The 144179-nt window shown below is 39.9% G+C and overlaps 4 protein-coding genes across 4 annotated transcripts; all 4 read right to left on the bottom strand.

Moving 5' to 3' along the window:
- Nucleotides 1–3477: 3477 nt before the first annotated feature.
- Nucleotides 3478–42352, bottom strand: HKDC1 (hexokinase domain containing 1; the record flags this gene model as incomplete). Its single annotated transcript, XM_084246196.1, has 18 exons — nucleotides 3478–3625; nucleotides 6502–6735; nucleotides 10503–10658; nucleotides 12537–12720; nucleotides 14290–14389; nucleotides 14559–14654; nucleotides 17220–17339; nucleotides 17425–17570; nucleotides 19585–19889; nucleotides 20662–20895; nucleotides 21978–22133; nucleotides 25891–26074; nucleotides 27023–27122; nucleotides 28455–28550; nucleotides 30853–30972; nucleotides 31073–31221; nucleotides 37555–37717; nucleotides 42290–42352. 18 exons carry the CDS (start codon nucleotides 42350–42352, stop codon nucleotides 3478–3480), a joined length of 2754 nt encoding a protein of 917 aa, XP_084102322.1.
- Nucleotides 42353–49284: 6932 nt separating this feature from the next.
- Nucleotides 49285–68539, bottom strand: SUPV3L1 (Suv3 like RNA helicase; the record flags this gene model as incomplete). The annotated part of the gene is made up of 15 exons (XM_084244828.1): nucleotides 49285–49720; nucleotides 50361–50509; nucleotides 51887–52063; nucleotides 52422–52502; nucleotides 53710–53929; nucleotides 54660–54753; nucleotides 55589–55769; nucleotides 56336–56427; nucleotides 59081–59158; nucleotides 61536–61647; nucleotides 63217–63385; nucleotides 64411–64525; nucleotides 65583–65690; nucleotides 66033–66110; nucleotides 68236–68539. The coding sequence occupies 15 exons, from the start codon at nucleotides 68537–68539 to the stop codon at nucleotides 49285–49287; spliced, it is 2394 nt and encodes a 797-aa protein (XP_084100954.1).
- Nucleotides 68540–74072: 5533 nt separating this feature from the next.
- On the bottom strand, nucleotides 74073–84515 carry VPS26A (VPS26 retromer complex component A; the record flags this gene model as incomplete). The annotated part of the gene is made up of 6 exons (XM_084246132.1): nucleotides 74073–74393; nucleotides 75034–75176; nucleotides 77236–77304; nucleotides 81843–81949; nucleotides 83688–83852; nucleotides 84463–84515. 6 exons carry the CDS (start codon nucleotides 84513–84515, stop codon nucleotides 74280–74282), a joined length of 651 nt encoding a protein of 216 aa, XP_084102258.1. The 3' UTR covers nucleotides 74073–74279.
- A 35645-nt stretch (nucleotides 84516–120160) lies between these two features.
- Nucleotides 120161–132680, bottom strand: SRGN (serglycin; the record flags this gene model as incomplete). The annotated part of the gene is made up of 3 exons (XM_084245452.1): nucleotides 120161–120341; nucleotides 123766–123910; nucleotides 132605–132680. The coding sequence occupies 3 exons, from the start codon at nucleotides 132678–132680 to the stop codon at nucleotides 120161–120163; spliced, it is 402 nt and encodes a 133-aa protein (XP_084101578.1).
- Between the last annotated feature and the right edge of the window lie 11499 nt (nucleotides 132681–144179).

The raw sequence follows: 144179 nt of genomic DNA on the forward strand, positions 1-144179 counted from the left end.
TTTCCTGCCAGTCTATGAATTCTTACAAGCAGAAATGGTATCTTATATTTCTTTGGGTCTTAGAAGTGTCTGCCAGTGGGTTTGACATGCATTGAACCATCATTTATAGAGTACTATGTATAAGGCTTAAGTCCCATTGGGTGGGGCAAAGGAATGGAGAGATTCAAAGGAAAGCAATAAGTCATTCACATAGCTGTTTGAGCATTCATTCATTTATTAATTTTGAGAATTGTCCAATGTTTACTCAATGCCGATCGCTCGTACATGTTCTGGGGCCAATAGGAAAAATAGACCCAAGTCCTTACGTTCATGGAGCACCATTCGGCTAATGTGAAGAACAGAAAACAAGATTTCGAAAGATAGGAGAGTCAAAGTCGTGGAACTGAAACGGGTGGAGAGGGCCACGAGAGAGGCCACAGGGCAGGAGGCCGGATGGAAGGCACAGGCACCCACCTGCCCAGGCTCTGAGACCGGAGAGCCACCAAAAAGCCTCAAAAGGCCAAAAATCAAAACCAAAAGCTATAGACTAACAAAGAACAGTGCCTGATAAGAGGACAGGTCGCTGTCTGTGGGTTCTCACCCACGCACAATTGCAAGAGACCACAGACTCCAGGAACCACCAAAGGGCTTATTGTACAAACAGGGGAAATAAAGAGCTCACTGTATCTACAAGTGGCAGCTGTCTCACCCAGGTAACATCAGTGATGGTCACCACTGGTCACCAGGGGCTGGACAAGAGTGCAGGACCACGACTGGTCCCGCAGAGGCAGTGTCAGAGATCCCCAGTGTTAACAGCTCTTTGTGAGTTGCTGGGTTATCCCAAAAACAAACAGCTCTTAGAGGCACCAGGCCCAGGGCCTTTGGTGCTCCTTTCAGGCAACTTCAGAGATAGGCCCAAGGCCAGTCCGTGACAGAGTCCTTCGGCTTCTCTTCCCTCCTCGGAGGGCGGCTGCTGGTAGCTTCTTGTCTTCTTTCTTCGGAGGCTGGAACTATCTTCTTTTCCTCAGGGGCTGGCATAGTCTCTCCTTGTTTGAGGGTCCCCTGTCCTCTTCTTTCAGGGCGTGGGGGTCATCTCCTTTTCTTTGGGGGCTCCCTCCAATCCTGCCTTGTATCCTCTTTCACCCACAAGTCTGATTGGACCATTTAGCATCTATCAGCTCACAGCTCACAACTAATTGGTCCATTACAAACAGTAGTTACTGACCTGAGGAGCAATCGCCACACTGCCTTGTGGTGAGCAGCAGGGTGCGAAGACACCACGGCTCCTGACCGTTCCCCCCACTGAGGCGGCTGGGTTCTAGGAACAGAACCTATTTTGAGTCAAACAAACTCCATCTTGTCACTAAGTTGCCATGGTAAGACGTCTGAGTGAAAAGGAAGCAGCCTGACTCCATCACTTGACACAATGCCCATAGTCACCTATTGGTGACTATGTAGGAAGGTCCACCCACTGATTTCTCATAACTGATGACTACAAATAACAACACACTATTGCCTCCTTATCAATGATTAGGAAAGAAACAGGAAGACCATTGGCTAATTGTTACAAAGACCCCACAGTACAACATTCTGTCTGAAGACTTGTCAACCGAGCCCAAATTTCAAACAAATCACCTAAGCCTAGCAGGGCCACTCCCCTGCTTGAGCCTTTACAACTCCCCTATTCTAGTCTCTGGTGCAACACACCTTGGTACTGACCCTGGGTTGTGGACCCAAATTGTGATTCCTATTCTCAAATAAATATTTTCCTGATTACAGTATACGCTGATTATTTAAATTTACTGAGTCATGGGGGAAATCTACTTTTTAATCCATATTCATCAATTCTTTCTAGTGGAAAGCTCACTGGGTAAAAGTAACCACAGGGGTAGGACATGCTTTTCCTAAGAGGAAAAGTCTGCAGTCGTTGCAGGAGGACTTTACCTTGTGGCTGGTCTTGCCCAGTAAACATCAAGAAGTTAGCCCTCCATTGTCCTAGGTGTTTCAGAGGCTTGCTTGTCCAAAGACAAGATGGCTGTCTGCCCTCTCTACAGTTCCATTCTGGTTCAAGGATTCTATGATGCTATCAGTTAGTCACAATGAGCAATGTTGCCTAGATACCTTGGGGCTTCTTTCTTTTTTAAGAAACCAGAGTCGTAAGACATGTAGGCTGGGTAACCTCCTTAAACTTGCCAAACATGCTGGGAGAACAAGTCTGGGAGAAATCGGTGGCATAGCTACCTGAATCTCTGAGCCAGATCCTCTCTCAAGGCAGGGTGACAAAGGAAGAGACCCCCAGTGGCAGTGTATGAGAGAAGTGTACCCTAGGATTCCCAAACTCGTCTGTTCTGAAGGGATTGGGCCATCTGTGTACACGAAAGATTCATATTGTAAAAGAACTTTAGTAGAATTAATGTGCATAAAGAGAGAAGAAAGGATAATAGTTTCCCAATAAAATACCCAAGATTATCCATCTCTTCATGGGCAAATTTGCCCAGCCAAACAGGGTCAGTGGCCTGAAGCAGGGTCGTTAGGTCTGAAGGCTTGCCACGAGTCTAAGACATCTTCCAGCAGGGAACCATAGGACAGGGGTTCTGAAGCAGGTCCCAGAAAGCTGGGACAAAAAAGAGATACCACATCAAGATAAAGGCAGCCAATGTCAGCCTCCCCACAAGTCCCTCACCCATGTCTCTTTCAAGTGTCTCTACAGGTCTCTCTTCCACGTGTCTCCTTCATAGACATGTGGAGAAGATATGAGGGTGTTATGTACTGAGGGAAACACTATTCATTTATCACTAAATAATTGCAAACTGTTAAGAAGTTTTTAAAACAAAGAGTGGTGGGCTGCACTTGTTTCATGTGAAACACCCTGAATCAGTACAGACGCCTTCCCAGTGGTACCAGGGTGCAAGTCTGGCCACAGAAGCAAGTCTCCATCTTCTTCCCCAGAGCCCACCTGCCTTCCATGTTATGTAACTTCACCTGGCCACTTGGCTCCACCCAAGTGGGGCAGGGAACATGATCCCTCACCCTGTAAGGGAGATGTGTCTGTAACACCAGCAGAACCAGTAAGAGAGGATTGTGAGCTGGGGGAAAATATCAAGGAATGGAAGTGGCTGAAGCATATTAGTGGGGAGCTCAGCCAGTCAAGCCACAGGAGCAAATTACATGTATGTTTCAAGTCCAGCCGCCACGGAACCCAAAGTCATACAGAATGGACAGTTCAGGTCTCATCTGAAACATGTGATTTCTCAGGCCACATGCTTTGCTTTTACAAGTTGGCCCATTTTTGACCCAAATATGCCAAATAGAGACATAATTTAATGCCCTTGGGAAAAAAATAACAAAATGCTGAGAGTATCCACAGAACCTGGGTTTCTCTTTCAACCTTCCAGAAGAAGTCAGCCAGAAGCCTGCCTGTTTGTCCCTGACCAACTCAGCCACCAGAGGAAAGGCTGGTCAGTATCCAAGGCCCAGCCGGCCCAACCCCGAGGGTTCCTAGTTCTCCTTCTGTGCCTGCTGCAACCTCTTGGCCACAGCAGTGATCAGAGCTGCTCCCTTCCCGCTCCCATCTTCTGACAGCATGAACGTCACGTCACATTGAGGGGCTAATTCTTTCACAGTTTCCTGCAATATCCGAGAGAAGCTAAGAAAAAGAGAAACATCATCAGCATTAACATACGGGATCAGCATATTTATAAATGATTCCAATCTAGCTTGTTCCTTCCAATTTGCTTCTCACGGTTCTGGAACAGTTTCTTAAACAACTATTTAAACAGTTTTTAATTGTACCTTTTATTGGGTAACTACTAATGTTAGAGACTATTCTAGGGGTTTTATCCTGGATTATCATCAAAGTATAACAAATAATAGTTGAAAATTTTATTATCTTCACTACAAAAATAAATTAATGCTCAAAAGTTAAGAAATTTGTCCAAGTTTACATAACTAGTAAGCTTATTAGTATTCAAACAAAGTCTGTTTTTCCCCCAAAGTCTTCCCTTTTTGTTCAAATTTCCCCAAAATTTTTATTTATTTATTTGTTTATTTTCAAAGATTTATTTATTTATTTATGTATACAAGCACTGGGTACAGTCAGAAGCACGGGAGGGTGAGAGATTTCACCAGAGCCAGAGCAGGGAACAGAACAAGGAAGTACACTGCTGAGGGGAGCAGCGGGCGGCAGAAGAGGTCTGCGCACCATGTGGGCCCCTCGCCTTGTGGCCGGGCATCGAACCAGTGCTGCAGAGGCTGCAGGCAGATTAGCAACCCAGCATTCAACCACTTCACCACTGGGGAGGCCCCCAAAATTTTTATTTTGGAAATTTTCAAACTTGCAAAAAGTTGAAAGATTAGTGTAGTGAATATATGTATACATTTTACAAAGTTGAAATTTTGTACTGTTGACATTATCTGTCCACTCATTCATCCATCCCTCTCTCTCTGCGTTAATCTCCCTTGCAAAAAGCACAGTCTTACTATGACACTGGGTCTCTCTCAATTATCTTTTAAGATATTAAAAATATTTGAATGGGCATCTTGGGAGTAGTTACCAGGCTTAGTCTATGAGGTCTAAATGTATTTACCAGAGGCCTGGGCATCTAGTCCTCAGGTCTTGGGATCTTGAGTCACCATGAATGGTACAGACAGTGGTCATCTCTGAGGTGAACACACCAGAACATGTTCTGAACCTGACTCCAGCACACAGCCATGGACAGCACTGGAGCTCCTTGGGGCTCTACCAGTAACATGGGAGGGAAAGGTCTGAGGTCTTATTGGAGGCAGAGTAGGGTGATTATCCCCAAACTACCTGGGAGAAAGAAGGAAATGGCTTGGCAATCACTGCTCAATCAAGTCTTTTCTCTTTTTAAGGTTTTAAAAATTTTTACATTCAGTGGTTTTTTAGTATATTCAAAAAGGTGTGCAACCATCACTACTATCTAACCCCAGCACATTTTTATCACCCTAAAAAAAGGGGGAAGGAAGGTAATAGACTATGGTAGTAGACTACGGGTGATTTGATGGTGGGTGCACTACAGTGGTGACACCCAATGGGGGTATCCTAATATTACCTCAATTAAAAATAATAAATTTTTATAAAGACAGAAGGAAAGAAACTGCATTCATCATCACTCCCCATATGCGCCAGCCCTTAGGAACCCCCAATAACTGATGTACTTTCTATCGCTATAGCTCTGCCTAATCTGGATTTTTCACATAGCAGAATCATCTATGTGACCTGTGTGTCTAGCTTCTTTCACTCAACATGATGCTTTTCACGGTACATCAAAGTTCACTACTTCATTCCTTTTTATGAGGACTATTCCCTTATATGGATGTACCACATTTTGTTTTTCTATTCATCAGGTCGTGGAAATTTGGATTGTTTTCCCTTTTGGCTATCATGCTGTTATGAACATCACCAGCAAATTTTTGTGTGAACATGTTTCCAGTTTGCTTGGGTACACCTAAGAAAGGAATTCTGGATCATACGGTAACTCATGTTTATCTTTTTTTAGGACTCACCAAACTGTTTCCCACCAGCATTGTATGAGGACTCCAATTTCATCACAACCTCATAAATACTAGCTTTTGTCAGTCTTTGAGCATCTCTTCCTGTGCTATTGGCTATTTGTAGGCATTCTTTGGAGAGATATTTATTGAAATCATTTCCCCGTCTGTGAATTGGGTTACTTGCCTTTTTATTGTTAAGTTGTAAGTATTCTTTATATATTCTAGATATAAGTCTCTCATCAAATACATGGTTTGCAAATATTTTCTCCCATTCTGTCTTTTCACTTTCTTATCAGTAATTTTGGATAATTATTCACAAGAGGACAAAGGATCAAAGATTACAGTAATACTATTCAGGTATACCTTTCAGCATGACTAGAAGTTTTTATAAACTTGTTAATACTTTTCACCAAAATGAAATATACACCATTAAATAAAAATAACAGTTTGCTTCATTGCTGCTTTGTGATGTTCCATGTTCTGCAGGCACTATTTAACTTAATCACAACAATAACCTATAAAGTGGCTACAATTTTTATGTTCATTTTACAGATAAAGTACTGCCCCTCAGCCTCCCAGCTTTTAAGGTGGAGCCAGGATTCAAACTCATGTTGCCTAAAAGGACTCTTAATTCTTCTGTCCACTAATTCTGAGCTAAGAAAATTATAACTATACTCGATAAATGCCCTCTCCTGTACAAAAAGTCCAGTTCTCATTACTTCACTGTGAGGTTGGGTGGGAATATACTAATAGTCACTTATATTTTTTGAGCAATGTGTAAAGCACTTTATATCATAAACTCATTAAATCCTTATGCAGCCCTCTGAGGTAGAGATTATTACTGTAGCCTTTTACAAATGAGGAAGCTGGGGTTCCATGCAGAAGCCTGATGAGCCTATACCATGCCACTAGGAAGCCACCAGAGCTCAACACACCTTTACTGTCAGATTCAACTGAGCACCCACTCAGCCTCAGTACCCGCCCACCCTGCCCCTCTCAGGCACTCACTGTGGGTGCAGCTTGTATAGGGTGCCATCCACGCCTACAGTGATCTTCAGGTGCTCAAGCCCCTGGTTTTCCCTCCTTTTTTCCACAATGGCAGCCAGGCCAGCGCCACAGAGCTGGGCCGCCCGCCGGGACACAGCTCCACACACCTCCTTCACCACAATGCTGTCCTCACATGTGCTGTCCAGGCCAAGCTGCTGCAAGATCCCCCTGACCTGGAGGAGGGCCAGCCGATCACTGCAGGCAAGAGAGAGAGATGTCAGGACCGGCTTCTTGGGGCCTTGGCACCTGCTCCACATAGCATACAGGCCTCCAATCCTAGATGTCTTAGCAGGAAGAAGGAGAAAATGATCCAGGTGATGGCTAGGTAGGAAGAGGATGCCTCAGAAGCTGAGACTCCAGAAGGTTCTGCCACTCTAGGAAGTCTCATCACCTTGAAAACAAAATGTGATCACCTCTGTGTTAAGCGTATTCAAGTGTATTATCTTATTAGGCACAATTATTAGATTCAGTAACCAACATACCAGGGACCCATTTTTCAGAAGATAAATCTGAGGTTCAGAGTATTAAAGACTTGCCCATAGTCAGTAGGAGTTGGAAATCAAACACACATTTTCTCACACCAGGTCTGGTCTCTCCCATTGATCATGGCAGGGTCTGATGCTCTGGTCTCCTTCAATTGGAGGCCAACTTTCTTTCCCTTTAACTTTTTCTCATTCTTTACTTTCTCCTTCCAACTAGATGGAGGCTCAGAGTATATTCTTAATAATGGCCAGCAAAAGGCTGGGCTATGTGTATTTCATGGGCAAGAAAAGAAATGAATGTACAATCAGCATTTTAGCTAATGCAAGCTCATTAAATTCATAAGCACATGCAGATAAGTATTCATTGCAGGGCACAGACTAACTTGTGTCTAGACCCTGATTATCCCAGTGAATTTAAACAGAGCTCTGACTTGCAAGCTGAACAATGAGAGGTTATATTCTTGCTTGTCTAAAGTAATACTTAGAGAAGAGTGTTATCAAGGGAGAACAATTAAGAAACAAGCTGTGTGGCCACATAGGGGATACGGGATAAATGATGGTGTATCCACACATAGAATTCTTTGTAGAATCTAAAGATGAGTTTGCATGAGAAAACAGTACTATGGGAAATGTTCATGACATATCAAATGAAAGAAGAGATTATAAAATACTATGTGCCATATGATTTTAGTTGTTTTTGGCTTTGTTTTTAATGCTTCTTCTTGCACAAAAGAAAAAAAGAAAAGAAAGAAATCTATTCAGATGCTGGTGGGATTATAAGAAATTATTTCCCCCCACCCTCTGTTTATAAAGGAGTGATATTTGTAAAGGAAGGAAAGAAAAGTGGGTTGGTTTTTTTTTTTTTGATCTGTATATAAAGAAAAGCTGACGTTCCATTCACAATATAGTCTTTCCCATTTATCTAGTTTATATATATACATATATAGATATACATATATAAAGTGATATATATATATATCTTTTATATATCCCCTTATTTGATCCTCAGAGTAATCCTTGGGGTTAAACAGCAGAGCAATGATTTAATCTTATGAAGAAGGAAACTGGTGCCTAGAGAGGTGAAGCAACCTGCCTCAGGTCACCCAGCATAAACAGGTTAAGCAGTAAAGATGAATTTTAAACTCAGGCTCTGACTACAAACTAAGGGTTCTTCTCCCTGAGAATCACTGTCCTACGCATTCAACAAATGCTTTGAATGAGCCACCGTCAGCAAGGCATCTTCCATCTTCCAAATGGCACAATATGGCTACGATCTTTTTATTCCATGAAGGTTTAAAAAGAAAAAAACACCAGTAGAAGGCAAAGTATCCAAGTAAATACCTCTTGTATGACAAAAGCAAATATTTCTGGAGGCAACTACGTGCTGACAACTTGCACTTGTCCAGGTATGACTTGGTATTCAGGCCAAAATAAAAGCAGGCAAAGATTAGCCAATCTGTCTTATCTATTGCATGCAAGAGAGAAACTATTTCCCCCTACAGCAAAAGAGAACCCCTTGGTTAGCAAAGGTGATGACTTTTAACTTGTATTTTTGGATCTGATGGGTTGAAGACCAGACCAACAAAAGGATGCCCAACATCCACTAATCAACACTTTAAAACCACAAAATTGCTGCTGCTGCTGCTCTTGCTGCTGCTGATTCTACCCCCTGATAAGCAAGAACTCCTTGGCAGTACTTCAGCTAAATTTCCTCATTAAGGAAACTTTCATTTTCTTTTTTCCCCAACATGATTTTTGGCTTGCTGGAATCAGCCCATAAAGAACAGGAGTATTAAATTGAACGAATGAATGAATGAAAATTGAGAGAAATTCCAAACATGAAACCTCTGATAACATCTAATGTTAATATGAAAAGCGATATAATGCACACATTTGGACATAACTGGGGGTGGTGGAAAATGGACCTTTTTAAATAAATAGGGTGTCCCTGGGGAAATGTTTCTTTGAACAAAATGCTTATACTCCTAAGGAAACAATACATGAGATACAAATGACTATGTGTACAAAAAGAATAATTATGAGTTTTATATATAATATAGTAATATTCTATTATTCAAAATTGTAGAAATTCATAAATTATAAGTTAGACATTCTATATTAAGGGGAAAGTTTAGTAAATTATAGTATAGCAGCAATTAACATTATGCAGTCATATAAAATGACAGTTACACCAGAGTTGATATGGGGGAGTTTCTCCTTCTTAGAAATAGTCCATCTAGTAAATGCAGAGGTGATAGCATTAAATTACCATCATTTTACAAGAGCTAGTGAAATCATGGATCTAGGCAATGAGCATCGACGGCCACTAACATAAAAGTCAGACAGACAGCTCAATGCTGTGGATGACATAATGTTTAAATTTCAACAGTGATCTTAACCATCTATCTGAGTCTAACTCTGAATTTGCGGGAAGCAGAAGGGTCAGCAGAAAAATTTCAATGCTGTAATTAGCAAAATCTGGAATACAGAAAATTTATAGCATGATCTGTTCATCAAATACACGATGAGGGAAAATACGAGGGGGAGCCTATAGATTAAAGGAGATTTAAAAAACATAACAACCTAATGCAACGTGTGGGCCTTGTTTGGATACTAATACAAACAAATACACGTGAAAACCATTATTTTTCAACAATTTGGGAAATAAGAACACTGACAGGATCTTTCACATGACTGAGGTTTATCATCAGCTATTTCAGGTGTGATGATGGTACTATGGTGATGTTTTCTCTTTTTTTTTAAGAACTTATATTTGAGAAATACATTTGGGAATATGTATAGACTAATTGATATAAAGCATGGTATTTGTTTCAGCTTGGGGATGGGGAAAGCAGGGAACATGTAGAGGGACCCAATTTAGTCATGAGTTGATCAGGGTGGTGATGAAAACCGTAGGTTCATTTTACTATTCCCTCTACTACTTCTGTATATATTTAAAACTTTCAGTAATAAAAATCAAACAACAACCAGAATTACAATTGGAAATTTCCACAAACATTGAATAAACAATATACAGAATATGTGCAATATGATTGACTTGCTAGCAAAAATATGTTTACACACATTCAAAAACTTGAAATGAAATATGCAAAAACCAAAACAGCTGTATTTAGTAATGAGCATGTGAATAATTTTTTTTAAGACTTTTCCTTCATATTATGTACACATCACCTTTTCAGGAACCAAAGAAGATCCCTTTTCAGCCTAATCTAACTCCTGTGCAATAGCTTAGGAACCTCGAGGCCCAGTTAGGCCTGCCGGCCTTTCAGCCCTGTGTACATCTTCAGTTTGTCATCCTGATGTAGCTGGACAGAGGCAACATTCCAGGAAGCAACCTCTGCTTGACCTGGACCTTACTGCTTTCGTTTTTAAACCTCAAATTTGCACAACCTGGTGTGACAGCAGTACATCCCAATCAGGGCCTTTCACACTGAGCAGGCAAACTTGATCGCACATCACCTCTCAATCTGGGACAGGAACTTGGTTTCAAAGATTCCCCTGGTCCGGAGACGCTCTGAAATCTGCCCACGGAAGAGAAGACCCTGTTTAGTCAGGTCAATCAGGATCTGCCGCACAATCTCGCCAAGGTACATCCCACTGGTCATCTTCTCGTATCTGGTGGGGGAAGAGTGATGATGGTGGTGAGAGCAGGAAGATTGGTGCTGGTGTGTGGTTCCTGAAAGGAACAGGTACTTACCAGCTGCCTGGTTCAGAAAGGTTCATAGTGGGCAGCAGACCCACACAATGCAGAAGAAAACACAATGCAGAAGACAACGTGGTATGGGAAAGCTAGGGGTTGGATCCATGCTGACCAGAGCCAGGTGTCAGCTCTGCCAAGACCTGAGCTGCGAGACCTGGGCAAGCGCTGTAAGCCATCGCCTATGCTACAGAGGGCAGAGTACTGGTCCTACCCGAGAGTTGGGAGGTAGGCATCTGGTGCACAGTAGGTACTGAGCCAAACTGAGTCCTTCTCTTAGCCCCAAACCATTTCTCCTTATTCTGTATTATAACCCTGTTCTACTGAAGATTCTTACTGGCTTGTGGTAGTTGAAGAAATTTGTTCCACTTAAGATTTTGCTCCACGAAATAATACACTAAACTGTCTTCACACACCAGGCTGTGAGTTCCATAAGAAAGGAGCAAGAGGACAAGGGTCACTGACCAGGACAGGCACTGACCAGGACCTGCACAGGTGACCGTTATAACAATGAGGGACACTGTACTGCCACTGCCTGCAGTTAAGTGGAAATCTGAGTGTGGCTGAGCCTAGGGACTGGATCTGTGTTTTCTCAAGTGTTCAGGACCCCACTGGTCTAAGGAACTAACACTGAAACAGACATATTATTGAGACTACAAGGCAAATTAAAAAGTGCTGCGCTCTTAAACTCTCTCTCCAAAAATGTCAGCCTCCAGTGGATTCAGACACAAAACTAAGTCAGGAGGAACTTATCCATTGAGAAGAGCCCTGATATTTGGATGTCCTAGCTTGGAATTCATAGATAAGTTCCCTTTTTTGGAGCAACCCCCGGCTCAGCTAGGCTTACCACACCTGTCTACCAACTGAAAAGAAAAGTACCAAAGGAAGACAAGGAACCACCAGGGCTGCGCATGGCCTTGTCCAAGCTTCTTCCAATACAGTGTCCTCAATTCAACAGTGACCAAGCTATCTCTGGCTCAGGCATCCCATTATATTTCCTATCTGCTCCGCTTCTCCACTTGGATGTCACCCATCACAATAAATCTATATTCTCACCTCATTTTATATACTAAGACACTGAGCTTAATTGTGACAAAGATGATATGGCCTGACAATAAAACATTTACTATCTGGTGATTTACAGAAAAAGTTTGCAACCCCCTGCTATAGTGGATGATCCCAGGTTAGTGATCAATTCACAGCATGGTATCTCTATCCCTATCTAAGCCCCATACTCTCCTATTTAAGAAAGTATTTGAGGCTGCAAATGAAAATACTTCAGTGTGGTTAGTAATTGGAATGCACCTTACAAATGATTGTGACCCATGTGGAACATGACATCTTAGTTGAAAACCATGATTGTCATCTATCACCAGTGGCCACTTCCCTACCCCCCAGAAAAACAGAGGTCAGCAACCTGGCAGCCAACTCTTGACCTCTAAAATGGATCTACTAAAAGCCCATTCCTAGAGAACTCACTAAGTCACCACACACCTACTCTGTGACAGCTGGTGCACAGTGAGTGGACATGCCCATGGCCTTTGTCTTGCTTCCACAGTCACCCTTATGGTACCTTGTGGTAATCAGAAAAGGGACCCTATCCTTCTACTTATTGGAAACTTGTCATAATATTTTGCTTCTGTTCAAATAATACACTTCACTGACATGAATGGAGAGTTATAATAAATACATTACGCTGTAGTGTCTATGATATGAAAATGGTATCACCCCCCTAGATATGGTAAAGGCATAAACTATTAAACAAATGCATAAATGTACACACCCACACTCCTCACCTCTGTTTGCCAGAATTCAAGGACCCCTCATCCACCTCCTTGTCATATTGTGTTCGGATATCATCTATGCAGCCATTGTCTCCAAACCCTCCCCACTCAGTGTTAATACACATCTTCCCTTCATCCCCTTCCACCAGCTCAATGTTCTTCATCTCTTCCATATAGCACAAGTTGCTGCCAGTTCCTAGGAGGAATTATAAAGGGATTTAAGACTGCAGATGACATCACCAGGCAGTGGAGTGCCGTGGATAGGAACTTAGACTTGGAGTCAGATACAAAAGCATGTGTTTTCCAGCTTTACATTCATAGCTGTGTGACCTTAGACAAGTATCTCATCTTTTAAAGGTTCAGTTCCTTCATCTTTAAGAAAGAAATAAAGATTCACTATAAAGATTTATTATAAGTTAGCTATAAAGAAAAAAAAGGAAAGACATTCCTGAGCTTCCCCTATGTGGTAAATACTCAATGAACAGTGCAGGTGATATCCTCCTCCTCCCCACCATCATCATCAGTTTTGTTAAACTCTAGGTACACAAGGTGAACTTTCAAGTCATCGCACAGCTAACAGTCAGAGCTGGAAGGAACCCCAGGGAATCACTTAGTCTTGGATAAGGAAATCCTGACAACTGGAAGTCACCCTCTTTGCCCATGACCTGGCCTCAGAACTATTCTCAGCATAATAGTCCAGGCAACTATTATATTTAATCAAATAAGTCTGACCTCTTTCCCTTTCTAGATATAGCCCACCCTCTTCCCATAGATGAGAAAACTCAAGATGAGAATAAGTAGCCTCTCAAGGTCACAAAGTAGTTTAATGTTGAATAAGATGAAATCTCATACCTGGCACTGAGGACCTTTCAGTATATGCCCATATCCTTGCTCCACTTCCAGGAAGTCCAACCAACTGGTTCAGCTTCCCCAGATTCGGTCAATACTACCTCAGCTTGTCACTTTGAATGCCCTTCATCCCAAATTCACTAGTTCAAATTCTACCTGTTGGGGCCTTCCTGATGGCACAAGGGGTTAAGCATAGCACTGTGAAGCTATCTGCAGAGTCTGCAGCATGAGTTCGATCCCCAGCCAGCCAGGGAGAAACCCACATGGCACAACAGACCTCTCCTGTCTTACCCACTGCTCCCCTCAGCTGTATATTTCAGTCAATCTGCCTGTTCTTTTCCCCACTCTGTTGCTGGTGAATCCTCTTACCCCCTGCACCTTTGACCTGTACTCCAGCTCTTGTATGCATACATAAATAAATCTTAATAAAAAAAAAACAAATTCTACCTGTCCTCTCACCTCTGAGAAAAGTCATCTTCCAGCCACCCACCCTTGCCCACAATCACTGGCAGACTTCTCCCAAAGACCCCTAAAGTGTTTGTGATACTTCAGGCCAGTCTCTTCTCTCCTCGTTTCTCTGCAGTTTTTCTCCATACTATGCACCCCAACAGCCAGAGAGGCTGAGAACAGAGAAGTTATATATTGGAGAAGAGCGAAACTCTTAACTCCCTTAAGCCCCAGCCCTAATTTGAAAATCCCTACTAAGCCATTCACCTTCCTCAACAGAAAGGACAACCTTGGATTAGGACCCTTAGTGGAGAAATATCATTAGCAAAGTTTCAGTAATCAGGGACCTGAATCCAAATCCAACTTCATCTCTGCCTTAGAGAAAGCTGGCTTCAGAGCATCTATGTTAAAAGAGAACCTCCAAAAGACCAGAAGGGAGTAGGCCAGTGGGACATGCTTGACCACTTACCTGCAATCAGGCCAATCTCACAATTAGGATCTTCATAGCCACAGGTCATCATGGTCCCCACTGTGTCATTCACCACAGCAACTATGTCCAGATCAAACTCCTGCCAAGGGAACAGCTCTACTGTAAGTAGAATGTGTGAGCCAAAAAGGTTCAGGAGGAATTTTCCCAAAGGGGAAAAGCCAGAGTCATAGGGAGTGGGCATGTGAAGGCAGAGCTGAGGGGTCCAGGAGAAAGGACCCCCCAGGACATGAGTCTCAACATCAACATACATTTCTCCTCTTGATGGCTTCCCTGAGCAGGTCCACCACGTCTTCCCCTTCACAGTCAGTGGCCTTAAAGCCTTTGGTCCACCCAACGAGTATTCCCTGAAAGAAAGGAGAAGAAACTATTTGAACAATAGCTTTTTGGGACCACTGGAGGATAATAACCTTAACATCAAATAGATACAGGACACTGTAGTTGGCTGCTAGTCAAATGCATGTGATCTTGACAATGCTTGCCTCTCTGCCCTAACACTGGCCTAGAGGCATCACAGAACATGATGTTCAGACAAGGTCTCCTGCCAAGTGGAATAACTGCAGCCACTCTCATTCACCCAGGGTCAATTTGCCATGATTGGAGACAGGAAAGGCCTGGATCATAGTGATCCTACTACTAATTTAGCCAAGACAGATTAAGATGTGCTTAAAGATAAAGATATAAGATATACATCAAAGCATTGTTCCATAGTAAAAACACAGAGGCATGCCTTCAATGCAACCATAAGCATCTATCACCTTGTGCATTAATACAGGAAATGTAAATCTAGTCATAAAAAAATCACTGCCGTAAGAGAACACTGAATGTTAGAGAAAGATAGTCGCCATACACTATTAATTGAGCACACATTAAACAAATACAGATGATGAATTTTCCTTTCATTTTTTAAAAAGGGAAACTCCTCTCTCCATCTCTGTCTCTGTCTCTCTCCCCCCACCCCCAACATCTGGAAAAAAAGCTTGGAACAATGTATATACAAGGGGATAAAGGCTTAGAGTGATTCTTTCTGGGTAAAAGAATGTGGCTGCCTTTTGTTCTCTCCTTGTTGTGTCTTTGTATTTTCTAGTTTTCTTAAAATTAGCATGTAAAATTTTTATAATATTGGGGAGAAAATTTTAATTTTTAAAAGGTAGGCACCGTTACAATATTAGCAATATTAGCCAGAGGCAGGAATGAGTCTAGCCTGGCTCTGCAACCTAGTACTGGGGATGGGGTGAGTGCAGGCAGAGGAAAGGCATCTAGGTCAGGCACCTGGAATCAGAGAGGCTGCCAGCAACTCTGATGACATTGCCTTCAAGCATGAGGCTGGATGGCCACCTCCCCTGAAGGCCTACAGTCCTTGTCTCCCTCCTTTTCTCCACATCCCTTGGAAGCTGGGTTTTCTTGATCCTTTCCTGGTGGGTATATGGAAAACATGAGAGAGATCTCCCAATTGAAAAATCTCTGTTATTAGTTGCAAGTACATGATAATATGCTTTAAAGGTCTCTTTTTTCCTCCCCAGCCATTGGTGTCTTTTTTCTCAGCTGTCCAATGGTCTCCAAACACCTCCCCCCCACCTTAACTGTGTCTTTATAACTACTGGAGAGAAGTTATGTGTCCTGGATGGAGAGTAGCCCATGGCCTGGCTCAAGTGGAGCTGCTGTGTCCTGGTAGCCATAGATCATTCAGTACCATAGACAGCTGCATGTAGCTTCCCTTCCTTGTGCACTAATTTTAATGGCAACAGTAACACAGGAATGTATCACATTTTTTTTTTATTAAAGCGTTACTGATAACAATAAAGTGCCATTTAACTCCCTATCCTTCCAATCTGAGGAACAATCCTTATAGACCTTTTCTGTTTACATTTACATATATTTTTAAATAAATAAATTCTTACTGTGTGTGACTGGGTGCTATTCTTGCTGTCATGAGTTTTCTGGTTAGCTGCTGTGCTGAGCAGAGCCCTCCCTGTCACTCATGAGTGGTGCTCTGTGTTAATGCCAATCCTGGGCGGCTGGTTGATGTGAGTCTATCAGAGAAAAAGAGTTCTGCTCTCCATGAGGTGCTGAATGGTGCTTTTATCTAAGAATTCTAAGAAAGACCTTGTGATGTAAGTTTCTGCATCATTATGAATAATTTATTAAAATTTTATCCTTCATGTTCCTCAGTTTCAACTCAATTAGTGTTCATATGATAAATTCCTCCTGAGAGTCTAATATCAAGAAAGAAATAGGGCCTCTCTTGTGGCGCAGGTGGTTGAGCGCTGTACCGTGAAGCTGTCCACAGCCTCTGCAGCGTGGGTTCAATCCTGACTGGCCGGGGAGAATCCCACATGGCTCAGTGGACCTCTCCTGTCTCATCCACTGCTCCCCTCAGCAGTGTGTTTCCTCAGTCTGCCTGTTCTGTTCCCCACTCTGTCTTTGGTGAATCCTCTCACCCTCCCATGCATCTGGCCTGTACCCCAGTCCTTGTATAAATAAATAAATCCTTAAAAAAAGAAATACATTTCTTCTGCTGCACTGGTAAGCTTTCATTTATCAGACAATAAAAACCCTGCCACTTCTTGTGTGTCCTTGTTTACACTGACTGTGCGAAAGGACAGATAATATTTCTGCCAAAGTATTGCTTGTAACCACTGTCTCTCTCTCTGTAATGTGCTTTGATCTCTCTTTTAAAGTACTCTTATGCAAGTGTTCCTTTATTGCATACTACCCTAAATTCTTTTGTGAACTTCAATCAAAAAAATAATAATGAAAATGGAATATAATACGTAAATTAAGTAAGTAGTTCCAACTGCCCTGAACCCAAGAAAATAAGTCAATGAGCAGTGACTCACAGGTACCTTGAGATTTTCTGGTGGAAAAGGAAAGCCTGCCAGCCTAATGGTGAGCCTGGCTGGGTGCCTTACCTTGTCAATGCTCGTCTGTCTGCAGGGGAATGAGAATGTGAAGCCCAAAGGCAGCTGTGCTCCCTTGAGGCCCATGTAGTCCAGAAAGTCAGCAATGCACTGCACAATGTGGTCAAATAGCTGCAGGAAAGGGTAGCAGTCAGGCCCAGCTTGCAGTGATATGGGGTGGGGGGCTGGCCATCAGAAAACCCAGCCTAGCATTTACCTCCTCGCCGGTGCCCTGCATGATCTCTAGGGGGATGGCGAAGATCTTGTTGTACATTCGCACTGACCTCCGTCCGCTTCTGATTTTCACCAAGAGGACCCGGAAGTTAGTTCCCCCCAGGTCCAGGGCAAGGAACTTTCCATTTTCTGTGGTGGAGAAAGTGGGGGCTACACTCAACCAATATATAGAGAGCAGCACTGCCTGGAGGCTTTGAGAGGAAGAGGAGATGCTGAAACAGAGCAGACCCACACCCTGCCTCCTGGGACTCAGAGCCAAAGGGACATGGCAGTAGCACCACCTGAACTACCAACAATAAGGCACCAGACAGAGACCCCTTAACTGGAGTCAAGGACCCTGGCACTTCTGAGAATGACTTTTTATCTTGAGCATTATGATACACCCTATAAAGAGGCTGGCCATGATGGCTCTTCTGGCTCTAATTCCATTGACTGATGGCATTCAAGGGAGCCTCAACTGTCTCTGCCTAGATATGGGGTATCTGGTGAAGGCCATAGGTGGAACTTGTATGCACAGAACCTCTGAGGGTGAATCCAGGCCTTGCTACCCTGACTACAACAAACTTTGGAGGGTATGTCCATTCTTTATATGACTTACAGAAACTGTCATGAACATGGGATGATTCTTTCTGTCCCCGCTTTCCCCTTTTCTGGATTCCCATACTTTACCTGACTGGTAAGAAAATGTAGTAAGTACAACCCCCAATGCCATCCAGGGCCACCCCAGTGCAATATCTCTCACTTTGCCAATGTCACAGAACATCCTTGTTTGTTCATTGTAATTTTTCCCTTTGCCCTCTGACTCACTCATTCTGTTCAAGCCATACAGCTCATTTTGCTCTTGTTTGAATTTGCCAAAGATATTACTCCAGCTAGCTCTCCTACCTTCATCATATTCTGTTTTTCTTCATAGCACCTGCCATTACGTAGCTACCTACAAATGTCTGATTGTTTATTGTCTGCCTGTCCAAGAGGCCATGTGCTCCACTATGTTTTCCTCCAAGCTGTATTACGAAGGCAGAAGCACAAGAGAGTGAAAGAATGTATAAGTGAACAGTGTCTTTACTATGCTCAGTTTTTTCCCATGCAGATTCAAAGGATATTGTTTCTATGGTTAAGAGATCCAAAGTACAGCTGTGTTACCTTGTGTGTGTCATCTAATCTCTCTGAGTCTCATTTGTGGCATCCATAAAATGGAAATCATTTATGTAACATACAAAGTGGTTGTGAGGATGAAATGAAATTAAAGGTTTAAAAGCAAATTACAAGATGTAAAACATTTCACAAAGGTCATTATTTCTGGGTAAGGCTCACAAGGTTCAAAGAAGTGAACTAACTTGTCTAAAGAACTCACTATACTGTTTATGGGTTCCTCTCAGCTGAGCACAGAAGGATCGAGGATTGGAAAGGTCAGGGGTAGAAAGCAATGAGAGGGCCTCCCCGGTGGCGCAGCTGTTGAGCGCTGGGTTGTGAAGCTGCCCGCAGCCTCTGCAGTGCCGGTTCAATCCCCGGCTGCTCCCCGGGCACCAGAGGAGGGTCCCACATGGCGCGCAGACCTCTCCTGCCGCCCGCTGCTCCCCTCAGCAGTGTACTTCGGTCCTTCTGCCTGCTCTGCTCCCCGCTCTGGCTCTGGTGAATTCTCTCACCCTCCCGCACTTCTGACTGTATGTACCCAGTGCTTGTATAAATAAATAAATAAATAAATAAATAAATAAATAAATAAATAAATAAGTCTTTAAAAAAGTCTCTAAAAAAATGAGAGGGGAGAGGTAGGCAGTAAAGAGCCAGAAGAGAAGAGTTTTAGAAAAGAAAGGGCAGATTCCTGCTGCCCTTCAAGTCAGACTACTCCAAGAGTCCAGATGGAAGCTCCTTAGGATAGTATCTGGGTTTTCTGTTTTGCCAGCAGCATGAGGTGAGCTCTGTGTTCTCTGCTAATTAGGTACAGACATGAAGCCTAACTTAGGTACTTTCACGGCAAATGCCTTGGATCAACCAAGGCAAAAAATTTCATAGCACTGTCCTACCAACTCCCCATCCCGCCATCACAGACATGAATGAAGTTCTGAAACCAAAACACCTGGACTTAAGGAGTTTAGATGGGAGCTCTAGTGGCCTTCAGGAAAGGGAGCTGTGACAGACCTACCGGTGCCATCCGGCACTCCATAGACAAAGGTGGGCAACATCTTGACTGTGGCCAGTGGGTGGGTTTCCTTCTTCAGTCCATACTCAAGCTCAGCCCGCATCTTGTCCCGCACTCCCACCAGTTGCTCACGGGTCAGCTGGAACAAAGCCAGCACCTTGTCAATCTGTTTCCGCTGGGCCTGCAGGCGACAGGCCACCGCTGTCACCATGGCGGCCCCCTTGGTGCTGCCACTCTCTGATAGGAGGAAGCGGACGTCGCAGTTCGGGACCAGTCTCCTCACCACCTTATGCAGGCGTTTTGGGTATCTGAAAGAGGGGTGATGCCAAAAAATGTAACGGTCACAAAAGCCCAGGCCCCAAAATGGGAACAAACACGCATTGTTATGAAAGGGAGGTCTTTAGGAGCTTCAGGTACTAGATATGGGTGGAGGGGAGAGGAGTGGCTTGCAGGAGGGACTTGGGCAGCTGGGGCAGTTGTAGGGGCCACTCAGGAGTCTCAAAGAAGTAGCTATTATATCACCTATACTTCAACCAGTAGGGCATGTCCACAAATAATGTTTTGACTAAACATCATCTTTATCCAGAAGGGGAGGGTTTCCTTCCCACAGTTCTTTCTAGGGTGTACCCACTGACTTCCAATACCAACTCTGTTAGCCAGAAGGGCTTTTGCTTTTCCTCCTTCTCGGAAATTCTCATTCTCATGTTTTCTAACAGGATCCTTCATGTGAACTTGGCAACCTCTGCCATCCCTATTTTCCCCGTTTATCACTAGTTGTATCTTACTTACCAATCTTATCATGTAGTAAGTATTCAATAATAATGGATAAATAGATGCATAGATATCTAGAGAACGACTTTCTAAGTCAGGAAATAGACTTCAGCAGAATATTTCTTTAAGAATGAGCCTCAACAGCAACCTAGCTAGCTCTGAATTTACCCTTTCCCTATAATCTCAAAACCAATAGGAGATGGTTGGTTCCAGCAGCTCAGAGAAGTAACATACTCCAGAAACAACCTTGGAACTCTGTCCCAGGGGACACTAGTTTGTGGGGAGCATGGGTCAGCTGCAAGCACTCACTGAGGGTGTATCTTATAGACTGTGCCATCCACGCCCACAGTGGTCCGGAGCCGAACTAGCTTCTTGTTCTCCCGGAGGCGTGTCAGGATGGCTGCCAGAGCTGCTGCACAGAGATTGGCCGAGCGGAAGGAAACGATGGTGCAGACATGCTGGACCGCAATGCAATCATCCTCAGAAGGTTCCAGGCCCAGATCAATCAGGATTTCTTTTGTATTGGCAAGGCCTTCTTTATACCTGACCATGAGACAGAAATGAGATGACCACACTTCTCCATCCCATGGAATACCACTTTGGAGAAGTGGTATTTGGTATTCTCCCATGGAGAACCAACTTTCCTTACTCTCAAGGTTGTGAAAATGAATAGGCTGGCACATAGCAAAATATAATAACAATGTTAGCAATGTTTATAGCAATCACCATTTATTCAGCACTCACTATGTGCCAGGAGCTTGACTAAGAATTTGACATGTATTAACTCAATTCTTCCAACAGTGCTGTACAGAGCACCATCTCTATTATACAGAAGAGAGACATGAGGCACAGAGAAGGTGAGTAACTTGTCCACAGTCACACAACTAGTAAAAGCGAGGGTAAGCATTTGAACTCTGGCAGTTAGATGATCAACGTAGCCTGTCCCATATTACCTTTCACAGAGATTCAGTTACTGCAGGTGCCACACAAACACAGATTCTCAGAGGCAGAAGTCAGTCTGCTGAGCTCAGAATCTAAACTGATTATGAAGCTCAGGGCAATGCCAGGATTTATAAGCCTTAGACGCATGACCCTGATTTGACTGGGGCCAGCTCCCTTTATCTCCCAGCTCCCCATTGCAGGGACCTGTCTGAGTGGCCTTAAATCATCAAAGTTAAAGACAGTCCCAACAGCACCAGAGAGAGAAAGCTCTTACAGGACATCTTAACTTGGAGTCCAGGCACTGCCTTAATAGGTCCAAGGATGCTCTGGTACAGTAAGCCAAATGGTGTGAAAACATGCATTTTGGGGGTAAAGGGTCCAGAATAACTTGAAAATGATTCTCAAAAGAGTCTGTCACCCTGAAAAGTGACAGGGAATAAGAATGCAGCAAAGTATGAGGAGGTGATGTGTCTTTGATAGCAGCAACCCTGGCTGATAAAAACAATAAGAACACCACGTCTGAGTCAAAGCAGACATGGCTAACCCACCTGCAGCCATGTCCAGGTCTGAAATTGTCATGGCAAAGATGGAAGAACTGGTCCTATCTGCTATTTCACTACCACGAGCATACCTTGCCATGACCACCCACCCACACCCTCTGCAGAGTCGAGGCAACAGCTTACTTCTCCATAGCAGCTACATGTTGCGTTTCAATCTTGCCCTTGGTGTGGAGAGCGGGGGATATCTTGCCACCAAACAGGAGGCCAGTCTTGGCCATTTTCAGCAAGATGAGCCTGACGAGTTCACCCATGTATAGGCCGCTGATCATCTTCTCAAACCTACAATTTGGTGAACAGATGATTAGAAGCAATGCCTTTGATTATGCAGCATGCTTTCCCAAAGCCCATGGGCAGTGGAAGGTGTTTCACAGGTCAGGAGGCCTCAGTACTGTCACAGCATGGTGTGCCTTTGGCAGCCCCCCATCCTCTCTGCACAGCACTAACAACATGATCAAAGGAGAGGGTTAAACAAAGGAGATTTAAGATTCCTTCCTGCTCACAAAGAACTTGATTCCAAGGAGCTTTATCTCGAATCTCTCCTGCCATTCTCATCTTGGGCATAAGGAACTTCAACTTCAGAGACATCAGATACAGTCTCAAGATCACCTAACCATGGCATGACAAATCCAAATTTCAGACTCTGATGGTTTCAACTCCTACATCATACTTCAAAAGAGAAAAATACTTTGTTTATGAGATGGGCTTGGATGGTCCCAGCAAGTTTCTACAATGATATAAATGGAATATTGCACAAGGTTACCTGACCTTAACTTTGAGTCTGCAAACAACAGGCAATTACTAATTGTTTCCCAGGTAAAATATTAAATATAATTTTTATTCTCCAAATACAATATGACACAAAATCAAGAACAACCTATTTCATAATCAGCTTTATCTATTTTATTATTAAAAGTCTTAGAACATTATAGAAACAGAATACCAATAATTTTAAAAAGTCCAGCTCGACTTTTGGAGAAATGGGATTTATTTCTAGTGAAACAGAGAGAGTGAAAATAATAAAGTCCAAAAAATGGGTATCACTTCCTTGACCCATAACTACTACTCAAAAGAGCAGGTATAACCAGAGCAGAGCTTTACTTTCTGGGTATGCAGTGCTAGTATTTGGATGGATGTAAAATCTTTGTTCACCAGAGCTTTCTGGACAAATGGTTGTTTCCAGGGCTGTGTCTGGAAGTGTATAATGAACCTGTAGCATCTTACAATGCCAGAAAATAGGAAGTATTTTAGAGAGGGACAGCTTGAAGAGGATTCCAATGGTCAAATCTGAAAAAGTGTGAGTGCTAAAATAAATAATGATAGGAAGAAATAATAACTCATTAAATAAAAAATAATCCATGAGTCTATAATAATATAAACAGATAAATGGAGGATATAAAAAGCTCTTCCAGAGGTGCTCTACTGGGTGGGAGAAAAATGTGCATATCATACATTCAACAAGGGGCTGATATCAAAGATCTACAAAGAATTCATACAACTCAACAAAAAAACAAACAACCCAATCAAAAAGTGGGCAGAAGAGCACTTCTCCAAAGAAGAAATACAGATGGCCAAGACGCACATGAAAAACTGTTCCTCCTCACTTATCATTAGGGAAATGCAAATCAAAACCACAAGATACCACATCACTTCTATAAGAATAACCTACATCAAAAAGACCAGAAACAACAATGGCCAGTGAGGATATGGAGAAAAAAATAACCCAATACATTGTTGGTGGAACGCAGACCAGTTCAGTACCTTTGGAAGACACTATGGGGGTATCCCAAAGAACACAAAAAAACACTAATTCAAAGGGAAACCTCACACCCAAGTTCATAGCAGCACTATTTACAATAGCTAAGATATGGAAAAAAATCTAAAAAAATGCCCAAAATGGAGAAGTGGCTCAAAAAGATGTGTTATTTACACACAATGGAGTACTACTTTGCAGCAACATGGATGGAGCTAGAGGGATTATGCTAAGCAGGATAAGTCAGAAGGAGAAAGACAAATACTGGGTGGGGTCACTTATAAGTGGAACATAGAGAAAACAAACAACCGGCCAGATAAAACCTAACTTGAAAACTAACCCTTGAAAGCTTATTGTAGACCTGAGGAATCCAGAGAAGAAGGGGAGGGGCAAGAACAAAGTGGGAAGGCAGCAAACGAAATACGGTGGTGGACTATGGGTGCTTTGGTGGAGGAGGAACTATAATAACAACACATGAAGGTGGATATCCTCTATTCCCAAATTATAAATGATAATGAAAACCAACATTACCTCAATTTTAAAAAATATTTTAAAAAAAGAAAGTGCTTCCTTACAGTAGAATAACAAGTAATATGCATAGAAGGAATAAGGGATTTAGAAATTCACCAATAGATGCTAAAACTGGAGTGAACATTGAATGAGAAGTAGGATATTTACATAGTCTTAAAGTATCTTTTCACCATATATTTATTCATTATAGGGATGATAAAAACATTATGTGGAGACACCGGGATATTCCCTTAACCGAGTGATTCAAGTTGGTATCACCAGTAATGGAACAAACATCATGTGCCTCTGACATGATGCCCTGGAAAAATGCATTATCTGCCTCTACTCATTAGAAAACATCAGATGAATCCCTATTGAGGGACATTCTGTAAGATATTTGGCCTCTATGCTGCAAGGTCATGAAAAACAGGTATACTAAGTATTCAAGTTCCATATTAAAGAAGGCTAAAAGACAGCAAAACGCAATGTATGATCTTGGATTGAAGCCTAGATCGGGACATTTGTTTTTTTCTTTTATGAAGGACATTCGTGGCACAGCTGGTGAATTTTGAATAAGCTCTGTAAATTAGATATTAGAACTGATTGTTAATTTCCTAATTTTGATAATTATGCTGTAGTTATATAAGAAAATGTATTTGTTTTCAGATAATATATTCTGAAGTATTTATGAGTAAAGAAATATTCTGTTTGTAACAGTCTCGAATGGTGCAGAAAAAAAAAACTTTATATATACATATGTGTATTTTATGTGTATGTGGTTTTTTTTTAAGATTTATTTATTTATGCATACAGGAAATGGGGTTCAGGCCAGAGGTGCGGGGTGTGAAAGGACTCACCAGAGACAGAGTGGGGAACAGAACTGGCAGATTGATTGAAATGCACTGCTGAGAGAAGCGGATGAGATAGGAGAGGTCTGCTGCACCATGTGGGTAGCTCCCTGGCTGGCTGGGGATTGAACTTATGCTGCAGAGGCTAGGGGTAGCTGCACAGTGCTGTGCTTAACCCCTTGCACCACCAGGGAGGCCCCCGTGTATGTATGTTGTAAATGCAAGTGTACACAGACACACCTTGGAAATATTGTAAGTGGTTTCCAGATCACCACAATAAAGCTAATAATGCAATAAAGTGAATCACATGAATTTTTTAGTTGCCATTTAAAAGTTATGGCTATACTATTGCCATCTATTAAGTATACAATAGCATTTTGCCTTAAAAATAAACATACATGCTTTAATTAAAAAATACTTTCTTGCTAAAAAGAATGCTAACCTTCATCTACTAATCATTTTGGTGGAGGGTCTTGCCTCCATGTCAATGGCTGCTGACTGACTGGGCAGCAGCTGCTGAAGGCCGCTGGGGTGGCTGTGGTGGTTCCTTTAGACAATGAAGTTTGCTGCATGGGTTGACTCTTCCTTTCAAGCAAGATTGCTCGGTAGCAAGTGATGCTGTGTGATACATTGTACCCAGAGTAGAAGTTCTTTTAAAATTGGTGTCAATCTTCTCAAACTCTGCCCCTGCACAGATGTGCTCCAGAAGTGTTGATAAGAATTAGGATGATGGCCTAGGGAAAATAACTCAATTTCCTTGGCTTCACTTTCCTCATCATCCAGTGAAACTGAAAATGCACACCTTGCCTCATAAACTTCAGATGGTAGATAACTAGTCACAACTAAAAGGCCTCCCAGGTATAAAGTGTACCTGAGTGATTGGGTACTTTCTGATGTTGATGCCCAATTACAGCTCAAGAGGACTCACAGTTGCTTCCCAGGGTTGAGAGAGCCAAGATCGATCTCCCGGTCAAACTCAGTGCGGATGTCTTCCAGGGCCCCATCGTCCCCAAAGGCCCCCCACTCAGTGTTGATGCACATTCTCCCCTCGTCACCTTCCACCAGGTCGATGTTGCTCATATCTTCCATGTAACAAGCGTTGGTGCCAGTGCCTGAATGAGGGATCAGAGAGAATATGCAAAGACAGAGGCTCCAGCTGGGCAAAGTCAGGGAACTCTTAGCTGCCTGAGAGTCCTCTGAATGTACCACAAAGTGCTTTTGATCCACTCCCGAGGCTAGTTCTCATTGAAGAAAACAGCTCTGGCAAGCCTGGGAGTTAGTAAGGAATAAGGCTGACATGTCAAATCTACACTTCCCAGGGTGTTAATGGTTTGCTTTCTGAATGGAGTCAATTGTGATGAAGTTCCTGATGAATATGTATGAAAGTTGACAAAGCACATTTACAAAGAGGAGGATGAGTTAGCCTCATCTTGTAAATGTATATATGTGTATATATATAAATCATATTTATATTTTTATATATAATTATATTCATAAATTCTATAAATTTATATTCATATATTATATATATTTAAAATTATATGACATATATTTTATGTGTTATATATAAATTAGTAATTATATGAATATATAATATATAAATTAACTAACCCATTAGTCATTCTTAAAATCCTTTCATTAAGCTACTTATATTTCTCTTTATTTAATACTAAAAATAGCCTTTATTCATGGCCAGCCACAAATGATTCCTAGCATAAGCTACATCCTATGTGATTAGCTATCACAACGTAAAGCAGTATTCCACTATTCAAATACAAAATCACTCCAAGGAAATGCCTCAGACCCTGGAGTACTGGAGAATGGCCCATACACAGGCAAAATCTGTTTGGGGTCTAATAGGATGGTGGGCCTGGCACACAATAAGCACTCAGTAAATATTTGTTGAATACATGGATACCTGTGTTATTTTTCTACCTCCCTATGTGGCTTCTCCTAAATGGAAAAGCCAATATCCATCAACAGAATTTACTCAGAATTTGCTGAAAAGAAGCCCCAACTTGCCATATCCCCATCCCCAAAAAATAAGTCAGATGAGTTACCAATGATGACACCAACTTCACAGTAGGGATCGTCATAGGCGCATGTCATCATGGTCCCCACAGTGTCATTGACCAAGGCCAGGATGTCCACATCTATGTCTTGCTGGAATACAAGTCCCAGAGGGTGAGTGGGTGGGAAGGAGGAATTATCCTTTTACCTTTCCCCACAAGTAGATACAAATGCAATGAAGGTGACCAGTTGAGACAATCATTCTATCCTGCCTGCTAGGTCTGCCTAGAAGAAAAAAGAATTTTGTTGAGGTTCTGAGCTCTGGGGGAGACAAAAAGCAGTCAGGAAGTGAAGAGAGAAGTACATGTGCCTGCTTTACAGGTGAAGGCCTCTGTGCAATAGAAATATGAAGAGCAGACCACCAGGACTACAGCTCTTGTCTGAGGAAAGCATATTTATTCTGCAGCAATAACATTTCCAGGAGAAAACACCAAATTCCTTGTCGATTAGGACATCTTCACCACCTCAGCCAAATCCTCTCCATGGGCAGCAGGAAGGGTTTCCCATGCTGTCAAGTTGACTTAAGTTATTGTACCATGATTTCTTAAGGTTTGGGAGTACTTTATTTTTTTTTAAGATTTATTTATTTATGCATACAAGAGCTGGGGTGCAGGCCAGAGATGCAGGGGGTGAGAGGATTCAGCAGAGACTGAGTGGGGAGCAGAACAGGTGGATATACTGAAATACACTGCTGAAAGGAGCAGCAGGTGAGACAGGAGAGGTCTGCTGCGCCATGTGGGTTAGCTCCCTGGCCAGGGATCGAACTCATGCTGCAGAGGCTGTGGATATCTTCATAGTGCTGCATCTTAATCCCTTGTACCACCAGGAAGGCCCCTGGGGAGCACTTTAAAGTAAGTGAAACAATAAGAGAAAAACATAGGCCACATTCAAAATACTGTCACAATTTAAATGAGAAAAGATACTGGGAGAATATATATCAAAATATTCCTCTTGCTATCAGGGTAACAAGTAATTTGGATTTATTTGTGTACTTTTCAACTCAGCAAGTAGCATGTCTTATTTTTGCAGTTATTTAGATTGTTATATAATTTATTCAACAAAGAGATATTCAATGAATAGAAAATGGAGAGTGAAATTGAGAACCTGAATGGAAAGAAAGAAATCTTTTAAGCTTCAGGGAGGAAAAGTGGGGGTGGCAGTCGAACACACAGCATGAGATCTAACCATGACCCCTTGAGTCAATTGGGGAAGATCCCAGGGCCACCTTTCAACAGTGTGTGGAGAGCCCCATACCACGCCTCTCCTGTTGGTCTATCTAAATTGGCCACATCAGGACTATAGCGAGACCTTCCCTCAAGTCAACTCCTTCTGATTCTCCTTCCAACACACATACAGGAAAAGACAGTCCACACACAAGAGGGAAGGGTTGGGACTAGGTGAGCCCCCATGAGAATTCCTCACCTTGTGTTTTTTCATGGCTTTTTGCAGATGACTCACTACATCTGTGTCCTGAACGCCCCGAGCCTTAAACTTCTTCGTCCAGGAAAGCAGGACACCCTGGGGGGAAAGTTCAGATCCAGTCAAATGAAGAAGACACTCAGCACTGAGAATGAGCTGCAGAAATGGCATGCTTAGAACGTATTGCTATTGGCCTTCTCTTTTCTAAGCAGAATCACTCCAGTCTTTTCGATATTTCTTCAGAGGCCATTTCTAATCATGTGAACATCTTTACTATTCTCATCTGAGCAGTTTAAAGCAGAAAAACTAATTGCTAAAGAGTTAGAACACTTGGATTCACAAGATGTTGGACAAATCATCTAACCTCTCATTTCAGCCTCACCTCATTCATCTGTTAAATGGAGATATCACTCCGCTGTCTTTGTTACAGGATTGCCTTGATGAGAATAAAGGCATGAAGTAGATACAAGTTATGTGTGCAGAATACAGTTTGTCCATAAAACAGAACTAACATGCTGTTACCTTGTAGGACACCCCCAGGAATTTAATTTCAACTTTAAAAAAAGTGGTTTTCGACTTAAATTATCAATTATTTATTTTAAAATAGTATTTCCCAATAATTCCATGTCTGAAGTAACAAGCAATCAGAATTTTCTGGAGTGGAAGAGAACTGGGAGGTTGAAAGACTTGCCAAGGCCACACAGCCAAGATCATTTGAACCCAAATGCACGAATTCCCTGGCCACACCTCCCAAAACCCTTCAGTTCACAGAAAAAGATACAGATTTTAAAAGGAAGGAAATTCCCATGGTGTCACTGTGAGAAGATTGCCCCACGAGATGGCTGACCTCGGACTCCCCACAGGCCACCTGGTTCTCCCCCTGGACCACACTGCCACCTAGTGGCATATCCCTGTAACTTCGACCTTCACTGGCTATGGTTACATCCCTGCTTCACCTGATTGAGAGATTGCAGGGTGATAACCCACTCCTAAAAACGGTACATGAGGTCTGTCGGGGAAAGGGTCTTTATATAATGCTAACTAAAAACATATCAATATATAAAACTATTTTTTAAAACTGCACATATATAGCTTAACATCAATCTTCAATATAGATATGACTAGAAGGGAAACCCAACAATTCTAGTTTGGGTATCTGTGAAGATTGAAGTTAAAATGATTTCTATTTTATTCTTTAAAACTTTCAAATCCTAACCTCTTTTCTCTCTTTTTTTTCCTGTTTTGAAATATTACCACTTTATTGTCGAAATACACACAGACACAAAGAAATTTCTCTTTAGCTAAAACTTTTCTGTTCCCTCATTTAAATACAACAAAGTGACTTCCTGCTTTTATCCCCATGTCATAGCTTCGTCAATCATTTTTAATTTTACAAAGAAATCCCCGAGCCACATTTACTCTTCATGAAGGCTCTTCTTCCCACCTTCTTCTGCGCTTACATGACTGATTAGACCCATTCTTGTCTTAGTGTCACAAAGTCTATATCTATAGCAGAACCACGGATAAATAGCTATGCTGTACAAATCCACACTCAGAGATGATTTCTAAGGCATTTTCTTGTGGCTTAACTTTAGACTTCATTGAAAGGCTACTTGGAAGGAAATTTTATAAAATACGAGTAATTCAATTAGACTTTAATGAGAAAGGCTTTTTTCCCTTCCTTCCTTTATATTAACTCTTGATCATAATCCCCTGACTCCAGAAATCTCATTGTCCTCTTATGTGGCAACTTATTTATTTTCAAAGATTCACCAGAGATTGGGTTTGACTTCTCCCAGTTTACAAATGGAAAAACTGAAGCACACAAAGATGCATTGACTGACCCTCAGCTGGCCAGTGACACAGCTGAGACTGTGAGTCCTGGGTGCTATGTCTGCTCAACAACACTGTCATTCCAATGATCACACCTCAACCCTCCTCCTAAGGCCTCACTGTAATTTAGTAGATGAGATTCCTGAGTCTTCCCACCCTTATTCTACCTGCTAGTCAGTGGTTACAAGACCAGCAGCAGCATTACCTGGCAACCTGTTAGAAATGCAAATCTAGGGCCCTACTGATGAAGAAACTCCAGGTGGGGTCCAGAAAAGTACAGCTAACAAGCTCTCCTGGAGTTCCCTGGAGACACTGAGCTGAAGGTAAAAGCCATTCTGTTTCCCTTTGCCATGCCCATATTAATGTAAAATGAGGCAGTTGCATTAACAAGTTTTCTGTCTCATATTTCCACCTCATTGTTTAAAAAAAAAAGAAAAAGACAAAAACAAGCAAGAAAACTCCTACTGATTCCCTCCTGTGCCCAGTCTGACTCCTACACATGCCCACTTTCTCCAGCCCCAAGCCCCAAATCCTGCACTGCTTCTCCCCTCCCCGACACTGACCTTACCTCTTCCAACTTAGTCTGTCTGCAAGGAAAAGAAAAAGTTAGGCCAAGGGGCAGCTTCTTATTTTCTAACCCTTTGTTCTTCATGAAATCTGCCAGACAGTCAGCCACGTAGTCAAACAGCTGCAGGAAAAAAGCAAGCACAGGACATTGGGCTAAGGCACGGTCACTCAAGCGTGATGCCAACGCCTCCCCCAACCCACACAGGCCCCTGCCCAGGTACCTCCAAGCCATTCCCTCGGATAATTTCAGTGGGTGTCGGGTAGAACTGACTCTCCATCTGGACATTTGGTTTCCCCTCTTCAGAGACTTTTACCTTCAAGACTCGAAATTTGGATCCTCCAAGATCCAGGGAAAGAAATTCCCCATTTTCTATTAAAATAAACCAAATGTTGTGATTTACTGAGAGTCTACTGTATAGTGAGCTCTGCATTAGAAGTTGGACATAAACATAAATGAATACACAAAAATGTATTAATTCTCACAGCCACCCCACAGCTAGGTATCATTAGGCCGACTTGCTGAGGTTCAGAAAGTGAAGCCATAGATCTGAGCCCTCATATTAAGGGGAACAGCTGGGATGTGACCAAGTCTGTCTGACTCTGCAACATGAGCCCTTCCCACAAGGCTATGCTGTGGGGGAAAAAATGTGTTCATCTGGAGAAATGTGATTTGACTTCAAGAAGGTGGATTAAATGGGCTTTTAGGGTGAAGCCAATTCTAACATGCCACACCTGGGAAGAGAAAGCGGATACTACAATGAGGAGTAACTGTATGAGGTGGGGGAGAGATGGAGGGAGGGAATGCAGATACAGCATGAAGGAAAAGGGACAAGGCTAGGCAGGGAAGGGAAACCAGGCCCACACAAGTCTCAGTCTCCTGGCAGAGAGGAAATACTCTAGGAGGGAAGGGAGACAGGGACCAAATGATGGCCCTTAGGAGACAAGGATGCTCAATATTTTGGGCAAGAGTCACTCCAAAAGGAAGAAATGGAATACGACCCCACCCAGTTCAAGACTGATGCTATTGATAAAAAGGTAGAAATGACACATGTGTTGGGCTGAGGCAGCCCACCACTGAGGATCCTGGAGTCTACTCAAGGTCCAGCCAGAATTCCTGCCCAGGAGCCCTGTCAGTGTCTTCAGAGTCAGTCACAGATTGGGGTGGGGAACTCAGATTGAAACAATAATTCTTTGTATAGAATTATGTGTCTGGAAAATGACTGCATGACCAGGATTGCTTCATAATATATGCCCAAAACATATGTAAGTGAAATGCCATGCCCACAAATCCAGCACTCAAGTGGCCTTGTTTTGTACATGTGACCCTAGACACAGGTGCGTGGATATAGGGTGCCAGGTTGACCATCCAGATTCCTTCCTGGTGAAATGTGAAATAAAACACAGTGGGAAGTTGCTAGTAGGTGGTAAAAATTGAAATGAAAGTGTCCCCCAAACCAGAGATCAGCTGGGTAGCCAAGGTGGCCACATGCATATAGTCCAAAGCCATACGGAAGAGAATTCTTGACTCCCAGGTCCCCAGCAGCCTGAGTGTGCCACAGTTCCTGCTCTCAGATTCCCATGAGCACCTGGAGGGCTCTTTTGGTCTATAAGTCCTCATACAACAAATCTCCTTTCCTGACCTGGCTATACTAAATTTGTCTGTTCCTGGCAACCAAAGCGCTACAGTAAGGCCCCCATGACAGCATTGGTGTAGAGCAGTTCCCTCAAAATGTTTTCAATTATATTATTTTATTATTGAGGTAATGTCTGTTTACAACATTCTATATGATTTAAGGTTTATGGTTTATGGGCTCACACCTCTTCACATGTATGTTATGATACCTTCCTCCTACTCTAGCACCCATAATCCTCCTCCTGGTACACTGGGTCCTCAGTGCCCACCCTCCGCTTCTGATAATCCTGATTTCTAGAGTTTGTTTTAGTTTAGTTTTTTCTGTCTTTTGTTTTATTTCTTTATGTTCCTCATATGAGTGAAATCATCTAATATTTGTCTTTCTCCTTCCGACTTATCTCATTGAGCATAATCCCCTCCAGTTCCATCCATTTATTACAAATGGAAAGAGTTTATCTTTTTCTATAACTGAGTGGTATTCCATTGTGCATATACCACATCTTTATTCATTGGGGCACTTGGGTTGTGTTTATGTGAAGCTCTGAGAATTCTCTTAATGTGCAAATTGTGATTCAGTGGAGGTGGGGCTGAGAGTTTGCATTTCTTTTTTTTTTTTTTAAAGATTTAGTTATTTATTTATACAAGCACTGGGTACAGTCACAGGAGAGTGAGAGAATTCACCAGAGCCAGAGCGGGGAACAGAACAGTGACAAAGTACACTGTTGAGGGGAGCAGCGGGCGCAGCAGGAGAGGTCTGTCACGCCATGTGGGACCCTCGCCTGGCAGTCAGGGATCAAACCAGCGCTGCAGAGGCTGCGGGCAGCTTCGCAGCCCAGCATTTAACCACTGCTCCACAGGGGAGGCCCTGAGATTTTGCATTTCTAAATAAGCTCCAAGGAACTGCTCTTGCTGTGGGTCTGTGGACCACAGTTAGAGTTGCAAAGGTTTATAGAGCACTCATTTGCAGACCCAATTAGCTGCATCTTTTGTTTTTTGTGGCAATAACTAGAAAGGGAGATTCTTATCTCCCCAGATCAACTCTGAAAAGAGCCTGATGAAGCTGTTTGTCATTGGGGGAGGGGGCCAGGGACCTAATTCTATGCAGTTTAGACTAGCACTCATCATGTATCAGGGTGCTTCCACATATGCTATCTTGTCACATAGGAAGTAAGGATAGACCACATGATTCATGTAGGAACATTGGCTGAGTACCAGTTCTGTGCCAAGTAATTTGCCAGGCACAAGGAATACAAAAAAAAAAAAGTGAGGCATCCCTGGAGAGTTCATCAGAACTAGACAAATAAATAAGGCATTTCCATCCAGTTGGACAAGCCCTCCAATCGTGGGGAGCACACCCATTGGGGCACCAAAATCAGAGCAGGAGTCAACACCCCAGAGGAGAAGATACAGACTTGAATACTGAAGGATGGGAAGGAGCCAGTGATCAGACAGCCAGGGTCCCAGGGAGAGGAAACCATGGGGGGAAAAAAAAATGTGGTGTGCGTGGGAGTCTGCCCTTTTGAGGAAGGGGGGAGGTGTGACACAAGTGAGGCTGGCAGGTAGTCTCCCATTAATCAGGAAGAAGTCAGAAAGTCAGCCCCACCCCAAGGAGCTTAGGCTTTATCCAAAAGGTAGGGAGGAACCATTGAAAGATAATTTTAGCAACGAAGTGCAGAGATCTGATTGAGATTTTGGAAAAATACCTCTGACACTGACAAGGATGGATCGGAGGGTTTTAATTAAAAAGGAGGTTCCTGTTCAATAATCTAGATAGGAAGTGGCGCTGAGACCTGGCATAACATCTGGCAGCCAATGTCCCCCTCACTGCGTACTCAGGGACTTAAGACATGATTTCATGGAAACCACGTCACAATTTCCCTTCTATGACTGATCCCAGGAAAAGGACGGGCTAGACCACTGCAGGGAGGAAGAATGTGCCCAGAAGAGGGCAACAGAGGCAGTTATAAAGGCAACAGGGACTTTACAACAATAATAATATGGCCTCCCCAGAGGGTGAGTTCCTTGACAACCCCTGCTGTGGGTGACCTTCTGTGACCTTTCAGGGCTCCAGGAGGCCTTGGCCACTGGGCTTTCCTTCTCCTAAGCCACAGCTAGGCCTTGTCCCTCTGCTCCTTCTCCATTCCTCGTGCAGCTCCCCAGAGATGTACAATGACTGAATGTGCAGATTCCCTAAAATTCAAAATCTCTACGTGTTTTTGGGATGGGGGGTGGCTGGGAAGCCATATGAATAGGAATTGCCCCAGGTGAATCTTATGCTCAGGCAAGTATGGCAACCCTGTCCTAGTGTCCACCCCTGGCCCATCAGTCAACTACCTCAGGGATCCCTGGGCTCAGCCCCAAGGCTCAACCTCCTGGGGCCCAGGAGTGTCTGGAGACAAAGGCCAAGAAGGGAGGCAGCTGGGCAGGGCCCTCACAATCACAAGACACCACTTCCTATGTCCTTCCCTCAGGACTAGTAGAGAAGACACAATACCTTTAAGGTAACTTGTAAGAATAATATGTGGTAGCTCCTGTCTGGAAGACTGGAGGCAATTACAGTTCAAACACATTACCCCCTCTCAGCTAGGTCCCCACAAGAGGGGAATTTATAGACAGTAGGCAAACTCAGATGGAGTTCTCTGAAAATTGCATGCATTGGTAATGGAGGCCCCAAGAAATTAAGAGAGCTTTGTTTGGTTTTATTAGTAATAATGAAATTGTACCACCAGCTCACAGGAGCAAGGGGTGACTTGAAACATTTCAGAGATTTTAAAGCATTCCTACTGCATGACCTCACTTCATCCTAATAAGCCCGCAAGTTGGCGGGACACACTGGTCAAAGTTCTTTCATCTATGAGGACAGTGAAAGGAGTGCTGTGTTCCTGGGACTGCCCAAGGCCACCTGACTCTATAGGGACACTGGGCCCAAGAAGCTCACTGAAACAACACTACTGGTGAGATTTGTTGTGTGATGAGAGGTTCTGAGAAGACAGTGGAGAAAGGAGATGTCATCTCCTGGCCTGAGGAGGAGTTTCAATTTCACTTCCAAACCTTCCTGAAGCAGCCAGGGGGAGAAAGGCACACCTGGCCTGGCAGCCTCCAGACTATCAAAGACTACTTCCTCTTGTCTCTGGGGACACACCTTTGCAGGAGAAGCAGCAGAAGGAGCCAAGAGGACTTTGTCCTGATTGCCCTGATAGACACTTCCATACCCCATGAGTCAGGCATTTCCTGTGAATGGCCCCAGATGACCCATCAAGGACGACTCACCACTCTCATGGAGCAGTGTTAGGAACTGGGCAGGGGTTTCAAAGCAGGACTGTCTCTCTCCAAAGCCTATGCCAGGGTGGTACACTGTCCACCCGAGTACCCACCTACCAGTGAAGGAACAAGCCTTTCCCATCACAGTTGCCAGGGCCTCTCAAAGGGCAGAGCCAAGCTCCTCTAACCTAGGCATTGTCCTAGAGGGACCTAGAACACAGCTAATCCAATAAAAACTCCCCTGAGAGCTCCCCAGATTTCAGTTACTGCTCCTTCAATAGTTCCAAATCCTCTATTAGAATTTGGGTGGAGTACCACGAGCCTGACATTGGGGAAGTCACTTGGTTCTCAGTAATCTCTGACATGATGATAAGTTATACCACAGGGTTCTTAAAGGGGTTGTGTGAGACAGTGAGTACCTAGCACCCCATGACTGATATGTACCAGTTCCTTTCTCTCCCATAAGACTAGGAATGGAGGAAATAGATGAAACCTCATAGATTCCCTCTAGGCAATGGGAAACAAAATACCCACTCCCCAAGATGTCCACATGCCAAGCTCCAGATTCTGTGAGTTAGGTTGCATGGCAGGGGGACTGAATGAAGGTTATAGACTAAATAAAAATTGCCTATCAGCTGATTCTGGGTTGGGAAATTACCCTGCATTATAAATTTATAAATTCATATAAATTATAAATTGTATTAATATTATAAATTTATATAAATAAAGTTGTGGGTTTTTTTTTTTTAAAGTGGAGTTTCAGGATTTTTTTTTTAAAGATTTATTTATTTATTTATTTATGCAAGCACTGGGTACAGTCAGAAATGCGGGAGGGTGAGAGAATTCACCAGAGGCAGAGCGGGGAGCAGAGCAGGCAGAAGGACCGAAGTACACTGCTGAGGAGAGCAGCGGGTGGCAGGAGAGGTCTGCGCGCCATGTGGGACCCTCCTCCAGTGGCCGGGGAGTGGCTGCGGAGCAGCTGGGGAGCAGCCGGGGAGCAGCCGGGGATCGAACCGGCACTGCAGAAGCTGCGGGCAGCTTCGCAACCCAGTGCTCAACCGCTGCGCCACCGGGGAGGCCCAAGTTGTGTTGTTTTAAGCTGATAAGTCTATAGGAGCTTTCAATAGCAGCTATAGAAAACTAATATATATGTCAATTCATTTTCCAGATGGAGAAACTAAGGCAAAGCATTTGGCAAGGTCACTGAGGAATGACAGAGCTGGGCCTAGAGCCCAGGTTTCTTGAGTTATTTAATATTCCTTCCATTCCATCATGCTTCTTTTCATTATTTACTATCTGTAGTCTAGAATCTGGATACCTATAAGCAAAATACCAGGTATTATTCAACAAATACTTTATGGCCTAGTAAGTTTCAGGCACTATGCCAGATACAAGAACACTGAAGAAGACACAGACCCTCCCTCATGGGGTGCTGATCCCATGGAGAGGCTCTCCTGCCCAGCAGTGATACAAACACTGGCAAGCACCTAACCCAGCATGGGCATATTTCCCAGATGAAGACAGTGAGACAGAGAGCAAGTTGGTGCTCCCCAGGGAAAGAATGTTGGAATGTTCCAGCAGGAAATGGAATAGAGTGTGTGAGGCCAAGGCAGGCAGAGAGAAAGGAGGTATTTGTCCATGAATTTTGGTGTTGAGTATGACTGAAATACTGTCAGGAAAGTTGGGAGGGGGTACATAAAGAGAGAGGGCTGGAGAGAGAAACCAGGGTACAGAGCAAACTTCAGTCTTCCATTAGCTAAAAAGGAACTTAGGAGATCAGGATCCTTGGCACCCCCTAGCCTCACTCACCTGAGCCATCTGGAATGGCTCGGACAAAGCTGGGCAGCATCTTCACTGAAGCTGTGGGGTTGGTGTCCTTCCTCAGGCCCTTCTTCATTTCAGCCTGGAACCGGGCCATAATGTCCAGCAGGGTCTCATCCGAGAGCCGCATATGGTACAGGAACCTGTCGACCTGGAACAAACACCGGGGTGACCATGGTTGGCTGCACTTGCACTCCAGTCAAGTCTACAAATTTCCACAAAGCTGCATTTCTGACCATGTAGACAGCTTTGTGATGTGGATGCCCAAAAGTCCCTTGCCTGACTCTTCATCTAGCTGGGGACAAGGCAAGGTGTTGGAAGAACAAAATGGAATAGAAGATTGGGGAGGTGAGGATTTATTTCTCTAAAGGGCAAACTCTGAGAAATAATTCCCCGCTTTTCCTCATGGGACAATGGAGAGACAAGAACTAAGAAGGATTCAGAAATTGTAATTCCCCATTCAGGATCTCTCCACTGGAGACAAGCTATAGCTTGAAACTTCAATTCCCAAACATGGAAACTTTCTGTTGTCCAATGATGACTATATAGCTAAATGTTTCCCTTTGTTTATTGGCTGTTAGGAAGCTGAGAGCTAAAATCCTGGTACCCATTGCAATCGCTAAAATCTAGTCCTTTAAATTTTCATTGTGTTTTAACTGACATTGTTCTAATTAAGATGACATTTAATTTGAAAGTCAGTTAAATTTGCTATTGGAAATGAGTGGCCATCACTCAACTTACCAGGAAATCGGGACATAGGACCCCTGGCCCAGTGCGTGTGTGTGTGTGGTGGTGGGGTAGGAGGTGAGGGAGAGGGGTAAAAAGTTATAAAAGTCACTATAACTGTACTCAGCCTATTTGAAGGTAATATGTCACATCAGGAATAGCAGAAAAGCTTTCTTCCCCAAGTTAATGTCAATCAGTGGTGGAGCCTGGATTTCCAGAGTTCACTGGGATGGATTATCTATGGAGTAGGAGGGCTAGAAGCAAAGGCACCTTGAATCTAACCCCCCACACACATACTTTTACACTGAGTGGCTTCTCTGCCATCCAGGTCAAAGGAGAATTGATCCTGGCCTGTTCCAGGAGGAAGTGTTCTCCTACTCTTTTATCTAAGGCTAAGAACATGCACTGCAATCTCTGAAAGGCTTTCATGTGTGTCACCTCACCTTCACTCCATAAATTCCCTTGAGGCAACCAGGTAAGACCAAAATTACTATCTCTAATTGAGAGATGAGGGATCCAATGCTCAAGGTGATTCAGCAGCTTTAGAAGAGCCATTGGTAAAAGGCAACACTGACACTACAATGCAGACTCCACACTCTTTGGCCCAAAACCTGGTTTGGTTCACAGCTTTGTGTGGGATCCATAAGTCCAACACATTACACCCAAAGTGCAGATGACACATGATCTTTATGATAGGACAGGTTCCCAGCCCTCAGCCAGGGCTAAAGGGCAGGGTTCCCAGCTCAACCCTGGACTGATACAAAAACAGTGAAATAGCCTAAGGCTGCAAGGATTTGGGGGGCCAGCGAGAGGCCAGAAAACCATTACAGAGCCATTAACAAATAAGGACAATTGGGCTTTCAGCATATTTGAAAAGATAAGATGGAACCAGGTCATGCTTCATCCTGAGTCTATTTATGACTAATTGGTTGGCACAGCCACCCATGCCTTGAGAAAAGCAATAGAAGGGATGTGATCCAAGTAATTGGGACTTGGGTAAGGGGTGAGATATACTACACAGAATATACTACTGTGGGTAAGGGGTGAGCTATACTACACAGCTATACTACTCAGTCATCTCAAAGCCCCTCAAACAATACCCCTGAATTTATTGCTCATTTTCGCTCAGCCTGAGAGTATAAAGAGTTTCTCTGGGCGTCCCCCTAGTGTCATCCCTTCTATGTAAGTAATGGTTTGAGGCCCCACTGGGGTCATCAGGAGCTGCAGTTTAGAACTTTGGATGACTGCTACTGCTATTTCACTGAATTGAAGTGATGACAAAGAACTTAGCAACAATGTCTTGTTTTCTTTGTATCTTCCACAGCACCTGGTACAGTAGCTAGAAAGGAAGAAAAATGTATTGAGATGGGAAAGATAGTTTAAATCCAGGCGATCTGGGGCCTGTGTAACCAGGCACACATGTTGTAGGCTCTAAACAAAGGTAAATGAGGGCACTTGATTTGCAAAAACTCAAGCCCATTTTTGGAGTGACAACTCATAACATGGTTATCTTCTCAACCCAAAAAGAGCCAACAAGCTGCACATTTAATTCAGAAAGAGCAAAGTAAAAAAATATAAGCTCAGAGCTGGTGAATCACAGAATGTGGGAGGTGGAAGGGACTTTGGAAATCACTGGTCCAAAGGTTCCCTATGACTTCAGAGTCATAAAAAGGTTCAACTCCTTGACATAGTCATTTCATTTCAGGGAATCTGTCTTTGGGAAATAATCCCAAAGATGGAGAACATTAAATACATATCAGTATCTCTATCTTGCAATCTTATTACTTATTGCATAATTTTTTTATTGAGATATTAGCACACAACACTGTATATGATTTAGAGGGGGAGAGGGTCACCCCTCTTCCAATATATGTTACCACACCATTATAGCAGTATCTTCATTGTTAAAAAATGTTTCTGAAAGTAGCAAATGTCCAACAAGAGGGCAAAGTTTCAATTTTAGCATATCCAATTTGATTTAAAAGTAGAAAGACATTAAAATGATAATTACAGAAATGATAGAGAAATGTGGTTTCAATATAACTATAAGTGAAGGACACAAGATCAGAGTTGTATGTATAATTGTAAAAGCATACATCATTTAAAAAAAAAAGGCTACAAGGGTTTCCACACAGCAAATACAGTGTTTGTGAGAAGGGAAGGATGAAAGGTAACATTTCCACTTTTTGTAATGTTGACTCACCAAACTGTAAAAGGTACACATTGAAAATCTAACCAGACCTTCTCTTATGAGAACAATCTGCAGGTCACTGACCAGCCCAGTGCAATGTTATCAATAGGTCAAATAATGTCAATATATTGAATTGGAAGAGAAGCTGTCAGAGAGGTTTCCTTTCCTAATTCCTTTTCTTTTTTCTTTTTTTTTTTTTTTTCGTTTTAATGTTGGTATGGAGAGATTTTCCAAAATTGTTTCAGAGTCTTGAATAGTAACCTTCAAAGTATGTAGCCCAGGATCCTAACAGCTGTAGAGGCAGGAAGCATAGAAACTGAGAACTGGCTGCCTGACCCTGGAGAGAGGAGCCTATGCCTTTGACCATGTGGAGGAGTGACTGAGCTAGTGTTCTCAGAATCTGTGACTCACCCAGCAACCCATAAACTGGCCTCCATACACTTCCTGCCACCTGTTGGTGACACCTCTCCCTAACGTAGCTACAAAGTGCTTCTGACTATATCTGTTCCACTCACTCTCTGATGTTTTCTTACCTACTATAGAGAGAGGGAAGAGCCAACTCTAGGCTTTCACAAAGGCTACCTTGGAAGCAGAAGTATCTGGAACAGATCGATAAAGGATGCATTTCAAGTCAAAGGGGCCTCCTGAGTTTGCATCTGGGCTGATGGACAAACATGCCTACTCTGGCTGTAGAGTATAACAAAAGGTTAACCACCACAGAGACCAAAGGAAATAAAACTAATTTGCAGAACCAAAGATGTGAAGGTTCCAAAGTGCTTCCCTTGGGGTTTAGAGAAACACCATGCAGGTAGCAACTTTACTGAGGAGGTAGTATCAGGAAGTGAATTCCTACATAGTGCTGTATAGGACTTTTCTACCTCCTTGTCAAGTGAATAGAGGGGTCTGTGAATCTAATCAACAAGTGAAAATTAGCACAGGTTAAATCTCCTTGAATTACGGTGTTTTAATATTTGTTATAACCTCTGACTCAACTATAATGGACAAAATTTAGTGTAATTTTATCCCAGCCAACCCCTGAGGGCTGTAAGGGACCAGGCTTTTCTCTGTTTACAAAGCCAAGAGGCATAGTGGCTCTATCAATGCTGGAGGAATCAGTGACTTCAATTTCATCCTCCAGTCACCTTAAAACCTGGGTGGCCTTGGCTAAGTGAGCCTGCTGGGAGGACTTCTGTTATCTATAAATTGAGAGATGCTGTGAACACAGCCACAGCTGGGGTCATACCAGTATGCAGAAAAGAATGCTTATGGTCCCTAGTTGAACCTTGATATCTCTTCACTTGCCCACTCTGGAATGAATTTTATTGATGGGTTTCTTGGGCAAAGTGGAAAAATAATGAACACCACACTCTTGGCAAGAAGTACATGCTAACAGTAAATATTTCAATTATTGCACATTAAAAGCTCACATTCCTTGTGGTGTCTATATTCTTTCAAACACATTAAGAATCATGCAAATTACTTTAGAGTTCTCAACATTTCTTTCAAAATGACTCTTTTCCTTTGTAGTCTCCCCCCACCCCGCAAATGTCCCTTACAACAAACACAACTGTCTTCCAGATTTCTAGAGTTTCTCTTCATCCCCTTCCCATGCCAAATCTATCAGAAGTTCTGAGTAAATCAAAACTCAGGATAATATGCAATACCCAGCCTCTGAGTGTTTTTACTGGTTCTTTGCTCCCTGTATCTTTACTAATGAGTTCTCTTAAATTCTTTCAGAAGTAGGAAGGTATCAGTTCTGTCAGTGAAGAATGAATTAGGCATCTCTGAAGCTTTGTGAGTCCTTACCTTCTTGAGCTGATCCTCCTTCAGCTTGGCAAAATAAAATGCTCCCAAGTGTACAGCAAACATTTTCTCCAAGTTCGGCTTCTTCTGAGCTGGTCAGAGATTCCTGAACAGTGTTTCCTCACGTCTCTGAGTACTGCCCACTTCCACTTGAGGCTGGAGACCTCCCGGAAAGTAGGTGCTACAGATAAAATACTTTCAGCTTGTTTAGTTCAATGATTAAACTTTGTCCCCTGTCTTTGGTCCCTCCCTCCAGCACACAATTGTTTAATAGGAGTTTCTGGATGGTGGCTCGGGGTTGGTGGAGAAGGAGACAGGAAATTGATGGGTTGCTTGACTCTTTGAGAACTGGGTGCCACAAAATCTCATTGCTAAGTGACACCCTTAAGCAGAGGGTCTACCAAACCTAACTCAGGCAAGGAAAATCTTCTGAGAAGTTTGAATTAAACAAAGCCAACTTAATTAACAAAGCCAACAAAGCCAGCTGCACTGTTTTGTAGATGTCCAGCCTCTGGCTTTTCTTTTTAGTTCTTTTCTCTCCAACGCAGTGATATAACTCCATGACTCCCTGCTCCTTTGTAGCACTGTCTTAATTAAGAATAAATATTGCCTGCTCAGGAACATTCCAAGAATGTTGGAGCAAATCCCTCAATTTGTCACAGACCAGGTCGCCAAGCTAAATGCCTAAGACAATGGAAAGGAATCACAACTGTAAGCTGGAAGACCTTGATTTCATAGGTAATGATCTAGGAAAAAAAAAATGCATGAGAAAGAATGAGCTAAGGTCACTAATATTCACTGGGAAACTGCTGGAGAGTACTGTGGTGGTGGGCATAGCGTAGTGATATACGTCTGAAGAGATGTTAACCCATACCTCTAAATCCTAAACAGCTTTGTAAAGCAATTTTACTTTGAAATAAAAAAATTAAACTGATGGGAAATACTTCCTGCCACTAGGTTATGTGGTTTGCTCATTTATCTCACTCATCATATTTGATGTGAGAAGGATCCCAAAATGGGCTAATGATGGGTGCAATAGACCTCATATTCTTCCTACAGTCATTGATCAGCCAATGAAATCAATAACAATGATGTTAACAGCAGCTAACATGGATGGAGCACTTACTATTCCCATTTTATAGATAAGAAAACTGAGGCCCTGAAAGGTTATATGACTTACTCAAAATCACAAAATTTGTAAATGATACAGTGAGGACCAAACCCAAGAGTTCAATTACAGAGCTTAGCTCTTAATCAATACATAATATTGCCTCCATGCCATAGATACTCAACTGATAAATATTAATATCAGTATTCTGTTGGATTGTCAAGAATTTAACTACTTGAAAAGCTAAACATAGATGTATCACTTCAATAGGGTCTTCCCATTGGAGGAAAAAGGTAAATGAAGAAATTCTTGACTCTAATTTCTGAAATATTTCCTAAAATTAGCAATCAACCAGATGTTAGTGAAGGTTGCCTTGGCACCCCATTACTTCTTGCTCCTAAAGGGCAGCTGCTCTTCAATACAAGGGGGGGAAATGTGCTTTCCTGGTCAGTTTAGCAGCCTCAGCTTTGCTTTTCTACCATACAATATCATTAATCAAAATTGATTACCAGTTAATAACCTGGTAAGAGCTGCCTTTTCAGGAGTCACTGATTGTCCAATTAGTACTCTTTATTGGAAGTCTAGCTTAAGCCTACAGTACGTAGTTAAAATTACTCCAGTTATTTTTCTCAAATTGATATAAAACTGTCTCCCAGATTGAAAAACTTTCCTTTTAGTCCTTTACCCCTCAGACTATGAACTCTGTTTTTGCTCCTTTACTTTGTCTATTATACAAGCAAACAAAGGATAACCTTCAGTTATTGAAACTATTCAGTTCCCCAAACCATGTGGGGGAAGGATCCCTTCTTAAAACTGGTATTTTATCTCATCACATTTGGTCCTTTAGGATAAGAAAATGAATGAATCTCTTTCAGTACATTCAGTAAAACAACTGTAAACATTGAGATGACCCCAGATCTACTGAAATTATAAAAAAAAAATTGTATAATAGCCTATTCCTGTAACTAAAGAAAATAATCCTGAATTCTACCCTGTATTCTCCATGTTAAGTTCAAAATTTTGTTGTCCATACATAAATCAGTCTGATCTGCTGGTATTCCACTTGCTCCAAAATATGAAAGAGTGAGTGAGAGAATTAATATTGATATAAATAAAAAACTTTATTGAATCTGTAGAGAATTTTTTAAGATTTATTTCTATTTATTTATGCATACAAGAACTGAGGTATAGGTCAGAGGTATGGAGCAGAATGGTGGTGGTGGTGGTGAGAGGATTCACCAGAGACAGGGTGGGGAGGAACGGGTGAGACAGGAGAGGTCTGCTTCGCCATGTGGGTTAACGCCCCTAGCTAGGGATTGAACTTACGCTGCAGTGGCTGGAGATAGCTTGATAGTGCTGAGACTTAACCTCTTGCACCCCCAGGGAGGCCCCTGTAGAGAATTTCTTAATAAAACCTTCTGGGAATGATTTAAAGGTATACTCTGACATTTCCCACTATATTTCATTTTGATAGTATTAATCATTTATATTTCCCAGTTATATTTGAAAGCATTCTTAGCTTACAGCAGTTTAAATTCAACAAATAAATTCACTGACTCTAAAAAATACTGTATTAGGATTGTCTGTAATTGAGGTAAAGATAATACACACATACATTGTAAACTTTGCCATAAAAATACAAGATATAATGTACTAAATTGATAAGAACACCGTTAGCCTAGGAAAACAAGCAAGTTAAGTTCAGGTTTTAAGATTATGGCAAGATTTAGAATTAAAAGAATATGTAAAAATACATGAGTTTTTAAAAACTTTGTTTTTGTGTATAAGAACTGGGGTGCAGGCCAGAAGTACAAGGGAAAGAGGATTCACCAGCGACAGAATGGGAAGCAGAACAGGTGGATTTACTGAAATACACTGCCAAGAGGAGAGTGGGCAAGATAGGAGAGGTCTGCTGCACCATATATGGGTTAGCTCCCTGGCCTGGGATCAAACTCAGGTCATGGCGATGATAGCGCTGAGACTTAACACCCTAGGCCACCAGGGAGCCTGAATTTTGAAGACTAAATCATGGGAGGTTTTCTTCCATCATCTCCAAGAGACTCGGATTCTAACAGCTAAAAGTCTCCAAGCACTGAAAGCTTCTACTGTGTAAGAACTCTGGGTGTCAACCAGTAGAATGTCAACATTCTCACAAGTGGCAATACATCGCTACCTTCTTCCTCCCTCAACCATACTCACCTTTAGTCTTATGAATTCTGTGATACCCATTCTTTTCAAACATGTAACTGAATCTCTTCTCAGATGCAGAGATTACATTTTTTGTTACCCCTCATACTTTCAAAATGAAAAGAGAAACCATCAAATAATAAAGAGCTCTAAGATAATAAAACTATGAGAAAAAAAAAGTTCGGGGATTTCAAAGACAAAGTTGGAGAAATTGCCTAGAAAATTGTAAAAAGTCATGAGTATAATTTCTAACCACTGATTTAACAAGAGGACATGAGCGTAAGTTATTATATCAAAGGAAACAGTTATTATATCAAGGAAAATGAAGGATTTAAGAAAGTTAATTTCTTACCTGATATAACAGGAATTAGTAGCTAATATCTTGAAATGATGACTTGGAAGACACGAGAGATATATATTAGGTAGTCAATGAGGTAAATACTAGAAGAAATAAATTTAAATACAGTTGAAAGTGCTTGTTTCTGGTTTTTAAAGCTATGTGTATACTCCTTTTGTATGGATGAAGAGAAAGTTGTTACTTCTACCTTGTTTTCAATTTATATTACACATTCATTAATATGTAGGGGGAATTTTATAAATAGAAAGGAACCAACATGCATTTATCAGTCTTTTTTTTTTTTTAAAGATTTATTTATTTATACAAGCACTGGGTACAGTCAGAAGCGCAGGAGGGTGAGAGAACTCACCAGAGCCAGAGCGGGGAGGAGAACAGCCAGACAGACAGAGGACACTGCTGAGGGGAGCAGCAAGCTCGACAGGAGAGGTCTGTGTGCCATGTGGGACCCTCGCCCGGAGGCCAGGAATCGAACCAGTGCTGCAGAGGCTGCAGGCAGCTTCGCAGCCCAGTGCTCAACCGCTGCGCCACCAGAGAGGCCCCATTTATCAGTCTTAAAGGGATAATGAGTGATAAATATGTTAAGAAGATGAAAATACAGCTGTTGAAAGAAAATAATGCAATCTATGATCAGAAACTTCAGGATGACAAGCATTTGAGAAATTTTTCCATCGGGATCATACATTTTACAGGTGTGTCAGATGGCAGTTCAAGCCTTTCCCAACTCTCTTTAGGCACAAGGGCATGGAATGGGTAGGGAGCACATTCAAATCTAGTGGCAGGGTCTCAGAATATAATGTTAAAGAACCAGATTCAAAATTACCTCCTCTAGCCAAATTTGCCAAAGTAGTTTCTTAAGTTCAGTCTTCAAAGCCCAATCATACTCCCAAATATTTTTTTTTCCTCTAGTGCTGTGCATAAAAACAACTTCCATTTATCACCTTTATGTGGCATAGTCCTACCATGTTAAGTGACAGGCTTTTAGATTGTGACAACACAGAAGCATGTTTATAAACATTGCTCTGAATTTACATATTTTATAGCTTTGAAACAGAAAAGAGAAATAAATAGCCTGAATCATTTATCCATTTGCCCATCTCTTAGCAAACCACAAGTCTTCATCACCTCCCAATTGGTTTCTTTTGAATTTGACATACATAGAATTACTGCATCAGAATTGGATTCCCAATTCTAAGTTGTAAGATTTTTGGTGCTTTGTGATGATAGCTTGTCTGAGTTGCTTGTATGAGATGACAGTATGTTTCTCATTTAAAGTAAGTCATTTTCATAAGATCCATTTGTTTTATAGACTTACTCATCCACAAAAACAATGTACAAAGTATTGCACGTCATGTTATTTTTCCTAAGCAGTACTTACTAAATTTTATTAAATTACCCAGATCCGTACTGATGGAACTGAGCAGCATCCAAGCTTCAGTCCATGCCCCATGTGATGTTCAGCTGAGTCCACAATAATCCATGGAAGACTTTCAGAAAGTTCTTAGAAACCTGCTAGAAAACTGGAAATTTTAAGAAATAATAGTTTTGAAACTTAACTGTCTAGAAGCCCACAATGAAAGACAAGTGATCTATCAAGCTTATTAAAGAAGAGGAAAACAAGGCTGCTTTCATGGTGACAATTTTAAGTACACTGCAGAGAATTCTTCATGGCCACTCTATTTTTTTCCCGTTTCACCTGATTTCATCTTTCTTAGAAAGACAGCATCAGTCTCTTCTGCCTAACCAAAGCTCTCCCTCCCCAACAAAGAAGAGAAAGGTGAAAGGGTAAACTCACTATTTAAAATATTCTTTAGCTCAATGCCCACTGACTTTGCCTAAATCTGCAAGTATCTTGCCTATCTTCTCTGAGTTACCGACTCTGACCCCAAACTGGACGAAGTGAGAGAATTAAAAACACTCTAGATGACATATCGTATCATTTAAGCACACAAAGACCAAATCCAATATCGAGTTCATTTCATGAATACGTCTTGAGACCATATGAGCAAGAACTGGACTATGTCTGCTGTGGTATAAGTTACAGAGAAAGCAAATTCTGAAAGCAGGATGTCCAAATGCAAAACATGCATTATTTTAAAATGCCCTTCACTAGTTTACCCATAAGCAAGAGTAATCAGGTCAGTGCCACCTGTACGTCCTTAATTCCATGAAGGCAAAGGTTAAAAGAATAAAGATTGCCATCTCAATTAAATATCTTTTGAACTCTGAACTACTGAAGGCAGAGATTACTAGCTCAGTAAATCTGGCTGTTCTTTGACCCAATTTCAACCAAACCAGGTTTATCCCTAGTCTGATGTCAGCCTCAATTTAGCAGTTGCTCAAGAAATTAGTACAATTCTCAGAATGACTTATCAGTTCAATTCATAGCCCACCATGAACCCATACCTTCAGGCTCATTTATAAGACACTTTATAAAAACAACTCTTATGCCAAATGACACATAAACTTAACACAACACAAGCAGGCATTACTGTCCACCTTCTTCAGGTGTAGAGGCCAAGCTCCAAAGAGGGCAAGGTCAACTGAGCTGGTAGTGACAAAAGCTGAATCCAGATCTGCCCAACACCAAGGGCTATGCCCTAAACTTCTTTTAGCTATGTCTCTAACCATGGTTAAAAGCTAAGCTGGACAAAAAGAGACCACTATTCATTACACTGGTCTTTGGACACAGGACAACCACTCACTCTACCACTCACTGCTACCACCAGTCACTCTCCTCCTTTATTCTACTTCTAGTATTTACCTCTGAAATTATATCCACTCATTTCACAAGACTGTGTTTCTACTATATTCCACTGTAGATGATAGCAGTGAACTAGATCAATAATCCCTATCCTCACAGAGTAGACATTATTTGTTAACTTGTTCCTATCTGTCTCCATATCAAACAATAATCTCTCTGAGGCAGGAGCATTACCTGTCTTGCTTACTGCATATTTCCCGCACCTATAATAGCCTCTGGTACCTGGGTACAATAGACAGCAATGTTTGCCAAAGACTCCATCCATGATATCATCAGCAATGGTGTAGGAAAAAGGTCAAACAACTCACTAAACTGATTGTATTCCCCTGCAGAAATCCTTACAGTCCATTGTCTTTGTGCCATCTACAAAAGGTCATTGTATGAAGTTTAAAAAAAAAAAAACCTTTATGACATTCTGCATTTTTAAAACATTGAAACATTTCAGTCATCTTTAAGAGTTAATTTTTCTGGGGTAAAGAAAATCAGTAAAAGATAGCCACAACACTACTACAGCAGACAATAAATGCATATGAGAAAAAGAGATTTTTTAAAACAGATGTTTATTTGCAAAAATAAAAACAAAACTAATCTGAGTCTGGTTCCTTCTTCTTTCTTCTGGCTCCTTTTAAGTAAGTCTGCGATTCTGTTCTTTCTTTGCCATGCTCAGTTCGTTGTGTCATCCACTCTTTTTCTAGCTGTCTCAGCATGTCTGCTGTGAGGAGTCCTTGCTGTACCAATCTGGAAGCAAGGGTTTTCTCTCTTGCATCTGGGTGGGGTGGCTCAGCAACTTTATTCCCCAACATTTTGGTGCCACGTATCCTTCTAGCTTGGCCCCTTAATGTTCCTGACAAACGTGACTGGTTCTCTGCTGACAAGTTCTCCAAATGCAACATCTTACGTGACTCTGAAATTTTAATCAGTTTGGTGATGTTGTGTACACCTTCCTGGATAATGCCATCTAGCTCTTTCTGGAGGTCTCGAATAAGGCTGGCATCTGGAAACATATCTATAAACCGGTAGCTGGGGAAATGACATATTATGTTATAGCAACAGCTTTTATTTAAAAAAAAAAAAAAAAAAAAAAGACTAGTTGTTGGACTAGTCTCAATTACCTAACTACACCTTGACTAATTCCAAATGTTATTTTGGTAAATACTGTCCGATGCATTGTTCAACCTTTATATCTATTCCAAATCGTCATTATGAGGGTAGCTCACCCTTTTTATCTAAAATGATTCCAGTATGTCCCCCTAATGGGACATGCCACTCCTTTGAGAACCAATGATAAAGAGCAGTACCTCTCAAATGGTAATGTACAAATGAATCAGTTAGGGATAGTGTAAAAATGAAGAATTTGGCTAAGTCTGGCTTAAGTCAGATATTCTGCATTTCTAACAAGCTCGTAGATGTTACCAATGCTTTTGCTGCAGGTTTTTCCCCCTTTGAGTAGTAAAGATCTTGAGCACCTTCTCATCTATCTTAACTAGGATCATAAAAACTCCCTTAGCCATTTTGGAATGCCATTTTCAGAAAGATTCAACTGTCTTTATAGGCAATAAACATAATGCAGTATACCCAGCAAAAGACCATTCATAAAACCTCTGATTTGCCCTAATACTACTTAGAAATAATGAAAGCGTACAAATGAAAAACTTGGTACCTTAACCACAAGTAAAGATCCAAGACATCATGGATAGCTTCAAGATCGATGAGATCTTTAATATTCTTAGGTGGAAGTAATGGCCACTTAATATATCGGCGTAACCATGCAAAGGTCAGGGGCTCATTTCTGCTGAACTGCCTGGCAAACTGAGAGAAACAGAAGAAAAAAGTTTGATAAAAGAATTATTGTTCATATAAGCCTATGATTAGGGAAAAAAGAAAGCACAACAAAATGTTAACTGAGATTGATAGACAGACTAGTTTCCTTTCTTCTCTATACTTGTTAAGGGGGGGAAAAAGGCAAGATGCACAGGAATTCATTATAACATTTATGATAAAACATAACCAAACTAGAATATGTACATATACACATACATGTATGTAGGCAGATGCAACTATAAATGTCTGCCAGGATACACACAAACTGATAATAGTAGATACATCAGAGGGCTAAGGCTGGGTGTGGTAGTCCAAACTATCGATCTGTTATGTTTTAAATTTGTGCAAAGAGAAAAGTATGTGTTATTTATGCAATTTAAAAATATGTAAAAAATAAATTTAGAAATAAATTCTATAAAAACACTTAATTAGTACGCTAAGAGCTATAGAGGAGATGGCAACAAAACTACAAGTCAGGAAAAGAATCAAAAATGAGGGCACCGGGCCTCCCCTGGTGGCGCAGCGGTTGAGCGCTGGGATGCAAAGCTGCCCGCAGCCTCTGCAGCGCCAGTTTGATCCCCGGCCACCGGGTGAGGGTCCCACATGGCGCGCAGACCTCTTCTGCCACACTCGCTGCTCCCCTCAGCAGTGTATTTCATCGGTCTGCCTGTTCTTTACCCCGCTCTGGCTCTGGTGAATTCTCTCATCCTCCCGCGCTTCTGACTGTACCCAGTGCTTGTACAAATAAATAAATAAATCTTTAAAAAAAAAAATGAGGGGACCTTTGGAGCTTGTGAGGTGGGGATGACATTCCAAACAGAAGCAACTGAACACACAAGGGCACAGAGAGGTGGAGGACACAGCAGGGGTCTGGAAAGTCAGCTTCTACTGCCCTTTCCTGGTTCCCTGGTTTGGGTGAATCTTTTGTTCTCAGAAGACAGAGATTTATATCCCTACCAAATGAGTTAAAACAGGCTGGAACTTTGACACCATAATCATATCCCTGGTTCAGTGACTGACAGTTAAGAATACAGAATACTATTGCTACCACTAAGTCCTAATCCCTTTCTTTCTAAAAATTATTACCCAACACTAATAAGGATATCATCAAGCAAAGACCCCCTTTTCCTTGAAAAAATAAATTTTCACTTTAGCATTTTCACAATGACTATCAAATACAAAAAAAGGATTTCACTTGCTCAAAAAATTATCTGTAAGAGAGACACATTTTGTATTTAAGTGCTTACATTATATCTCATATTTAAAAAGGGTACTCTCTCATTGATTTATTTTGAATAACAAAGTATTGTTTGGGGAAAATGCATCAACCAGAAATAACTCAAAATACTTAAAGAAAAGGCTTACCTGTAACAATGAAGAGCAGACAAAAGGCTGCTTCTTGTTGATAGGTGCTGTGCAGAAAACATACCTCACTCTCAGACTTAATGGAATATGCTGGATCAACTCTGCAGAAAATTTAAAATCATCCATATTGCAGACAAAATACTGCCCATCAACTTGTGAAAAGTCTACAAAAATATCCTGAGGGAGGGGGGAAAGATATATTAAATTACTGGACTACCTAGCTAGGCATGAATAAAATACTGAAGTCTACAAAAGACAGTCTCTATAATCCACAACAGGCTTCTAGAAAGGCCTGTGTTAGTCACAGCTTTCTCAAACCTAATAAACTTCCCTTAGCCTTCCCAACCTGAAATATTTAGAGAAAATTCCTTATAACAAAAGTCCCAGGAGATTTTGAACGAGTTTTCCCTTACAAGATAAATTTCATAAACAGCAGCTTCACAAAATCAGACTATCCACTCATGTTAATTCAAGGTAACAAATCACCACATAACAGATTTTTAGAAAAGAGATTTAAAAGTGAGTTTCTACTTACAATAAGATTAGAAAGTGTTGTATCAGGGAGATGATAGGCAAACATTTCAATTTGTTCAGCAGTTGGGTGAAGACCAGCAGCCTTTAGTAAAAGAAAAAACAAACATAAGCTTTTTTTCTTTTAAAGGATATGCTTTCTTTAGTTATTTCAAGATAAAGTCCTATATCCAGGCTAAACTTTCATCAAATATTTTAAATGACAAAAACTTATAAAGTAAAATAGAAAAAAACATCATCTTGCCGTTTATTATCAACTGGAAATTAATCAATTGAAAAGTTGATGAGATGATTTAGTAAAACAAATTAAATCCACTGAACAGTCTTTCACTTACATTTTAGTTATATTCCTAAAACTTACAATGGTCTGATAGAGTACTAAAAATGCCTTCCCTGGTATAATTTTCCAAGTCTCAATGCTCTCCACTGAACAACATGAACAAGAATAACGCAAACACTATTACCAAAACAATGAAAGATACATAAATACATGAAAAATTTCTAAACTAGAGGTCAGTTATCTTTTTAACTATATAATTGCAGTGCTAAAAAGAAATATACACAAGCAAGAAAAAATGAGAAAGGGAAGAGGAAAGAGAAAGAGAAAAGACAGAGGAGTCACAAGAGGAAGACTGTAAGTAAGAGAAACAGGGTCTGCTGTTATCAACTATAAATCTTAACAAAAGCTACAAAAATAATTTTAACCACAGCTTTCCTCCAGAACTTTTCCTTGAATTATCCTTGAATTACCCTAGTATTACCTTTACTTAGTATCACTGAAAAAACAATGAGCCATAAGTGAATTTCCCAGGCAACTTTAAAGTGCAGAGTTAGTTTGTATAAAATAAATAAACATCTCAGCCGTTAACTATACAAACCGAAATTTAACCTTGTCCTTACTTATGTGTTTGTGCTATTTCTCCCCCACCCTCAAAGGTTTCGTTTACAATCAAGTTTCTGGTAATTTTTCAGTCTGCTGACAGAGAACTGTGTGCCTACCTGAAGCAACTGTTCCTTTAGTCCCACCCACTGCTGGATTTTAGGAAAAAGTGAAAGAAATCAAGTTAATTAAACTGGTTCAACTTGGATCTTTCACTTACACACCATTCTCTAACCAAGGATTCACTATGCCCCTCCAAAGTAACAACATGAGACTTTCTTGACACGATTTTCAAGGCACAAAATTTTCTTTTGCTTATTTGTATCCAGATGTCTGAGGCAAAAGTCTAGAAGGTAGGTGAATGATTGACTATGCTCCGTAGAAAAAAATGAATTAACATGTCATACCATACCCTTATGGGATCCACAGGCCTACTCAAAATTTCCTTTAATAATTTGAGGTCTTCTCGATTCATTGTGGTAACTTCTCCCTCTTTAAATTTTGAACTGAATCTACCAGCTCTGCCCGCAATCTGTAAAGCTTGAGAAGTAGTGATTGGTTCAATTTCTTTCTCTCCCTTTTCATTAAGGGTAGGCTTTATAAGTGAGTAAAAAATAATTCTTCTTATGCTCCTGAAATAGAAACAAAAGTGATCTCACAAAAGCTTTACGAAAAACCTTCCATTATTTGGGTCAATGCATTATTTGGGTCAATGTTCACTTGATTCTACTTTAGGCCCACTTGCAATTTTTTCACTGTTGACAAAATAAGAAAAAGGTTTGCTGGTAATTATTTTTTCTTCCCTTCAAATAGCATTTTAAACAATGTAAACTTACCAAAAACCACCAAATTTCCCTTTTATAATGATCAATTTATATGTTAGTTATACCTCAATATAGCTATAGAAAATAACTTTCCTTTTTTTTTTCCACAAATGACCAAAAGTCTTGACTTTTTAAAAGTTGGTTGCTATTAATGGCTTTAAAGAGTTCTTTGATTCATAAAGATAAAATTGGCTTCATTCCCCAGAGAGGAATAGTTTAAGCTTAATACTGTTACCCCTAAAGACAATAGCTAGCACCACATTCATAATGGGCACTCAGTACACAATGCTGATAGGAAACTGAGAATAAAATAAGATGACAGAACAGGGTAATAATGGTAGGAAGCAGTACTCGAAAGTCCTAGTGCTATGTGATTTTTTTTAATTCCCTTAACAAGAGAAATCTCAGATCTATACTATAACACCCACTCTCCTACATCAGAATGTGTGGTCATTCTAATGTCAAGTAGAAAAAAAAGAATTTTTAATTGCTATATAACCAACTGAATATTTATAATTATCAAAAACAAATAACTTACAAATTAAGTCCCATGCCAATTGCATCTGTAGCAACCAGGATTTTGCATGGATCATCTGGATCATTAAACTTTTTTGCTTGGGCAAGTTTGGTCCCTAAAATAAGAACACTTTCAGTTAAATCAGTGACAGACTTTCAGTGCATCACGTTAAGTCTATCTTTGAAACCCTCACCTCCTACTCTTTGTATTTTTATGGCTAAAACTCTTATTGTTTCAAACTTATTTCTTTATATCCTCAAAGAGTCATTTTTCCTTTACTTCCTTTACTTTACTTTAAAATTCCCTCACATAGCAACACAATTCCCCCACCATATTAGTCTTACCATTTCCAAGGATTCTTATTAAACAGGTATCAGGACTACAACTCAGAGAGTTCATAGTTTAATAACATTTCAATAAGAAAATCTTAAGGTCAATATTTAAAGCATAAACATTTAAAATATAATCCAGGTGTTCCCTGGTGGCTCAAGAGGTTAAGCATACCACTGTGAAGCTATCCGCAGCCTCTGCAGCACGAGTTCAATCCCCTGGTTGGCCAGGGAGCTATCCACATGGTGCAGCAGACCTCTCCTGTCTTGCTCACTGCCCCCCTCAGCAGTGTATTTCTGTCAGTCTGCCTGTTCTGTTCCCCACTCTGTCTCTGGTGAATCCTCTTACCCCCTGCACTTATGGCCTGTACCCGAGCTCTTGTATACATAAATGAATAAATCTTTAAAAATAAACAAATAAAATACAGTCCAATAGTAACACATAACAAGAATTATAAATAATATACTTCTATCCCCATAAGGATTAACTAGAAAAATATTTACACTATGTATAACAAATCAATGAAATTAACTATCTTTTACTGTTTCTATGCATACCTCAACATAAATGGCAAAAATAAGAAATATTCATATCCTGTCATGATGAAAGCCAATAATTACCAGGTGGGAGACTGCCATATATAACAGCTGATTCCAATCCCCGGATTTCAATCTGCCGACTCACAGAATAAATATCATTCTTGCTAAAACAGACAATGCAGTCCCCAGGCCGGAGGTTGTCTAGTGATTCTAGTGCATTATCCAGCACAGATATGGGAGTAAGTCTCTTATAGTTTTGAACCTACAATAAAGAAATGATATTGTAAAATAATTAATTCAATTTCTTGTGAATAAGTGAAAAACTGGCAAAGGAATCAAAAGTAGCTAAAAACTGACAGTTACCAATGTTTTTCAAGGGAAAATACAGAAAAACATTATTTTTATATTATAAATGCTTTCATAGGAGTGATAAAGAAAATGAAAAGTAGGACAAAAAGGAAGCCAGTTACTGAAAGGTGCTGGAGAAAGGGATCCAAACTATCTCTAGCAATTAGGAGTATATCAAAGGCCCCAATAACTGACTTATGAAACTGAAAACTACAAACTTTTGCTGAATCTCAAACTCTATCAGCCTGATTTATTTAATTCTAGAGATCTGCTTAAGTTTTATCAAGAGAAGACAGAGAATCTCATATACCTTTGTTCAACCAACATGATGATACAACCAAGCATGTATGATCTAGCCAACTAAGAGGAAATACTTCCTTTTTAGTTAAGTTCTGATTTTTGCCACTATCTGGGGCCTGTGAAGCCAATGTCTGGGCTATTTTCTATGCCTCCTTGAGAACGAAGCATATAGTCTAGTACCTCCACTTCTTCCCCAGTCGTGTACATAAGTTCAGTAACCAGATCTATAGCAGCAGATTCTCCACACAAATGAACTTCTTCAGCACAGAGTCCTATTAAACACAAAATCAGTATTTTTTTAGATTAAAGATTTTAAATATCTAATGCTTTATGTAGCAAAAATACTTTATATCTTCTCAATTATAACTTGACCAAGTATTTTCAGAAATATTATCTCTTTGATTCAAATCTCAAAACAAAGAGAAGTTTACATCAACCTCAACTTCTTTTCTGAGTATGGGAAATTCAAAAGGCAAGGAAATGGCCCCCAGAGAAGAATCCACACCACCACCAGTTCAATGACTGTCTTGGTGCCTTGGACTGGAATTCACAAAGAGGTTGGGGGAAGAAAATCTTACTTTCCCATGCAAATCTATGTCAGTAGAGGAACAGAGGGCTTCCAGTAAAAATACATCAACTACACAAAGAACCTCAGCAAAGGGGACCAAAATGAAAAGGAAATGTGAAAGAGGACAAAGCTTCCTACAAAACAAAGATGATGACAGGTAAATCTCAGAAGATACAAATGCTCCACTGCCCTCAAAAATGCCACCAGTCAACCTGCTTTATTAGGACGTTGTGCGGATCTGGTGCAGTGAATTACAGCTGAGCGCAAAAGAGCAGAAATTACAAGTTTTTCAGAGAATCTGTGAAAATGCTTATCTGAATCAAAAGGACATTCTCGACACTGCAAAGAACAGCATCCTAAAGTAGTCACAAAGAAAAGCAAAGAAGAGCCAAGGGAAAACAGATCTGGAAAGCTCTAAGGGAACAAATCCTCCTGTAGTGAGGCTGCTTCTCTTGAGGAGTGGGGTGTCTAAGCCTGTCCTTGAAGGGTCTACTGCTCTTGAGGGAGCTAATACAGTGGTAGTGGCCATTTCTACCCCAATGCTGTGTTTGCCCCCTGGATCAGAATTGCAACCATGGCCGGATAGACAGAGGAAGTAGATATATAGTCACCACAAGAGTGAGATGATATCAGGGAGTATGTGGTCTGTGGATGAAGTCTCCCTGAAGACAGATAGGGTGGTGTTTGTTGCAGGTTTATGCGTGGAAAAGCCAGGGTACCTGGGAAACAAGGGCAAGGATGTGCTCTCTTCCTCCTCCCTGCCTGCAATTTTCCACCCCACACCTGGAAGAGAACATGTTGTGCCCCCAATGTGTCGAAAGGAATAGGATATTGATGAAAAGCTTCCAAAGGGAAAAGGGTACAGCTGTGATTAGGTAATGATAAAAAGATGACTAGTCAACTCCATATTGCCATTGATACTGGACTCAGAGCCCCTTCACATCCTCTATGCTTCCTACATTTTAAGTTTAACGACTGCAGACTACTAAGTATTTTAAGTCAAAGTGAAAGCTGCTATTCTCTCCTGACTTTCCAAAACATTCTTATGCATATAAAACATCCTTTTTTCAAAAATTTCTTAATAACCTGAGATTTATGGAGTGTTTCTGGTATAAAAACACAGAGCACTTTGCTAATATTTCCATTTCTAACTATTCTGTATATTTTACGGCTTAAAAATGTTTAAGATTACTTCTAAACCATAAATGCATACTATGCGTTTAAAACGTACATACATTATCCATTATATTTTAAAACATTTTCATTGTGAGCGGATTATTATGCTCCCACTAGGTGTGAAAGAAAAAGCATGAAAACAACAAAACAACAGCTTTCAAGTGGGTCAACGCAAAACAACAACTTTCTAGTGGGTCAAGATTATCTCCATTCTTACAAATCTCAACATGTCTTAATCTCTTTGCCAAAGTTTAAAGTTTATTAGAGGGTGAAGTCAAGCCCTAACTAGAACCTAGCATTCTGGTGCTTAATATAGAACATGAATCCTATACTTGTGTTTTTTCAAATTAGACTCCATGTAATCACAGCAATGCCTCAGAGGTAGGGGATATGAAGGGTAGAAGAAACTCCAATCTCCTTACTCAGAGCAGTTCCATGTTCATCTACTTCCCATTATAGGCTTCAACATACATATACTAAGTATTTGAACAAAGAGTTCAACTATTTGTTTTTAAATTTGAATACAACTGCCCTGCAACATACTGGTCAAAAATTCACTCCAATATCAAAGAGTAGAGATATGCATTCATGTTCATGGACATGAATCCAAGAACTCAAGAACTCTACTTATAAGAGCCTATCCTAATTAAATAATTAATGAGTTTTTAAAAATTTTAATTAGCAAAATTAATTTTATTATATTTGTTTTGACTAGCAAAAAGCCAAAAAGCTTTTTTAATTTTTACTGAAGTATTACCAATAGAAAAAATGTTCAAATCTATGGAAGAAATTATAGTACACCTCTTCAATAAAGAATATGCAATCATAATGAACACTATGAAAAAAAGTCTATGAAACAATAGAACTGAAAAAGAAAACCAAAATAAAAAATTGCATGTTCACAAAATACCTTATACACAAGAAATAAAACACACCAAAATGTTAATAGTATTTGTATAAATACTGTGAGATTTAAACATTTTAACTTTAGTTATACAATTATGCTAATTTTGTGATAGGAAAAATGAAATCCCATTATTAAAATATTATTTGGAAAATAAAAACTCACACTTAGCTGGTTGTTTGATCAGCTGGCTCTATCTGACAGTGTGAAACAGATAAACTACATCTCAGTGCAAATGTCACACAGCAAAGGTTTTACAGCACTAAAAACCACTAACCTAGAAGTGCTCTGGTCCAGGCCCATCCTCTAGCTGGATCTTTAATCATTTGAATTTCATCAATCACAGCCACTTCATCTTAAAATTTACAAAAAAGTTACCATGAGCAATATGATCTACTTAAACAGAACTATAAACACAATACAGCACCAAAATTTAAACTTTCATCACCACCATAATCATCATCATCACTTACAGAGCATTTCTTTTCTAGTAAATATGTTCTAAAATGCTTTAGAATTATAGCACACTGAATCCTCACAATACTCACTTAACACTCACTATAAGGTAACTATTATCTCCATTTTACAGAATAAACTGAATTTCAGAGAATTTATATCACTTGCCCAAGGTTATACTGTATATGCAGTTAGTAAACATAACACCTAAAAATAATGAATTCAAACCCAAGATTTCTAGCTCCAAAGCCCATACTCTTAACTACTTTACTATACCATCTCCAACCTCAGAGGTTCATTTATCTTATTTTTGTTAAGAGAAAAGGAGAAAAAAAAAAACATTCAGAAGCAACCTGGAGAACTATCTAAAAAGAATTAACAAACCTACACAGTAGTAAAAGAAAAAAGTAAATATCCATGCTTCCAGGAACAAGAGGATAATCCCACAGTAAATAAAGCATCTCCATGGGAGGAACCCAGATGGGACACATGAGCAGAAGGTGAGCTCCAGCTTTGCCCAGTCTTACGGATTTTAAGCAAAACTTAGTGCCTCAATTTATTTTCTAATGTCAAAATATTATTATTTTCCAACTATATTATTTTAAAATTTTTAAGTCATATAAATTATGTTTTAATTTTCTTCCCCAGACACCAAAGATTTGTGAAGAGGACACAAAATATAGGTTTTGTGTTTAATAGGTTTACAATGACATTTGAAAACAAAAGAAAACTAATTCTATACTGAAAAACCATCAGACTGACCATTATTTACCAGTCTGGTATATGCAAATAAGGTTAGAAAAGAAGGGGCAGATGAGAGAATTTTGATTTATAAACTTATATGAATTTTTACATGTTACTTTTATAAAAATCTTTTAAAACTATCCAGTTACTTAGAAAATTAAAATTATTTAAATGAAAACTGTAAGCCACCAGAGAAAATATATAATCCCCATGTTATTTAATAGGCACACCCACAATGCATAGATGAATATAAACAGAAGTATGGAAAATATTCACCACAGAGTTAACACTTGTTAATTCTGGGTGGATAGGATTAGGAGATTATGTTTTTATTTTTTTCTCTGTTTGCATTTATTTTTATATTTTCTAAAAGTTATTATTGCTTATATCATAAGGAAAATTTTTTTTATTTAAAACTACCAAATAAAAGTTAACTGCAGGCCTCCCTGGTGGCGCAGCGGTTGAGCGCTGGCTTGCGAAGCTGCCCGCAGCCTCTGCAGCGCCGGTTCGATCCCCGGCTGCTCCCCGGCCACTGGAGGAGGGTCCCACATGGCGCATAGACCTCTCCTGCCGCCCGCTGCACCCCTCAGCAGTGTACTTTGGTCCTTCTGCCTGCTCTGCTCCCCTCTCTGGCTCTGGTGAATTCTCTCACCCTCCCGCGCTTCTGACTGTACCCAGTGCTTGTATAGATAATAAATAAATTAAAAAAAAAAAAGTTAACTGCAATGTTATATATCATAATGAAAAATGTTTCTTTTTTAAGAACAGAAAAGGTGGATTTATTGAAATAACCGAGTAAGACAGAAAAGGTCTGCTTTGCCAGTAATGAAAAACTGTAGACAATCTAAACATTATAAGGCAATGCATGATTTTAGTTATAAAATGGAACACTGCATAGCAGTTTAAATGAATAAACTTTATACATATATAAAAAATGTAAATTATGTAATATAAAACAAGACTAGAACTACCTAAAAGCACCTTGTATAGCATAAAAAGTGAGTTGTGGAAAACAATGTAATAATCATGTAAATGTTTTAAAACACATAATAGTATTTGACAGCTACTATATTTATATATATCAGCATTCTAAAAGAAGACAGGAGAGATATACACCAAATATTTGATAGCAGTTCAATCAAAAGAGGGGAGAGAGGCCCTGACCCACCAGATGCCCACATGGGGCCAGTGGAAAGACTTCCTTCTGAGGACGCTAAAGGTGTGACTTAGTTGACTATGGATAAAAGCTGGGAGGCAGGCCCTCAAAAGACAACTAAATAACCCCTTCAATATCTGTACAATATGTATAAATATGTACATTGGTTAACATATTACTTCTGTTAAGAGAAAAAGGGAAAAAACATTCAGAAGCAAACACAACAGTATTCAGCACTTATTAGTGATGGTAGGACAAAGTATTTGTTATTCTCTTCTTTTACTTAAATATTTTTTCACCATAACATATTTCATACGTTCTGCATTTTTAAATAAAAAATATTAAACTATAAATTTTTAAAAACATGTTTACATACAAGGAGTTGTAACACTGCACATCTCAACGGTACAAGCAACATGGGCAGCCTGTTTCCCACTTGGCTCTACTGTCACACGCTCTTCACCTGTTACCAAGTCACATGGCACACCCTAGGATGATAAAAAAGAATCCTGGCATTATTTTGCCCTTGAAAATAATAGTAAAAAGGATGTTTAATAGATTATTCTCTCCATTACCAACAGATTTATTTGTCTTAACAGCTGAAACAAAGTATTTCCCAATGTTTTTCAAACATTTTTCATAAAAAAAAAAAGCTTTTTTAAAATCCACTTTCTTACACTACCTACATGAACTTGGAAATACCTTAAATCAGCTAAATCCTTGAGTAAGAAAAACATGAGAAATCACAGTAGTCTTACTTTTTAACTTTGCACATTTCTGTACTATTTCAGTTTATTAAAATAAAAATGGACATTACCTCTATATTCAAGAAGATTACAATAAAATTTAAAAACAAAGACTTCGTAATATAATTATTTAAGATAGACCAATGTCAATGTTATAGTATATTAGAGTAATCAACCATCCTATTTTTCCCAAGTCTGGGGGATTCTCCAGACAAGGACTTTTTTGGTGCTATATCTGGGGAAGTCCAGCAAACTGGGACAGCTGGTCTCCCTAAAGTTCTGAATATAATCAAGAAGAAATAGAAATACACAAACTGATTCAGTTTACAATACAAATACAACACAACTGATCTGCAGTTTTCCAAAATGTAAAGGTTATGAAAAATACAAAAAGAAACTGAAATAGATGACTGCAAATTACAAAACCCTGGACAGAATCTTGGAGGGCATGGGGGGAAACTGCTGTAGTTATTACTGGACAAATGGCAAAATCTCAATATGAGCTATGGATTAAATAGTACTCTATCAACATTAAATATGTTTTGATTTAGATAAATATCATGTGGCTATATAAACAAAAGTCTATGTTCTGAGGAAATACTTTAAATATCTATGCATAGAGGCATTACGTATGCAAATTACAAATTATGCAGAGCAAAAAAATACAGACTGCAAATTACCTACCAAAATTAGTTAATCTAACATGATAAAGTTATAATAAAACAATTAACAAAAATGTGGATCATTTAGTGAAATGATGCCTCAGACCACAGGGAAAGCAGTCCTTTTCATATCAAAACATACGTTCAGTCCTTATCATTAGTTTTATGTGATAGATTCAGAGGTCTAATTTAAATTAAAAGCAAATTAAACAGTATTGGTAAACTCTGAAAAGGCAAAGGAACAGTAGAGGGGGAGTTTCAACTAATTGTTATTTTATTTCTAGAGTAAATACAATTATGTATGGCAAAATGTTCAAATCCAATGGAGGTGGCTAGCAGGGTCCAGTTATTTGTAAGTTATTCTCTGCATTTCTCAGTATATGTGACAAATATTGAAATGCTATAGTTCATTCACTCTAATACATTTTTTCACATCTTAGTATCTCTAAAATCAAAATATAATCTGAAGAAGTGATGGCATATCAGAGCATCTTTTTCTTTCTTAGTTATACATAATGGTACATCTTACAATTGCTGACTTCTCCAGAACAATGAAATAGTGCATTTTCTTGTTAACAGTGTATTACTACAGATGCTTCACCAAAAAAAATTAACAAGAAAAAGAGCAAATATTCAATAATATACTGACAGCAGCATTACTCTTTTCGAAGATCTCATGTGCCAATAATTTTAAAGGGCCACAATAGACTCCAGATTTAGCTGAAAAGTATTTCTGGATTGCATGGTAAGTCTTTCCACTGTTGGTGGGACCCGAATGGAATATTATCTTCCGCTTAAAGGCTCTGGCTTCTGGGTACCTAAAACATAAGTAGGTAAATAGCTTAATCCCATTAACCTCAGAATCTATCCTAGCAAGGTATCAACTGAAGAAAATTCCAAATTAAATATCCTCTTAATATTCACAAGATAGCATCTTTGAAAAACTAAAACAGCAGCTCTGTCAACACATTAACATAATGACTGTTTTCCAAGAATGGCATTTACTAGAAATACAGAAAAATTCAAATGCAAATTAATTTCTTGGATATTTCTGTCATTGTACAAATCTTTTTCTTGGGAGTTACTTAAAATGAGTTTAAACAGCTCCACTGATAGGTTTAAATCATTTCCATAGCTCTAAACACATATCCCTATAATCAAATACTACCAAGCTTCTGGATCTCAATGTATGCAATATAATGACTTCTGCTTCTGGACATGATGGAATAACTGGGACTGACACCAACATCTCGATAATCAAGTACAAAACTTGACACAACAGCAGTAATTGCTTGGGAGTAAGGACCACACAGGCAGGCGAGGACAGTAAGCCCTGAAAGAAGGGAACACTTGAGGTAAGCCCTACTATCCTCCAGCAGGACCCTGGGAGATGGAACCCAAGAGAGCATGATAGCCCCACTGAGCTGAGTAGCATAGATCAAATTTTAAGTTGCTGAATCAACTGAAATTTAAAGGGTATAGTGTGGAAGAAAAGAAAGGGAGCAGGGAAGAGAAGCTTTAGGTCTGGTAAGAAGGGATGTCCCCATGGGTCCTTGGTCAAGGGTTTGACTGAATATGTGCAAGATAAGACTTGGCAGAGAGCAGTTTGCTAAGGAATTAAGCAGAAAGTTTCAAAGAGGTAACAAAGTACTAGATGCTGGAGTTCCAGCATACACTAAAAACAAAAAAACAAAAAACCAATGGTTACTATTGGATTGTCAGAAAAGTCACGATTGTGTTTTTTGTTTTTCAAGCAAAACTACATCATGACTTTCCTGACACCCCAATATTTCCCCAAGATTAGAAAACAAAATAATTCAAATCCAAAAGTGAAGAAACTGACCAGTTAGGTGGTATTCTTAAATCACTGATTTTACGCAGATCATCCTTACATTCCAATACAGGAAATATCTGTTTTGCATGTCTCAAGAAAAATGGAAATAAATCATCCACATGAGCTGGAAAATAAAACACTGTGTTAACAAGTACAATATACATGTTATCCATAACTGAATGCAGTGAAACCTTTTTTAGTGAGCTTATTTAGAAAGACATTGCCAAGGTAAAATGAAGAGTTCTGGAGCAAGGAGATCCTGTTTAGTATTTCTGAGATCCTGTTTTGTATTCTATTTTCCTTTTTTTTTTTTTTTATAGAGGCATGTTTTTATTTATTTATTTGTTTGTTTGTTTGTTTGTTTTGTTTATACATGCACTGGGTACAGTCAGAAGTGCGGGAGGGTGAGAGAATTCACCAGAGCCAGAGCGGGGAGCAGAGCAGGCAGAAGGACCGAAGTACACTGCTGAGGGGAGCAGCGGGCGGCAGGAGAGGTCTGCGCGCCATGTGGGACCCTCCTCCGGTGGCAGGGGAGCAGCCGGGGATCGAACCGGCTCCGCAGAGGCCGCGGGCAGCTTCGCAACCCAGCGCTCAACCACTGCGCCACCGGGGAGGCCCTATTCTATTTTCCTTTTAATTCCACTTATACTTTCTAGGAAAACAAAATTGGATGCCAACTGCCTTGTTCTCCTCCAGTGCAAAGAGGTAAAAATCAGCAATGATGAAAGCTAAAAATAAAGAACCTGGAAATATACATTAGAGGGAAGTCTTGTGGTTACATGAAGAGAAATGGAGGTGTAAACTTTTTTTAAACTGCAAAGATCATAGAGATAACATCAAAGTGAATTGCTTTCTGAGAAAGAATCGGAGGGTGCAGCCATTTAGCATTCTGTTTTCTATCCACCTCCTATCTCTCTACCTGGCACAAGGTGATATTCTAATTAATCATATACATCTTAAAATGAAACCAAATTTAAACTGTCTGTGGCAACAAAATAAGGGACCTAATATAAAAACAAAAGGACCTAAAAGGCCTCCTATGAAAGCAATGAATTGTTAACATAGGGTGTTAATAGAACCTGTTCTAAAATAAGGAAGTCCTGCCTACAGAAATAAACATGAAGCATGGGAACAGATGGAAAGTCTGTTCAATAGGATTTTTAAAGTCTCTAAATACTTGCCTGCATTAAAGCATATATCATTCAAAATAATGTGAATGTCCACATCCAGAGAATGAGACTGCATGATGTAATTTCTAAAGCTTATGAAAGCTTGGTGGAAGAGACGAGCTGTAAGAAACACAAAATCAAAATAGGCAGGGCTTAGTTTCATTTCATTTCTCATTTTTAAATGTACAAATACACATCACACCTAATTTAACAGTGTCCTTTTATTTTTTTGCATTACACCTGGTTTATTATCATCTGGGCTAAAACCTATGAAGGAAAGCTAAATACACATTTCCCTTGCTGTGTGTGCAGCTCACCAGCTGCATCTTGCCAGTCTCCAAACCAAACAGAAGGAAAGACAGGGACACTCACCAGACTGTAACTGTGTACATATGTCAAGGTTTCACATAATAATGATAAAGCTGTACTCTAAGAAGTACTAAAATATCTATAAAGTCTTACCATCAAGTCCATAATCAGCACCCAGTTTCTGAATTTCTTTCCTCTTGTAAAACTTGTCTAAGATCTTCTTTACTTCATCTAGAACATATATAAAAATTTAACATTTGTTTTAAGATTTGTTTTCAAGACAATGTCCAAAAAGCAAGACATTTGAAATTATATCCCTCAAGCAACTATATACTGAGTGTTGCAAGAATTTGAAGGTTTTAGTTGATCACAAACCCTTCATGGGTTAATGGTGTGACAGAGGGCCTAGAAAAATAGTAAAGTCAAATAATGCAATATTCCTATGATGCTACAGAATAAGCAAGGTGCTATAGGACCCCTAGCCTCCATCAGGTCACATTTTATTTTTTTAAGAGAAAAAAGCCAAAAATAATTTTAATAACATGTATACTTCAAGTATACATGGGAGAGACCCAATAAGACTGAGTAACTCCCATCAGCCCACTTTTAGGTAATCATGTTCTGTTTCACTTATTTACAACCATTCTGAACATGTTTATTCATAAATAGCTAAAGGTGTCCAATACTACAAGGACCAAATCATCATGTTTTTACATGAATGACTGAAGGAGTCGGGATGATATTTAGTTTCAAGATAACTTTAGGGAGAACAGAGTACATTTATTTTGTTCTGGACAGCATAACTAAGGTTGGTGGTGAGTGAGGGAAGCAAATCTCAGTGGAAGTTAACTACCTAACAATTAGAGGAGTGAAAACAGTTTTCTCTTAAGGGTCAGTTCCTTAACATAAGTACTCCAGCAGGATCTAGATGACTGTAATTCAAGGGTGATGGCGGAGAAATTACTGTGCTATATAGAGAGGATAATTAGATGTTTGCTAACCTAACATGCCACTATGAATCAACAATTTCATGGGTGAAAATATTTTAATCAAGGGCCTCCCCTGGTGGCACAAGCAGTTGAGCGCTGTGCTGTGAAGCTGTCCATAGACTCTGCAGTGCTGGTTTGATCCTGGCTGGCCTGCGAGGGTCCCACATGGCGCGCAGACCTCTCCTGCCACCGGCTGCTACCCTCAGCAGTGTACTTCGTCACTTCGTCAATCTGCCTGCTCTGCTCTCCCCTCTGGCTCTGGTGAATTCTCTCACCCTCCCGCACTTCTGACTGCACCCAGTACTTGTAAAAATAAATAAATAAATAAATCTTAAAAAAAAAAAAAAACATTTTTCATTGCTTCTCAGCCTTTTGGCAAGAATAAGTACAACAAAATAACACTTTTAGTGGAAGTATTATACTTCTGCCCTGAAAAACAAGAGTTGACCCACAGCAAGTTATCCTCTATATTTTAAAGTTACAATAGGAGGCACAATAATCTTTGCTCAAGTGAACTGCCAGAAGATAGTTCCTGGAGAGCAAGTATCTGGGATGTTATAGCATTCCGTCAGTCACCAAGAGCTTCCTTTGGTCAAAGGAAACACCATCCCCTCTTTATCATCCAGTAACTATAGAGGTGCAGCCATATAACCTGAAACTCCCCTTGAAAACACTACTGTCTGGCTCCCTGTCAAATCCATCCAAAGTTGATTTGGGGACAAAATCCCCTGCCACTTGCTCATGCTAAGTGATTCCTTTCTCTGGGGCTCCGGATGATCAGGGTACCTACTTTTGGCAAAGATATTTTTATCAGGTTCTACTTTATACTACAGTTGGCTATCCACTGTCCTATCTCCCCAGTGAGACTAAGTTTCTGGAGGAAAATAGATCTGGATCCTCTTGGGAACCACCATACAGCCCAAGAGTTTGGTTTGCCTAGCCAATGAAAAAGACTCACTAAAAAAAGTCCTCTTCTGCCTGGCTTCTCACTGCCCGACTCACTCTCGCCCCTTTTCGAGAGCGAAAGTTTCTGGCAACCAACGCAAAACTAAGATGCTATAAAAGCGATCGCCCAACCTAACACCTCAGAAAAATGACTCGTCTCATCACAAGATAACCTGAGCCTTTCAGAGGAGAGCAGATGAAAGGGGAAAGGTCACCTGTAGGGCAGTACATGACAGGATCAGTCAAACACAGTCCCAAGCTTTGAGGGACTCACAAACTAGAGAGACAGGTACTCGAGGCACGATGACAATGCCGGGGGGCGGCGGGGGAAGAGGGACCTCGGATCTCCACCGCTAGGGCGTGCAGCTTCCCCGCCACAGCGCTTACGCTCTGCAGAAGCCCCCCTTAGGTCCTGCACTCACTCTTGTCCAGAGGGCGAGTTAGTTCGGCCCCGACGTCGCCATCGGCGCTGGGGCCCTGAGGTTTCACAGTCAGCGGCACGAACAAGGACGTGTTCGGGGCTTTGGAGCCTCCAGAGGCAGAGGAGGAGGAGGACGAGGAGGACGAGGAGGAAGAGGCGGCGGCGGCAACGGCAGGAACACGCCCCAGAGTCCCGGGAAAGGGCCCAGCGCGAATGCGAAGGAAATCGCGGATGACTGCCCGGTAGGCAGCCTGGCGCCCCGCGGGGAGCCCAGCCCACAGCAGGGTACACCGTGGGAAGGACATTGAGGCCACAGGCCCAGAAGGCGGCCCGCAGCAGCCCCGAGACTCGGCGGTAGAAGATGAGGCACACCGCCAGCGCCTGCAGTCTGGAAAGACCCAAAGCCAGCAAGGGCGCCCACGAGAACGCCTGACCAGTAGGGGAAAAGTGGTACCTTAAGAGTGCTCATAAAGGGGGTTTAAAATATGCAAATAAACACATATAAATATAAGTTCTTGTTCTATCTATCTTTCATTGGAGAGAGAGGCCACAATTCGCCAAACAAATTTAAATAATCAGGCATCTTTCTGGATGCCATGAGGGGGCCTTCGAGCTCTGTCACGTGACATGAACCAGCCCGGTCAGTAAGCGCGTGGTGAGAAGTCCCTGTGCAAAGCTGTGAGCTGAGCGCGCGACACCCAGAGAAGCGACTGCTTGTTCTACGGGCACCACCGTGGCTTGCGGAGTGAAACACTGAAGAACATTTCCCAAACCTTTTTTGGCTGTTAACTTCGTCTGCTGATACAGTAACGTTAGAGAAGTTGGTTAAGGAATTTTGTTGTACAGGTTTATTAGGTGATCCCCTTGATGGCGTGTGTGTAAGTACGTGCACTCTAATGTGAGCAGTTCGTGTCCAACCGACATGGCAAAAATGTCACAACCCCATGGCAAAAATATGCCCTCTGTACCCTAGCCAAAATGTAATTTCTTTTGCTTTAGTTGGCTACTGTGTCCTGTGAGGTTGCAACATTTATTTTAACATGTGCTATTAGATTTCCATATCTCATTGTACTTAAAATACTGAGATCTTGCAACTCTTAAGAACATACCGTGTAATAAGTAATACTGTGTGTCAAATAGGACTCCTTTAACAATTTTATTTGTGCCTTTGATTCACAGATACTTTTTTTTTTAAAAAGATTTATTCTGGGTACAGTCAGAAGCGCGGGAGGGTGAGAGAATTCACCAGAGCCAGAGCGGGAAGCCGAGCAGGCAGAAGGACCGAGGTACACTACTGAGGGGGGCAGCGGGCGGCAGGAGAGGTCTGCGCGCCATGCAGGACCCTCCTCTGATGGCCGGGGAGCAGCCGGGGATCGAACTGGCGCTGCAGAGGCTGCGGGCAGCTTCGCAACCCAGCGCTCAACCGCTGCGCCACCGGGGAGGCCCCCACAGATACTTTTATTAAACATCCCAGATACGTGTGGACTAACCCTCGCCCTCATATTCTGATCTGGTTTAGGTATTACGATCAGTACAGGGGCCTCCCTGGTGGCGCAGGCAGTTGAGCGCAGCGATGTGAGACTGTCCGCAGTCTCTGCAGTGCGGGTTCCATCCGGGTGGGCCTGGGAGCTACCCACATGGTGCGGCCTCTCCTGTCTCACCCGCCACTCCCCTCAGCAGTGTATTTCGTCAGTGTGCCTGTTCTTTTCTCCGCTCTGTCTCTGGTGAATCTTCTCGCACCCCACACATCTGGCCTGTACCCCAGTTCTTGTATGCTTAAATAAATAAAGCTTTAAAAAAAAAAAAAAAGACCAGTACGTGTTAAATAATGCACATATGTAACTGCATTTTTTTTTTTTTTTATAGAAGAACTGGGATGTAGGCCAGAGGTGCAGGGGGTGAGAGGCTTCACCAGAGACAGTACAGAACAGGAAGATTTACTGAAATACACTGCTAAGGGGAGCAGTGGGCAATACCGAGAGGTCTGCTAGACCCTGTGGATTAGGTACCTGGCCATGGATGGAACTCAGGCCACACCAGAGATAGCGCTGAGACTTAACCCCTAGACCACCAGTGAGGCCCTGGACCCATATATTTTTCTAAAGGACACTTTTAATTTTATAATCACTATGAAAATAAGGTTTTTTAATTCAGATATTGTGTAAATGACCGAGTATATACCAAAACAAAATAGGCTGAGCTCTTAAAATCTACAAAATGAAACTTAGACAATGTATAATGCAATATTGTTTCAATTAAAGGGAGCAAAGTATTTTTTGAAAGTGGTGAGCAGTCATGGAAATGTGCACAGTATGCCTTGACAGCACAGCAAAGGAGCATCTGACTGACTGAGAGATGGCAAGGTCAAGCAAGGTTGGTGAAAGAGCATTACTATAATAGAAATTAGCTGAAGGGTTAGAGTTCTACAAGTCTGTCCTAACAGAACTGAAGTTGTGTTTTTTTTTTTTTTTTAAAGATTTTATTTATTTATTTATACATACAAGCACTGGGTACAGTCAGAAGCGCGGGAGGGTGAGAGAATTCACCAGAGCCAGAGGGGGGAGCAGAGCAGGCAGAAGAACCGAAGTACACTGCTGAGGGGAGCAGCGGGCGGCAGGAGAGGTCTGCGCGCCATGTGGGACCCTCCTTCGGTGGCCGGGGAGCAGCCGGGGATTGAACCGGTGCCGCTGAGGCTGCGGGCAGCTTCGCAACCCAGCGCTCAACCGCTGCGCCACCGGGGAGGCCCTGAAGTTGTGTTTTTTTAATGTGGAATTTAAACTTCATCATGGAATCGTCATTAAAAGATGTATTTAAGGGTACACATTTTCCTCATTATGCCTTTATCTGATTTTATTCTTAAAGCATGTTACCTTCATTCCAAGCTAGTATAAACCCCTGTAGAGTACTGTGGTGGCAGGGGAGAGGGATATTACCCCTTTTCTTCATTTTTCTAGGCTGACAAATAATCAAATTAACATTAAACAAGAGGGAAAAAACCATGGAAGTTTAATAACATTTATAAATCCTGTGTACATAGGAGACCCAGTATAAACTAATTCCCAAAAATAGCTGAAGTCACCTCCTTAAATAATCAGCTACAGACAAAGGATGTTGGTGGGGTGCTCATTCAGGGGAAGTCACCAAGAAAAGCACAATAAACAAGTATGACTGTATGCAGATTTGTCACTGTTTCTCCATTGATGAGTTAAAGGAAGCCCAGAATATCCCACTTTGGCATAAGATTTATTTCCAGTTGAAAGTATTTGAGTTCCTGAACCTCCCAAAGAACTCAATTGTCATAAATCCCTTCTTAGGGTGCATACAGGGAAGATTCTCTTATAACCCTATACAAGAAGCACCACACCCAAGCAGACTGTGTCACAATACTCTTCTCCTTACGACCGATGTATCTTTCCTAAAGGTAATTCGCCTTCACACATATGCCCTTTCTCCCAGCAACTTCCCCTATTAAAATGCCAATTTTTAGTATCCTTCAACCCCTCTCCTGTCAAGAAGGTATATAAACCCTAAATTCTAACCATGTTTTATGCCATTTTTGTGAACTGCCTCCTCTATTAATTTTTTCTCTTGCTAATGTTTTTTGTTAGTCTATTTTTTAACGATTTATTTATTCATACAAGAGCTGGGGTAGATGCCAGAGGTGTGGGGCGGGGGGTGAGAGGATTCACCAGAGACAGACTGGGGAGCAGAACAGGCAGATTGACCAAAGTACACTGCTGAGGGGAGCAGTGGGCACGTCAGAAGAGGTCTGCTGCATGTGGGTAGCTCCTGGAAGGCCGGGAATTGAACTCATGCTGCAGAGGCTGTGGACAGCTTCATAGGTTGTGTCTTAACCCCTTGCACCACCTGGGAGGCCCTTTTTGTTAAATAGCAGGTTCCCAAACACCTAAGAGGTAGGTTTTTCCTATCCTAAAGATTAAAAAATGAAACTTTTTCACTGGTGAAATAACTATATATAAGTGGTTTAAACAGTGGGTCTTAACCCTAGGCAGCCTTTTTAAATGCTGGTATCTGAGCCCCTGAGATTTTTATTTTATTGGTCTGGACAGGAACCTTGGCATGTTTTTTTAAACTCCTTAAGTGATTTGAACATGCAGCCAAGGTTGAAAACCACTGGGTTAGATATTGTACTCTTTATTAAAAACACAAAATTTTATTTTCAGTTTATTCTAATTAACTGGCCAACCTTTTACTCAATTCACCAAATACAAAATTTAAATGTTTCAAATTGGTTATGCAACAGTCTGAAGCAAAGTGAAAAAGCATCCTGTTTATGACAGTGTTTTAAGCCACCTAATTAAACAGCTATTTAAAATCATAAATGACTCGATTTATAAAAGCTTCTAATTGCCACAATTATTACTTCTGAACTATTGAGCAATCCTGTCCTTAACAATAAATCTGATGAGATTTGAGAATAGAACTATTTTAATCATTCAAATAGCAAGCTCAGTATTTGTTTCAAATTCTTTATTATACATCATGGTTGCACAATTTGAGGCTGGTTAAATGCAACTGGTTTTCAAAATTTCTTTATATTTTCTAGATTACTACATGCAAGTGACCATGAAAATATTTGGCATTTTTAAATTCTGAAACTCTGAACAGGCACTTACATGAAGAAAAACATTACCATTCACAGATAACCACATTGAAATTAGATGCTCCAGTACATAGTACATGGAACCTTTTGCCAGTAAAGAGGTTGGTTATTGACCATTTACCAAAGTGCCATAGTAGTAAAACAGTTTTAAAGAAATTAATTTGGGTTGCTTAACTTACTCATAAAGTAAGGTTAACTGACAATACTTGTGCTGTGTATAAAAAAATATTGGTACAAAAATCAGTGAACCATAAATGAGAGTTTCACATAGCAGGCTTCATTTTAGTTCCTACACCCCACATTTAGTGTATTTTGAGATCAGACCCCATGCATCTGAACAGATGACTCCAATCTTCCTTTTTTAGATATTTTGAACAAATGACTTGAATTTAGTGTTAAAAAATTAACACAGTGGGTAAAGTTTCAATTTAAATTTGAACAAGCCAAAGTTCCAGTTTAACATGAAACAGTCTGGATCCTGATAACTACATGCTTGCCAGGACCTTGTGAGAGCCCCTAGCCCCAAATTTCCCCCTGTAAAGAGAAGAGAGTATTTGTGAAGTCAAGAAAATTATATTTGCATATATGTGGTAAAAAGATTCCTTAAATAAAAAATTTTTTTGAAATATTTACGGGAAAAAAAATCACAGTTTTAACAAATTCTAAAATGCCAATATAGCGTCAACTCCATATTGCAGAAAACAATGATAGTTGCTTGGATGGTAGTCGCGAAATAATAACAATATGGGGAGAGGGAGGAGAAGAAGGCTATAATGACATGTCACATAATCCCATGGAGAAAAAATTTTAATATTCATAGTGCAGAAGAATTCAAAGATGATAAAATTCAGGAAGCCATGGAAGCACCTACAGTGAAACATTCCATATACATTTCTCAAGCACATATGTATAAACATACATACAGTTCTCAAAAATATTGAGATGCTATGTTTTAAATCTCTGCAGGATTTAAGGGCCACTAAGGTTTTCTAATTTTATTTGAACACAAAATATTTAATTTTTTGCATGTAGACAAGAGGTAATCATTAGCATGAAAAAAGAAAAGTATTTATAATCAACATTATGCAGAAAGAAAGCAAAATTACAAATACCAGCCTATTCACATGAAAATCTTAAATGTTTTTTGCTGACGCATTCTTCTGAGTGCTTATCAAATCAAAGTGTGCAGTAAAAAAACTGGCAGCTTAAGAAAGTTCCAGTGTTTCAAAGAAAGCACTTTTTTGAATGTATATACATGAAGAATGTTTAGTTATATCATAAAATAAATGCAGCACTGTAAGATAAAGGAAGACTTATAAATGGAGTTTTGGCCTTTCCCCCGCTTCTACATGCTGCAATCATCTTTAACCTGCTGAACTTAATACAGTTTTTTTCTTTTTCTTTTTTTTCTCCTATTCAGTTCACATTTCAGGCTGTTCAGCAGATGCCTGTGATTCTGGCGATTCAAATCGTTGGTGAAAGTTTGTTCTCTGTTTCCTCAGTTTTTCAGGAGCCTTTCTCCACAAAATGATCTCCTAATAAAACAAACAGATTAATGTTCTCTCACTATGCCTTAACTTTTCACCATAGAAACACTGCCTCTTCAATTTTAACCATAATAAAATTCTTCCCGACAAAAGCCCTCTTTGCTGATGGACCCATTTCCAGTTCTAATCTTGGACTGCCCCTTCTGCCACCATCAAATTAATAGTCATGAAAAGTTAAGGTCTGTATTTGTTGATAAGGGTAAAATATTCAAGACACTTTCGGGTGAAAAAGCAAAGAACAATTTAATATGCATAATGTTATCTAAACACAAATATACAGATTTTTCTGGAAAATTAAACATAATGGTGGAATTTCTATTGATCCTAACTTCATTCTGTTCTTTACTGCCTGATTAAACAAAAAGCAAACATCAGGTATTAAAGAGACAGAAAAAAGAACCTTTCAAATAAAAATAAATAAAAGCCCTACCCAATTATAGACCATTCTGAGTCCTACATAATGACTGGAGAGAGATCACCACACGATCACATTCACATCTACTTCCTTATCATACTCAGTGAATTTACTTACTTAGAAACCCCCACTTGCTCAGTACAATCAAGCTTAGAAAAGTCAGTGCTTTCAGAACTGCCTTAGAATAAAACATCCGCCTAGGTGGCACCATACCTGCTGTTTGAAGTACCTTCTGTCTTCCTCATCAACAAGGACTAGATTCAAAAAGTACCTTACTGAAAACTTTTTGTTCACATCTCTCATTGTTGGAGTTGGATCATATCCTGCTAAAAATAATCTTATTGGAATTGATTCACCTGAAAGAAAAGCAATTTCCATTAAATTCTAAAAGTATTACATATGGTCACATAATATTTAGAACTAATCATGAGACAGTAGCATAACAAAAAACTATACACCAAGGTTTCTTAGCCTCAGCACTACTGACATTTTGGGCCAGACAACTTTCTGTTGTGGGGAAGGGCCTAAGGACTATTGGAGTTAGCAGCATCCTTGCCCTCTACCCATTAGATGTCAGTAGCATTTCCCAAGTGTGACAACCGAAAACATCTTCAGGCATTGCCAATGTCCCCTGGAATAGAGCAGGGGCAAAATTACCCCTATGTGAGACACTGCTCTACATATCAGAATTCCTGGACTCATATCCAGCTCTACAACTTTTACTGGCTATGTCATCTTAGGCAAGTCACTTAACCATTTTGTTCCAAGTTCCTCATCTATAAAATGGGGACTATCAATAATATCCATCTTGTAAAGAATTTGTCACGTTATATGGGTTAATACATATTAAAAACTTGAAAAAGTGCTATTTTAGTAGTTTTGTGCTGTTTTAAGTGCTATTTTAGTAGTTTTGTTATTTTCTGTTTTCATGAAGTTGACCATAATTTCTAATCCTGTATTAATTCTTAAATACTTAAAACTAACTCATCTAAAACCAACAAACATTTGGAATGATAACCTTCCTTCATTACCAAAAAGACTGCTATTCAGATTCTCATGGCTTCTCTATTGCTAAGTGTGGCTATTTGCATATTCTCTTTTGAATCTTTTTTATATAACATTTTCTTGTGCATATCTATTTCCTGAAAAATGTGATCCATCATTTTACATAAAAACTTGTGGCTGCTGGAATTTTACAAAGTAATGTTGCATAATATAAGAGTATAGAAACATGGGTCTTGAGTTTAGAAAGGTCTGGGCTCAAACCTCAATTCTGCAATGATTAGTGATATTGAACAAAACCAGCATGTTGCTACAAAATATTCCCCTGAAATAAAATTATTTTGAGCCAAAGGCAAATAAGCAGCAGCAAAAAGGAGGAAAAGCTCCTCCTGTTCTACCTAAAGGCAGTGTAATAAGTTATTTTACTGAGGACAGACTCATATCAGCCCTGGGGTAGGAAAACAGGAATTTGCAAGTAAACCTTACTACGCCATTAATTTCCTCCCATGTATGAACCAGTGTGCTACCCTTGGGAGTCTAAAATTGCTTTCCTTGTGCAATCACTTCTCTCCAAATTTATTGTTCTTTGAAGATGCTAGGTAAGTTGAAATTATAAGCTACCACTTTTGAGTTACTTTTTTTGTTGAGGTTTCTTCCACCTGATGTGTACTGCACATTGTTTTTTTCTTATTTATTGGTCTTTTTGCTAGAGCCCCGGCTGAAAATTTTTAAGAGGAGTGAGGTAAAATTTGCCCCCTACACTACATCATCTTTAATAAGTATTTAACCTTTCTGCATCTCAGATTCACCTGTAATGTAAGGGACATCACCACCTAACCAAAAGAGTGGTAGGGTAATTTAGAGCATGTGAGAATACAATGCCTAATCTACAGCTGTCAATCAATAAATGGTAGCTACTTTTTAACAGAGTGAGAAAAGGCCAAAGACATTTAAAATCATAAATACTGGCCTCATTGTCTTATGGAAGATTATCAGAACTGCTTCTATTCTGGGGGCTACAAAGAGTCCAAAATCAAAGAGGAATTAATAGTCAGCTAGCTATATTTCTCCCACTGTTCAGTGAGTTAAAAAAAAAAAAAAGATTTAAAAAGATGAACTATTATAACAGAAAACAATCAAAATACAAATTCAGACTAGAGAACAGATATATATAAATGTCTCATAAATACTAAATTTAAGCCAAGTAAAAAAAATCTTATTTCAAACTAGAAAGTATTGTTATGCTTTATATAATCTATGTAAAGATGATCTTTAAAAGCATCATTGTAAGAATTTTTAAGAATTCAAAATATTTTCATATTGAATAAATATTTTTAGGCTAAATTACCATTAATATGGCTGCTTACCCTACCTATAACACAAAAGAAGAGAAGCAAATGAAAAGTGTATTACCTTTTACTGGTGCACCATCCATTATTTCATATTTAGCAATTGTTTCTGTTTCTGTTGTGGTACTGGGTCCTAGGTGAAATAATGTAAACAGCATTAAATATTTCCAGAATATAACTGCCAGCCTTACACCTTCTTCCTATTTTCCAACTATATTATTTTAGTACTAATTTATATTCCCATCTGGTAAGATCTATACTTAACACAGTCACTCAAAAAAATATTTCATTCCTTTCGTCCCAAAGACTATAATATATAGTTAAATGAGAATTTTTTCACAGTTCTATCATTGCTAATATCTTGCTAAAATGGAAACTAGCAATACACATCAGAACTAACCAATGGCATGCTAGTTTTCTCTGCAATACTATGAAACTGTCTTCTCTTGAAGTAAACTTTAAGACAAAATATCAACTGAATATTTGATTGGCATACAGTTCTTTTAAATTTAGAATTCACACCTCTAAAGAAATAATTTGAACCCAAGCAGTTTCAAAAATCAATGATATTCTGAGTAAAAAAAAGTAAAAAAAAAAACCACCAAAATTCATAGTAAGGATCCCGGTGTTTTATACAATATGCAAATACTAAAGTCCATTCTATATGATAAGTACAGGTTATTTTTATTCAAATGTTTCTAGAATTGAATATAAATTTTATAATCAGAAAAAATGTTTAAATAAACTATTTTTAAATAACAAACAGGAACCTAAAGTTTGGTTTCAATATCTTTAAATCACTTAAGCTTTTATTAACAGGTATAAAATAGAGATTAAGAAAGCACAGAAGTTTATAATTATCACGATGTTGTTAAAAATTGGGGAACTTTTCCCCAATCTAATAAAGTGCTGCCTAAAAATTATTTTCAGCAAAAAATCAACAAAACTAAAGGAACAAGTCTCTACACTAATTAAAAATAAAGTTATAATGAAAGAGTATGTGATTTTGAGATAACTGGTCAGCCATTTGGGAAGAAGTAAAATTGAATCCATACCTTCATATCTTACATATATCTTACATACCTTCATATCTTACATCAGGACAAATTCCAAATGAATTAAAAAGTTAAACCAACTCCCCAAACTATCATATATTATTTTAGTAGAATCAAGCCCAGAAATTTATTTTTATAACCCTGGTTTAAAAAAAAACAAAGGCTTTCTAACTGGCACAAAGCCCAGGATCCATTAAAAAAAAAAAGAAGATAAATCTGACTACACAGCCATCACGAACATCTACACAGCATAAACCAACATAATTAGAACAAACTAGTGTCGTTGTGACTGCTCTTAATATAAAAAAAAGGGAAGACTTTCCACGATTAATAAGGCTAATAGGACAAAGGATTTGGGTGGGCAGCTTACAGAACAGAAATACAAATAGTTTTTATGAACATGAGAATATGTTCATCATTGCTTAGAATGGGAAAACTAAATTTAAAATAAAATGGGGAGGGCCTCCCCGGTGGCGCAGCGGTTGAGCGCTGGGTTTCGAAGCTGCCCGCAACCTCTGCTGAGCTGGTTCGATCCCCGGCTGCTCCCCTGCCACCGGAGGAGGGTCCCACATGGCGTGCAGACCTCTCCTGCCGCCCGCTTCTCCCCTCAGCAGTGTACTTCAGTCCTTCTGCCTGCTCTGCTCCCCGCTCTGGCTCTGGTGAATTCTCTCACCCTCCCGCGCTTCTGACTGTACCTAGTGCTTGTATATATGTATGTATAAATCAATCAATCAATAAATCTTTAAAAAAAATAAAATAAAATAAAATGGGGAACTTTTCCCTTACCCATCATATATTAGTTAAAAGTTTTATAACATTGTTCTGGTGAGAATATAAGGAAAAGGAGGCATTCGTCTATATTCATAGATGGCAGTAAAGCAAACTGGTACAACCCCTAAAGAAGACAAACTGATAATGTATATCAAAATCACAAATGAACATACATACCACTTCTCAGACTTTATCTTCTACACACACACACATAATCTGCTAAGTGATAACTATTAACTGAAGCACTTTAACATCGTAGCGATCAGGCTCCCTGATTTCAAACTGTATTACAATATTATAATAATCGGGCCTCCCCGGTGGCACAGCGGTTTAGCGCTGGGTTGCGAAGCTGCCCGCAGCCTCTGCAGCGCCGGTTCGATCCCCAGCTGCTCCCCGGCCACCAGAAGAGGGTCCCACATGGCGCGCAGACCTCTCCTGCCGCCCACTGCTCCCCTCAGCAGTGTCCTTAGGTCCTTCTGCCTGCTCTGCTCCCCGCTCTGCCTCTGGTGAATTCTCTCACCCTCCCGCGCTTCTGACTATACCCAATGCTTGTATAAATAAATAAATCTTAAAAAAAAAAAAATTATAATAATCAAAACTGTGATATATAGACTAGTAGAACAGAACACAGACATCATCCCACACATATATATATGGTCAATTAATTTATAATTAATAAAGAATATATAATGGGGAAAGAATAGTCTTCAATAAAGTGGACAGACACATGCAAAAGAACGATACCAAATCAGTATCTTACATCATATACAAAAGTTAATTCAAAACAGATTAAAAACTTAAGACATGAAACTCTTAAAAAAAAAAACTAAATAGGTAGTAAGCTCCTTAACATTCTTAGCAGTGACTTTTTGAATCAGATACTAACAGCAAAAGTAACAAAAACAAATATGTGGGATTACATCAAACTAAAAAGCTTTAGCACAGCAAATGAAACCACTAATAAAATGAAGATAGTCAACTGAACAGGATAAAGTATTTGCAAATCATGTTTGATAAGGGGTTAATATCCAAAGTATATAAAGAATTCATGCAACAGCAAAAGATCTGAGTAGACATTTTTTCCAAAGAAAGGCAGACAGATGGCCAAAAGGTACATGAAAAGAGACAGTTATCATCACTAATAGAGAAATACCAATCAAAAGCACTAAGTATCACCTCATACTTGTACAGATGGTTATTATCAAAAAGACAAGAAATACAAGTGTTGGCAAGGATGTGGAGAAAGGGAACACTTGCGTATTGTTGTCTGGGAATGTAAGCTGGTACAGTTGCCATGGACAGTATGGAGGTTTCTCAAAAACTGAGAATGACCACATGATCCAGCAACTCACTTCTAGGTATTTATGTCAAGAAAATGAAAAGCATAACTAATTGGAGAAGCTATCCCCATGTTCACTGCAGCTTATTTACAATAGCCAAGTTTTAGTCCCCAGTGGATGCACAGATAAAGAAAACATAATGTGTGTGTGTATAATGGAATTTTTTAATTTTTATTTTATTGAATTTATATTGCATTATAACTGTATGTTTCAGATGTGCACCATTAAAAATCAATGTATATATACAGTTCATTAAGTTCACCACAAAAAGTCAAATTCTATCTTTTACAATAAAATTGACTCCTTATACCAATTTACCTCTCCTTCTTTCCCCTTCCCTGCTGGTAACCAGTAAGTGATATTAAAGTCTAAAAATTTATTTTGTTTAATTTGTTTCTTGTTTTATGTACCACAAGAGTAATATCATATGGTATCTGTCTTTCTCCGCTGACTTATTTCACAAAGCATAATTCCCACTAAGTCCATCCATGTTGTTGTAAATGGTAGAATTTCATATTTTTAAAGATTTATTTATTTATGCATACAAGAGCTGGGGTGTTGGCCAGAGGTGGCGGGGGCGGGGGGCGGTTTGAGAGGATTCACCAGAGACAGAATGGGGAGCAGAACAGGTGGACTGACTGAAATACACTGCTGAGAGGAGCAGTGGGCGAGACAGGACAGGTGTGCTGCACCATGTGGGTCACCTCCCTGGCCAAGGATTGAACTTGTGCTACAGTAGCTGGTGAGTGCTTGATAGTGCTGAGACGTTAACCCCTTTGCCACCAGGGAGGCCCCAAGAGCATGTTTAAAGTCTAATACATCCATAGAATACTATAAAAAAGATGAGGAAGTGCCCCAAGTATTGATATGGAGTGCAGTCTAGGCTATATTAAGTGAAAAAGCAGATACTGCATGTAATAACTGTTGTGGGGAAGAATCAGGAAATTGGGGTGTAGGCCAGAAGCATGGGGGTGAAAGAATTCAGAGATAAAGAACAGAAAAAGAAGATTTATTGAAATACACTGCTGAAAAGAGTAGCAGGTGAGACTGGAGAGGGTCCTGAGGCTCTATTTATACTCCAGGCATCAGGGACTGGCTAGGATATCCAGCCCTAGGCATGTCCTGACTCCTGATCAGGATCATGGGCTTAACTGCTCAGTTTCCAGGGAAGTCCCAGTCACTACTCTTATCCATTCAAGCCTCCTAAACTGCCTGTTGGGCAAGAAATAGGGGCTTAGCTTTTAACCTTAGTAATGATACCCTGACAATAATTAAACACCATAAGAGGTGTGGTTATATCAAGGTATTTACTCTAGAAGGAATTTAGTATTTATAAACATATTACCTGTGAATAATTTGAAACAGGATAGTTTTTACTATATAGTCTTATACTTTATTTTTGAACCATGTGAATTTATTACCTACTCAAAAGTTAATTTTTCAAAAATTTTGAGATTTTAAAATTGCAACTAAAATAGGAATTTTACTTCACTCTTTCAACTTACCAATTCCCGTGATCTCTTTTTTGATCAGTTGTAACTCCATATGTTGGATTTTTATTCTTACTAATAAGAAGTAAATTTTTCCAACAATCACATCCTTTAAATGATACCTTCGGGGAAAGAATACACTTATTATCGGTTAAAAAAACAAAGAGTGAAACAAGTTCTGAAAGGCTTTATTAGACATCTGTAGGATAATATGTATTTAAGAATAGCATTTTGACTATTCATATTGTTTAATGTTCCTTTTTTCAAAAAAAAAGTGTTTATCATCTTACTATTTAAAAAAACAAACACTATCACTATGACTCAGCAGGAAGAACTGGCCTGATTGCTGGTCCTTACTTAGAAGATAAATTAGTTTTAAAAGAACTTTAACTGAATGGAAAACTAAGATTTTCATGCTTGATATATTTATTTGGCATATGAAATCTTTTTAAACATTAAAAACTCTACCAAGAGTTTAGTGTCATTATTACCTATCTAAGTGCTAGAAAAGTGCAGCTATCAGACCTGGCCACAAAGAGGGGCTCCACAGGTTGAGTTTGTTGCTCTGTATGTCATAATTTAAGGACTTTTATCAGGTACCTTGAAATGATGATCTGAGAATTTCAACAATACCCATAGAGCCTTCTCTCAGGTTTGAATCTCAAAATATCTGAAGAGTTGATTAACGCAATTATGTCAGTCTGAAGGCTTTAACAAGTTTTTAGGTCCCAAACTATCTGATAATTTTATCCACAACATAATTTAAGACTCTAAAGGTATGTGTATCATATATTCAGTGACATTAACCAGGGGAGTGACAACCAATAAAAAGTGACAGAAGAGTGCACAAGACAGGAATGAGGGTGCATTAATCAACAAACATTAATGAAAAAACTGAGGGGGAACCTATCAATTAAAAGAGTCAAACAATTAAATGCAATGTGCTTGGATGTACTGGATTTGAATAAATCCTATTTGGATTTATTGAACTGATAAATCTAAATCTTCTTTGGCTACTGGTATGTACATACCACGTGGAAGAAAAAAGGACATTTCTGACACAATTTAGGAAATAGGAACACTGACTGAATATATGAGGATATAAAGGAATTACTAACATTTTTAGATATAGAGTATTGTAGTTAGATGTAAGTTGTATAAATTTTATGGATAAGATTATGCCTAAATTTACTTTAATATAAACTTTGGGGAGCGTGGAGACTGAATATAGCTCTTCCCACGCTTGTGTTGACAGCTGCTAGAGGTGGGCAATAATTATGAGAATTTATTACACTGTTTCTATACTTTGGTATGTGTTTGACATTTTCCATAATAAAGTTTAAAAAGTCATTGAACAATAAAGAGCCCATTTCTATAAAAATACAGTGTATATAAACATATATGACACCCCCTCATTCATGGAAAGATTACAGGAGTATATTAATTGTGGTTAAATGAGAAAGGTGACAATATGGCATTTTTATTTTCTTTGTCTATGTCATAATTTTCAATAATTAGTCAGAGGAAAGTATTTTTATTTCATTTTTAAGTGTATAGGCTAAAGTGATGTCAAGTCAGTAAGATAAACTTTTACAGACACAAGGACTAGCTGCCCTGAGGTGGTGAGATCTTCTACAAAAAATGTCCAAGCAGACTTAGCAGGAAAAATTACAAGAAACACTTACACTGAGCTGGAAACCAGATCAAACTCCTGAGTTCCTTTCAGTTCAGATATTTTATTGGTTTGTTGGCACCAGAATAATGTCAACTTTTTCCTTACTTTGATCAATTTATAAAAACCTGAAAAGCCTATTTCTTAATTTTCCCTGAACATTTAAGTTACCCATGAAAGGTACTTACTTTGATTTATTATATTCAAATTCTATGTGCAGGCAATCTTCAATGCCCACTTCCATCTTAATAGAGTTGTTAACATCAGGATAGGTTGCAAGCTGGTGAACAATAAGATCATATTCTTTTACCAAGTCTGTCAGTCTTTTTACTATTGTCACTTTAAGAAAATACCTATGAAATGAATGGAGAAAACAAATTAAATCTTCCATGATAAATTTCAGTGTTTTAAATAGGCAAATAATAACAGCAACTCGGACTTCTCCTTGTTGGAACTCCTTTACATCAACTTACTTCATGAAGTTGTTCTAATTTTTAAATAAATGTCCCCACCATGAAAATAACACAAGAGTTCACAGGCAGTAGAATGGAGGCTGGGGAGGATGGTACATACTTTTTAAGTGAATTTGGAGAGTTATCACCAAGCCTACTTAAGGAAATTCTCTAGATCACTTCTTAAGCATGTATTAAATGAGATTCATTGGGAAACTAATGAACTTAGAGGGCAATCAATCATGTTTATACAACAAATGAAGTATCTGAGCAGCGATTCAACAGGCAAATATATGACTAAAACTTCTCCTAATAGGATTTGCTAAATCTGTAATAAAAATAATTTCTTGCCTCAGATAAGCTTAGCAAGATAAAACATTTTTGACAGAATTTTAAAAAACCTAAGTCTTCCAGTCCAGAATTATAATTAGCAGTTTGAGCATGACATTCAAAAGTAGTTGTTACTTCTGGTTTTGATGTTGTTTACATATTTTAACACCTATGCACATACCTTAAGCGGACATTGGCACCAATGTAAGATTCATATGGCTTTTCAACTTGCATAAATTCAAAATCATAACTTCTGCTCTGAGTCAGTTCTCCAGGTAAGGCTAGTTCTTTCACAAGGTTTACAAATTCATGAGTATTACTCTTGTCGTTGAAAAGTTCTAAGAAATTTTAAAAAGCAAAACACCAATTATATTTATATCCATTTCATTAAAACTCAAACTTCTACCTCCAAAGAAAGTAATATGTATCAAAAGAATTAGTTAAATTTTCTCTTCTTTAATATATTAGAGCTAGGATCTGAATTCTAATATTCTTCTCATTATTATGTTCCACCCAGGCATGAAAAAATTCAAGTATCATAGCAAAATGAAAACTTCTATTTATAAAAAAGTGAATTCATTCTTTTAATGTAGTTAAGGCTTTGCTCAATATGAAGCTGTCTTAACATATTTCCAGCAGTTACTTTAAATTCAAGAGAAAAAGCATTTTGTTTTGCTTTAGTCAGGCAAAGATATTACCTTGACAAAACTCTAATACACAAAAGACTAAAATCAACTTTAAATTAATTATAATAACTCCACCCCAAGCATAATTTCATCTAGAGTAGATATGTAAGTAAATATCTACCTACTCCAACTTTGATACTTTAAAAATATAGTAAAATACAAAGATTTAAAACTTAGCTATGTAGACAGTATTATAAAGTCCTATTTTTCTTTTCTCTTTTCTGAATCTGCAGTATCAACGAATTTACATTGTTTAATTCCTGCTAAGTCCAGGATGTCTTTGACATACAAGCATGGAAATAACACTTTAAGTCAAAAAGAAAAATTTCCTTTTCATATGAAATTTTCTGTTGACTGGTAAGTGGCTACAGTTACACACTAGATCAGGAAGACAAATGACATGGGTATTAGAAAGTGAAGAATGAAGTTGAAACTGGTAATTGTAAGTAAGGCCAAAGAAATGTAAGTAGATGGAAATTTCAGTAAGTCAACACTCAAATTATTTGTCAAGGCTGGTAGTTTACATAGCACCTTTCATTTTTAGTAATTAAGTTTAACAGCAAATAAAGGCAAGATAAGTCAAATATCTTTAATGCAACTAAAAGAAACATGATTTAAGGTTTACAAAATAAATCCACTTTTATTACAAAATTAATTCCTTCCTTCCACAAAGCTAATCTATAATTCAATTATTTAAGTGTTACATCCAACCCTTTTCAAACTCAGTTACCAAACAAAAGAAAAAGTAGTACTATTTTAAAACTCACCAATTTGACCTACAAATTCAATTCTAATTCCTTGGTGCTCTAGCCTCTTTCCAGGTTGCTTAAAGGCTAGGTTTACCTGCCAAAACATGAAATTGTGAGAAATGTTAACAATCCTTTGAATGGGTCTACTAGTAGATTCCTTCCAAATGAACGCAATATACAAGTATTTCAGGTATTCATTTCTGAAGTTTGAGATACCACTATATACCTAGATACCACTATATACCTAGTGGTATTTAGATACCACTATATACCAAAGAAGGTATAAATCACACAAACATACTCACTAGTGAGCCTATCACTTATACATAAATTTTAAGCATCTGCTTTATGAAGAAGGAATTCTTTAGAGCTGGAAAACTATAAAGACTCTTTGAAAAAAGGGGAAAAACTTTATTCAAATATGTTTTCTAGTCAAATAGTTAATGATACAACTAACAACAGCACTTTAATGTAAAGTAACCTAAGACCAAGATATGACCTCATAGATCACTGAACTTTTTGTAACTAAGGATATATTGTTTTAATTTCTAACCTTAAAAACAATGCTTATTGCCCAGTCTGCTACTCATCTGAAAAGTACAATGTCTAAAGATTTAAAATTTGAGTATGATTTATCTTACCTAGTTTTGAAGTAAAATACATAATCTCAAAAATCCCTAAACTCATATCTGCCAAATGGAAACCTTATTTTGTATGCGTTGAACAAAATATCTGTACTCATTATTAAAAATGAAATTCCCAATGTTTAAGGATTAACATACCAAAAAAAAAAGCATATTCTAAGTTTATTCCTTCCTCATTATAAAAAATATTGGGTGACATGACTTCTAAAAACTTTTCTTCCAAACAATGTTTCTCAAAAGATAATAAAAATCAGGGCCTCCCTGGTGGCGCAAGGGGTTAAGATGCACCTATGTAGTTAACCGCAGCCACCACAGCGCGAGTTTGATCCCTAGCCAGGGAACAACCCACATGGGGCAGCAGACCTCTCCTGACGTGCCCACTGCTCCCCTCAGCAGTCTATTTCAGTCAGTCTGCCGGTTCTGTTTCCCACTCTGTCTCTGGTGGATCCTCTTGCCACCCGCACCTCTGGCCTGCACCCCCGTTCTTGTATGCATAAATAAATAAATCTTTTTAAAAAAGATAATAAAAATCAAGCACCAATAAAAACACAGATCCAATCACTTGTTTGCTATATAAATTAAGATATTCAAATATATGCTGCCTATCTACAACCAAGGTTACTTGCCTTCAATACTAATGTCGCAGAAAAAGAAATAACTGTACATCAGAAGATGGAATAGTATCAAGATTTAAAAATAAGATTGTCAAAGAATTTTTAATGATGTGGGATAATGTGCATGATATGTTACATGAGGGAAACATGGTCAAATTGTATACAAGTATAATGCTAACTACATTTCTGAAAAGTACAGAAATTACTCAACAGTAGTTACTTGTAGAATATATGATTATGGATCATTCTATTTATCCTTTGTAGTTTTCCAGTGTGTTTTGCTTTTTACAATAGGTAAATAATACATTCAAAGTCAGAAAGTAAATTTTCCATTTGAGCAACAACTAAAGCATGACTCCAAGCTGGGTTCATAAGCCAGGCAATAAGTAGAGCTATTCTCCAATTTGTGCTAATAAAGCAAAAGAACATAGTATATTTAAAGTATACTTTTTAAAAAGTCTATTTGGCAACAGTTTTTGAGAAAGTCTTTGTTGAACAGAGCTTTTTTTACAAAAAAAAAAAATCATTTTGAAACCACAGGATTAAAGGTAAAATGCAAAACTATTCTGTTTTCAGAGCAAACTGGGTATTTTCCTTATCCTCCCATTGTTAACACAGTTTGTCTGGAATCTGAAGGATCCCAAAATTGAAAGGCAAAATTAAGCATGTTGTTTTAAAAGCTATTCTGCAAGATAGCATAAAAAAGTAAATGGTAGTATGACTGAATTGGGTTAAAGAGTTTTTTACCAACTCAGTTACATCATGTAACTCAAAGTTACAAAAAAAAACTTTTCTGTAACAGCAAAGGAAATCCCACCTAACCTTTAGTCAGATTCATCATGTTTATCTTGTCCCATACAATTGGCCATCTTCACTCTATATACACATGTGCAAGCATACACACATACTTTTTTTCACAACCAAGAATGTTAGAGACATTATAACCCTGTACTTCTAAACACTACATGTGTAGCTTCCCTGAGAAAATGAGCCTTCTCAAAAACAGGGAAAAAAACAACAAAAAAATGAACTTGCTCTTACATAAGCACAGTGCAATCTTTAAAATCAAGAAAGTCAACATTCCAAAGTCTATATTTAAATTCTATAAACTGTAATATACTATAATTTGTAGCATTTCTTCCTCCTATACAGGCTCCAATCCAGGATCACATAATATAGGTGTGATGTCTCTATAGTCTCCTTTAATTGAGAACATTCCTAAATCATTGCCTTTCTTGACTTCGATATTTTATAAGAGTATAGGTCAGTTACTTTGTATTGAATAGGCTGTTCCCGGTGACTGAGCACATAGAGGTTAGTACTCTCCATTGTGAATAGAATGTTCCTTAATTTGGGTTTGCTTAATGTTTTATCACAAGTAGCCTTATTCAAGTTATGTATTTTGGGCAAAACCACCACAGAAGTGAAATTGTGTTTCTCTGTATATCTTATTAGAAGCACAAGATGCCAGTTTTTCCCAATAATGGTGATATTAACTTTGATCACCTAAAAGAAGTGATCCATCAGGCTTCTTCAATTTAAAGTTACTATTTTCTTGTTGGCTATTAAGTAAATTGAGAGGAGAAACTTGAGACTATGGATATGTAAAAACAGAATGTAGGTAAACAATATATAAATCATTCACTGATCTAAAAAAAACCCCTCAAAGCTCATTCCTCAGCATATAATATTCTATAGATATCTTGAATATTGCTGCCTTCAGGATCTATTTATAGAGTGAAATTCATCTACATTATGTTTAAGACAAACATATATCAATGTACTACATGCATTATATAGGGTCATTTATAGTGAGGCACCAAGATTACTGTTGTTGGATATTGTGATTACCCAAGACTAGTCTCTACCTGCTGCCAAAAGAGTTTGGTCCCTACCCATGTTGATGAGAGATATAATATTTCTTGCTTAAAGAACTAAACTATAAACTCCTATAATCTCAAAATAGACACATGCCTTTGTTCACTTTTAGACAAGGACAGATGCAGAATTCACTATAGGTGCTTTGGTACTGATATCAACACTTCAAAACAATTTACTTATCACCAACCAATCTAAAAGAATGTCCTGAGTAAGAACTTATTACTTGTGAACCCACACCTTCCATCCCCTCCAAAAAAAAGCTTCCAGCTAAGGTACAGTCATATTTTTCATAATTCAAAAACTATACCTCAATACAGGTTAAACATACATTCAGCAAGACTCAAAATCATTCAGAAGGCATAGTGATACAAACTGTATTGTAAAGAGGTTAAATATATTAAAACAGAAACATACATACATGAAAAATTTAGGATATGATCCAACTTTTATAGACTTAACATTTGTTAGGTCTACTTTGAAATGGAGGAAATATTCTAAGGATAAAAAGAACATGGGTAAGTAGTTTTTAAGAATTTCCCTATTAATCTGTGATAATCTATTTTAGAGAGTCTTTTTTTAAAAGATTTATTTATTTGTTTATTCATATAAGAGCTAAGGTGCAGATCATAGATGCAGGGGGTGAGAGAATTCACCAGAGACAGAGTGGAGAGCAGAAGAGGCAGATGGACTGAAATACACTGCTGAGGGCAACAGTGGGCAAGACAGGAGAGGTCTGCTGCATCATGTGGGTTAGCTCCCTGGCCGAGGATCAGACTTGGGCTGCAATGACTGTGAATACCTTCATAGAGCAGATTATTAACCCCTTGAGGCACGAGGAAGGCCCCTATTTCTGAGAGTCTTAAGGAATGCTCCAGAAACTCTAAAAATTTGAGAGCAATTGATTTTAACTTTAAAAAGTGTATGTTACAAAAGTCCCAAGACAATTGCATGGGGAAAGAAAATTTCTTTCAACACAGTGCTGGAACAACTGATTACCAACATGAAAAAAAGAATTTAGTTGGATTCCTACCTCACACCGCATACAAATATTCACTCAAAATGGATCAAAGACCAAATGCAAGAGCTACAATTACAAAAATCTTAGAGAAAACAACAGTGTAAATATTCATGACCCTGGATAGGCAATGGTTTCTTGGATGACACCAAAGACACAAGCAATAAAAGAAAAAAATTAACTGGACTTCAAAATGTTAAACTTTGATGCTTCAAAAGACACCATCAAGGAAAAACAACTCACAGGAGAAAATATCTGCAAAACACAACTGATAAAGGACTTGTATCCAGAATACATAAAGAACTCTTACCACTGCAAAGCAGCCCAATAAAAAGCTTATCTCCAAAGAAAATTTACAAATGGCAACAAGCACATGGAAAGATGCTCAATATTATTTGTCATTAAGGAAATGTAAAAGAAAACCATAATGAGATACCATTTCAACAATAAATAGTAGGTACTATTACTATATTAAAACCAATAGTTAAGTACTGCTAAGATGTGAAGAAATATGGAACGCTTGTACTTTTTTGAGAGAATGTGAAATGGTATAGCTGCTTTGGCCATTGCTCTAAAAGTTAAATACAGAGTTAACCTATGATTCAGCAATTCCACTCCTAGGTACATATCCAAGATAAATGCAAACATATATTCAGACAAAAACTTGTACACAAATCTATAGGCATTATTTATAATGGCCAAAAAGTAGAAACCCAATTCCTCAATTGATAAATGGATAAAGGAAATGTGGTATATTCATGTACCACATAGATACATACTAGAATATTAATTGACTATAAAAAAGAATGACATTTTGATACATTCTGCAACATGAATGAGCATTGAAAACATTATGCTAAATGAAATAAGGCAGATGCAAGAAGACAAATCTTGTATTTGTCTTTATATGAAATCTATGAAAAAGCCAGAACAGGCAAATTTATAAAAACACAAAGTAGTCTAGAGATATACAGGAACTGAGGAAAAAAAGAAAGATATGGGGAGCTATTATTTAATGGGTAAAAGGTTTTTATTTGGGATGATGAACAAATTTTGGAAATAGTGGTAATGGTGGCACAACACCATGAATGTACTAAATTGTACACTTTAAGATCACTAAATTGTACACTTTAAGATCGCTAAAAAGGCAAATTTAATTTTGATATATTAAATATGTATATATACACTTTAACAAAAATAATTTGTTTTTAAGAATGAACCTTGAAAATATCATGCTAAATGAAAGGAACCAGACATAAAAGACCACATAATTTATGATTCCATTTATATGAAATGGCTAGAAAAGGCAAATCCATAAGGAAAGATTTAGAAATTAGTGGCTGATGGGTATCCATTTAGGCTGCTGTAACAAAATACTATAGAATGGAACTGCAGGGGATTATGCTAAATGAAATAAGCCAGAGGAAGACAGAAATACCTGATGATTTTACTCCTATGTGGGTTATAGAGAAATCAAAGGACTGACAAAACTAAATAAAACAAAGCCTAGAACTATGGCTGCAGAAATGAGGCTGCTGGAGCAGGAAGGTGAGGATAGGGCTCAAGCGGGAGCGAGGCCAATGCTACACCATAAGGGAATGAGTGCTCTCATGGTGGCTATGGCATGGTGATGTACATCTGAGAAGGTGTGAACCTGTTCCCCTACATCATATATAGTGCTGTAAACTTAAGTCACATCAGTGATTTAAAAAAAAAAAAAAAACAGACTGGGTAGCATAAACAACAGTAATTTATTGCTCACAGTTCTTGAATCTGTGATCAAGGCTCATACAAATTTGGTATCTGGTGAGAGTACACTTTCTAGTTCAAAGATAGCTGACTTTCCACATGGTAGATGGTCAGGGATTTCTCTGGGGTCTCTTCTATAAAGGCACTAATCCCATTCATGCCGGCTCTATCTTTAATACCTAATCACTTTCCAAAGGCTCCTACCTCCAAATACCATCACATTGGGAATTAGGTGTCAACACATGAATTGTAAGAGAACACAAACTGTTAACTGCATGATGTTTCTTTTGAGGTGATAATGTTATGAAAGTAAATAGTGGTGATGGTCACACAACTACATGCTGCATGATTCCAACTATACTGACACTCTGGAAATGTCATATTGGCACAACTATGGAGACAATACAAATATCAGTGGTTGGGGAGAGCTGGGAAGGAGATGAATAGGCTGTGCAAACAGGATTTTTAGGGCAATGGAATTACTCTGCATGATATAATGATGAATACATTTCAGTATTTTATGTTTGTTCAAACTCACAGGCTATACAAGACCAATAGTGAACCAAACCAAGGTAAACCCTAGATTTTAGGTGATCACAATGTGTCAATGTAGATTCACCCATGGAAAAAAAGGAGTGTACCATTCTGGGGAATGATATTGACAGTGGGAGAGTTTATATCTGTGTGGGGATGGAGGGTATTGGGGAAATCTCTGTACTTCCCTCTCAATTTTGTAACAAATATAAAACTGCTTTAAAAAAAATAAAGCTTTTAAAAACCTAGTCAAGAAAGCATGTATACAGAAGCTCACATCCAAAATAAAATAAATCTATTACTGCTTTGGGTAAGATGTCAAACTTCCTAGATCAGGCCTCCCCAGTGGCGCAGCGGTTGAGCGCTGAGTTGCGAAGCTGCCAGCAGCCTCTGCAACATAGGTTTGATTCCTGGCCACCAGGCGAGGGTCCCACATGTCCCCAGCCACTAAGCGAGGGTCCCACATGGCACGCAGACCTCTCCTGCCGCCCGCTGCTCCCCTCAGCAGTGTACTTCGTCATTTTGCCTGCTCTGCTTTGCTCTCTGTTCTGGCTCTGGTGAATTCTCTCACCCTCCCGCACTTCTGACTGTACCTAGTGCTTGTATAAATAAATAAAATTTAAAAATCTTAAAAAAAAAAAACCCAAAACTTCCTAGATCTCCAAATAACCTGTTCTAGAGGCAAGGAATCAATAGTTACAATAGTTACAAAAGGGAAAAAAAAAAGGGCGGGGGACCAGACATCATGTACCACCTGATGAAAAAATAAAAAATAAATCATCACCAACATTCTTTTTTTTTTTAAAGATTTTTTATTTATTTTTTATTTATACAAGAGCTGGGGTACAGGCCAGAGTCGTGGGAGGGTGAAAGGATTCACCAGAGACAGAGCAGGGAGCAGAACAGGCAGATGGACAAAAAGCACTGCTGAAGGGAGCAGCGGGCGAGACAGGAGAGGTCTGCCTCACCATGTGGGATTCTCCCTGGCCAGCCGGGAATCGAACCGGCGCTGCGGAGGCTGCGGACAGCTTCACAGCCCTGCGCTCAACCCGCCGCACCACTGGGGAGGCCCCCATCACCAACATTCTTGCCAAAAGAACTGAACTTGAATCTGATCAAGCCTCTAGATGAGCTAACAATTTAGAAATAATAACTCTATGATGAGTGTGCAACCACAGAACTCTACAGGTTCAAAAGGCCCAGGTTCTTCAACAGATTAATAACAATGAAAAGAAAGGCATGAAGTGGAAACCCGAGATTAAAATATTTAAAAGTTCTATCAATTTTTTTAAAGGAACAAGATTAAACAATTAAGAATCACAAGTTCTTATGTATTCACATATTATTATAAAAGTAACACTGTGCTTACTCTGAGCTGAAGGAGCTATATAATTGGGACAGGATAGGACTTATGAAGCGAATGGCAAAGTTCTACTTCTTGAATGGTGATTACAAGAAAACATGCCTTATATAATGATTTATTTGTGCTCTCTGTGGTGTTCTATGTTTTGTTTTATAATAAAGAGGCTAAAAGTGAAAAAAAAAATCACTTTTGGTTACTAGTCAAATTCCAGATGTAATATCCTTTGAGCAAGATAAAATATTTAACTCTAAGAGATTTATCATTTTTTAAAAAATATACTCTCCAGTTAATACGTCCACACAGGACCTCCAACAATTCCAAAAATGTAATTTTAATGCCAACTATTTTTCTAAATTACACTGAAGTAACTATATTTACTTGAACATCCCCCTTTCCTTTATTTACCCCCTAAATGTCAGTCAAGAACTCCTAATTGGCCCAGATATGGAACTTTAAACCAGACAGGGAATATTCCCTATTTGGACTTAAGAACAGTAAATAAATCAAATAAATATTTAATGGGCAACTACTATATAACCAACACTGTGATGTATTTTATGGGGAGTACAGAAAGATACTTTGACCCCCCCTGAATCTTAAAAGGTTTACAATCTAGCAGAACAGGTATTTACTTCCTTGCTGTATCTTTAATTAACATATACCATAACATATCTTCTTTTACATGAACCAACACTCTTTCCCTTACTCTTCTTTCACTTGACATGTTCCTCTTTTTGATGATTTTGCCTAATCTCTTTTATTGCTATTTCCCCTTCTCTTTCTCTCTTTGTAGAGGAAAAGTATGAGGAAAGTAAAGTTGAAAACCTGAAAATTTATTTCAGATACAAAATCAAGACAGCAATAGAAGTAATTTGTGAAAGGACCAAAATACACAACACAGTAAAGTGGCTAATAAGCCTAAATTCAACTTATCTGGTAACCACAAAAATGTTAATTATAAGAATAACCTCATTTTAGCCTACCAAAATAGATTTAAAAGTAATTATATTCAGGGCCTCCCCTGGTTGGCGCTGTGGCTGAGCGCTGGGCTGCGAAGCTGCCCACAGCCCCTGCTGGTTCGATCCCCGGCTGCCAGCGAGGGTCCCACATGGCTCGGCAGACCTCTCCTGCAGTGCCCGCTGCTCCCCTCAGCAGTGTATTTCATCAGTCTGCCTATTCTGTTCCCTGCTCTGGCTCTGGTGAATTCTCACCCTTCCACACTTCTGACTGTACCCAGTGCTTGTATAAATAAATAAATAAATCTTTAAAAAACATTAGGGGGAAAAAAAAAGTAATCATATTCAATGGTACCTTGAAAGAAATAAGACATTATAAGTAGACATGAGATTTAACAGAAATTTTCCAGATTAACATGTATCAACCCTTCAAATAGGCATGTCTTTTAGTCCAGCAACTCATTTCCAGGAATTAATTCTACAGAAATAATCTTACCCTACAAAAATTTGGAAAAAATTTTATGTACATTGAAATCTGTATTACTAAAGATATGGTAATACACAAGTCATCTAAAAAACAGAAGGATCTTAAATATCCATAGGGAAAAAGTATATTTAATATGTTAGATACATATAAATATTAGTCAATGCAGAGGGAAATAGGAGGAAATACACCCAAATTTAACAGAGAATTATTTCTATATGATTGGACTATAGATAACTATCTTATTTCCCAAGCTGTCTAGCACATGTATATATTATTTTAAAAAGCAGGGGAGGAAAATCTTAATATTTAAAAATATAAAATCAAATCCTTCATGACTTGGTTTTGTCTACATTACCAATACTTGAGATACTGAGGAGTATTACAAACTAATAAGTATTGGTATTTCCTAACATATAAGAATATTCTTATACATCTTTTAATGAGGAAAAGGAATTAAGGTGAAATCTTAGAAAAAGTATCACAAATGTATCTGATCATGCATACATTAAAAACATACTTAATTCCTCTAGTAAGGGAATTAATACCAACAAATGAGATCAGTAGACACAATGGTAAAAGTACAGAAAGCTGTTACAAAGAATGAGAAAGAAACTTTAAAAAAAAAAAAAAAAGCTATACTAGAGAAATTATTCCCAAACTCTCTAACTGAACTTTTTATGTTAAAAGAGAAACACAAACTTTGAGTGTGTTGTGGCATCATTGGAGAAAGTGTCTGAAGCTAGAAACATGCGCACAGCTACAAAGTCACAAAATTTTGCATGCAATTTAATTTAGACTGTACCCTGTCACCCTTCCAGGTTAAGATATTTCCTTTATAAAATTCTAATGAATCAAAGATTTGACCTTCAGAAAAAAATTTCCATCTCTTATAAAAGCAAACAATATAGAAACAACACAGACCACTAATTCTAATATCCTATAACTAGATTAATTCTCCCCCCAAAAAAGACTTACCTTTCCTGAAACAGATTCCCCATCATAGAAAAGATAGTGTTTTTCTACTTTGCCATCTTCAGTTTTCATTTCTGCCATTTTCCTGGTTTCCCCATCATTAAGGATAACATCAATTTCACAAATGGAACCAAAAAAACCTCCAAGAAAACTCTGAAATAAAAGCAAAACAGACATAATTATGTTTTGTCAGCTACTACATTTGTAAATTATATTACTTGTAACCTACAATTAAACATAATACGAATCTGTGAGTTTATATTTGATACGAAATTAAATCAAATTTTATGTCAAAACTAAACATAACAAAATGTGCATATAGTTAATACTGTACTGTATGTACACTTAAAAATTTGATGAGGATGAATTATGTTGTATTTTTATCACAGTAAAAGACATAAAGAAAACTAAAATTGAAACATGATTGAACTTCAGTCACTGCAAGGTAACCACTATGTATAATACTAACAAATACCAGAAATTAAAAAAATTCTCAACTCAGCATTTGAAAAGTTACATTTAGTTGCACTTCTATGCGTTTCCTTTACTATAGCAGAAATCATAAAATCCAAATTACCCATACAAATCCAAATGAATTATGTTCTACTTTATAAAATCTACTGCTATGATAGGTCTGAACAGAGAATGACAAACTATATAAATCCTTAGAACAAAGACTAAATTTCTGTGAATTTTTACAAAAAAAGTTTATAAGCTTTGTTCTGTAAATAAGAAACAGTCCAAATGCCTATCAACAAGAGAATGGACCATATACATTTTAGTTTATATTCATAATGAGCAACAGAATGAGATACATAAAAGGATGAATCTCACATAATGTTGAAAGAGGCCATACACATGGTATGATTCCATTTATAAAAAGTAGCAAACATGTAATGTACATTACAGTAGTAGAAAGTCAGGAAGTGGTTGGAACAATGTATAAAGAGTACTTCTGAAGTACTAGTAATTTTTTTTAATATGGGTATTTGATACACAGGTATGATCATTTCATAAAAATTCAATCAAGTTGTATACTTATGTGTAAACTTTCCTATAGCTAATGTTTGTTTTATTGTTACTTCAAATAAATATACACTGCATTTAATGGGGCCTGCACATATCTGACTCTTTCCATCTCTTCAGCCACATCAGCCTCAAATGATCCTGTTTATCAAATATGTCAGTCTCATTCTTGTCCAAGAATAAGCATCCTTAATCTAACTGTGCTTTGAAGTTTGCATTTCCTAGTCAAAATTGGGTACTCCAAATTTAGTAGGTCTCACAACACTGCATAGTCTTACTTCATGTTTTAGATAATTTGTGTGCTTATTTAGTACCTGGCTCCCTAACTGAGCCATGAACTTCATGAAGACAGAGAACTTAATCCATTGATCATTACTGAAGACCCAGTGACTAAAGGAGCAGTGTGTGGCATTTAGAAGGCATCCAAACACCTGCTGAATACTAAATTTTGAATAAAACTAACTGTCCGAATAACAGAAAATAAATGGATACATGAAAGAAATGAGCTAACATCTGGAATACTTGGGAAGACTAGCCCTCCTCTAGGAAGTTAGCACAGATGCAGAAGCAAAGTCTAGAGCAGGGAACTTGCATGGTCTCAGATCCATCCTCCGGTGGCAGGATAAGAGCAAGCATGTTAATGATCCTCCTAAGGCAGTATAGGTCCACAGAGTGATACAGGGTAATACACAAAGGAGATAGTGTTTTCCTACATTCCAAGTTTGTTTTTTATTAACTTTATATTAACAAAATGATTGTAATTTCAAGAAATAATGAAAAGAATTGTGAGATTAGTACTTTTGATATACTCCAAAGACAAAAACAGCAAATTTCTTTTGACAGGCTATTTTAATCTTTCCAGGAAATATTATGAATAAAATGTTAAATTTTAAGCAGAAAACTATTCTGAACATAGTCAGAAAAATATCAGTCATAGGTTACATGCACTGTCCCTTCCTACTTAGCTTTCACAACTCATGTTTTAGACTCAAAACTTGCTCAAAAATAGTAAATTTTCTCCCAATGACTACAGATTTTCGTGAAAATGTATAGCAATTCAAAATCAGCTGATATTTGCTAATTATCAACTATGTGCAAAGCACTGAGCCAGCAAAAGGATGGATGGGGGACTGCTGTGAGAGAGTAATTATGAAAAGGTAGAAGACAACTGCCTCATTTGAATTATAAAATATAAACAGGAAAATAAAAATTAATTTTCTCATTTCCCCTTAACACTGCCCAGAGCAACTTCCAGGAAAACTCAAATTTTAAAACTATCAAAATTGTTTTATAGATGAAAGGAGATTTTTTGTTTTTCCAATTAAATGTTTATTGAGGTACAATTCATTTACATCATTGTATCTGCTTTGGGGACTACAGGTTCAAGCCACTACCAATGTGTATATTTCCACACTACGCCCAACTCCCATGTGCCAATAATCAAAAGGAAATATTAGGGTAACTTTACCCCCCCACCACACACATATCTATGTTTAACATAATTATAATTAAACAGTGTCTAATTTTGATATGAAATGTAAAATTTTAAATGTAAAATTTAAAATGTAAATGTAAAATTTAAAATACGTGAAAACTATATGTTATCCTCTTATTTTCTGGATGCATGAAGTTTCTCATAACTAAAAATTAAAACTAGACTTACTTTTCAACTCAATCAAAACATCAAGACTGGAAGAACTCAGAAGGAATTTTTTTAAATGCCCAGTATACACATGCAAATGAATAGGTTGAGTAATAACTACAGCAGTTTAACAAGGTTGGTTAATGATGTCAAGAGAATTTAGCAATGTTTGAACATTCAGTTTTTTTTACTATGACACATCCAAAATGAACTAATACTACTAAAGCCTTCAGAAATTGTGGCAGTCTTACATTTAGCAAGTACTTGATAGAGATATAAGCTTTGTTTTGTTTTCCTTCTAAAAGGAGATGAAAGAAAAACACTGTACTCAAAGTCTTGCTTTTGTTTTTATTTGAAGATGTCCATCTTCTGTCACTTCAAACAAAAAAGTCATAAAATAGTTGTTTAATCATTCACAACTAAATAATATTTCCCATATGTAAAGAGGAAGTAAAATACAGAATTGTCAGGATGACGACTAGCAGGGTAAGGAAATAAAAATAGAAGAGAGGATTAGGATACACTGACAAACTTGTGTTGAAATTGCAGAAGGAATTTTCAGGTGTTTTAAGCGTAAAACAACTATCAGCTCTGGAAAAGTTATCTTTGAGCATTTAGAATATGAGATTTTCAGGAGCAATAACAGGCAATATATGATGTAAAAGGCTTAGGGAGCCTTTAAACAACTAGATTACAAACATATATGACTGTTAAAACATTATGGGACTTGTTTTTCATTTTTAAATTGTGGCCTAAACCTCCTATCACTGACTTTAGGTTATTTCATGTAATTTGTGAACACAAGTTTGAGCATTACCATCATGTGGATACATTTAAAATAACAAAGTTTTTAGTCCTCCCTGAAGAAATTTCACTATGTCCAACGGAAGCACAAAGAAATGCAACTCAAGGGAAGCTCTCAATATTTATTCACTTAGCCTATACACAAGCAATGAAACAGCATATTTTCATGCCTATATTACATTTGTGCCATTTTGTGCTTACAATTTAGTCTGAGTAACCTGAAAATAGAAATAAATTGGTCTTGAACATAATTCAAAAGCTTAATAAAAGCAATCATTTTAAATGTGAGCAAAAATGGGGGAAGGGGGCTTTTAAGTCTTTCTGCAAAGTACACTGAATTAAAGAAGCCCTCCCTAACCCCCTGACTAGGCAAGGTCCCACAATACTTTCTTCTTACATGTTACAACAGCTGTAATTTCCACTTTACACAAATAAATGTTTATCTCCCTCCAGATTCTAAACTACAAGAGAACAGTTTCAAGTCTTGCTCATGACCCCTGGACACAACTAAGTATTTATTGAATGAAAGAAAAAAAGGCTCCAGGTTTAAGAACAGGTCTGCCTTTAGTTTTTGGTTTTGTTTTGTTTTGTTTTTAATATCAAGGTAATATGATTCCTGACTTTAAATTTCATTTATTCAAAACAACTTTTTAAAAACCAACCCAGCTTGATCTTTTGCCAAAAGTCTCAGGCAGTTTAACTGAACCGGTGTGGGAAAGCAGACAGTATAAGGAGGGCACACAGTAGGCGCTCAATATATGCTTGCAAAATGAAAAAACGACTACCACCATATAACGAGCCAATGAAGTCCAATAAAGAGGAAATTGTCATCACAAAGTCAAGCACCATCGTGCCCACGCTTATGCTTTCACTAACTGTAGTCAGGACTCTTGATTTCCTACACTCTGCTCCCCAGGCCATTTCCACAACATCCCAAAGCATTAAGTTTCTAGCAATGACTTGGGGAAGGAAATGAGAGCACTGCTTACATTCGCGGGCAGGAAACTAGACTCTTTAGAGTTAAATATGCGCCCCCCCACCCAGCCCCAGCCCACGTCCTTTCTCTCTCCCATTCTACAAGTGTCAACATCAAATCTGAACGGGGATCCGGAATTGGCTGAATGTCACCCCATCCAGGTTAAAGAATCACGGAGTTTCCCGAGCTCGTGACACACTGGAAGCTGGCGACCAAGTTCGGAACTGGGGTCGCGCGGTCTCCCCCATCCGGGACACGCGAGGAGGCTCGGAGCGGAGGGCGGCCGGCGATCTGGGAACTGGAAGCGGCGAGCCCCCGCAGAGGCGGGGCCCGTGAACCCCGCCAGGGCGCTCCGCGGCCGGTCCAGGAAAGCCGGCAGCGGTTCGGACAGGCCAGGCGAGTGCGCCGCCGCGGGCAGGTGCTCGGGCCTCGCCGAGACGGACAGGAGGCGGCGCCGCCCGCTCTCCCCGACGGGCCGGGGCCCCACAGGCCTAACCCGACTCCCCACCCGCTCGGCCCGCCCCCTCCAGTCGCCCCCGCCGCCCCTCCCGCGACGCCCGGCCCGCCGTTGGCCGGCCCGCCGCGCGCTCCGGAGCCGAGGCAGGAGGCGAGCGCGCGGGCCGCCGCGCACTCACCATTGTCAGCGCCGCCGCCGCGTCCCTCCACTTCACTCCTCTTCCCTCTGGAGAACTCCCGGCCCGGCTCCCTACGCCCCGGCGCCCAGTCACGTGACCTCGGGCCGCTGGCCGCACGTGACCCCTCCCTTCGCAGCCTCCCCTCCCCCGGCTCAGCCCCGCCCGGCCTCTCGCCCCGCCCCGCCGGCCGGCCCGGCTCTCGTAGGGGAGGCCGTCTGGAGGCGGAGCCTCGCGCTCCACCCTTTGGTGGGGGGGTGAGGCCAATGCGACGCCGTGAAGTGGGCGGGGCCTCCCCTCACGTGACGGGCGGTGCGCTGACGGGCTCCTTCGCCACACCCAGTTGCGCTTGGCTGTGCAAGTTGGCGAGTCTGGGGAGGGGCGGAGGGTTTTTTCGCTAGGCGCTCCCCGCCGGGTGTTTGCCAGCCCCCCAGGCCCTGGCTTCCCTCGGCTTCGCCAAAGACCCGGCCTCACTGTGGGGATGAGGCGTTCTTCCGTCTCCCTCGAGCGCTACCCAGCTCCTTCCTCCTCTTAGAGCTTCTAGGTTTTGAGAACTTGTTACTTTTGTCGCCCCTGAAGAGACGATCAGGAAAAAATGTTATGGTGCTCCTAAGAGTTGATTTCTCAAGTACATGGACACCTCCTGAGCAGATCATTGTTAGGGCCCTGCCGTTCCACGAGGGAAAAACCTTGCTAAAAACAGTCCGATTACACTGCCAAGTGTAGGCTGGCTTTCACCGCATCCTGGTTACTTATTGTCGTGTGAGCCTAGGGAACCTCCAGAATGCTGTTGGAGGGTTTCAAAACTTAGTGTTGAGCCATCACAGTGCACTCCCTACACAACCAACGCAGAAAAATGACGGATGTCAGAACACACTAGTGTACACACACACACACACGTATATATGTCCTATCATAACAAAATAAAATCAAGTTTGTAAGGCAAGGGCATAAAGCCAGTCTCAAATTTAAAGGAGTTTAGTGTATTGTCCCTAATCACAACATAATTATAAATCAATAAAAGGTAGCCGGAAAATCCACAAATATTTGGAATATTTGAAAACTAAAGCAACGTAATTCTAAATTTCTGTGTCAACGAACAGAGATTTTTAAATTCTTTGAACTAAAAGAGAATGAAAATACAGCATAACAATTTTTGGGATGCAGTTGTAATAGTGCTTGCAGGGAGATTTGTGTCTGCACATGCTTTCGCATTAGGAAGCTCAAAAAAGATTAACTTGAGGAAGGAAGTAGGGGATATACAGAAACTCTGTACTTCCTCCTCAATTTTGCTGTGAACCTAAAAGTCCTCTTTAAAAAAATGTAAATTCCTCGCAATGTAGTCAAATGATCTTTGACAAGGCTTCCATGATGACTCAGTGGGAAAAAGTCTTTTCCAATGGTGCTGGGAAAACTGAATATGCACATGCAAAAGAATGAAGTTGGACCTTTATCTTATACCATATATAAAAGTTAATTCAAAAGACCTAACTGTAAGACCTAAAACATCTTATTAGAGTTCTGAAAAAATAGAATACTCCTACAGAAAATATTGACAACATTGAAGTTGGCAATGTTTTCTTGGCTATGACACCAAAAACAAAGGGCACAAAAGATAGATATGGTTTTGCACTGGGACCACAACAAACTTTAAAATTTTTGTGCATCAAAAGACACACAGATTAAAAAGCTAGCATATGGAATGGGAAGAAATATTTACAAATCATATATCTGATGTGGGAGTAATATTTAGAATATATAAGTACTCCTACAACTTCAGAAAAAATCAGAAAACTTGATTAAACCACGCATGACGGACTTGAATAGACTTGAACAAGCATGTAAAAAGATTCTTAACATTATTAATCATCAGAAAAATGTAAATCAAAACCATAGGATATTGCCTCACACCCGTTAGTTAGGTTAGTGTCAGAAAAACAGAATATAACAAGTGTTGACAAAGCTGTGGAGAAATCTGAAACCTTGTGCATGTAGGGTGGGGTTGAAAATTGGTGCAGTGTCTAAAGAAATCAGAATGGACATTCTTCAAAAAAATGAAAATAGAATTACCAAGGATCCAGCAATCCCATTTCTCAATATATAGCCAAAAGAATTGAAAGTGGGTCTCAAAAATGTATTTGTACCCCTGTGTTCACAGCACATATGAACATTCATGTTCGCTCATAATAGCACTCAGAAACTTAGCTGCAAAAATCCCAAACCAAGTTTATAAAGCAAAAATTTCTATGAAAACAGTGGTCTGTGGCCCTACACTGAGGTTAAATGTACTTTTTAGAATCTTCTTTGTACCTGTAAAATTCCTATCTGTAGGATGGGACAACATCCTTACACGTGTTTTAAAGTTGTCTCTGTTTTTATTGTGCTAAAGTCTGCACTATAATATGTAGATGAATGTGAAATGAAACAAGAACAGAACCTTTTGTCTAAAATTGTAAAGAAAGCAAGAATCAAAGGAAAAACTATGTTCATGTTTTCTCCTTCTGTTGTTTTCCTGTAGGAGTCTCTCTCAAATAACTTAGGTATTTGCTGGAGCAGATATATGGATTCTGAGATCCAGACATTCATTCATTTACATATATTTATTCAGTGCTCACTAAATGCTAGATATTGCTCTAGGTTGTAGGATAGAGCCAGTTAGCAATAACCATAACCACAATAATAATAATATTGAAAGTCCTTGATGCCATTGAGCTTACATCTAGTATAGGAAATTAGCAATAGATAAGAAATAATATACTTCAAGTTAGAAAAAAACACTAAAAAGAAATTAACATGGTGACATGATGCGTTGAAAAGACCTATTGGAAGAACTGAAGAAAGATGTTCATTTCAGGCATAAAAAATAGCAAGTACAAAGGTACTGAACTAGGAAAATGCTCTAGTTTTCCCAGCAATTGAAAGACCACGTAGCTGATGCCTAGACGATGATTGGGACTATAATACAGGATGAAGAGCTACAGTTATTTTAGACAACAGTTGAACATAAGATCCATAGGTTACTCTCTTAACTCCAGAACCAGGATTGTTGGTTCAGAAATTCCGAATTTAAAAAACAGTATGTTCTGATTTTGCCTATGTATCTCTTTACAACCTTGAGAACTGTCTTCTTCCATCCTCATTCCAACAAGCACTCTTTATTCCCTTTGACTGTAATCTGTTTTCCCTACCCAATTTAGGGAAGGGACTAAAAACTACAACAACACCCTACACTGCAATACCTAACACTCCCAAAACCCACAGTAAATATTTTTATTTGTAGAGCCGTAGATCTACTTGTAGTTCAAGTAGTCCAATTTTTATTTTATTAGGATCAAGACCATACAACTTGTTAGTGCAGAAGGCTGATGTCCTGACTCCAAGTACAGGATTGTCAATATTTTTTATATCAGCAGTTTTTATGAGTGTGTGATTATCTCACTACGGTTTTAATTTGCATTTCCCTAATGATTAAGGATGTCAAGTACTTTTTCATGTGCTTGTGGACCATTAGTATATCTCCCTTTGAAGAATCTACCAAGATAGTTGCCAGCCTTTTATTGGGATGTTTGTCTTCTTATTGTTGAGTTATAGTTTATTAAATATTTCAGAAACAAATGCTGTGTCTGGTATTAATTGCAAGTATTTTCTTCCTTTCTGTAGCTTGCCTATTTATTTCTTTAATATTTTTGATGACATGAAAATCCTGCCTTTTATATTTAAGTATGTAGTCAATCTCAAATTAAATTTTGTAAATAATTTGAAGTAGAATTTGGGGACTTCTTTGTATCCACAGATTCCAACATCATTTACTAAAAATAATTTCCTTTCACCATTAAATGGCTGTGGTATTTTCATCAAAAATCTATTGACTTTAGGGCCTCCCTGGTGGCACAGCGGTTGAGCGCTGGGCTGCAAAGCTGCCCGCAGCCTCTGCAGCACCAGTTCCATCCCTGGCCACTGGGGAGGGTCCCACATGGCACGCAGACCTCTCCTGCCAAGCCTGCTGCTCCCCTCAGCAGTGTATTTTGTCAGTCTGTCTGTTCTGCTCCCCTCTCTGGCTCTGGTGAATTCTCCTACCCTCCCGCGCTTCTGACTGTACCCAGTGCTTGTATAAATAATAAATAAATCTTTAAAAAAAATCTATTGACTATGTAATATAGATTTCTTTCTGGACTTTTTATTCTATATCATTGATCTATCTTTATGCAATACTATATTGTCCTCATTACTATATCTTTATAATGAGCCTTTAAAATAAAGTAGTGTAGTTTTTCCAAATTAAGTTATTTTTCAAGAATGCTTTGGTTTTTCTAAGTTCTGTGTATTCTCACATTTTAAATTGTTAATCCCTTCTTTAAAAAATATACCATGATGGTCTCACTCATAGCAGGAATCTAGAGAACTTAAATAAGGGACCAGGAAAATGAATATAAGAAAGTGAAAATCAAAATCAACAGAAAACTATGAACCAGAGACAGTTTTTTTTGGGGGGGGGGGCGGGAGGGGAAGGATTGGGGTCAGAATGGGGCATTTGCAATTGTATGGGGGAATATAAAAATAAAATTTATTATTTAAAAAAAAAATACCATGATTTTTATTGGGATTGAGTTGAGCCTGTAGTTCAATTTGAGAAAATTGCCTTCTTAACAACATTGAAACTTCCAACTCATGAACATAGTATATTTTTCTATTATTTAGCCCTTCTCTAGTTATTCTCAGTGATGTTTTATGTGTAACAGTCTTACACATCTTTTGTTAAATTTATCTCTATGCATTTATATTTTTATACTAAAATGAAATGTTTTCATTAAATTTTTAATTGTTTAATGCTTGTAGTGTCTATGTGTATATGATTTTTCTACATTGAATTTGTGCTTTGCAAACTTGCTAAATTTCTTTACGAATTTTCTCCCATCTCTTTTCTCTCCTCTCTCTTCCTGGATCTTCTATTAGTTATTTATTGGGCTTCCTGGATTTATTGCATAATATTCTTACTTTTTGTTCCTATTTTCCATCCATTTGTCTTTTCATGTTCTTTTCAAATGATTTTCCCCAAATTTATGTCCTAACATGTAATTTCATTTATTATGTTATGGTAGCCAGCTTCTAAGATGATTCCCAATGAGCTACACCTCTGTGTAATTCCTTCTCAAATTCTGTGAATGTTGGTTTGTGTGATTAACAGAGTAAGGTAGAAGTGATCATGTGTGACTTCCAATGGCACTTCTAACTTGGCTCACTTACTCTGCAAGAAATTGTTAGGGGGAAGTGATGTCCTGAGTTAATCCCATACAGGCTTTGTGGACTCCACCCCCACTCCAGACTAAAACCATCAGGACATTGGGGAAGACAAATCCCATCACCACCAAGGGGAGGGTGGCTGGGACCGGAGGGTGGAGTTGGGCAGCCAGGTTGGATATAAAAAACCAAACACGTGGGCCTAGGGCTCTCTCTGGCTCGCGATCACTCGCCTCCCGGCTTCACCGCTCCTGGCTGGCGGCCAGCTCTCAGAGCGCCATTTTGGGGTTCCAGATCGGCGGATCGGGTAGGACTCATTTAAAACTTTGTCTCCCGCTTTTCTCCCAGAGCTGTATATTTCCTCATTTCCCCTTCCCTTGTAAATAAACCTTTTATTAACCTTTCACGTGTGCCTGCAGTAGAGCATTGATAAGTCCTTTTAAGCGCGCGGGTGAGGACCCACAGTCAGGCACCCCGTTTTGTATCGGGGTTGCTCTACAACAGTTTGGCGCCCAGCGTGGTTTCCAAGTTACACCCGCGGTTGACCAGCCCAAAGTAACATTCCTTGCGTTGGTCACCATAAGCGCACTAGTTCTGCAGGACTAGCAGTATAATATTTGTCTCTAGTCCTGAAAAGTCTGTTTTTTTTTTTTCCCTGTGCGTACAGCCCTTGTGGGTGTGTTTTGACTCAAATATGGCCTCAACCATGAGCCTATACAGTTTCATCCCTAGCCTGAGTTCTTTCAGTTTCCTTCCGGCCTTGAATTTGAGCAGCCTTCTTCCATTAAATATCACCACCAGTTTCATTAATATAAATAATTTGATGAAGCCTGGTGTATGGCACGTGATTTTACTATTGTATACATACATGGGTGGTTTACAAGCCATCCCTTTACAGACTGTGCTTCTGGGTGGTTTTTTGGTAATATGTGTAAGCGCAGTTTGCTACATTCTTGTTTCTGTGAGAGGTAGAAGTTCTACTTCACATACTGAGAATGTGCAACAACAAATTCAGGCTTTTAACGTGGCCATACAACAACTAAATCAGGTTTTTGATTTAACTATTAAGAGTATAAGGGATGAAAATCGTAACGTTTTTGAGTCAGCTTATCAAAGCATGCTGTCTCAAGTGCAACAACAAAATCGGACTTTTGAGTCAGCTTTTAAAGGTATGCAGGACCAGATGCAGGCCGCCCTCCATAAATTAGATATGGCGGAGGCGAAGGCTAGGCTAATGGTGCAGAGAAAGGATAGACCTTCCCCTTTCCATGAGGACAGCCAGCGAGCAGAGTTAGAAGAGGAGGAGCATCATATTTTAAATACTTTAAATACACGAGGACAAAATCCTCTTCCACGTGACAAAGCCCCTCCCGTACAGACCCCTGAGGCTGCACAGCCTCCACTGCCCTCTGGGGAGGACACTAAAATGGCGTCCCCTCCCCACACTAGACTCGGCACCCATTTTGGCAGGAAGGATCAACCTGAGGCAGGGCAGTTTCCCCTTCGCCAGATGCCAATGGGTGGCTTAAATGAACATGGGAGACCTGCTGGGTACTTTTGGTCGCACCATCCGTTCAGTACTGCGGACCTCCTAAATTGGAGGAGCTCTGTTCCCTCGTACCGGCAGGCTCCTCAGAGGATGGCGAACTTGTTTGCCTCTATCTTTGTCTCCCACCGCCCTAACTGGGCAGATATACAGTCCATGCTGCATACTTTATTAACGCTGGATGAGCAGAGGATGGTATTCAGGAAAGCCAGGGAGGAGGCTGACCGTCTCCACCAACAGGATAGGCAGTCCCCAGAGCCGGAGGTTGTTGTCCCAGAGAGAGATCCTGGATGGGACCCTAACAATGGAGGAACGGCGATGTTGGATCTCTATAAAAAATGCTTATTGGTAGGACTGCAGCAGGGGATCCCCAAACAAAAAAACTTTAACAAAATATTGGAACTCGAGCAAGGAGCTAATGAGGATCCGTCAGAGTTCCTTGAGAGGATTATTCAAACTTACACTAACCACACGGACATAAACCCAGATGCCCCAGAAAATGCTCGTCTGATCACTACGGCTTTCATTACCCATAGTGCCCCAGACATAAAGAAAAAGTTAGCTAAGGTGGACGGCGTCACTGAGATGAGTCCGTCCCAGGTAGTGGACCTGGCATTCAGGGTTTATAATAATAGAGAGCACAGGAGACCGAAACCTGCGACTGTTTTTTTACAAAGAGAACACAGAACAGGGTTTCAGGGAAACAATAATGGACAGAGACGTGAACCCCTAGGAAGAAATCAGTGTGCTTTCTGTAGGGAAGAGGGACATTGGAAGTACAGTTGTCCCAGGTTACAGGGAAGCGGCAGACGCAATAATTATAGAAGGCAGGATAGAAGACAGAGAACCCCAAGACATGATGATTCACGTAGGGGTTACAGGAGGGAATATAGAAGGAGCACACAGAACCAGGAACCAAGGAGAGAGGAAAGAAGACAAATGTTAGCACAGAGTGGAGGCTCAGATGATGACAGGGAATACAGACAGAGAAGGAATCGAGAGCCCAGTACAGAGGACAGGAGACAAATGACAGCACAGGGTAGAGCCTCAGGTGAAGATAGGAGGGAATACAGACAGAGTAGAAGGAATCTAGAGTCGAGTGCAGAGGAAAGGAGACAAATGATAGTTCATGGAGAAAGTTCAGATGCAGAATAGGGGTGCCCGGGGGCTCCACTAGATCTAGAGAAGCCCATTAGAATAACCCCCTCAGAGCCCCGGGTAACCCTCGCTGTGGGGGATCGTCTGATTGATTTCTTGGTGGACACTGGAGCAACATACTCAGTTTTGAATTCGAAATTAACTAAAATGAGCAAAAAGACTGCAGCAGTCATTGGGGTTACAGGGAAGTCACAACAGACACCCTTCCTGCAACCTTTGGAGTGCCGGCTAGGCACCACACAGCTCCAGCACAGCTTCCTATACATGGAAGAGTGTCCAATCCCTCTCCTTGGTCGTGACCTTTTAAGTAAGCTCAACGCACGAATTATATTCTCACCAAAACATCAGAGGCTTCACCTACAGGTGCCTCCAGAGCATGCTCTGCGGTTCCAGATGTTGCTTACTCAAGATGTTCCACCGAAAGGTGAAATTTTACCTCCAGAAATTGTTGAAAGAGTAAGTAAATGGGTATGGGCTGATGGAACCCCAGGACGTGCGAAAAATGCTGAGCCTGTAAAGATAGAAGTGATAGAGGGGAGTAGAACCCCGAGGAGGAAGCAATACCCCTTAAAGGAGGAAGCCTTGAGGGGAATTGAGCCAGTATTGAAAAGGTTCCTTCAATCTGGACTCATTCGGCCCTGTCGCTCACCGTATAACACTCCGATTCTGCCAGTGAAGAAACCCCATACAGGCGAGTACCGTTTTGTCCAAGACTTAAGGGCCATTAATGACATTGTTCGGGATTTACATCCCACTGTGCCTAATCCCTACACCTTATTAACTGCCATACCTGGTGATTTTGGGTGGTTTTCGGTATTAGACCTGAAGGATGCCTTTTTCTGTATCCCAATAGATGTCCAGGATCAACCGCTTTTTGCCTTCGAGTGGCAAGACCCTAAGTCCAAGAGCACTCTCCAGTATTGCTGGACTGTGCTTCCACAGGGGTTTAAGAACTCCCCAACTATTTTTGGGGAAATACTGGCCAGGGATCTCAGGAAGGTTCAATTAAACCAGGGCGTCTTGTTGCAATACGTAGATGATTTATTGATTGCAAGTCCAGACTACAAATCTTGTCTGGAAAATACCATAGTGGTACTGAACCACCTGGCAGAATGTGGCTATAAGGTGTCACCCCAAAAGGCACAGATCTGTAAACAAACGGTGACGTATTTGGGGTTTGAAATTAGGAAAGGCAGACGGAGCTTGATGACAGAAAGGAAACAAGTAATTTCAGCCCTTAAAGTCCCCAGCAACCGGCGACAGTTGCGTGGATTTTTGGGTATGGCTGGGTTTTGCAGGATTTGGATTCCTAACTTTGGATTAATAGCAAAACCCTTGTACGATGCTCTCAAAGGCCTGGACTCTGAACCTTTGTCTTGGACCTCAGAATGTCAAAAGGCCTTTGAAGAAATAAAAGTAAAGTTGATTTCAGCACCAGCATTAGGGCTTCCAGATCTTAGGAAGCCATTCAAACTTTATGTACATGAGAGACAGGGTGTTGGCCTTGGAGTACTAATCCAATTGTTGGGACCAGAAATGCAGCCCGTTGCATATCTGTCCAAACAATTGGACCACACCACTAAGGGATGGCCTCCATGTTTGCGTGCTGTGGCTGCCACTTGTGACCTCCTACATGAGGCAGAGAAGTTTACATTGGGTCAGCCCATCACTGTGTGTGTGCCACATCAGGTCTTGACATTGCTGGAGCAGAAGGGTGGACTTTGGTTGACTGCCGGGCGAATGGGAAAATATCAAGCAGCTCTGTTAGACAATCCTAATGTGAAGCTGCAGGTTTCTAACTCCCTGAATCCCGCCACACTGCTTCCAAGCAATGCAGATGGACCTGAGGATGACACTTTAATCCACAATTGTTTAGAAACCATAGACACAGTGTATGCCAGCCGACCAGATCTAACTGACCAGCCTCTGCCAGACCCAGAGTGGGAGCTATTTACAGATGGCAGCAGCTTCATGGACCAAGGCCGTCGATGTGCTGGATATGCAGTGGTGACGCTCCAGAACACCGTGGAGGCCAAGGCTCTTCCGGCAGGTACATCAGCGCAAAAAGCTGAATTAATAGCCCTGACCCGTGCATTGGAACTCTCGAAAGGTAAAAGAGTCAATATATTTACCGACTCCAAGTACTCTTTTATGATTCTCCACATGCATGGGGCCATTTGGAAGGAGCGGGGACTTCTTACTGCCAGTAACAAGGATGTCAAACATCCATTAGAAATCCTGGCCCTGTTAAAGGCAGTAGCTTTACCATCAGCTGTTGCCGTGATGCATTGTCCTGGCCACCAAAAGGGTGGGTCTGACATGGCAAAGGGCAACAGGGCAGCCGATCGGGTGGCTAAGGCCGCTGCCCGTTCTGCCCATTCTGCCCTCCAGGGTGCACTCATCCCTCTTGTGGACCTGACTCGGTATGCTCCTGAATACACCGAGCGGGATGAGGAGAGAGCTCGTGCATGGGGATTTACTGAGTTTGATCCCAGCTCTACTTGGAGAGTAAACTCTCATGGGATGATACTCCTCCCGGAGGCCCTGGTATATCCGGTGCTAAAACATCTTCACGAGGGATCTCACTATGGGAGAGATGCCTTATTAGAAACAGTGCGCCCATATTTGAAGGGCCCATATTTACACAAAATAGCACAACGGATCAGCAGAGGTTGTGAATTATGTGCCAGGAATAACCCCAAGACTAACTCCCACCCTAAAGCCATTGGGGTTCAATATCGGGGCAAGTGTCCTTTTGAGGACTGGCAGGTGGACTTCACACAAATGCCTAGAACAACAGGCAATTTCAAATATCTCTTGGTTTTTGTCGACACGTTCTCGGGATGGGTGGAAGCATTTCCCACAAAGACGGAAAAAGCTTCCGAGGTTGCCAAACAGCTACTGAAAGAGATAATTCCTCGCTTTGGGTTGCCGGACTCTATCCAGAGTGATAATGGGCCGGCATTTGTCTCTGACGTCACCCATGCAGTAAGCAGTGCGTTACAGATAAACTGGAAATTGCATGCTGCTTGGAGACCGCAGTCTTCCGGGCAAACAGAAAAGATGAACCACACCTTGAAGAAAACCTTGGCAAAACTGTGCCAAGAAACACAACTTCGTTGGGACCAGGTACTATCCCTTGCCCTCCTCCGCATAAGAGTGGCACCTAGAAGTGGGCTACAATTAAGCCCCTTTGAGATTGTGTTTGGAAGACCTTTTCAGGCCTCAGTTCTGAAAGCCAGTCCGGAAATAACACAAGATTGCCGGATCACGCAATATGTGAAACACATCCAGGAGGTTCTGGCAGTGATTCATAACTTTGCAACCTCAAGGATCTCTATGCCTCCTGATCAACCATTGCATCCCTTCAAACCTGGAGATCAGGTCTTACTGAAGACTTGGCAGAGCGGGGATGCTCAAAACCAGCTGTCAGAAAAATGGACTGGTCCCTATGATGTCTTGTTGAGCACACATACTTCTCTGAAACTTGCAGGCATAAAACCCTGGGTACATCATTCCAGAGTTAAGAAAGCCCCAGGAGGAACTGACCCAGAGACGAAGTCCCACTGGTCTTGTGAACCCATTGAGGACTTGAGGTATTTGTTTAAGAAACAGACAAAAACTTGAATGTTACTGACTTCTTTTCCAGTTATTGTTACAGGATACCCAAGGACTCATTTTTTTTTCCTGAAGAAACCCTGAGAAAACTAACATGCTCTAACCAATCTTCTTCTTTTCAAAGTTTAGGAGACGTGAAATAACATCTAGGATCATGCATATGGTGCCACTATTTTTTTTTTACACAGAAAGGTTTTCAATCTTGATTTTGATTTTGTTATTTTTTTTAACTTTCTGCTTTTTTTTTACCTTTGAGATTTTTTTCTCTGTTTTCTTTTTGTTACTTTGGCCAATGAGTGAAACTGCAGTTGCATGAGATATCCCACGCGTGATAAATGGTAACTAATGAGCTCTTTGTGTCTATATGTTGTATGTCTGTATGTCCTTTCCTTGTGTCCTTGTCTTGACCTCAAGTGATTGACTAATTGGTATACATGGTGCCCATAGACGTTGAAAAAAAAAAAAAAAAAAAAAAAAAAAGAGAGTCTCCAGTTATGAGAAAAAAACTAAAGGTTATGGTTTGATTGTCAACATTGTGCTACTGAACTAAGCCGGTGCCTTCATAGAGATTGAACATTGTTGTTTCTGTTATTTTTCTGATATTTATGGCAAAGCTTCCCAGAAATCTAAATTCAAGTACAAATTTGGTAGCCTGTCATTTGGCTGATGCAAGGAAATTTTGTGGAACCTCAGTAGAGCTCCTGAGACACTCCACAAAGTTTCTCCCTTTCCTCCTGGGAAAGGCATTAGATGAATTTTTTTCTATTTGGATTTTACCTAATGAAGTAAAACTGGAAGGGAAGCATTGTCACTTGGGAAAATGGTAAAACTTTGGTATGTACAAAATGTTAACAGCAGTATCTGGTATGTATGTAAATTGTCAATGGTGATTGTCACCTTGTAATATTATATAATTCAATTGTTTCACATCTACAGAAATTGTTTCTGAAAATATAGGGAGAAAAGGTCTCAACAGATTCCTATTGATGGAACTGTTGAGAGTAAAACTTTTCTACTAAGGACTGAATAGACTTGGACATACGCCTCATATTTACTAAGTTTTCCTTGACATAATAATACTGATGATTTTTTTTGCATTTTGCTCTAAATCCACAAAGTTTTCTTGTTTTGGTGACCAGGATCTGCAGCAAGGTTGTAATTTTTTTTTTCCAACAAAGCTAACTTGTATTTGCATTTTCTCTCCCCTTGATACAAACACAGCATAAAAATAGTGGTAGTAATCTTTTACTACTTATCTCAGAGTCTGTTTTTGTATAACTTCCATAGGGATTTTGTTTAAACTGAAAAAAATTGGACATAAGTTTCATTGTGTGGCTTTGTGTGGAGTTCTTCCAGAAAGTTGAAACAGAGCTGAACCAAGAAGAGGAGAACCTGTTTGCCTTGTTTGTAGGGTTCCAGAGACCTCCAAAGAAGGTGAGGAAGCTTGCCTCCATTGGCAGGACTGGACAACCCGGCCAACGAAAATGCCCTGGTACCCTCGAGAAGAGGAAAGCCCAGGTGGAGTCTGATGAGACTAACTTTGTACCTGAAGCCTACATCGACCGGATGCCAATGGTTCGCTCTGATCCTATATGGAGTATTTCAACAAAGCCAGCTAAAATTGCTGCTTAGTTATTCTGCCCTGTGATTTTATGCAAAAATAGGCAAAATGGTTTAAAAGTAGACTTAATTGCAAACTTTTGCTATGCTGTTAAAGTTTGGGATCAAGGTTGAGAGAATTCATTTTTGCATAAGTTGAACCATTTTAACATTTTTTTTCCTGTGATCTTGACATATCTGCTGTCTTGTTCTGGCTAATGCCTCCAGATGTTTTCTTTCGGCTGGGACTGATGAACTGTTTTTCCAGGAATGGAGGACTTTTGCTTTCCACAATGGACAATACCTGGAGGGATTCGTTTTCTTTCAGACTGGAACCCTGGAAAACTTTCATCTGAGACTGTATCCCAGCATCCATATGTTTGATCTTCATCACCATGGAAATGGTGGCAAAAAGTGAAAGGGGAGAATTGTTAGGGGGAAGTGATGTCCTGAGTTAATCCCATACAGGCTTTGTGGACTCCACCCCCACTCCAGACTAAAACCATCAGGACATTGGGGAAGACAAATCCCATCACCACCAAGGGGAGGGTGGCTGGGACCGGAGGGTGGAGTTGGGCAGCCAGGTTGGATATAAAAAACCAAACACGTGGGCCTAGGGCTCTCTCTGGCTCGCGATCACTCGCCTCCCGGCTTCACCGCTCCTGGCTGGCGGCCAGCTCTCAGAGCGCCATTTTGGGGTTCCAGATCGGCGGATCGGGTAGGACTCATTTAAAACTTTGTCTCCCGCTTTTCTCCCAGAGCTGTATATTTCCTCATTTCCCCTTCCCTTGTAAATAAACCTTTTATTAACCTTTCACGTGTGCCTGCAGTAGAGCATTGATAAGTCCTTTTAAGCGCGCGGGTGAGGACCCACAGTCAGGCACCCCGTTTTGTATCGGGGTTGCTCTACAACAAAATCAGCAGCCATGTAATGTTATTGTGCAGAGAGGTTCAAACTGAAGCTTCCTGTGACTATCAGTAACACTAACTTGCCAGCCATGTGAGTCAACCACCTTGAAATTTATCCTTCTACCCCAGTCAAGTCTTCAGATGACTGTACCCCCAGCTAACATCCTAAGTGCAATCTCATGAGAGAACCCCCCTAGTTAGAACCACCTATGTAATCTACTCCCTAATTTCTGATCCACTGAAACTATGAAATAATAAATGTTGATTGTTGCTTTAAGTCACTATGTTTGGAGATGATTTATAAAATGGCAAAAGATAACTAACAGATGCTATTGTTTTTTTAATTTCTAAGTGTTTTTTTATTCTCTGAAAGTCTCATTGCACTTTATCATTGCAAAGATAAAATAGTCAGTATTCAAAATGTAAACATCTAAAAGTGTAGATTTGTGCATAAACCACTGGTGTAATTTACTCTGTAACAAATAGCCTTATCAAGTACCTGGATAAATGTGATAGGAAAGTTCCTAGTTCCTAAGGACCAATGATAAATGATAAATCATCCTATAGCATTACAAAGTGTAAATATAACTGATAAAACTTTATCTAGAAATACATAATACTTTAGTGTAGTGGTTCTCAAGAGGGAAGGCTTTTTCTTCCCAGTGGGTATTTGGCAACAGTGGGGATATATTCAATAGTTAGGTCTGGGGAAGTGCTGCTGGGTATCTATTCGGTAGAGCTCAGAACGCTGTTAGGCATCCTACAATGCATAGGACACACCCTCTATGGCAAAGAAATGTCCTGTCTAATATGTCAAAAATGCCAATACTGAACAACCCTTGTTTAGTATAAACCTATTAAGACAAATAAGAGTTCTGATTGATAAATTGTATTAATATTTTAAGCTGAATGGTAAAACAGTCCACATGCTGAGGAATGGAGATAAAAAGCTTCTGCAAAAATCAATCATTGCCTTTCCTTTGCTAATTTAGCATTTTGTCTATAATTATTATAGCATTCGATGGGAAAATACTACAATGTAAAATGTATCACAGTTATTTATATGTTTCTTCCACTAGATTGTGAGCAGTCTTAAAATTGTGTTTATTCCTGAGGTCTTGGCCCTTTGTAGGTGTTGGTTGATTGCATAATGTAAGAAAAAGTGACTATGAATTAGAAAGTTACTCAAAAATACAAATTGTAAGAAGCCCCAACTCCTCACCTCCCACAACTCCCTATAAACTGTGATAAATAATTGGTTGACAAATAGAACTCAAAAGGTAAAAGTAAGAATTAGAAAGAACCTACTTAAATTATGTACTATTTCCCTAGTTGCCTGAAAATATTTACCTCTGTCTACCTTCCTTCAGGCCACAGAAAATACCCACTGCCATTCAATCCCTGTTAGACTCTAAACGCAAGGAAAAAGGTCATCTGGTACTTCCATCTCTGTATCCCTAGCACTTAGTACAGTGCCTGGAACACAGATAAATCTTTAAAATAATCTTATGGGTCTCCCCTGGTGGCGCAGGCAGTTGAGTGCTGGGCTGCAAAGCTGCCCGCAGCCTTTGCAGCACCGGTTCAATCCCCGGCTACGGGTGAGTGTCCCACATGGTTCACAGACCTCTCCTGTTGCTCCCGCTGCTCCCCTCAGCAGTGTATTTTGTCAGTCTGCCTGTTCTGTTCCCCACGCTGGCTCTGGTGAATTCTCTCACCCTCCCACGCTTCTGACTGTACCCAGTGCTTGTATAAATAAATAAATAAATCTTTTTAAAAAATAAATAAAAATTTTTAAAATATAAAATAATCTTATGAAGCAACTCTTACACATGTTTTCACGATCATGATTTTTTAGGGGCTTACTTAATATTCCAGGCACTGAACTAATTGTATCTCAAACATTGCCTTATTTAATCTTCACTACAACCCTACGGTAGGGCATTAAGTGCTTACTTATAGTATAGATAATGATAATAGCTCATGTTTACTGATCACTCAATGACATTGTTACATTTTACATATATTATTTCATATAATTTTTAATAAATCTATAGACACTATCATTATCCTTATTTTAAAAAGGAAGAAACTGAGGTACAGAGCAGTTAAGCAACCCATCCAAGGTCATCCCTTGGATAAGTGACAGAACTTTACTTTTGTTCCAGAGAGTCTACAATTAACCCCTGCACTACATTGCCTTCCCGACACAAACTTAGAAAAGTTAAGTAACTTGTGCTCGCTTCGGCAGCACATATACTAAAATTGGAACAATACAGAGAAGATTAGCATAGCCCCTGCAAATGACACACAAATTCGTGAAGCGTTCTATATATTTAAACCGCTTCAGAGTCAGCCACAAAAAAAAAAAAAAAAAGAAAAGAAAAAGAAAAATTAAGTAACTTGCCTTGTTACAGTGAAATTAGTATTCAAGCCAGAACTTTGTCTTTTTTTATTGATGCATATTACTTCTAGGGATGCCATCTCCCTCACTCTTTGCTCATTAGGCATCTCTTCCAGTCAGACACTAGTGCTCACTGTGATAATTGCACAATCTGCCTCTAATGGCTGAGCACTACCTCTTGACCTCTGCTATTACCAGACATGTCATTGCTATTAGTGAGCCCAGTTCTATAAATCTCGCTACCATCAACCTGCCTTTCAGAGGGAAGTCTCCACTGACAGCTCAGATGTACTGTCAGTATATTCTTCACTGTTTGGCCTTCCTGCAGAGCAAAGTCTTCTGGTGGGTTTTCAAGACTTACCCTGTCTGTTCAATTGAGCATGTTTTCTCTCTCCCTTTAACCATCTGACCTTGTCTTCCACTGCCTGCCATTGCAGTTCTAGCATTTTTACTTAAAAGGGATTGTCACTTTCTCTGAGTTTCTAAGAGCTGTTCTAGCAACATGCCAATACCTTCTTCCAGGATTCTTGCAAAGATGTTGAAACTTGCATCTCAGGAGAGTGCTAAGTACTCCCTTCTCCAACTTTAAGTTTTACCTCCATCCCTTAGCATTAAGTCTCATAGATATTTCTCACCTTGTGAGGGACCTTCAGTCCCTCAGTGTCTGTTACCTTATTTCTTTAGTAAAGGCAGCACTTCTCTGTTGGTTTACATTGTAAACTTAGTTGTTGATCTGGTGGCCAGGAGGGAGGGTGGGGACAGGCCCAGAGGGTGGGTGCATGCGGTCTTAAAGGAAAGAGAATCATCACCTTCAAGCCCAAGAGAAGCATTAGTTCTTAAGGAGTGGGCCTTTTCTATAAGCTCAGATATTTCAAGGGAGTCTCAGAATTGAAGACCCGAAAGTATTAATCCAGATGTCCCCACTTCTCAGGGTCCCCTTGTTTCCTATTGTTCCCCTGACCTTGCATAACAGACTTGGGTTAGGTTGACAATATAACCTTCTTGAATTCTGCTATTCTCACGATTACATCCTGGGCCTGGTTCTCTGCCCTTCCACAGCAGGAAGGTGTTTCTTAACATGCTGCCAAGGAGACCCATTGGCTTTTGCATTTATCCCTTAATTGATTATCCATGGCTTTTTATTATCTCTTTCAAAAGCATTAATTACCTCCAACAATAGCCACCCAATACCATTATCTTTAAAATGTCTGATATTGTGCCCAGGTGTATACTTCATTCCACCTCATCACCAGTGAAAATTTTAACAATTGCAATGCTGTCTTGTACCTATACTGCATCTACCACCAAGGGTTCCCATTGCCAGTCAGGCAGCAGGTGAACTAGCTCCAAAATCCCATTAGAGCATCTGCTTTCTATCATCCTGGCAAATATCACAGGTCAGATTCTCCATGGAGCAAATTTGGAGATGAAAACTAACATGTAGCAAGTTTCTAAAGGGCACACTCTCAGAATAGACATCTGTGACATCTATGACGGGAAAAGAAGGAAGCAAAACTAAATAAAGAAATTGAACCACAAAGCAATCCCAACAAAGCCTCAGGTGAACCCTTAGGGAGCTCTGAATCTGTGGTAGCCCTTCTGAATTGCCCCAAGTTCTAGGCAGAGGCACTGATATGCCCACAGCAATCAATAATTCATTGAGGACAGGCTGCCCTGGGAGGAGGTGTGACCCCAGACAAGGTGGCTTTCTTCAGCAAATATTAGTTTGAGAAAGTCCTTGGTTCTGAAGAGGAGATCTGGACAGTGCAGCATCCATGACAATGATACTCACAGCTTTTCAGAACAAAGGGGAGCAGAGAGGAGAATATTCTTTAAGAAGAAGTGCTTTGACAAAACCCTCTTGCCCTGGCCTAATTGTTCCTTCATCTGCTGGTGAATATGATTTGCTGCTAGTTATAAAATTTATTCTCACTGTAAAATAAATGTATAATTATTTTGTTGCTAAGACATATAGAACCATCTGAACAAAAATAATTATTTCTTGAGTTTAGAATAAGAAATCCCATGCAACCCATCCCTTTGGTTTATTTCTGCTTTAATAGAGGTACATTTGAAAATGCAAAATACACTGACATCCAGGGGGGAAAGTAAAGCAGTATGAGGTGTGGAGAACACAACTGTGCTTTAATTTGGCTCTTAAGTAAGCAGTCATCCTTCTAAACAAACGACGTCCACTAGCTCTGCAAACACACCCAGCGTTAATTTTAGAGCAGTACATGTCACACTGTCAAACATGTTATATACCCACTCTATAAATTCACTGTGTGTCTCATCTTGATCTTTCCGTAAGAAAAGGGGCATATCAATAATTAACAATCAGGGGTTCTAAGGAATTAGGTATGAAATACCTGTCGATTTTCTTCTCAGCTTTAAAAAAGTATAATGTATTCCTCAGCAATTTTATAGACATGGGAAGTTTATTTAATTTATAGTGATGTTTGTTGAATGTGATATAAAAGAAATGCTGGTAGTTTCTGGAACAATAGAACAGATGAAGGAGTCTTTAAGAAATCATGGGGAAACAAGATGACAATCCTTAAGCTTCTTCTCAGGTGTTTTTAAGTTTCTATAAAAGGTTTTATTCCATAATAGATCATTTAACCACGTAAACAATATACTGAATGCATTGCCTGGTGTCAAAGTGGGGAAATTCTCTTTTTTATATAATAAAATCCTGCCCGGCACGATCATGATAAGCTTGGTTTTCATCTATTGGTTGGTATTCCTGTTCAATATCAGTGAGGAAGACATTTTCAGAGCTGCTGCCAGAGCCAGAGCCTGATCCAGAAACGTCTTCAGAAAGAGGAAAGTCATCATTCAAGTTCTGGGATCTCGTCAATCTAAAGTATGAGAGAAAAATGAAAACAACCACAGTAAAGTTTGAGCCACAAGAAGATAATCATAATAAATTTTTAATAAAAAATAAAAGCAGCTACCCAGCTGCTCAAGTCTTAAAAGTTTCCTAGTTATTCAATGCTTTAAAACTAAAAACAAGTCACCTCTCCCACCTGTTTGCCTAACTCATTGCATGTATCAGCTACACTCCAACCCAATGCAGACTCCTGTAACTGTGCTAATTTTCTCATCACAAGCATAGCAATCCTATGGCAATCCCATAGCAATTAGAATTTACTTATGGAGTAATTCATTGGGGAGGAAAGTTCTATCCTCTGTGATATTTTGTCTATTTTCTCCCACTAAAGAAAGGACAAACAAGATAGCATTGATAGATGACATTTTTCTTAAACTTTGTGCAAAAGTCTAATAATTTCAGTGCTTCCACAAAACTCACTCTTAAGAAATTCTTTACAACAAAACAATTTTTTTTACTTGGGACTTTTTGTTTTTTTATGAAATACAATTTAGAGCTTTTTCATGTTAGAATATATAGACCTGCCATGTTAAAAAATAGTACTGTATTATACCTGTACATTGTACATGTATGTACTATATGTACTTAATCATGCCTTATTATAGGACATTCAGGTTGTTTCCATTTTTTATTTTCATTTTTTAAATTTATTTTTATTTATATCTTTTGTATCATTGTGTATTTCCCCAAAAATTCCCACCACCAATTCACCCATGAATCATCCATAGTCCCTTGTGCTTTTCTCTCCCCTTTTTTATAACAAAATAATTTAAGCATTATATTTGCCAACCTAGTAACATTCAATTTTCTCCCACAAAAATATATCCCAAAATTATGCTGCTTTCAAATGTATTCATTCAGATAATGTGTTAATTCAGCTAAAACCTGCTAAAAGGATAGGCTGCTGTGTCTGATTTGAGTGAGGTAGCTACAAGTCCACTCAGCAGCAGAAGACAGAGCAATGGTGACACTCCTAAGTGGCAGAACAAGGCAACAAAATATCAGAAACAAAAATTTAATTTCAGAGTCTGTGGGTCATTTTCTCCATGCAAACAATAAGCCACAGGCCATACAACAGGTAAGGGTTTTCATCCACGCATGCAATCAACAAATATTTGTTGAACACCTGATCCCTGTTCCAAGTGCCTGATAGAGAGGAGGTAGATAGATGACATCCCTGCTCATAGAAGAAGTTCATAATTTAGTGGGAAGAGGGCCAATAAAAAGTGAATAAGTCAAGAAAATATAAAGTAATGCTAAGCACTATGCAGAGAAATGAAATAATCTAACGTAATTGAGGGCAAACAGGTGGCTAGCTTAGATTGTGGGATCAGGAAAAGGAAATCAGAGTTGTTAACAGATTTGGCAGTGAATGAGAAAGGGACAGGGAGAGTATCAAAAGCATTTAACACAATGAGGTCAAACAAAGCATGCAGAAAGAGAAGGGGCCCGGAACAGAGCCAGCGCAGCAACGACATGTTAAATATTGAGCAGAGGCGAAGTAAAAGAAAACCCACGATAAGGTGGGGCCATGAAAGCCTAGAGAAGAAAGCATTTCAAAGCAAGGGTGGTCTACTGTTTTTTGTTTTTTTTTTTAAAGATTTATTTATGCATTCAAGAGTTGGGGTATATGGCCTCCCCTGGTGGCACAGCGGTTGAGCGCTGGTCTGCAAAGCTGCCCGCAGCCTCTGCAGTGCTGGTTCAATCCCCGGCCACCTGTGAGGGTCTCACATGGCGCGCAGACCTCTCCTGCCGCCTGCTGCTCCCCTCAGCAGTATATTTCGTCGGTCTGCCTGTTCTGCTCCCTGCTTTGGCTCTGGTGAGTTCTCTCACCCTCCCGTGCTTCTGACTGTACCCAGTGCTTGTATAGATAAATAAATAAATCTTTAAAAAAAAAAGAGTTGGGGTGTAGGCCAGAGGTATGGAGGGTGAGAGATTCACCAGAGACAGAGTGGGGAGCAGAACAGGCAGATTGACTGAAATACAATGCTGAGAGGAGCAGTAGGAGAGACAGGAGAGGTCTTCTCTGCCATGTGGGTTAGTCCGGGGATCGAACGCATGCTGCAGTGTCTGCAGATAGCGTCATATGCTAAGACTTAAGTCCCTGCACCACCAGGGAGGCCCTGGTCTACTGTTTTTAAGGCATTTTAGAAGTTTAGAGTGGTAAGTAGTGGATGTGTCCATCAGAAGTAATTGTGACTTTAACAAGCACTCTGGGAGGAAGGTAGGAAACAAAGTCCACAAAAAGGTGTTGAAGAAGTTGGAGATAGCATGCACTGACAATCCTTTCAGGAAGTATTACTATGAAGAGGAACAGAATATGGCAATAAAGGGAGAGAATGAAATCAAAGAGGGGTTTTACCTAAATGTAGGAGCTACTGCAGTATGTCTGGTACTAATGAGAAGAAAATGCTGAGTTTCAGAGGGATAACTGTAGAACTCATGGCACGGAGATGAGTGGGAATTGGATACCCAGCAGATGAAGATGTGGGCTTAGCAGCTGCCATAGTCAGACCTGAATCAGGAAAGTCATCTAAATATTTTTAACTGTTTACACATGTGATGGAAGAGAGCCAAGCCAGTAGGGGAAAGTGAGATAACCCAGAGGTTAGCAACAACAAGAAAATGCTTCCATTCTGGGCTCAGGGAACAATGGAAGGGGGTGCCCAGGGACCAGAGGCATCTGGTGGGAGCTGAAAGCATGGATGAGGCACAGTCCTGCCAGAGGTGCCATGAAGGCAGAGAGTGAGAAAGAAACACCCAGGTCTCTCCCTTCCTCAGATACGTGTCATATCCTTTCTCTGCCTCCCATTGGCCAACACTCAGTCACAAATCTGAAAGCCTAAGAGATGCAGATCACAGAGTTCTCTGAATTTGCCTGTTCTGGACATTTCACATAAATGGACTTTCATTTTATTGTATATAAATACAATATGTGACTTTTGTGTTTGGTGTCTTTCAACTTTGTATAATGTTTTCAAGTTTCATTCATTTTATAGTATGTATCAGTTCCTTTGTTCCTTTGTAATGGCTACATAATATTTCATTGTATGGATATACCACATTTTGTTTATTCATTCAGTTTTTGAATTCCTATGGAGTTTAATATTCAGTATGCTCTATTTATAGAAATAAAACAATATTCAATCATTTTCAATAACTGTTACTAAAAAGTACTCAATTTTTGTCTCTATGAGTCACTAGAAGATCTTACAAAAATGTAGATGAAATGTTTATCCTTGCACAGCTCATATGCTAGTAAATACAATACAGTTTTACCAATTTACCGTGCAGAAAAACCAAACCCCCAAAGCAAGAACTTGCAAAACAACACTCCAGTAACTCTCCTACCTCCATACCAAGAGGTTTAATATCAGAGAAAGTTCACATACGTGAAAGGGTCAATCCTCAGAGGGAGGATCCTGTTGGATTCGCCTGGTAGTTCAAAACTTGGTCCCTTTTCATCTATGCAGTTTGCAGAATTACTGTCAGGGCTGCAGCGTACCCACTGGTATCTGGCTCTCCGCACAGGAAAACCTGCCCAAAGAAGGAACACACATGGTTTCTCATTTTTCAGTGGCTAAGAAATTTTTAATTTAACAGATTCTAAATTTGGTAGACAGTAAGGCATGGACAGATTTTATGGTCATTAATATAACAGGAGCATTCACTATGCCAACCTTGTTCCTCCTTCTCATGATACCCCTGTATGATAGCCCAGAGTCTAAGATTAAAATAGACTATAGGGGGTGGGGGGCGGGGAGGGGAGGGATTGGAGTCAAAATAAGGGGGTTGCAATTGTATGGGGAATATAAAAAAAAAAGAAAAAAAAGGGAAAAAAAGAAATGTGAATAGATAGAGGTATATGGATTGAAAGAAATTAAAGTTATTTTCTCCTTGGGGAAAAAAATAAAATAAAATTTAGACAAGTACCAAAAAAAAATAAAATAAAAAATAAAATAATAAAATAGACTATATAATAATCAGCTGCCTGGGGTAAAGTCCCAGCTCAATTACTGGTTAACTGTGAAACCTGATTCCCCTGAGTCCCCACTATAAAACAAAGTTACTAATAGCAACTATTTTTCATAAACTAGTCACAAAAATTAAGTAGGAAAATACATGTCAAGATCTTAACATACAGGCAGGCACAGTATACACTTGATACACTTATCTATTTTTTTGGTGCTATTATCTGTAACTTATACAAAGGAAAACTAACATGGTACATTGCAAGGTAGAGGGCCCAGGATTCAAACCTGTATCTGACCACAAACCCTGCCTCTTATAAAGACGAGCCCAATCATGTTCAGAAAGATTAAGAAATACACCAGCATTACCTGAGCTATTACAAAATTCATTCTTTAGGGTTAAATGGAGTACCTAGGAATGAGAAGTAGATAGCTGTCTCTTTCTTTACATTCACATCTTTACATTCACATTTTGAATATTTCAAAAGAACACGACCCCTTTATTCATAAAGGGCCAGATAAGTTGGAATATCCTAGTCTGTAACAACTTCTTTGAGTTTAATTTCTAAGGAAATGGCTTCAAATCTGTTGTTGTGTTATACTAAATTCATTAGTTCATGAAGTCAATTCTTCATTCCTCAGTGCAGCAAAGTAGGAGGCTGGTGGTGAAATGTAATTCCCCCCCTCGAAAAGTTCATCTCTATCCCATACCAAACACAAGCTTTGTTCACAGAAACGTTGCTAAAAAATCACTCAGCAAGGGCCTCCCCGGTGGCGCAGCGGTTGAGCGCTGGGTTGCGAAGCTGCCCGCAGCCTCTGCAGTGCCGGTTCATCAGTCTGCCTGTTCTGCTCCCTGCTCTGGTGAATTCTCTCACTCTTCCATGCTTCTGACTGTACCCAGTGCTTAAATAAATAAATAAATCTTTAAAAAAAAAAAATAAAGTTATAAAAAAAGAAAAAGAAAAAAAGTCACTCATCAAAAGCTGTGGAAACAACCCAAATGCCCAAAAATAGATGACTGGATCAAGAAGATGTGGTACATATACACAACGGAATACTACTCAGCAATCAAAAAAGACTCATGCAATTTGCAGCAACGTGAATGGAGCTGGAAGGGATCATGCTCAGTGAAATAAGCCAGAAAAAAAAAAGAAAAATACCGGATGGTCTCACTCATAGCAGGAACTTAGAAAACCTAAATAAGAGGCCAGGAAAAAGACTTATTATAATAAAGTAAAAATAAAAATCAACAAGCAATAGTGCTGGGGGGGCAGGAGGGATTGGGGTCAGGGTCGGGGGGTAGGAATTATATGGGGAGTGTAGCTGGGATGAAGGTGCGTGCATTATGCAGAAATGAAAAATTATGTGGAGAATATATAAAATGGAATAAAATATAAAAAAAAGGGAAAAAAATCACCCAGCAAGTGGCATGTCTATATCTTGAAAGTCAGGAAAGGTGATTCCAAAGTCCAGCACATTGTTGCACTGTACAAATCAGATTGGGAATGATAAAAACTAAGAAAAAATAGTGCTATGGACAAACACTATGGCATTATTTTGCAACAGCAAAAGACTGGAAAACTAAATGTCCATCAGTCACAAACTGGTTAAGTAAATTAAGATATAGCCTACAATACTATACAGTTATTAAAAGAATGGCAACTCTACACAGAAAAAAAAAAGAATGGCAACTTTCTGGGTACTGATATAGAATAATCTCTAACGTATATTATTTAGTCCCAAAAGGTAAGGGATATCATGCATTATGTGTTACTGTATGTATGTATAAGAATGCATTCCTATATATGCTTACATGCCTGGAACACCTCTGAAATATATAAAACAAACTGTCTTTGTGAAGTGCATTGATGGAAGGTAGTGGACAGGACACTGACTTGTCATGGCATATCCTTTTGATTTTTAAGTCATATGGTATGCACTGCCTATTTAAAATTACTTTTATTTTTTAATAACTTCATTAAGGTAGAATCGACATATACTATTAACTGTATTTATTGAAAGTGTACAATATGTTTTGGCATATGTATACACCCATGGAACTATCATGACAACTGAGAAAATGAACATATTCAGTACCCCCTGAAGTTTCCCTGTGCCCCTGGGTACTCCTGCCTTTCTTCCTTCTGACTCCCAACTACCCCCGCCCCCAAAACAACCATACAACCATTAATCTGCTTTCCATTAGTCTGCATTTTTTTAGAATTTTATGTAAATGGACCCATTAGCAACCTACCAGAGGTTTCTTGACTTTTAACTTAGGGGCTAGGAGAAAGGGGTTTCTGCCACTATGGGGTGGTGGTGGAGGAGGGAGTAGGGTCAAAACAAGGGGGATGCGAATTGTATGGGAACTATAACTAAGATGAAAATACAAACATTGTATAAAAATGAAAAATGACGTAAAAATGTATAAAATAAAACACATAAAAAATAGTAACCCAAAGAGTTCCTGTTCAAGTCAGATGAAAGTATGTGAACATATGCACATGGTACGTATATAATATATTTGAGCTCCTTTTTTCTCCTTTTCTGAATATTTCCTAAAGCAGCCTAAGTTTGGCATTTAATTGCTACTTAGCAGCATCTGCTCAGTAGCATCTACTAGCTGCTACTAATCCAGCATCTGCTCCAGCAGAGGGCAATGTCTTCACATCCTATACCCCCTAGACCAGTGCTGTCCAATAGGGACATGATGAACCTCGTGTGGAATTTTCATTATTATGGCAGCCATTGTCTTAAAAGTAAAAATAGACAAGTAAAAATAATTTTAATACATTTCACTCAAACCAGTATGTTCACATATAGTCATGTAACAATCAATATAGAAATTAGTGAATATTGGGCCTTCCTAGTGGTGCAAGGGGTTAAGATGCAACCTATGAAGCTATCCGCAGCCACTGCAGCACAAGTTCAATCCCTGGCCTGCCAGGGAGAAACCCACATGGTGAAGCAGACCTCTTCTGTCTTGCCTGCTGCTCCCCTCAGAAGTGTATTTCAGTCAGTCTGCCTGATCTGCTTCCCACTCAGTCTCTGGTGAATCTTCTCACCCCCCACACCTCTGGCCTGTACCCCAGTTCTTATATGCATAAATAAATAAATCTTTAAAAAAAAAGAAATTAGTGAATATTGGGGCCTCCCTGGTGGTGCAAGGGGTTAAGCACAGCACTATGAAGCGATCCCCAGCCAGCCAGGGAGCTATCCACATGGCGCAACAGACCTCTCCCGACTCGCCCACTGCTCCCCTCAGCAGTATAGTTCAGTCAGTCTGCCTGTTCTTTTCCCCACCCTGTATCTGGTGAAGCCTCTCACCCCTCGCACCTCTGGTCTACACCCCAGTTCTTGTATGCATAAATAAATAAATACTTTTTTAAAAAAAGAAATTAGTTAATATTGTACATTCTTTTTTCATTCTAAGACTTTGCAACTGGACTCTTTCACGCCCACAGCATGTCTCAGTTTGGACTCACCACATTTCACACATTTCAAGTGTTCAGTGGCTAGAGGTGGCTCGTGGCTACCAGTTTGGACAGAGCAGGTCTAGGTATTCTCTAAATGGGGCTGATGTGCTGAAGAACAAACTGAGGAAATGTTTGCATAGATTGGAAGTTAAACAGATAAGTAAAACCAATACTTTCTGAGGAAGTCTGCATGTGAAAGACACATCTTTTCACTGGTGTACCAAACACAACTGTGGTAAATTGGTATAAAAAGTCTAAAACTTATCCTAGAGTTCTCAACTTTTAAAATTTATAGAGAAGTGTTTCTCTTTAGGTAATGCAAGTGTTCTAAAACTGACTATGGTGACAGAGGGGTGTGTGTGTGTGTGTGTTGTGTATATCAGTAAATGTACTTTAAAAAACACTGAATTATATACTTCAAATCAGTGAACTATATGGTATCTGAACTCTATTAGTAAAGCTGTCTAAAATTTTATAAATCGAAGGTAGACATTCTCCACTCCTCCACTTCAAAAGTCTATTTAATAGGGGACTGATGACTTTCAATCTACTTTAAAAAACAAGAATATAAATTACAGACACAAAATTCCTGACATATCTATTTAAGGATATTGGAAGAATATGAAAATTCAACAGTCCTAGCCCCTGAACTTGTGGGAGTACCCTACCATTATCTTGGCTTAAGAGAAATGTCATAATTATCATAATTAAAACAATAAAAGGTAGTGTTATAAACTAATTTTTAAATATCAAAAATTATTCCCCTTTTTCTTTCTTCCATTTCTAACAAAAGGAAGAAAGAAAAGGAGGAATTAAAAAATAGAACTTCAGGCCTCCCCGGTGGCGCAGCGGTTGAGCGCTGGGTTGCGAAGCTGCCCGCGGCCACTGCGATGCCGGTTCGATCCCCGGCTGCTCCCCGGCCACCTGAGGAGGGTCCCACATGGCGCGCAGACCTCTCCTGCCGCCCGCTGCTCCCCTCAGCAGTGTACTTCGGTCCTTCTGCCTGCTCTGCTCCCCGCTCTGGCTCTGGTGAATTCTCTCACCCTCCCACGCTTCTGACTGTACCCAGTGCATGTATAAACCAAACAAACAAACAAATAAATAAATAAATAAATAAATAAGACATGCCTCTAGAAAATTAAAAAAAAAAATAGAACTTCATGTACAGAAAGGTTATCTTCTTAAAAGTCCCCTCTCACTGGATGTGCTAGTTAATTTTGTGGTGGGTTTTAGAGAAGAGGGTGGCTTTTACTTAGAATCCCTTTCCTTACTGCCCACCCACCTGCCCCCACACATACATAATAACTAGTTCTGCTTCACCCAAACACTTTCTATAAATAAATATTTTTTTATTTTTTTAAAGATATATTTATTTATGCATACAAGAGCTGGGGTACAGGCCAGACATTACCAGAGCAAAAAACTTACCCCAGTAACCTGTCTTTTATAACATTTTAATATAAATTTTCCCCAACATCATTACAAATTATTAACTTCCTAGAATTTAAGAAGTTAAGAAGTTAAGTTTCATACTGGAAACTTGTAGGTGAGTTAGAGAAACTTAAGCAGAAATTTCCATGGTGAGGGTGGAGGGGACCATTTTGATTCATTGTTTGGTAACATGCAAACTCTGTCACCATAGTCAGTTTTAGAACACTTGCATTACCTAAAGAGAAACACTTTTCTATAAATTTTAAAAGTTGAGAACTCTGGGATAAGTTTTAGACTTTTTATACCAATTTACCACAGTTGCTTTACTTTCGGCTTTACTTCCTAGTGGGCAATCAACTCCACAAGATGGACAAAGTTCTTGCCGGGTTTGAGAAAAAGCTACAAAAAGTTCCAGGTTTACTTTCAATTTCTCTCTCTGCTCCTCAACTGAATGATAAACTTTATAGCCAGGGCTAAGCTATAGAGAGAAGGCCTTTTTTTTGTTTTGTTTTAAATAAAGAAAATCTCTAATTCACCTACTAGACCTCTGAGTTGCAGTAGAAAGTTGACTCTGACCTTAAAATCAGAAGACCAATTTGGTCAATTAGTTTTAACGAACCCTGGGCAAGTCTTAGGGAGGTGAACAGCGGGTGTGCAAGGTGTCATTTCTGTGGTCTAGGAGGCAGTGTGAACAGACACACGGCAAGGCTCTGGACCCCTTGGCCACACTGCTTGTAGATTTTCCATTGTCTCCTTGGAAAAATAGAAGTAATAAGAGTCCAGGATTCACAGGCCTTATCAATAACCCCCCTGAACTTTACATTAAATCGATTAGCTGGGTCTTCCCTGGTGGTGCAGCGGTTGAGTGCTGGGTTGCGAAGCTGCCCGCAGCCTCTGCAGCACGGTTCGATCCCCGGCCTCCAGCAAGGGTCCCACATGACGCAGACCTCTCCTGCCACGCTCCCCTCAGCAGTGTACTTCGTCAGTCTGCCTGTTCTGCTCCCTGCTCTGGCTCTGGTGAATTCTCTCACCCTCCCGCACTTCTGACTGTACCCAGTGCTTGTATAAATAAATAAATAAATCTTTTTTAAAAAAATAAATAAATAAATAAACAAATTGATTAGCCCTCTATGCTCTCCAGGGTCTCACACATTGACAAATTTCAATTTCTTTGCATTTGGTTAAAATGGTTTCACGCCATATCTTTATTAGGGTTTGACTTAAAGTAACCTATGTGTGCTAAATTACATCTGCTATTCATATGTTGAAGTCCTAATTCCCAGTACCTCAGAATGGGACTGTATTTTGGACATACAGCCATAAAAGAGGTTATTGAGATAAACTGAGGTCTATAGGGATGAGCTCTGATCTACTATGACTGATCTCCTTGGAGAAGAGGCAATTGGGACAGACACAAAAAGAGAAAGGAGCTTGTGAAGACACAGGAAGACGAAGTCATATATATGCCAAAATGAGAGGCCTCAATGACAGCTGCCGACACCTCGGGCGTCTAGCTCCCAGAACTGTGAGCAAATGAACTTCTGTTGTTTAACTCTGTTCTGTTGCTTAACTCAAAATTTCCCAGTCTGTGCTACTTTTTATGACAGCCCTAGCAAAAACTAATGCAGAAACTTAAGGTGTTTTGAATATGCTCAGAAAAGCAGGCCAAAAGGCTAGTTAATTTGATCAGTTCAGGCAAAACAATGGGTTAAATAAAAATTTTAAAGTGGAGAAGGGAGTTATCCAGTCATTTCTGGCACTACATGGATGCACCGTGGGGCGTGGCTCTCTGCATTGCAGCCTTGAACTGCCAACACACTCACTCACACAGCTATTTCCCTTTTTATTCAGATTTTGGCACAAGTCCTTAATTTCAACACCAAGTGCTCTTTTTCTTTGGAAACATCCTAGTTTTTCAGTTCATTCATTCTCTCTTTTTTGTTTTCCTTTTCCAACACAGAGTTAAATCTACCAGGTGGTGACATAAATTCTAGTACTTTATACGATTTCATGAGGGTTTCTTCACTTCTTTCTATTGAATAGATATTACACAAAAGATGTAATAAACACATGAAAGATGTCTTTATTTTAATGCTAGCATAGCATATTGACTCAGAGGGGAATTTGACCTTTCTGGGAAATTTTGAAGATATAAAGACTTATATAATTCTGGCCTTCATAGACCCACCTCCAACTGGTCATTCAAATCTCAGCTATAAATATGGACTTCGTTGCTCAAGACCCTGTCAAAGTAAAACTTGTTCCCTACAGTCAACAAGGTTTCACATTTTAAAAAATAAATAGGTTAGTGGGAAAGTTTCAGCAACATAGTTGCTCTTTATTTTTAATATTAGCAGAACAAGAAGAAAATGACCTTATAAATTTCCAAGACAATGAATATATCTGTGATCACCTATACCATTTCACTTTATCACTATAATAGGACAATCAGAAGTCACTCAGAAGAAACAAATCCAGGACAATATGTGTCACTCTGACTCAGTATTTCCTTTATGATTTGGGGCAACTTAGTATATTTCAGTATAAATTCTCCTATCTACTTATCAGGCCATGACCTTTTGTCTTATTTAGACATGATCCCTAATTTACCAAAGGAGAAGAATTGTGTTTTTCTTGCAAACTGAATGTTTTTCTTACTCATTAAAGGTTTTAAATTGTTTCAGTCTGAGTAAACAACCCTAATGGCAGAGAAAGTTAACAAGAAATTTCCAAATGTGATATTTCTCCAAGCAAAAGGACAAATCCTAAAATCCTTTGCCTCTTTCTGAAATTGGAGAGGGTTTTGTATTTAAACATGTTTAACCACAACTGAATTCTCACTAGAACCACATTTTAAAAAGAAGAAAAAGTACACACAGTTAAATTTACGCCGATTTTAAAGATAACATTTCCTGGTGCCACAGTAATTACAAAGCCACTATAATACATTAAAACTTGGGGTTGAGCAAAGGCTCAGGGGAATAGATGCTCCGAAATACTCGGGATGCCATCTCCACGCAACAGGCACCTATCTCATTTTAGTATTCCTTTCTTGAGCTTTTTAAAATGTATAAGCCACACATTTCTTCCATGTGTGGCTTATAAATTTTATAAAATAGCCCATTTCAATCAATGTAACAGTCTACAAGGCCACACCTGCCTCAGGTTAAATTTTTCTTGCTACCAAACTAAACCAAACTCACACTAAGCAGTTCCGCCACCCCAACTCCTTTTCTCTTGGCCTATTTTCCCACAGTATTATACATCCTGTAGCTTAAATTGAATCTAATAATTTGTGTGGACCCTAGGGCCTACAAAAAAGATTATGGGGGGATTCGATTCCTGCGTCTTACCTTGAACAGAAAAACCCAAAACCAGGATGAGGGCCAGGGCCAGGATGAGCCGCCCGCCTCGGTGGAGGACCTGCATGGTGACTGCTCACTTCAGCTCCACTGCCTCGCACACCAACCTCACGGTTAGGAAATGTAGCAGCGTGTTGTCTGTCCCTTTTAGAAAAAGTTCCAAAACCTCAAACCCTGCCTACAACACACGTCACAGTTTCCTGAACAAATAGAAAGAGATCTACATCAAAACCCAGAAAGATTAGGAGGTGGGGGAAAGGCAGCAAAATAACTATTCATACCCATTATGAAACTGTACTGGACTCTCCCCAGGCCTGAATTTTCAAAAGTTTTGTTGTTTGCCACTTGTCTGTTAGAAAAATTTCCCACTAAAACAGTAGAGTCAGCACTTGATACAGTTTGTTTTTCCTTTCTTCAGTTAGCTGGTTGAACACAAGATTGCTCATGCTGAGCCCACTGCACTTGAAGAGAAAAGGAAGCTAGGTGTTGCCTTCTTATCCCCTCAATGTAAAAATGTCTTCATTTTCTTTTTCCTCGGAGTAAGAGAAGTCACTGAGCCAAGCTCAAGAAGTGAAACTTCAAAGCTGACTTCTACTCTACAAGACGGAGTTGCTGGATTTCAGATAAATGGTTTCCTCTTTCTGACTCAGTTTCTCCTATTGGTTCGCTGGCTCTCCCTCTACCTTAAGACTAGACTAAGGATTTTTGGTTCCCCCTCCTCCTCTTGAGTGAGACAGAAACATGATTTTGCATCCCTCTGCATCACACTCTGTATTTCTTATGATTAGATTTCTCCTGGTGAAATTTTTCAACTTGATTTTTTAATCCTCTGGCCTTCAATAAGCCAGAAATCAAGAACAAGGGGAAGTTGTCCTCTCAGTAGGCTTGTGGGGCTCAGAAAACACACAAGCCACTGTCCCCTGTAAATAAAGGAACAGCATTTTCCCTGGTCCTGGGTCAGGGCGCAGACTCCTGGCCACTGCGGAACACCAGGCACTGCTTCCATAGAAAGTCACACCTTAAAGACCACTTACTGCACATCCTTGCCCTTGAGACCTGTGTTTTTTCCTCACTTCCTTTCAAGATTTACTCACTCTCTATTTCACCACTGTTTCTACAGGGCCCACTTTCCATTTTCATCCTTGTTCTTGCTGTCCTTTGACAGGAGGGAGGAGTTTCCCTTCCCTTGTTTTCGGTTTCCTGCTGATTCCTTTACCATTTCCGGCTAAAGACAGGCCTCAGAATTTAAACGCTGAGTAGTTGTGGTGCAAGTCCACAAAGATTACCAAGAATACGCATGTTGACCCTCCTCTGAGCCCCTCAGAATCAGCTGGGAGTGTGTCTGGGAACTCTTCTAGGCAGTAACCAACCCCCAAACTCACAAACCCAGCAAATTCCCCACTAAGCAATATTGGTTTCAGCTTGAAATAACAGCCCTCCTCTTCAGTCTCTTTTAACCATCTCCCCCAATTAAAAACCCTGGCACCAAAACAATAGTCACTGCCAATAGCTTCAATAAGTTTTCTGCAAACCCTCAAAGCTGATTAGAGCTTGTGCCTTAAACAGTAATTTTGGAGGCTGTTTCCACTTGGGTAATTCATTTTTTTCCTCCTCTGGGTCATGGCAATTAAAAAAAAAATCCCAGCACTCATAAGCATTCACTCTTCTCCCAGAACATTGACAAGCGGTAGTTTCTTGTTCCAAATGACCCCTCTCCAGTTTCATTTTTCTAGTCCTCTTCAAGAGGTAGAGGATCAGGACACGGTATGTGCAACCAGGAGCCAGGGTGCTAGCCTGTCTCCCACATCTACCAGCCAAGAGAGCTGGCTCACCTACTCCACGTAAGGATGATGTGGGAAAGCAATGAGAAAATGCCCATAAAAGCACTCGGTGCCCTCTGGGAAGGTGGTGTTGGCAACACTCCTTTGGACTGGGAACCATCTTTTTGCTCAAAGTTTCCTCCATGACCCCTGGGGATCCCCTGCCTTTCCCAAAACCTCGACCTCTATAATACACATTTTCCATAATTTTTTCTTTTTAAAAAGGTTTATTTTTATTTATTTATCCATACAAGAACTGGGGTGTAGGCCAGAGGTGTGGGAGGTGAGAGGATTCACCAGAGACAGAGTGGGGAGCAGAACAGACAGAGCTACTGAAATACACTGCTGAGGGGAGCAGTGGGTGAGACAGGAGAGGTCTGCAGTGCCATGTGGGTCAGCTCCCTGGCCAGGGATCGAACTTGTGCTGCAGAAGCTGCTGATAGCTTGCACCACCAGAGAGGCCCTATTTGCCATAATTTTAAGAGACAAATTAATTTCCAGAGTTATCATTCACTAACCAGATACCTTAAATACATTTACTTAACTGTACATTTAATTGTTTTACCTGTAAAATGGGTATCCTTATTCTTTAACAATCACTCTGGAGCACAGAAATCAGGTCCTTTTTGCTTAAGAATATAAGCAGTGCCCTACTGCCCCGCCCCCCACCCAGAACACACACAATATAAACATGGCTTTTCACTAAGTATTGGTTTCAGGGTGATTTTTTTTGAAGGGGTGACATGTTGGGTATACCTGAACTTTCCCAGCATTACAACCTCAGAACACTTAAAATGAATTGAGGTTTTCAGAAGATATACTGAGGGCAGCTCAAAGTGGCTCCAAGATTCATTTCTTTTTTAAAGCTCAGAGTTAGGGATACTGCCACTCAGTAGCTTCTGGGACTTTTTGTCTCTTCACTGAGAAGGTCTTGACTTTGAACTGGGCGCTGAACCCAGAAAACACAGCAAATGGATCCTGTACCAAATCTATATGTCTCTGGAGTCTTACAGGATGACCCCAACAATAGTTTATTTCTAGAACTGGAAGAGATGTTCAAAATCATCCACTTTGCCCACTCAGGTGGGAAAAGTACAATTCCCAAAAGGCTGCATGACTTGCTACTTGTCATGCAGCTAGTTAGTGGCAAAACCAGGTCTAGAACTCAAGTTTTCTAATTCAAAGTCCAGGGACAGATAAAGAATGGCAAGGAAACAAGATCAAGATTTGCAAATCATCAGAAAGCCTTCCTTTAAGTCTTTCCTTTAAAAAAAAAAAAAGAGGTACAAAGGAAGTATTTTTGTTTGCAATGATAAAATGACTGGGATTATTTTCACTCCAAACAAAAACACTTCCTATATACTTCTAGGAAAAAAAGACTAAAAGGAAGACTTGTGATGATTTACAATTTTTTAAATGCATACCAGAACTGGGGTGTAGGCCAGAGGTGCAGGGGGTCCAGAGACAGAGTAGGGAGCACAATGGGCAGATCTACTGGAATACACTGCTGAGAGGAGCAGCAGGCAAGACAGGAAGGGTCTGCTGTGCCATGTGGGTTAGCTCCCTGGCCGGGGAATCAAACTCATGCTGCAGTGGCTGGCAATAGCTTGATAGTGCTGAGACTTAACCCCTTTCACCACCAGAGGGGCCCCGATTTACAAATCTTTTTTTTTCTTTAAGATTTATTTATTTATGCATACAAGAACTGGGGTACAGGCCAGAGGTGTCGGAGGTGAGAGGATTCACCAGAGACAGAGCGGGGAACAGACCAGGCAGATCGACTGAAATACACTGCTGAGGGGAGCAGTGGGCAAGACAGGAGAGGTGGGTAGCTCCCTGAGTGGGATCAAACTCAGGGCTTAGCTTAACCCCTGGGCCACCAGGGAGGACCAAGGATTCCCTCTTGTTAAAGGTCTCCAGGGCCCTAGCTCAGAAGCCTCCTGTGATGTTGCCCAGTACAAAAGGTTTGGACAGGGAACAGGAGACGGGAAGGAGAAAAATGAAGAGGCAGGAGTTATGTGGGAAACTCCAGTACCTTTCACTCAGTGTTGCTATGAACTTAAAACTGTTCTAAAAAATAGGTTTTTTAAGTTATAAAAGAACTTGTGAGATGTAACTTGAATCTAGGAGACTATGACATTCCAATTCCAAAATTACAGGGCGTTGAAGAACCAACAGTGGCACTGGAAGAGCCACAGGCTGAATATTATTGATATAAATAACTGAGAGCAGGGGATGCTACTTCTCTTGAGAATGTTTTCACAGGCATCAGAAATATCAGAAGCAAATATCTTAGGAAAATATTCAGGCAGAAGGGAATAGATATACGTGTGGATTAAGTGGAACCAGACCCTTTGAAAATAAATCAAGAAAGGAGGTCTTTATTTAACTTGTTTCTTTCCCAAGACAGTCTATCAATACTATTCAAAATTATTATCTTTAGTAAGTTGTGTTTTCTAACTGAAAAATTAACGGATGCTTGTTATAGAAAAAGTAGGTGATTGGAGTGTGGTGAGAGGCCCCTAAAAAAAAAAAAAAGACAAGTCACCCCCTCTCCCACCACACCACAGTGAGAGAAATTTTTAAAAAAGAACAAAAGGACAAATTCCTTGTCACTGTCTAGCCAGAGATTACCACTGTCATGTTCTGACTGGCAATTCAAAGAGGCACAGACCACTCGCCAATCTAATACTACTACTAGCTCATGGATATGAAAGGGAGGGTCCCTCTTATGTCACCTTATTGCCTTTATTATACACCCTGCCCTATGGTACTGCTACCACATGTCCCCAGAAGTAACCTGGTTATGGAGTCCAAACAGCCCTGTAACCCTTCCATTAATCTACCACCTCAAGTCTCTGAGCTCCCTCTACAAATAAGCAAACTCCGAGCACCTCCAACTCAAGGATGAGTTCCTAAGCTTCACAAGCCAACCTCACTCATATTCCCCAAAACACATGTGCCTCAATTCCACTCACCTACCTGCAGCTGTATTCATGAGTCATTGAGGAAGAGGGAAATCCCCCTTTAATTTGTAACCAGGGAACATCAGCCAGAACATCAACAGCCTTTTGATTTCAATCCTCTGAGCCTGATCACATTTACCAATTATGTTACTACTCTTTAGTTTGTTATATTTTGCCAATTCTGGTTCTTTCCTTTGGCCTTGGTCGCAAACATGAAAAATGACAAGGATCGTTGAGTGAAATGTGGTTTAGAAACTTTACAGCTTGGTTACAATTATTGTAATAGGCAAAATTTTTCTTGTGACAAACCTTAACTTTTAAAATTCCCACTGCCCCCAAAGAATGACATGATACAGCACACATTCCAGCCAAAAAGATAATACCAACTTTTGGGGTCCCCCAGTACCTATTACTCAGTACTTCAGTAATATACTGAACATTTGATGACTTTTATTTGCTGAGATCCCAAATAGACTAATCTTCTAGATGAGTTTAATGTGATTATCCCCTCAAGGCACCAAATAAATTAATGAACATTGAATAAATTAATGAATATTGAATTCTGTTTGAATATACTTCTATTTTTGGTATGGCAAATCTATATTATACCAGGGATATAATTTTGACTGTTCTAGTATATAATGGGCTCAAATAGATGTTGACTGCAAAAAAAGTTAATGGTGGTGTTTTCTAAACAGTAGGATGACAAATGTTTCTTCCTCATTCTTTCCAGACTATTCTAAAATTTGTAGAGCAAAATAATGTACTATATAGCAATGAAGAAAAAAGCACATTGAAAAATATTTGGATTATTGACAAAACTTGAACTTGAAAAATCTATTAGTGGAGAGCATCTTTGGATACCGTCTCTTGGAGCACAATGAGACTGAAGAAGTTGGCTCAGAGATCAGTACTCAGGAACCATCTGATTAAAGTAGTTTTCCTCAAGGCAGTGTGCTGGGAACACTGTGGACTGGAAAGAAGTTGTAGTCAGGAAGCGTCAGGGGAAAGAACACTTATGGAGTAAGTAGATGGTCCATTCTCATCACTATTGAAACTAGAATAGAATTTCTTCTCAGATTTTAGAGTATTTACAGAGATCATAGTACTGCTAGCTCATGGATATGAAAGTGAGGTGCCTTCCACTCTTCCCAAGAATCTGGAAATGGTGAAATGAGGCTCCCTTCAAACAAACTTACAATAATGAAGTGGAGGAAAGATGTTCAAATTCATCCTAGAATGGGGCAAGGGAGAGATGGGGAAAGCTCTTATTGCCACAATCAAGCCAGCTTTACCCAAGGTACATCCTACTTAAAAAAGCAAACTACATTCTACTCCTATTGCACAGTGTTGGTTTCAAAAAAAGGGGCTCATTTAAGATTAAGGAAAATCTTGGTTAGAAGAAAGAGAGCTATATGACCTGGAAGTGTGTGGGGAAAAAAATATTCAGACATTGATTATAAAGAACCCATGTGGCCTAGGGCTTAAGTCTCAGTGCTATCACCGAGAGTGCCCACTGTGGTGGGCGGAGTTCTAGCCTCAGTAGGTCTGAGTCTGATCCCAGGCCAGGGAGCTAACCCACAAGGCGCAGCAGACCTCTCCTACCTCACCCACTGCATTTCAGTAGATCTGCCTGTTCTGCTCCCCACTCTGTCTCTGGCGAATCCTTTCACACACACACCCCCCCGCGCTGCTGGCCTACACCCCAGGTCTTCTACTCAAAAATAAATAAACAAAATCTTTTTAAAAAGGAAAAAAAAGAACCCATGTAACCCAAAGACAAAAACACTTTCATTCAGCTACTTTACTAACATTTAGGTAGCATTCTAGGGACTTCACATGTATGAATTCACTTAAGCATCGCAAGAGCCCTGTGAAATAGACATCGTTTTCATACCTACTACACAAATGAGGAAACTGAGGCACAGAGTGCTTTAAATGCAGGTGGGATTTGACTTTTGGTAACCTGACGTCAAACCCCTGCCTCTTAGCTGTTCTGTGATCTCATCACGTGAGTTCTGCTTGGATGAACTTTCAGGGTGTCTTTTTCTGTTAGTCCTGTATCCCCACTTCTGCCCACCCCACTTCTGCCCCAGCATTCAAAAACCAAACACTCCTGTCTGTCTTGGTAAGGAGAGTCCCTCCCTGGAATCCCAGGGCCCTGAATCCTGGAGCTTGGGGAAAATCAAGTGTCTGATATTATGAAGCTCTCAAATTCCTCCTTTTAGCAACTGGGTGGATTGTGAGAGCCTCAATGTTGCCTTCCTGACCGCTCGAGGCTAGGAGACTTTGCCAGGTTTTAGCTTTTTTTTTCAATTTGTCAAAAACCGTTTTTTGACCTTTTGCATAATACTTTCCAAACTTTCCCAAACTGTCAGTTGGCTGTTTGCGGATGTGCTGAAGCTCAGCTAAGGAAATACTCTTCAGGAGCTATATGGGCGGGCCCTCAGAATATGGTCCCCACAAAGCGAGGGCCGTTAAATGTTGGTGGGAGTCTTTTGCCTCCTTCACCTCATACTTCTCCCTAACCAAAGGCCATGCTCTTGCCTTTATTTTCCTCAGAAACCACAGAAGTTAGGTAGTTTTGCTTTTGCTTTTAAAAGTCTCAGTAATATGAGTAATAAGTTTATTCACTCTGAAAACGTGCTGCAATGGTCATCTTATTAGTAACATTATTAATAGTACTGCTAATGCTGCTGCTACCATTATTACAAAGCCTATTTGGGGAGGGGTCTGGTGGGCACAAGACCACAGAGTAGTCAGATGGTGGCTGTCTCCTGACCCTGAGGCCCAAGGAGCATGCAGCTTACTCAAGGCCATGTCCTAGTTGTGAAAGGCCTGGATCAGAACTGATTTCCGTTGACCCAGAGGTTTGGACAGAGCCTGGTCTCCAGGGCCGGGTAAATCACCCCACCCAACAGGCAGCCACAATGAGATCAGCATAGGCACGCCTGTCCGCCTCCCTCTTCCTCAGCCCTTTCTCAGACAGACTCCTTATCTTTCAGATATCCCCTTCCTGATGTTTGTGTTGGATTTTGTTCTTTTATGTCTTCAGCTATTCCTGCTGCCTGAAATACTCCCAGATACCCACATGGTAAAGCCCTCCCCTTTTTTTAAACATATATCTTTTACATCATTGTTCATTTTTAAACAATATTTACTTCCCCCCACCCCCTCAGGTGGAGTCCCCATAGAGTTTCCTTCACCAATGCACCCGTGCACCATCACCTCAGTCCCCTGGGCTCCTCCCTCCCTCCCTCGGATCCCTCTCCCTCCTCCTCCCCTGCAGGATGTCTCTGATTTATAATTGTCTGTTTGTTTTTGTTTTATGATGTTTTGTATTATTGTTATTTTTTTCCCCTAATGTCTTATTTGGTTCCCCTATATTCCTCCTATAAGTGAAACCATCATAAATCTCTCACCTTTTCAATCACCTTTCTTGATTGAAATCTGACCTTTTTAAGGAGACCAACTTTAAGACCTTACCTCCTCCTCTGCCCACACATTCTGGCTCTCAGCCCTCTTTCTTTGCTTTTTTCCATTGTGTACATCAACAGACAAATTGTCTGTCTTCCCCCTAGAATGAAAGCTCCATGAGGACAGGCAGTTTTAGTTTGTTGATGTACCCCAAGTGCACAAAAGAATTTCCTGGTCACGCAGATGGTCAATAAATACAGACTGAACGTCTAAAATGTGTATTGTCGCCCCCTGCCCACTGCTGGTGCCTGAACAATAGTTCACTGAAACCCCACTCCCACCCTACCACATTTCCCTTCTGGTTGCTTCCATTTTGCAGTCAGATATTGAGTTTATTACTATTTGGGTTTGACTGACCCTTTGTTATTTTTCTCTGCATTTACACCTATAATCTCTGAAAGCTACAATGATGAAAACCAATTTTACCTCAATAAACATAATTTGAAAAAAAAAAGTAAACAAATAAATGCTGATTGAGATGGAAATTCTTGATGCTCACCAGCTCAGACCACAAGACTCTCAGGCAAGGCCAGTATCCTGCCAGGGTCCTCACAGCACCCAGCACATAGACAGACCCCGGGGCTCAAAGTAAGTGCTAGCCTGCATAAAAATGTCAGGGAAAGAGGAACACTTTTATTTCATTTCCAAATGTCTGGAAGATTAAAGTAATAAGGCAAACTAATAGTCTGAGCAGGACCCGTGTATGACTTGCATCCGCTCCAAGTCCACCCTAGGTGCACCCCTCACTGCCCAGAGCATAACCGGTGGAACAAGAGAGCCTGGAAAATGCTGACCCCTGCTCAGGGCCTGGGACAGGAAGCCAGCCTAATGGAAAGGGGCCAGTCTTGCTTTAGAGAAGAAAGACTCAGTGAGATTTTGAGATTTGATCTTTTCAATCATGTGAAAAAACATGCTGATTGGCCGTTTTCCATCTCTACAGGTGACAGAGCAGGAGAAAATATGTTTCTTTTTGAGCACAAGAGAGTTCAGTGAGCTTTAGAAAGAATGCCTTCCTCAGGAGAAGGTGAGATACCAAGAGAACATATCCAGGGAAAATTGAAATTGCCAACTCTGGAGTAAAATATCTTTTGATTAAAAACAAACAAAGCCCTGACATTCATAGGAAATGACCACGTTGTTTTCCCCCCCTTTCCATGGATTCTAAACTTAGAGCCACACAGTGGCAAGCAAGCCGAGTGCTTACAGCCGGGCTCAGGCTGCTTGGATCAACCCTGCCGCTTCCTAGCTGTGGCCTCAGGTACAAGACCCCACAGAGGCCCAAGTCCTAGAGATAAAATCGAGCATGTGCCTCAGCTTTTCTATCTTTTAAATGGGGATGATTATTGAACCAGCCTTTGCAGAATATCAAGCGAGCGTACCTGTGTGAAGTCCTGGCACACGGTGGGAAAGGACAAAGTAGGCTGGGCCTCTGTTCGAGTCCAGTGAAGTCACAGTCCATGAAACAGATGTCATTTCCCAAGGTGGAGGGCAGGAAGAGGCGCTGAAGGGGCAATCCTTAGTTGAGACAAGAGCTTCCAGGAGACACTCTCGATCCGGGAACTGAAGAGTGGGAAGCGTAGGGGTAGGAGGAGGTGAGTGAGAGGACAATTGGGAGATCAGGACAGAAAAACAACAGAGCAAAACCTTCCTGAGAAATCTTAAACCTCTTTTACTTTGATGTTCTTTAAGAAGGTGAGAAGGGGCCTGCTAACTGCCAAGTAGGCTGTGGCTGTTAGATCTGTGAGACCTCACATGAGTCAGCCCACTGGTGAGAATCTATACTCAAGGTTGATGGAAACAGGAGCAGGAGCCAGGACAAGAACCAAGTTCCTGTCCATCTTTGTGGATGAGGCCAGATGTAATTATTAACAGTCACATGTGATGCTGCTCTAAACACTTGCCCTTCTTAACACATTTCATCCTCTCCACTGAGGATGGTACTGATGAGGAAGCTGAGGCAGAATCTGAACAGCCAAGACTGAGCTCCAGAGGTACAGAACAGAGGGGACCTCTCCAGCCCAAGACAAACATTCAGACCTCTGGCTGAGGCAGGTTCCTGTGGGGTTGATACTATAGAGGAGAAAATCTGGACTTAGGCTTTGTCCATCCTATCACACCCGCTGCCCCCATCCCACCAAAGGCCTGAGCCAGCCTGTTGTAACACAAATAAGATCACACCTCTCCAGATCACTCCAAAGGCAGAGCCAACTAGTGAAGCAAAATTTCTCCCTAGCCAAAATTTTGAATAAGGCCTCTTCATCCTAACTTCAAAATCTCTTGATAGCAGCATCCTCTTTGATAGGATCCATCGGCAGCATCTCCCATTCTGTGGTGTGTATGTGAAACAGAGATAGGAAGAGCCCTACAAAGAGCGTGTGAGGCAAGACCCAGGGAGGCCCAAATCCTAGAGATAAGCAGGCCCTGGAGATACTCAACCTCTTGCTTCCGTGCCCCAAAGAGGATAATCGTTACCTCAGGGTAGCCACAAAGGATGAGGTTAAAGTCACCCCACATGTCCTCCCCAGACAGGACAGGAGGCAGAGCCATGTACTGTCTGAGCCCAGTGTCTTCTGAATATGCTAGTCTTGGCAGGGCCAGGCTTTTCTCCACTTCAGTCCATCTCCACTGCATCCTGGTAAAATGACAGCAGCTGGGAGGCTCCAAGAGGGCAGGGGCAGAGTGTGATCACCAGGGTAGCCGTATGTGCCAGGCACACAGCAGGCTTTCAGCACATTTTTGTGGACCACACACAGCAGGTCCAGCACTTAGAGTACACAGCATGGGGGTGGGGTGCAGAGCTGAGCCAAGCTGCCTGTATTACCCTCTTGTGTGCTCTGACATCTGCTAGCTGAATGTCTTGGGGAGTCTTTAACCTTTCTGGATTTCGGCTTCTGCATTGGTTAAATGGTGGTAATACTACCTCCTTTACAAAGAGGTTATGCGGAATAAGTAAGTTGAAACAGGAAGCCCTCTCTGGTGACAGCTCAATGGTAGTTAGCTATCACCGAGCATTACTATATTTAGCTTCATGATACTGGAAAAAATCACATTACTGAGTCTTGGTTTTTATTCCTGTAAAGTAGAGACACTATCTACTTAGAAGATTGTTGAGAAGATTGAACGAGGGTGTAGTGTACTGCCTGGAAAACACCGGATAAGAAGTCAACCACTAACTGTGCTGTGTTCCATTCTTTCAAGGACACGCTAGTTGAGCAACCTATTGTCCAAATATATTAATTAATATTAGTAATCCAATTAGACTTTCTAGAAAAGGCAGAAATGCTCTGGTTCTGCATCCCTAAG

This window comes from Talpa europaea (assembly GCF_964194135.1).
Source record: "Talpa europaea genome assembly, chromosome: 10".
NCBI lineage: Eukaryota > Metazoa > Chordata > Mammalia > Eulipotyphla > Talpidae > Talpa > Talpa europaea.